The sequence below is a fragment of the Coloeus monedula genome, assembly GCF_965178545.1.
Source record: "Coloeus monedula genome assembly, chromosome: 23".
Taxonomy (NCBI): domain Eukaryota; kingdom Metazoa; phylum Chordata; class Aves; order Passeriformes; family Corvidae; genus Coloeus; species Coloeus monedula.
The window spans coordinates 4931234-5067709 of NC_138803.1; the positions used below are offsets into that span (position 1 = coordinate 4931234).

Below are 136476 nucleotides of genomic sequence, written 5' to 3' on the forward strand. Positions count from 1 at the left end.
ATGGGATCAGGTGCTGCCTTTCCAGCTGGGAATTGTCTGGGAGCACCCACGGAGGCCTTGGAGAGGGGAAGGGATGTTTGGACGCAGGGATTTTTTGGGAATGTTTGCTCTGCAGCACCTTTGGCTTGACCAGGGGCACCTCGAGGTGCTCGGGAGGGTGATCCCTGTGGGATTCCCGGCAGGGAAAAGCACAATCCTGGATCTCCAACGTGGATATCCCGGCTCAGCCGGAGCAGCGGGAACACAATTCCAGCCTCCTGGAGCCGCTCCCAGCGCTGCTCCATGGAAAGCTCCAGGGACAGCAGCGACAGCCTTAAAAGGGGTGACAGGAGCAGCAGCGCGGCCGGGATGTTCCAGAGGTGGCAATTCCCCAAGAATTCCCTCCTTTTGTCCATCTCATTCCCACCATCAGAGCCCAACATCCCCTGGGGGCATCTCCGGAGCGGGGGGGAGGGGGGGGATGGGGCTGCTCTGCCTCGGATGTCCCCAAATTCCGCAGGGACGTGTCCTGGCTGTGACATCAGCACCCAAAATCTCCGGCTGGCTTTCCCGGGAAGGCTGGATGAGGTTTGCAGGGATGAAGTGGGAATGCTGAGGGGTTCCCCATTCCTCTGGAAGTGATCCTCGCTCGGGACACGGAGATTCCCAGGAGCTGCCTCCAATCCCTTCAGGGAAGTGGCGCACGGAGCAAATGATTTATGAATTGTGTAACTCCTGAAACGGAGCCGTGACTTTGGAAAAACGGGGAAAAGAATAAGGGAAGAAAGAGGAATAAAAATAAGGAAAAAGAGAGAGAGGTGGGGAAATGAATGCAGAGAAAAATAAACATGCAGGCAGGATTGGCTGAGGGATGGGGATGCTGGGAAGGGTCTGGATTGGGAAGTCACTCCAAGGGGGCTTTTCCAAAGGTTCCCAGTGCCCCAGAGGGCTGAGGGCTGTGGGATGGGGCTGGCGGGATTTTCCTTGGCCATTCCCTGACCCAAATCCCGCTGATTTTTAAGCCCCACAGGCAGGGTGACATTCCTTGGAGCCCATTTCCCACCTGGATTTATGGCCTCAAACCCCTCCGACCTCAGGGGTCGCTTTGTCACCGCCACCCCGGGTGACACCGCCAGCTGCAGGGGACGGTCTGGATGCCACCGGCTGCTCCCACATCCCGTGATTTTCCTGCATCCACGCGGTTCCAGGGCTGATTCCACGCTGTGGGATGGTGAAACGTCCCTTCCCTCTCAACCCCCCTGGTTTATTTTAAGCCTTTTCCCAGCTCGTGCTGCCACGGGACTCTCCAGGAGCCCACGGTGTCCCCGCGTGTCCCTCGCCATTCCCTGCTCCAGCACCTCCAGCCCATTCCCAAACTTTCATCAGCTCCGGGAAGCAGCTCCATAAATCACCGGAGAGCCGGGAAATAAAAATCGTTACGGTGATGAATGGGGTTTATTTCTCTTTTAAAGAGCGGGATCATGGAAAAGAGCGGGAACAGAGCAGGGAAAAGGAGGAGCTGCCTTTTCCATTTGGGAAAAATTGTGGGATAAAGGTGATGGGATGAGAGCTGTTGGGAGAGGGAGGGGGAGAACCATGGGAATGCTGAGGATTCCTTGCGGGGAATATGGGAAGGTGGGAGGGTTTTCCATGCGGCTCGGCGTTTTTGGGGTGCTGTGCTGCACTGCTCGGGGTCGTGCTCACCCCACAGGGATTTTCCTGGCTGTGGAGTGGTCCAAATCCACAAGGAAATGTTATCCCTGCATCCAGGCAGGGGTGATTATCCACAGGACTCACCAGCGCCTGCAGCACCCAAATCCCACAGGATCCAAATCCTGCAGCGCCCAAATCCTGCAGCGCCCAAATCCTGCAGCACCCGAATCCTACAGAACCCAAATCCTGCAGGATTCAAATCCTGCAGCGCCCAAATCCTGCAGCACCCGAATCCTACAGAACCCAAATCCTGCAGGATTCAAATCCTGCAGCTCCCAAATCCTGCAGCGCCCGAATCCTACAGAACCCAAATCCTGCAGCACCCAAATCCCACAGGATCCAAATCCTACAGAACCCAAATCCTGCAGCACCCAAATCCCACAGGATTCAAATCCTGCAGCGCCCAAATCCTGCAGCACCCGAATCCTACAGAACCCAAATCCTGCAGGATTCAAATCCTGCAGCTCCCAAATCCTGCAGCACCCGAATCCCGCAGGATCCAAATCCCACAAGATCCAAATCCTGCGGCACCCAAATCCTACAGGATCCAAATCCTGCAGCACCCAAATCCCACAGGATCCAAATCCTGCAGAACCCAAATCATGCAGCACCCGAATCCTGCAGCACCCAAATCCCACAGGATCCAAATCCCACACAACCCAAATCCTGCAGCACCCAAATCCCACAGGATCCAAATCCTGCAGCACCCGAATCCTGCAGAACCCAAATCCCGCAGAACCCAAATCCCGCAGAACCCACACGTCACAGCACCCACATCCTCTTGCCTCCAAATCCTGCAGCACCCACATCCCACAGGACCCATCCTGTTGCATCCAGATCCTGCAGCACCCACATCCCTCAGCACTTGCATCCCAACACCTCCTGCATCCCAACCCTTCCTGTGTCCCTCAGCACCTGCATCCTGCAGCAACCCCATCCCACAGCACCCGCATCCCAACAATTCCCGAATCCCACAGCCCCAGCCTGGCTCCTGCTGGCCCTGTGGCCACCGCGGGCTCGGGCAGCAGCTCCCCCAGCCAAGGGCAGCTCTGCCTGGAATGACTTCAGGATTTGGCCCCAGGATGGTGGGGATGGGAGCCCGGATTAATTCATCATCGCTGACCCAGGTCACGGGGCATTTCCTGGGAATTAATGACCGGCTCAGGAAGGAGTTGGTGACTTGGGATGAGGCCAAAAATCCCATTTACCCCAACCGGTGCTGAGTCCCTGCCCACTCTTCATGCCAAGGTCAGCAGCCCCTTCTCCAGCCAATTTTTAAAATTATTATTAATAAGAATAATCGAGTGCTGGAAATGGATTCTCATTCCCACCGCGGCACTGCCGCCAGATTCCTGCGGAGAGAGGGGGGGATGGAGACCCCTCATGTTAAAAACAGCAATGGAAGGAGCATCCCTGTCCCTCAGGAGCCTTTTCCTGGCTCTCCCGGGGACAGGAAGGTGTTGGGGACATTCCTTGGCCTCTCCTGGAGTTCCCACCAGGATTTGACACCCGGGAATTGCAGGGAAAGGATGGGGCAGGGAAAACCCGAGCGGAGCGGGATGCGGGGCCCTGGGCAATTCTCCCCGAGGGATGTTTGCGGGTTGCCGTGGCAACGGGAGAGCCGCGATAATCCTTGGCTTTCGTCTCTTCAAAGGGAAGAAAGTTTCGTGCTCCTGACCGCGGGCGGGGGCAGCGCGGTGGGAATGCGGTGGGATCAGCGCCGTGGGATGCGGTGGGAATGCGGGAACAGCGCCGTGGGAATGCGGGAACAGCGCCATGGGATGCTCGGGCTCTGCTGCCGCCACTCCCACGTGTGTTCAGGGACACAAAAACACCCAAACACGCCAGGAAAAATCCAACTCAAACCCGTCCCGAGGAGAGGGAGAGCCCCTCGCTCCTGCTCCACATTCCCATGCGGTGCCGGGCGATCCAGCGTGGAATTCCAAGGCCTGTCTGCCCCTTTGGGATCGCTGGTTGGTTGTTTGCGGTCCCCATCGGTGTCCCTGACTCTCCCATCCCAGGGACAATCCCGGTGCAGCACCAGGAGGACGCCCTGGATGCTTCCTGGGATTCTGAGCTGACCACAGGGACGCAGCTTTGGGGTGGGAGAGGATCCCAGATACACCCGAGCATTCCAAGGTGGGATCCAAGCCCTGGGCAAATCCCGGCCCTGGCTTTCCCCCTTTCCCTGGCACAGCAGAAGGTTTTCCCGGGTGCCCTGGGGAGGAAATTCCAGCTGGGAAAACACTCCCAGCTCCCACACAAGGAGAAAAGCTAATCCCTCTCCCAATCCAAAAGGAAACCCAGCAACCAGGGACCATCCCTGCCCTCCCAAATCCTGCTGGAAGCCCAGCCCTGCTCCAGAGCCTCTCTCTGCTCCTCCTGCTCTCCCTCCTTTTGCTGGGAAGTTTTATGGCTGCTCTCTGTTTGTGATTAATCATTTGGGTTTAATTGCTGCTGGTCCAGCTCAGCTGGGATTTGATTCCTCTTGGCTGCTTCCCTCAGGATGGAGAAGCCCGGATTGGAGCAGCCCTGGGCAGGTTTGGGATGCTGATGGAGATGCCCCCAGACAGCCAGACTGGGGCTGGAAAATGGGACTTTGGTCTGAGTGCTCGGGGTTTGATTCCAGCTGGAGCTGCCGGGAACACGAGGGTGGCCCAGGGACATCCTGGTGGGTGACGCTGGGTGCCCACACGGGCGTCACACCAGGGCCTGTCCCAGAGGAGACAGCAGCGATGGCAGCAGGAGGTGTCGAAGGCCGTCCCACTTAGCAGGGTTCATGTAAGGAGGCAAATCCATGGCAGGATGGGAAAACAGACGGGAATGGGAACACAGACGGGAACGGGAACGGGAACACAGACGGGAATGGGACCACAGACGGGAACGGGAACGGGAACACAGACGGGAACGGGAACACAGACGGGAATGGGAATGGGAACACAGACGGGAATGGGAATGGGAACACAGACGGGAACGGGAACACAGACGGGAATGGGAATGGGAACACAGACGGGAACGGGAAGTGCTGCTCGGGGCGCAGGGGAATCCCTGCTGATGGCTGAGGTGGCACCCGGGACCCGCTGTGGCACCCGGGACCCGTTTTGTCCTCGCTGCGGCCCCGCCGCAGTGCCAGGGGGTGCCCGGGCAGCGCTGCCCTTCAGTGGGGGGCACAGCCCTGCTGCCCCCCCCTTATCGCCTTCTTATCGCTAATTAACACCCGTCCGTTAATCCACGGCCTCTACGCGTTCAGGGCTATCCCCAGCAGGTCCTTCCCACATTTGGGGTGGGGACCGGAGGTGCTGCGGGGTGGGAGTTTTGGGGGTCTCCCGCACATCCCAAAGCCCGGGATTTGGTGGGATCTGCGGGAGCCTTTCCCCGCCTGGCCCGCGGTGACCGCCGGGCTGGAAAGGAGCCGGGAGAGCGGCACCTCGGCCAGCAGGTTCGCTCCCCTTATGGAAAGGCATGTGGGATGTGTTTATTCCTGTCGGAGCCCTTGGCCCGTGGCGGGGAGCGGGATTAATCCGGGAGGAGCGGGCACCTGCTGCCAAGTTCCCCCGGGAGGCACAAGAGGCTGCGTTTGGGGGGCTCCGGGCCGCGGGGGAGAACCGGGGGGTCCCGTTTGGAGGAGGGGGGTGGTGGGTGGGTGCTCTGCACCCTTCCCCCTTCTCTCAGGGATCCCGGGAGGAGCGGCCACGGGGGGAAACTGAAGTGGAGGAAAGGGAAGAGAGATCCCCGCAATCACTTTGGGCTCTGGAGAGGGGTTTGGGACAGATTCTGTCGCAGCCTGGCTGCTCCTCGCTCAGGGCACCGTCACGGCCGAGCTCCGGAGCTCCAGTGAGGCAGGAATTGCGAGAGGATGTCCTTAAAGCCCCGTTACCAGAGGATCTCCTGGAGGGACACACGGGCGACACCCGAGCAGGGCACGGAGCGCCGCTGGAAGCCTGCCCCGGGTCCCTCGGCCGGGCTGCGGGAATGCTCGGAACGGCTCCGTCTCGTTCCGAGCCGGCTGACGCGGCCGCTGGTGGCTAAGCAGGTTCATGTCGCGGTGGCCCCGGGGCTGGCGGTGGCCCCGGGCCAGGGGAGGCAGCGGGAAGGGCTGGGCAGACCTTGTTCGCTGAGCCCCCAGGGCTCGTTAATTATCACAGTTCACGATTATCATCCATCGGGTGCCTCTTCGGGGACATTGGCACCTTCTGCCCGTCCCGCTGCCCTCCATCCGCAGCCCTGGCACCTTCCACATCCATCACCGCCCGCTCCTGCCTGTCCATGCCCAGCTGTGCCCGTGATCCATGGATTTCCTCGCGTTTATCCCATCTCACTCCCCCCCCATCCACCTGGCCGGGTGTTGCCTAAGGGATCTTTAGGGGATTGCTCCCTCTCCGAGTGCTCCAGGCTTATCCTCACCCTCCTCAGGCGGGCAGGAGCCATGGAAATCCCTCTTTGGGAGCTGCCCCGAGGATTCAGGGATGGTTGCAGAGCCCGCCTGCCCCAGGGAATTCTCTGAACCCCAGTCGGGCTGGAAAACCCGGGGAATATTGATGGGGAAAGGCAATTTTGTGAGGATAGCACAGAAAGCTGTCCCCTCCGCGAGCAGGGTCCTGTCACGGAGCCCATCCCCGGGGTCTGATCACGCAGCCTGGAGTGGCACCAGTCCCCGGGAGAGCTGGAACCAGTTGGCCGATCCCAGCGTGAGTCACCGCGGCCTCGCTGCCATCCAGCCATAAACATTCCGGCTCTGGAGCCGCGTCCCAGTTTCTCGTGCTGTTTACATTGATCTGCCTTCCAGGCTCTGCTCTGCTCCACTTTTTAATGTAATTTCACCACCATTAGCCCAGAACGCAGCTCTGCCCCTCCCTCACTTTGCAGAGTTTTTTTTTTCCTAACTTCTTTCCTGAATTTTTCCTATTCCCCCCCAAAAATCTCTGTTTTAGATCGCTTTGGTAGCAAAAACCTCACGGGGTTTTTTTTTTTGAGACCCCCACCACGACTTGGCAAAAGCGGAGGAAGCCCTGGGTTTGTGCTTCCCCAAAACAGTCCAATTATGGTCAAACTGCCACAAAACCAGCCCCGAGAGCCTCCTCGACCTCCTGGAAGCCTCGAGCTGCTGCTCCAAACCCCTGGGGATGACCCTGCGGCTTCACCCAGATGATTTCAGCAGTGATTTCCTGGGGGGTCGGGCTGTGTGGGTGGGTTATTTTTTTCCACGCCGAGGGAAAATGAAAATGCTGAGGCCCAGAGAGACTCTCACTTCCCTAAATCCTAATAATAGCACCCAGCGCCCCGAGCCCCTGCGGCCTGCGGAGGTGGGAAACTGAGGCACGGGAATGCTGGAAAGGATTTAAGGTGGTTTGAAGAAGGGTTGAGCTCCTCTTGAATCTGCGCTGAGGGTGGCTGCGGTGCCACAGGATGGGGGACATTCCCTGTCCTTCCCCCAGATGATTTCCCAGCTTTGCCGAGCACCCAGGGAGCAGGGGAAAAATCCTGGGGGTGGTGGGGGGGGAAAAATGAGGGAAACGGGATCCTGCTCCTCCAAAGTCTCGTGGAACATGGAGAGGAATCAGAGCCGCCAGTCCCGGCTCCCTCGGGGCTCGGCCGCGGTGACAAGGAGCGGGCAGGCGGGGACACGCGGCCGGGGCGAGCGGGGACACCGGCGCTGTGTCACGCCAAGCGACAGCCCCTGGGGCTGCCAGCGCCCGCGAGCAGCGGCTCCGCAGCACCGCCAGAGCCGGGAAAAAATGCCCAGATCCCGCTTGTCCCAGAGCCAGCTTTCCGCTGGAAGCCACCAGCTGTCCCCCGGCCGGGTACAGGGACTTTGCCACGGGTTTGGACGCTCCCCTCATTAGTTACAACCTGATTAATTACCCTGCTGCCTCCTCTCCCAAACAGATCTGGGTATCCAGGCGCTAATGAACAACTCCGGCAATTAATTGCAGGGGTGAGTCCACTCCTAATTAGGAACAAATTTAGGGAATGAGCGCAGGGAGAGCTCTTGTTGGCTGCCGGTGCCTCTGGTCGAGCCCGGGCTGCGAATCCCAACCTGTGGGGCTTCTAATGAATAATTTGAGGGTTGATTAAGCCCGAGCTCGTGCACTGAGGGCAGCAGAGCCGGAGATGCTGCCGTGTCAGGGAATCGGGCTGGATCCAGCCGGGATCCAGCCGGGATCCAGCCGGGATCCAGCCCTTCTGGGAGTGATTTTGCCACCAGGAAAGGAGGTGTGAAGCTGGCCGGGAGCTGCGGGGTGCCCAGCTCTGCTGGGGAGCTCCAGCAAGGCTCTCCATGGCTGGGAAGCTTTTTCCAGCTGCTTCCAGATTCCCAAAATACGCTTAAATATCTGGATTTTCCACTGTGTTATCAGAGTGGCGCCTGGGGGAGGGGGGACAGGGCTGTCCCTTCGGGGTGTTTGGGTGCTCCAGGCTGGGGTCTGCCTGTCCCCTTGGGCAGCAGCTTCACCTCTGCCGCTCCTGGCTCTCCCTAAGCAATGCCAAGGAAAGGCGGATGCTGCTCCTGGCTGTCCCGGACAAATCCCAAAGAAAATGGGATGCTGCATCCATGTCCCTCCTGCTCCCGGTCTCCTCCCTGTCCCCAGCAGAGCTGTCCCCGGCCAGGTTGGGCCCAGCCCCAGTGTCACGGTGGGCTCTGCTTGGGGCTGGACCCCCTTTGCTGGGGAGTTTGGAACTGGAATTTTCTGCTTTTCCCTATGGATCTCCCCTGCTCGGAGCAGAACCAGGTGAACCCCGCGCTGTGCCGGTGCCAGAGGTGCTGCTTTGTCCTCCACGGGTCAGTCAGGGCTGGGGGGCAGCTGGAAATTAAAAACAGCAACACCCAAACAAACACCGTGGAGAAGGAACGGCCGGAGAGCGGCCGAGTTTCCATCAGCGCTGGGTCACTGGAAAATCTGAGTGGGGAGAGAGGGAAGGAGTGAACTTCTGCTTCCTGAGAGCGGTTCCTGCGAGGGAGGGAGGGAGGGAGGGAGGGAGGGAGCTGCTCATCCCGGGCAAAGAGCGCTGTCCCAGGCTCCTTTTCCCTCTGAAAACACCGCTGGAACGACACTCCCGGCGCTGCGGGGCTGCTGCGGCTCGGCCGATAATGAAGGACAAAAAGCAGCTGATGTGTCCAGGCTGGACATTGATGTGTCCACAGGCTGGACATTGATGTGTCCACAGGCTGGACACTGCTGTGCCCACAGGCTGGACACTGATGTGCCCACAAGCTGGACATTGATGTCCCCACAGGCTGGACACTGCTGTGCCCACAGGCTGGACATTGATGTCCCCACAGGCCAGACGCTGATCTGTCCACAGGCCGGACGCTGATGTGTCCGCAGACCGGACACTGATCTGCCAGGCTGCAGCTGCTCGGTCTCCTGCAGGATTTGGGCTGGAGAGCCGCGTTCCCAATCCCTGCCCAGTGCAGGCTGGGGTTTCAGGGAAGCAGGAGCGCAGGGAGAACGCGAGGAAGGATGCTCGTCACAGGGGGACCGGGACAAAGGACACTGGAGGGGCGGTGAGCCGGGCAGGGCTGGAGGGTTCCATCCCTCCCAGTCCCACCTGGAGGGCGCACAGGGAATCTCTGCCTCCTCTCCCTGCTCCCTGCCTGGATCCCTCCCTGTCTGGCTTTGCTGGGCAGAGCTGAGCCCGCACCTGCAGCCGTGGTGCCCCAAGGGACCGCACGAAGCCTTCTCCTCCTCCTCCTCCTCCTCCTCTTCCTCCTCCTCCTGCTCCTGCTCCTCCTCCCCGTCTGCTCGCGGCGCTGCCCACAGCTCCTGCCTGAAAGGAGAGTCTGTTCCCAGCCGCGGTGCCCGGGAGTTGGGATCCGCAGCCAATTCCAGCTCGGCAGAGCAGAACGAGCTCCGTGGAGCTCGGGAATGAGCGCAGAGGCTGCGGCTGCCCGGGGGCACAGCCCATTGTGGGTCCTTCCCGGGAAATCGGGGGCTCCAGGGATCCCAGAGCTCACCTTGGGAATGCTGCACCGGGCATGGAATCCCGGAATGGGTTGGGTTGGAAGGCATCATAAGGGACACCTTCCCCGATCCCAGCCCCAAGCCCCATCCAACCTGGCCTTGGACACTTCCAGGGGTGGGGCAGCCACAGCTGCTCTGGGAAATCCATTCCAGGGCCTCCCCAGCCTCACAGGGAAGGATTTCTTCCCAATATGCCACCCATCCCTGCCCTCTGGCACTGGGAAGCCATTCCCCGTGTCCTGGCACTCCAGCCCTTGTCCCAAGTCCCTCTCCAGCTCTACTGGAGCCCCTTTAGGCCCTGGAAGAGGCTCCAAGCTCTCCCATCCAGAAACCTCCTGCAGATGCCCGATCAGCCCAGGTGCCCTTTGCCACCCCACTGAAACCCCCCTGCACAGCGGGGAGTGTGGGAGTCTCTTCATCATCAAATTTCCTTGTCTGGAATCAGCCAGTGGAGCACACCTGGACTCAGGTTTGGCTTTGGAACACACCTGGACAGGGGTTTGGATCTGGGGACACACCTGGACAGGGGTTTGGATCTGGGAACACTCCTGGACTCAGGATTGGATCCTGGAGCACACCTGGACTCAGGATTGCATCCCTGCTTCCAACACCTGCCCTGGGTCTTTGTCCCTTCAAACCCCAACCCGCAGCATCCCAATCCTGCAGAGATCCTTCATCCCTTATTCCCTGGGCTGCAGCTTCCCCTTCCCGGGCTTTGGGGAGGGATTTCTCCCTCCCCTCCTGCCCGCACACCCCGCTGGCCTCCCTTTCTCTGTTGGTTTTTTTTTTTCCGCGGGAGCTCTTCTCCAGCCTCATCCATCCCCATCCTTTATGGATGAGATGTGTCATTCCTGACCCGGGTTCACCGGGAGCTGCCAGGGACGCTGCCAGCCCAGCCCGTGGCCCTCGTTAGCTTAATTGCTCCTCTCGAGACCGGGATGTGCCAACCTCGGGGCCTCCCGGTGCTCCATCACCGCCTGTCACGTCCTAAATGGAGCAAAGTGGGGCTCGGCAGGGGAAAAAAAAAAAAAGGGAGAAAACAGATCGGTGCCACTGGAAATGAAGGGCAGATTCCCACGTCAGAGCCGGGAGCTGGGATCGGCTGTCTCAGCAGTCAGCGGGGACAGGAGCTGCTGGCGTCACCGCTGATGTGCGACACAGGCACAGGAGGGAGGGAGGGAGGGACATCCGTGCCAGAGCCGCAGCGCGGACCCTCCCGCCGCGGGGATCCGCGGATCCGAGGTGATTCCTGCAGCCCGACGTGTTCCCAGAACCCCGGAGTCATCGGGCTTGCAAAATCCCTCCAGGATCACCGAGTCCCGATCCCCACCTTGTCACCCAGAGGGCCACGTCCAGGCCTTGCTTGGACACCTCCAGGGATGGGGACTCCAAAGCTCCCTGGGCAGTTCCAATCCTGACCGCCCTTTCCATGGAAAAATTCCTCCCGGTGTCCAACCTGGCCCTCCCCGTGTGTCGGGGCAGTGCCGTGCCCGGCAGGCAGCTGCGATGCCCCTGTCACCTTCCCGAGCAAGGCAGGGATCTGCTTTTCCAAGCCTGGCATTCCCGGCTGCCAAAAGCTCGGTGCCCGCAGAGCTGCGGGGAAAATCGGCCTGGTGAGGGGGTGGTGGTGCGGGGGTGACAGTGGCTGTGCCCCAAATCTCCAGCTCTGCCGGGTGCCCCGTGCCGCGGCTGCGGGAATCCCCATCCCTTTTCCCGGCGTGTCCGAGCCCTGCTGCCGGCTCTCCTTCCCTCGGGAATGCGCGGCTGCCGTGAGCTCCCTCTCCCTCTCCTGACTCATTTCTCCCTCGCCAAGGCTCGGATTTTTAAAGAAGCCCTGGGAGGGTTTCATACCTGCAGAGGCTCCCAGCAGGTGCCACGGAGCTTTTCCAGGCTGGATACGGGCACGGGAGGAGGGATGGAGGGATGGGTAGGGCTGGAGAAGCCACGCTGGGGCTGCAGAAAGGGGTGATCTGTGACTTTGGGGTCACACAGGCATCCTGCACCCCAGAAATTCCCATCCCAGGATGGTGCGGCGGGAGAGGGGATCCTGGGAAGCAGGAAAATCCCCGATCCTGGCATTCCCAGAGCAAACCCCTCTCCTAATCGCAGATCCCACTGTGCAGAGGAGCCCAGCACCGGGCTGGCAGGTGGCCAAGGAGCACTCAGCACCCAGGACCAGGCAGGTGGAGACAGGTTTGGAGCTGGGAATGGGATCCCGCGCTGGTGCAGGGTTGTCCCAGCGGAATCAGCAAGGGTGGGATGTTCCAGCTGCTGCAAAGTCCCTGGGAAGCACAAGCCGAGAGCTGTGAAGGAAAAGGAAAACGTTCAAGCCTCAGGAGGATTCCCGCAGGCTCTGAGGAGCCCCAGCCTCCCCCTGGCTCCAGGGATGGAGCTGTTTGTGGAGGGGGGGAACGGCTCCAGCTCCACAAACCTGGAGCTGCCCCATCCCTGGAAGCATCCCAGGCCAGCTCGGATGGGGCTTGGAGCAACCTGGGATAGGGGAAGGTGTCCCTGCCCATGGGGATGAGCTTTAGGGTCCCTTCCCACCCAAACCACTCCAGGATCCCGTGAATCCTTGGCTTCCCTCTGCTCCAGTTCTCTGATGCTCTCCAGGGAAGGGGATGACGCTCCTCTCCCTGCCAGGGACACGGGGCTTTGCTGTCCCCATCCCGGGTGACATTTCCCAGAGCTCATTCCCTGCTCCCTTCCCAGCCGGAGCTGCCAGCCCGCTCCTGGGCTCCTCTGGCTACCGGGATCTGCTCTTTGGACAGCAACAGGAAAGGGGTTTGCTCTGGGAATGCCAGGATCCGGGATTATTTTGCTCCTCGGGATCCCCTCTCCTGCCCCATCACCCTGGGAGGGGAATTTCTGGGGTGCCTGAGTGACCCCAAAGTCACCGCTCACCCCCTCCCGCAGCCCCGGCGTGGCTTTTCCAGCCTTATCCACGAGCTTTTCCCGGTCAATATTTGTGCTCCGCGTTTCCCAAGGAATTCTTGGTGCCTCCTCCAGGCCCGGCACGCTGCCAGAGGCAGGGAGGGCATCGCCACCAGGTCACATCTGCACCTCCCAGAGCAAACTCCAAACTTTCCCTGGCATCCGGGGGCCCCTCGAGAGACGTGGGTGCGGCCACGTGCTCCTGGAGGAAAGTTTCTCCTCCGTTTTTGTGATTAATTCCTTCCTCCCACCACGGCCGCCCGCAATCCCAACTATATCCATGGCTCCCCACTCCTCCTCGGCTGTAAAATATTTATAAATCCCTACATTAGGGCCCATTTTTCATTTTTTTCCTGCCTTTTTTTCCCCCCCCCCCTCCCCCCCTGCCTTCCACCCGGGCTCCCCGGCTCTGCCGAGCTCCAGGAACCGCTTCATTTCCATAAATCTCGGGGAAAGCTGTGAGGAATAATTTCGGGTTTTTTTGCTCGGGGAATGCGATGCTTTTTTTAATTGCGCTCATCTGCAGCTCCTCAGAGATGCATTATTGATGGTTATTATTCCAATAAAGGAGCCGTTCCGGGTTTGTTTTCCCGCTTGGAAATGTGTCTGGTTTTCCCTTCTCCCTCTTTCTCCCTGTTTTGGGAAGAGGTCACCTTTGCATCCAAGATTTCCCCCTCCTCCCCATTTGCACCCCTCTTTTGGGTGCCGCCACCCATCGACACCACTGATGTCCCCTTATTGTCACCCAGCGTCCCCCAAGCACCTTAAGGTGGGGGTAGGGGGAAAATCCACCTTTTTGGGAGCAGGAATTGGGAGGATCCTGGAGGAGGGGAATGTTTGGAGGCTCCACGTGTGGCACAGGGACCTGGGGCTGCCCCCAGGGGTTTCACCGCCGGTTTGGCCTCCAAATTTTGGATGTTGGGAGTGTGTTGGGATCTGTTCCTCTGGGAAAGCTGCTCCTGACCCCACAACTTCGGGAAGGTGACAAAAGTGGCTCCGCTGGGCTCATCCCTGCCCTTGCTGTTCCATCCCGGGATTTCAGCCCCACACCCCGCAGCATCACCAGGGTCCAGGTGGGACCAAGGGCATCTCCAGCCCTTCCAGCACCTTTTCCCCGCATCCCCGGTGGGAAGAAAATCCCAAAGTAGGGCTCGGGAGCTCCCCCGCCTCCCCGGCTCGGGGCTGACAGCTCGGGAGTGACGGGCAGAGCGTTTTTCTCTGCCGCGCTGTCACTTCGCTCCCTCCCTTTCCGCACCGCCCACCGCGCTGTCACCGCCGGCAGCGGGGACTTTCCTCGGGCCCACGAAGGTCCCCGAGCTGTTACCGCGCTGCAAACACCGAGTACAAGGTTCCTCCTTGATGTGAGGAATGAAACGAGGTCGGAACTGGAGGGAAAAATGTTCATTTCGGGAGGGAGGGAGTCGAGGATCTCGGGGGTTTTCCCTGCAGTTGGTTTCCCCCTCGGGAGGGGATCCTGTGGATCTCCAGCGCTGCTGGCGAGGGGGGGGATCCATGGAAAAGCACGGATGCAGCATCCCGGAATTCTCCCTCACCCCGTGGATGCTCGGGAAGGAGCAGCCCAGAGGCTCCTCCTGAGCTGTCACAAATTTGGGGGGTTTAATAACGGGCCCCAAACAGATTTAGGGCCTGCCGTGCTTCCAACCGGGAATGTGCGGGGAAGGGAAAGGCTCCCAGACACTTGGGTGATGAATTCCGTAGGTGAGCAAACAATTTTGCCTCCTAATTACAGCCATAAATCCCTCCCAATTCCCAAATTCCTCCTCTGGCGTTTTCGCTTCTTCTGTCAAGCCCCTTTTCCCCGGTGAAGGAGCTGCTTAATTAGGAATTAACGGAGCTGCTGGAGTAATTGGGAGCAGGAATGGGCTAGGGGAGGTTCATTAGTGTGGCGATGGGTAATTAGGGGCTTTTGGTGGGAATTTTTGGGTGATCCAAAGGCCCTGAAGTGAGGGGAAAGCCCAGAGCAGGGCAGGGAATCGGTTTGGATTTGATGGGATCTTGATGCGATCGTGATGGGACCTTTTCCATCGGCATCCCGCAGATTCCAGGCAGGAATCCCAGCCTTGAACAGGCACCTCTGGGTGCTGCAGCTCGGGGATGAGCAGGGAGAGAGGGAAAAGTGGGGGGAAAAAAAGCAGGAAAAATCCCCCAAACCCCCTTTTCCCAGCAGGACACCCCCAGCAGCCCCCGGTATTCCCAACAAAGCCTCTCCAGGAGTTCTTTATCCCTGAGCACTGCAAGTCCCATCGCTGGCGCTCTCGCTGGCCATCCCTAAATTTAGCCCTTGAACGGGAGAGAGATTTTACAGACGCCTGACTCTGCCTTGTGCTCAAAAGTCACTCAGTGTTTCCATGAGAAACCCGGGGGCTCCAATCCGGAGCTCCGCTCGCCGGCACCGCGACAAAAAATCCTCCCCGCTGGATTTACCCCCTCCGGGGGATGAGATCAGGATCTGGCCCCGGGTTTTGATGGGTTTGTAACTTGGCTGATACAACTCGGCTGATTTAATTCATTTTTCGGGCTAAGAACTCCACCTACAAGTTCCCAGCCTGGGAGGCATTAAAGGCAAATTAATACAAATATTAGAGGCTGGGTTTAAAGGGAAATCATCGGGGAAGCCGGATTTCTTATTTTTTTTTTAGGGAAGAGCCTGCTGGAGTGACGTTTTCTATTTTGGGGTGATTTATTTGACATCTTGGTGCTGCTGGGTCTCCTCGCTCGAGGCCTGACGCTGGCTTCGCTTCCAGAGCAGCCAGAAAAGCGTCGGGAGAAGAAAAGAGGTGGCAAAAATCGGGATAACAGCGGAGATTCCCGTTGGGGTTTAGGTGCCGGATGGAGAGCTCGGGTGCTGCCGGTCACTAGGGGAGTTTGGCTGATTTTCCAGGGAATGGGAAGGGAGAAGCCTTTGGGATGTGGTGGGGATCCAGAGGAGCCGGCAAGGAACAAGGAGAATCCATCCAGGAATCCCTCCTGGGAATCCCTCCTGCATCCAGGAGAGAGCTCCTGGCTGGATCCCAGCTGGGAAAGGGGATTTGCTCCCTGCATCCATGGCCAGAGCTCGTTTGGGGTGAAAAAAAGGGAATAAATGACAATCCAGCCGGGATCCAAGGCGGATGAGGAGGCCAAAGGCACAGCAGGGGCTTCCTGGTGGGATCCAGAATTTCCCTCGGAGCTCTCCTGTGAGCTCCTGCCACCCCAAATCCAGCCTGTCCCCACTCTCACCCCAAATCCAGCCTGTCCCACTCTCACCCCAAATCCAGCCTGCCCTACTGCCACCCCAAATCCAGCCTGTCCCACTGCTACCCCAAATCCAGCCTGTCCCCTCTGCCACCCCAAATCCAGCCTGTCCTACTGCCACCCCAAATCCAGCCTGTCCCCTCTGCCACCCCAAATCCAGCCTGTCCCACTCTCACCCCAAATCCAGCCTGTCCCCTCTGCCACCCCAAATCCAGCCTGTCCCCTCTGCCACCCCAAATCCAGCCTGTCCCACTCTCACCCCAAATCCAGCCTGTCCCCTCTGCCACCCCAAATCCAGCCTGCCCTACTGCCACCCCAAATCCAGCCTGTCCCCACTCTCACCCCAAATCCATCCTGTCCCCTCTGCCACCCCAAATCCAGCCTGTCCCCACTGCGACCCCAAATCCAGCCTGTCCCACTGCCACCCCAAATCCAGCCTGTCCTACTGCCACCCCAAATCCAGCCTGTCCCCACTGCCACCCCAAATCCAGCCTGTCCCACTCTCACCCCAAATCCAGCCTGCCCTACTGCCACCCCAAATCCAGCCTGTCCCCTCTGCCACCCCAAATCCAGCCTGTCCCTTCTGCCACCCCAAATCCAGCCTGTCCCACTCTCACCCCAAATCCAGCCTGCCCTACTGCCACCTCAAATCCAGCCTGTCCTACTGCCACCCCAAATCCATCCTGTGGCTGAAGGGGAGTGGCAGCACGGCGGGCAGGATCCTGGGAAGCAGGGACACACACAGAGGGTCTTCAGAGTGTCCCAAAATACTCCCTGAAGGAATTTTCCCCGGTCCGCAGCGTGTGGGGACAGCTCGGGGCCGGTTTGGAGGGGATGCTCCCGCTCCTGCTGGGATTTTCCCTTTTCCTCCACGTGCTTCTCCTTAAACGTGGCCTGGAAGGGGCTCCGGGGCTGGTCATGGTTCTGTTCAGGAATCACCGCTTGTCACTGCACGGGAATCACATTTCCCACACGGATTTTGGCCGCTCCCTCCCTCAGCCACCGCCCCGGGTGGAAAACCTGCTTTTCCCACTTTCAACCCAAATCCAGGAGCCCGAGGAGGCTGCAAATTCCCGGCGTTGCCGAGCTGCCCTGCTCACACGGCTTCCCTGAGGCAGGAAGGCTGATTTCCTTCCAGGAGCCGGGATCCAGATGGTCAGAGATGCCTTCCAAGCTCCCAGAACCTGTTGGAAAAGGCTCTTACGTCTCAATAGCAGTTTTGCATCCCGGCCCGTTGGAAGCGGCGCCTGCCAGCTGCTCCAACACCTCTTTCCCAAGGTGTTCCAAGCTGGTCATGGAGAACCAGTCTGGTCAGGGCTGTCTGATTTTGGTGGAGGGATAAAATCCCTGTGTTTGTGTTGATTCCCGTTTTTTATGTCAGGCGAGCGTGGAGCCGTTCAAGGGAAGAGGCCTGAGTTTGGTTTTTGAGGCTCAACCTTTGGCCTTGTCATGAGAATCTCCAGGCCTAAAATGTTTTATTTTCAGAGGGAATAACCCCGTGAACTCCCCAGGAAGATGCTGAGGAGGAATTCCCAGCCCAGGGCGTTTTCCTCCCCTCAAAGCAAAGCTCAGGGCCAGGTTGTGCTCCAAAGGACGCGGAGAGGGAATTAAATCCACCTCAGGCAGCTCTGTTGTCACTCAGGTGACTTCAAACAACATTCCCTGCTCCAAAACAACCCCTGGATCAGCTCACCTGAGCGGGAAAGTCCATCCCGGTGAGCTGAGGGAGGGATTTTGCTGGAAAATGGAAAGGAGGAATTCCCAGGGCGAAGGGCTCCGTATCCAGGCCCGGCTCCGGGCCTGGGAGCGCCCAGGAATGTGGAATTGTGAAATTCTGGAGGTGCAGGCCCTCAAGGGGGGAAAAAATCCGTTCGGAGCGCTAATGAGGGGCTAATGAGGGGCTGTGCCCGTACGGGCGTTCCACTGGTTTAACTGGAACCGCTGCGAGCCCAAACTGGGCCCGCGGGGGGGGATTTAAGGTGCCCCCTCCCAGCCCTGCTGGGCCCTGCCCCGAGGCCACCGCTTTGGGAATGATGGCCACTGCTTTGGGAATGATGGCCACTGCTTTGCTTTCCCATCCGTGCTTTGGGAACGACGCCATGAGGGATTTTATCCCGGTTCCTTTAAAAAAAGGGCTGAGGGTGGGATCTGGAATGGTGGGGGGGGGTGGTCATGCTGGACCCTCGTGGATCTCAGGGTGCCAGCACCCCCCAAGTGTCCCATGAGGGGACAGCCACTCTCGGGGGGGTCAGACTGAACCCCAAAACCACTTGAACCCCACAAAGAACCCCAATTTTCCACAGGTCCCGGTGCTCCTTCTGCCTCCCCCCCATCCGGAGTGGGGAGGGGTTGGGGCACGAGGGTGCCCTCGCTTTTTTTGGGGTGCCCACACTGCTCTGGGGATGGGTCTGCACACTGCCCAGGGGTCCACACCCCACTCTGACCGTGGGGGTCCTCACATTGACCGGGGGGTGTCCCCACACTTTTTGGGGGTGCACACCCCACTCTGCCCATGGGGTGACCCCACATTGCTCAGGGGGGGTCTCCACACTGCTTGGGGGTGCATGGGGCTGCCCGTGGGGGTCCCCACATTGACCGGGGGTGTCCCCACACTTTTTGGGGCTGAACTCCCAATCTTTCGGGGGGGTCCCCACATTGTCCGGGGTGTCCCCACACTTTCTGGGCTGCACACCCCACTCTGCCCACAGAGGTCCCCGCATTGCCTCGGGGTGTATGGGGCTGCTCGAGGGGGTCCCCACCCTAACTGAGGGTCCCCACTTTGCCCGGGGGTGTCCTCACCCTTTTCAGGCGCGCACCCCCCACTCTGCCCGTGGGGTCCTGCCCCTGTTTTGGGGTTCTCCTCCCGCGCTGGGAGGTTCACCCCGTTCCTTTCGCCGTCCCCCTTAAGCAGCCGTCGGGGCGTGCAGCCACCTTAAGGGAGCCCCTCCCCCGGCGGGCTGGGACGAGCCCTCCCCCTCCTTGCCCGCCGTCCCCTCCCTCGCCGGCCCGGCCCCGCACGGCCCCGCACGGCACGGGGGGTTGCCATGACAAGCATTTTCTCCCGCTAGCTCCGGGACCGTTCCCCCTCCATCCCATGGCCAGTCGCGGGGGCTCCGCCGCCAGCCGGGCGCCGTGGGACCGGAGCCGGTGAGTGAGCGGGGGGACCCCGGCAGCGCCGCACACGGGGGTCCCGCGGGGGGTTGAGGTGCTGGGGGGGGGGGGACACACGGGAGTGGCGTGGGGCGGTCTCGGAGGGGGTTCTTTGTAGGGGCGGCGGGCGCGGGTGGGTGGGAGCATCGCTGCCACCGCTCTGCCGGGGCGGGTGGGGCGCTGGCAGCGGGGATTTCACCCGCCCCGCTCCGTCCCAGTGCAGCAGGTGGGATGGGGGAAGGGGGCTTGGCGTGGGTCCCTAGAGCATTGGGGGGGGGGGGGGCTCGGCGTGGGACCCCCCGATCTCAATCCCACGTGGGAGAGGGGTGGGGTGATGGGATGAGCGCGGTCCGGCCGCTCTGGGGTGTGGAGGGGGGGGGGGGGGGGGGCTGCGGGGCGTGCAGCCCCCAAACCATCTTGTGGGGGGTAACTCCGGCAGCCCCCCGGTATTTGGGGTGGGGGGAACGCTCCGGTCGGATCCTACAACTTGTTGCCTGCCCTTGAGGCGGGGGAGGGGGCGGGCGCGGGGTTCCCGCTCGCGCGTGTTGCTGGATTTTTGGGAGGCAGCGAGTTGTGGCATTGCGGGGAGGAGGAGGAGGAGGATGATGGAGGAAGGAAGAGGCGGGGGAAGGGGAGGGGGGCTTGCGGCAGCCCAAGGACAGAGCGGGGAAGGTGCTGCGTGGGTGGGTTTGGGGTGGTTTTTTCCCCACCCGTGGGGCAGCAGGGAGGGCTCTGCTCCCTGCCTGGAGTGGGGTGACTCGGGTGGGGTGGGTGGGATGCAGCGGGGAGGGTGGGATGCAGCGGGGAGGTGCGTGGGGGTTGCCCACGCCACGGCTGGGCACGTCCCCCTCCTGCCTGCACCAATCCAGCTGGGCAGAGCCACGGCAGAAAACAGGAGTGGGGAGGCGGAAAATAAATTAAAAAATAAATCAGGAAATCTATAGGAAAGCCGGCCAGGCTCCGGCCTCGTCCGCCTCCTCCTGCCTCTGCCCCCAGAGCTCTCCCTGCATCCCAGCCCCGGCTCTGGAGCCTCCCAGCATCCCTGGCCTGGCTCGGTGGGTCCGTGCCCCCCGTGGGCTGCCCGGCGGCGGGGGCGGGGGGGGCTGTGCGGAGCTGGGTGGTCCCTCCCTGCTTCGCCAGAGGCGAGTGGAGATGTTGGGAGGGGAGGAGGGACAATAGGTTATTGTGCTCTTATCTCTGGAGACCTGAGCTTGGGTGGGGGTTTGCATTGCGAAGCTCAAACCAGTGCAGCCAGTTTCTGCCCGTGGCCGTGGACGGGCAGCCCTGGACGTGGGTGGACGGGCAGGAGGCGAGGGCAGCGAGCTGGGGTGGAGGTGAGTGCTCGGAGCTCGCCACGGGGCACGCAGAGCCGTCCTGGGGCCGGAGGACCCCGAGCTGAGCCCCCCCAACCCAAACCCCCCTCGGGCTGCGTGGACAAGGCAGGGGCTGCACCGCTGCCTGCGCCCTGCCTGGCTCCAGACACTGCCCTCAATCTTTCGCTTCTCTGAGCACTGAAACGCACCTAAATTATTAAATCATGAGCGAGAGAGGCTGACGCCCCCGCGCTCCGCCAGCCCCACCCCGCCGCTCCCCGGGGATCCCTCCCCAGCCCCGGGCTTCCCTGCCCGGCTGCCCCCTCGGGTGACCCCCCCTCGGAATCCCACCCGTGGGCTGGCTGCTGGCTCAGGGGGGCTGCAGGTGCCCCTCGTATGTGGGGGTGGAGGACCCTCCTTCAATGGTAGGCGCTGGGTGGGCTTGGGGGCTTCCCAAATTCCACGCTGTGACTCCCTCCGGCCGGGCTGGATTGACTTGGATACGCGGATCGCCGTGGCACGGGGAAGGTGCCAGTGCCGGGATGGTGCAGGTGGAGCTGGGAAGTGCCCAGGGCGGGCAGGAGGCAGCGCTTCCCCGTTCCTCCCCTCGCACCGCGCATTCCCCGCGGGCTCCGGCCCCGTTCCACCCTGGCCGCCGGCGGGGCCGTGCCTGCCGCTCCCCGTGCGAGCTCCGGCTCCTTCCCTGCCTCCTTCCCGGCTGGAAAAGCGCTGGGAAGTGCTGGAGCGCTTGCAGGTAGAGAGGTTTGAGAGGGCGAATCTGTTGTTGGGTGTTGGTTTGGGTTTTTTTTTTTTTTTATCTTTCTTTTTTTTTTTTTTTTTGTTTTCTCTTGCGATGATGACGGAGGGAATTCCCTGCGCTGCCGGCTCGCCGCTCGCGTGCCGTGGGTCCGCATCTCTTCCCGGGGGATCTGTCGTTGTCACCCGAGCCTTGCAGCCTCCGGAGCCGGGAGCCGCCGAGCCTGAGCCCCCGGGCAGAGGCCGGGCAGGGCGGGGGCAGCCGAAGGATGGCACAGGTCCTTGGGCAGGATGAGTAAGAGCAGGGAGGGACGGCTGCTCCTCTTCACTATTGTTCAGCAGTCGAAAGAGCCGGGGTGGAGCTGAGCCTGGAGTTTCCCCTTGTCCCCAAGCCCTGGGAGACGGGGAGTCCTTCCCTGCCTGCCCCCTGCTCCTTCCCTGCCCTCCCTTCGCCGGGGCCGCGGATTCACCGCGCGTTCCCCGCTCCTCTCTCGGGTTGTGGTTTTGGTTGGCTTTTTTTTTTTTTTTTTTTTTTTTTTCCTTTTCCTGTTTTCTCCTCCCTGCTAGGCCACGAGCGGAGTTTTCCCGCAGTGGCCACACGCGCCCGTTCCAGCAGCGCGGGATGGAGCCTGCGGGGACTCGGGGACGCAAATCCCTGCGGTGCGGGGCACTTGCGGCCGCCGCCCGCTTGCTGCTGCTGCTGCTGCTGCTCCCTGCGCAGGGCCCGGGGAAGGGCTGGCAGCTCTGGCTTCCTCCTCGCCCACGGCTCCTCCCCGCCGGGCAGGGCTGCGCCGTGCTGGGAAAGGAGCCAGCGGAAAACCTGGGGTGAAAGCCCGGAGATCCCGCTGGGCTCCGGGAGCGGCTGGGGCAGGGATGTGGAGCCCAGGGAGGGATACTCGGTGTGGCCGTGGAAATGGGATGCAGGTCCTTTGGGAAGTGACCAGTGAGGAGAGTGCCCATGGCAGAGGGATGCAGGTCCTTTGGGAAGTGACCAGTGATGAGAGTGCCCCTGGCAATGGGATGCAGGTCCTTTGGGAAGTGACCGATGGTCAGTGTGACCATGGCCATGGGAAGTGACCAGTGCTCAGTGTGACCATGGCAAAGGGATGCAGGTCCTTTGGGAAGTGACCAGTGCTCGGTATGACCACAGCAATGGGATGCAGGCCCTTAGATGGAAAGTGGCCACTGCAGCACAAGCGGTGCCACTTCCCTGGTGGTCCCCACCTCCCCTGGCTTGCTGGGAACTCCAGGATCAGGGGATGCTGCTGGATGCCTGCAGCATTCCCGGTAAGGAATGGCTGTTCTGGCACACCCGTGGGGATCTGGTGTGCAGAGGAGGAGATAAATCAGTGGGGGCGAGCTGGGAATTTGAACCCATCCCTCTCCCCCTCGTGCTGTGCTGGGTGGGAACAGGGATCCAATGGGTGGTGCTGGTGCTGGAGATGCTCCTGGAGGAAGCAGCGTTGATGGCAGAGGGTGGCGGAGCTGTCCCCAGCCTCCCTCCTCTCCACTTTGGTGCAGGCAGAGGTGACCAGCGGGGGGACAGGGACAGGCAGGTGACAGGATCCTGCCCAGCCCAGAGCTCCCCACTGGTTTTCCCAGTGCCACTGGGACAGGGAATGTGTTTTGGGGTGCGGGGCCAGCCTTGGGGTCCCTGGGAGCAGTCGGGTGACAGGCACGTTCTCTGTCACCTCCTGCCAGCGCCAAGGCCGAGCTAATGAACCCTGTGACTTTGATGTTTTAATTAGTTGCTCTTGGCTTTAATGCACGGCGATTATAGAGTTTCCATGGACTTATAAACCCTGCCCCTCTGCTGGATCATTAGGAAAAGGGAAAAGAGACAGAAGGGAAGCCTGGATAAGGACAGGAGGGAAGCTTGAGCCCTGCAGAGCAAATGCCACCCGCTGGGGCGTCACCCACCCGGCTGGTGACTCCTTTAAACCGCTAATTAAGCACCTCAAATCCTGGGAGAGCTCTCTGTGAGTAACAGCTGAGCTCAGAGTCCTCCTGCGTTTGTGAGCTTCGGGGAGGGGTGTTGGATTTGAACGTGGGAAGCCGATGCACAGCCCTGGAATCAGGAGTTGGGGCTGTGGGATTTCCTTTTAGGCTGGCCCTGCTCTCTCCAGGGCAGCCAGGCCACTGCAGCCCAGGCCGGTGGTGAGGGACATGGGGATCCTGGTGGGATGCTGCGTGCTCCTGGGCAGCTTCCCTGGGATTTCTGAGCTTCTGGATCATGGCATCAAGTCCTAAATGGGGACCTAAACAGGGACCAGGAGGGTGCAGGCTGGGGAGGGGACACACAGCTGGGACACCAGCAGCCCTCTGCCCAAATCCCGCAGCTTCAGAGCGAGGGAAGGGACGTGGGAAGGATCATCCAGTGCCACAGGGAGAGCTCCTGGCCTCGGGAATCCCTTCCTTCCCTGCGGCACGAGGGGCTGTGGCAGCCCCTGGGGCCACACCAGCGCCCCACTGGAGAGCCCGGGCCTGTCCCCTGCCACCCCTGCCCACTGCGGCCACCCGGGGCCGGGCCCTGGCGTGTCCCCAGCGGGGGGAACTCCTGCCCAGGGCGGCGGCAGCAGCAGCCAAGGGGAAGCTTGGGCCAAGTGTCCGCGTTTTGTGCTGACGGGGAAACTTTTCCTTCGACGCTTCCACGGCCGGGATGAGTCGGCAGCTGGGGCTGAGCCGAGCGGGGTGCCGGGGGCGAGAACCAGCCGCGATTTTCCCATTCCTTGCCGGATCCCTGTGTTTTCCTGCCGCCGAGGCAGCCGTGGGCTGCGGGAAGAAGCAGCGAGCAGCGGCTGAGCCCGGGCAGAGCGCGTAGGAGTCCCCACCCGGAAGAGTTTGTCCGGCGGGGCCGGGCAGGGAGGAATCCGATCCCTCCTTTTCCCAGGCTGGGATCCCAGCGCGCTTGGCTTCTCCTCCGTGGCCTTGGCCGGCTCCCCGCTGCCGAACCCCCTCCAGCGTGGGTCTGGCCCCCCGCTCCTCCCGCCGGGCCGGGAAGGGTCCCGCAGCAGCGATTCCCGACATCTCCTCTTTGTCTGCGGCTCGCAAAGGTCAGCCCTGCCTCGCTCCGTTAAGGAGCTGTAAATAATCCCGCTGCTTGTGCCGCGGGGCCGGCTCCAGGGCTGAGCCCAGCATCCTCCTCCTCCTGCCCGGGCCCAGGAGCCGTGCCAGGGGAGGTGATGCCAGCCCCGGGGGGGACGCAGCGCTGCAGAGCCGGGGGCAGCGGGGTGCGGGGGGCCCGGGGCTCTCGCTGCCGGGGGGGAAAGCGGCGTGTCCCATGCCAAGGGCAAGAGTCGGGATGGCTGCTCCCGGCTCCTGCCTTCTCCAGGCTAAAAATAAGCCGCTGGCCCTCACCGTGCTGCCTCTGCTGGGTCTGGGGGGGCTGGCGGTGGGCAGGGGGTGAATGCAGGCGCCGGGGGGAGCACGGGGCAGCGCAGCCCCGCGGGGCGGTGGCAGGGCCTGTGTGGGGTTGGAAGTGACCTTTGCTCTTTGAGCATCGGGGTCGGTGATCAGATTTGCAGGTCCGGGCTCGGATTTCGGGCAGAAGGTGTCTGATTTTCGAAGATGCTAATTAAGGACCCTGCTGCGGCAGCTGGAGCTTTACTGTCCCTTCGCCACCCCGGGAGGTGCCCGTGGCCCCTGGAATGCCCTCAGCTTTTCGCTTCTCGCCTTTTGTTCCTGCCTGGGAATGCCGATGCCTCGCCTCTGCGGGGCTCCAGCCTTTCCAGAGGCTTGGTGGCGTGGCCCTCGTGGCATTCCAGCTCCTTGCCTCTCTTCCCACCTTCTCGCCAGCTTCTTAAAAATAACCCCGTGTTGCTGGAGCGCTGCTGGGGGCACATCCCGGGATCCAGTGGGAAAGCTGTTTTCCTGCTCCTGCCATCCCACAGGCAGCCCAGGGACACCGGGATGAGCGAGGAGATGGCTCCATCCTCCAGCGTTGTCCCCTCATCCTTGTTCTGTCAAAGCCCCCTGATTTTGGGATGAGCCGGGGGAAATGGGATGGCTCTGAGCGGGATCTGCCGGCTGTGGAATTCATGTGGCACCTGCACAGCTCAGCCCGGCTGCGTCCCAATCCCCGCCGTGACGGATCGCTGCAGCTGGCAGCCGGCAGCGCGTGGTGCCGAGAGCTTCCCGGAGCTTCCCGCTCCAGAGGGGCTTCCTGCCGGAGCCGGGCACGTGGCCGTGCCAGCAGCACGGATCCGGCACGGCCTCGGTGACGGGGACACGCCTGGGGGTGACCCGGGCTGGGAGGGAGCTCGTGCTCCGGCGTGAACCTGAGTTAAACATTATTCCTGCCTCTGGAGCAAGGGAGGGATTAGTGCAAGGATGGAGAGCTCAGTGCAAGGAAGGGGATTGCAGGGAAATGAGGGCAGGCTGGATTTGTGGCCGTGCCGGCAGCTGGGAATGCCAGGGTGGTGCTGGAGGAGCCCCGGGATGGTCGGAGCGAGGCTGGAATCGCGCCTGGCAAGCGTGGCAGTGCGGGTGGCAGCCTCTGGAGCAGCAGGAAAGCTGGAATGACAACCGGGATTTATCCCGATGGCACAGGCCTGGGTGCTGAATCAGCTGTGGGGAGCTGGGATCAGAAACTTGGCCAGGCTGGGAGAAGCTGGGAAGCGTGGCTGGGATCTTTCCTGGGTGTCCCGGTGCAGACGTGGCTCTGAGTCACCACATCCTGCCTGGGAAAGGTTTGGGTCCCCGCACTTCCATCGGAGCAGCCAGGCAGGGCTCTGGGATGGGCCCTTGGGAGGGTCCTGCTGGATTCCTTGTGGGAGCAAGGCCATGCTCATCCCTAGGAACAAATCTGTGGGGCTGGGGGCCGCAAAGCCCCGTGTCCAGGCTGGAGCTGGGAGAGGGTGAAGCTCCACATCCTGCATTTTCCAGTGTGACTGGTGCTGGCTATTTTTAGTTGTCCAAATTAAGCTCGCCTTAAATGCTGTCTTTTGAGGTTTCTCTGAGGGAGGAGGCCTGCAGTGGTGTTATTTCCCCAGTGACGGATTGCTCTCCAATCTGACCCCAGCTGGACTGGCCAAAAAAACGAAGGGAAGGAGCAAAGCTGTGGCTGGGAAGCGTCTCCTCCCCGCCCGAGGGTGTTTCCCGAGTCAGCAGGAGATTTCCCAGGGAAAGGGGGGGGGAAAGGAAGGAGAAAGCAAACAGCCGAGCCCTGCTCGCATCCCCATGGGGAAATCCAGCTGGAAAACCTCATCCCGCTACCTGCTCCAGCATCCCCGGGGTGTGCCGTGCCCCTGGGTGTTCCACAGGGTGTTAAATCCATGGATTTCTCATCCTAGCGGCGTTTTGGATTTACTGGAGTGTGCTGGGTGCTGGCTGGGGCTCCTGGAGGAGGTGGAAAAGGCTGGAGCCACGGGCAGGGTGCTGAGGTGTTGCTCCCTGTTTTGGGGGAAGCTCATCCAGAGGGGGCTGTCCTGGTATCCAGCGGATTCTCCAGGTGCAGCCGATCCCACGGGCCCGGCTCTGCTGAGCCCAAACCCATCCACGCCGTGCGCCAGCTCCGTATCCCCCGCTGGATTCTGCTGTGCCGGCTCCTGACCCGCTGCCTTCCATCCCTTCCCATTCCTCGCTTCCCTCCTTGGCATTGTTTTCCCACCTCTCCCCATCCTTGGATGCGCTCCGTGCCTGTCTCGCCTCACCGGGCACCCGCTGGAGCATCCCACGCCTGGAGCCGGCTGCAGGAATGGCCTTTCCTCCTCCTCTCTCCCGTCCCTGCCCGCAGCAGCCGGGTGTTTCCGTGCAGGTCAGCAGCCAGGGGATCCTCCGGCTCCTGCAGTCGGACGTGAAATGCATCGAATCCCGGGAAGATGCTGCAGATGGAATTTCTGCAGCGCCCGGAGGAGGGAGGGACGAGGGACGGGGCTGTGTGGCCCTGAGGGCAGGCACGACCCGGAGCGAGGAGCTGGAAGTGTTTCCTGGTGCTTCCACACACGGGACTGTCCCTTTTCCCTCTGGAAAGGACAATGAGGGAGCCTCCCTTCCTCCTGCCGCTCCCCCGGCCGCAGCTGCCTGTGCAGCCCGGCCGCGTTGTGTCCCAGTCCCCGGGACCTTGCTGGGATCTGTCCCCTCTCGGGATGATGCTTCAGGCACAGGATCGCTGGGAAGGGACCCAGGAAAAGCCAGCAGGGAGCAGAGGGATTTTCCCAAATCTCAGCATCCTCACCTGGGCCTGCCTCCCTTCGGGGGAGGCCGAGGTGGTGCTGGGGGACTCCAGACGGTGCTGGGGGACCGCAGTCCAAGCTGCCACCCTGCATTCCCGCTATCCTCGTTATTCCAGGAGCAAACTCACTGCCCAGCCCCTGCCTGGGCTCCGTGGAAGGTGCACAGGCTGATGGAGAGGGAGGGGAAGGCCCCTGATCCTGCAGGGAAAATGCAGGAGCCGAGATCTTGGGCGTGGGGGCGATTCCGGCGGGCAGAGCAATCCCGGTGGGACAGCTGGGCCGCAGGGGGAATCCTGCCCGTGCGAAGCCCTGGCATGGCGGGTGGGATCGGCATTTTTTCCAGCGGGGTGGGAAGCAGGAATCACCACCCCGAGGTGCGGCCTCGCTGGGCTGCGGTGTCCAAGGGGATCCCTTGCTGTATTCCTGGGATCCCTCCCTGCATTCCCACAGATCCCTCGCTGTATTCCTGGGATCCCTCGCTGCATTCCCACAGATCCCTCCCTGCATTCCCACAGATCCCTCCCTGCATTCCCACAGATCCCTCGCTGCATTCCCGCAGATCCCGGACTGTATTTATGGGATCCCACACTGTATTCCCGTGGATCCCGTGCTGTATTCCCACAGATCCCTCCCTGCATTCCCACAGATCCCACACTGCATTCCCATGGATCCCGTGCTGTATTCCCACAGATCCCTCCCTGCATTCCCACAGATCCCACACTGCATTCCCATGGATCCCGTGCTGTATTCCCACAGATCCCTCCCTGCATTCCCACAGATCCCACACTGCATTCCCATGGATCCCGTGCTGTATTCCCGCAGATCCCTCTCTCCGTCGGCCTCTGGCGCCGCTCCCTGCCAGCACAGCACCCCTAACACCCGGATTTTCCCGGTAATCTGGGCCCTATCGCTGCTAAAGCCGCAATTATCCCGGGATTAGCGCTGGTGCTTAGAGACCCACCTGGGTCCGTGCCGGCAGGGCAGGGCCGTGCCAGAGCTCCCACGGCTCCAGCTCCGGCCAGGACACAGTGGCCAGTGGCTGCTGTCACCTCGGGTGACCCCAGGGCTGCTTTGTCCCTCTCCTTTGGAGGCTGGGCAGAGGCTGCGGGGTTTTTGGGGGGTGTTGCTTGCGGGGTGAGCCCCCCCCCCGGCAGCGCCGTGTCCTTGTCCCCGCTGTGTCACGTCCTGGCTCTGGAACTCAACTTGAGCTTGGCATCCAAGGCCAGGTTGGATGGGGCTTGGAGCGCCCTGGGATAGGGGAAAGTGTCCCTTCCCACGGAATGGGATGAGCTTTAGGGTCTCTTCCATCCCGAACATTCTGGGATTCCATCTCGGTGTCATTGTAGGTGGGTTTTTTTTGTTTTTTAGGGATGGGGGATGACCTGGAGCACCCCGAGCTGGCATTTATGGCATAAAGGGCTCTGGCAAAGCCTGGCTCGGGGCTGGAAGGCCCCATCCCTCCTTGCAGAGATGTGGGAGGTGTGCTGGCACTGGAGGGAAGGGATATCCCAGTTTGCCGGGGTTACTGGTGCAGCTGGGAGGCTCTGGGGCCCCGGGAGGAGGGAACGTGTGGGGTTGGACGGGGCACAAACAGGATGGCAGCTCAGGACTGTGCCAGGAGCCCCGGGTTGTGGGGCAGGGGTGTGGTGGTGGGGCTGGGAATGACTGACAGGGCCAGGAATGATTGACAGGGCCAGGAATGACTGACAGGGCCGGGAATGACAGCCCAACGCTCTGTGGCTCCAGATGGGGGTGACTGCGCTGTGGCAGCAGGACAAAGCCCAGTTTTAGGGAGCAAAATCGCCCCATGCAGTTGGGAGCAATGCCCGTGATGAGGATGAGGATGATGGTGGTGCCTGTCCCCAACTCGGCGACTTTTCAATATTAATCAGCACTTAATTAAAGCACGCTAACGGTTTTTAATTGCCCTGAGCCCCGGGACAGGCCCCGGTAACCGGCAGTGTGGTGCCCGCTCTGGATTACGGCAGTGCCTGGCGCTGGTGGGAAGCCCAGCTCGAACAAAGCGCCTCTGAAAAGCACAATCCAGGGTTTTTCCAAGGGTTTTTTCCAACCCCCTGGACGCGGGAAGAGAGAGTTTCCCCAGAACACCGGTGGGATTCAGCTGGGAGAGGCAGGGCCGGGCTGCCAGCGTGGGGTGAGACCCTGTGGGTCACCCCTGCGTGGGTGGGTGCTCGGGATGGGTGCCCAGGATGGTGCCCCTTCCCTTCCAGCCTCTCCCACCCACCCTGGCATCCCTCGCCGTGCCTTCCTGGCGTTTCCCACCCCCCAGCCCCGCTCTCAGATTTGCTTTCGTGTTTCTTTTCCAAGCCGATTCCTGCTGTTTACTGAAATCCTCGCCTCTCCCGCCTCGGGGAGGGGGGTGGGGACAGGGGAGGAGGGCCCTGGGAGGCTCCCGGGGGGGTGAATGTGCCCTCTCCCACCTCATCCCGCCTTATCCCTCCCCGTGCTCTCCTGGCCCATCTGGCTCTTCCCTCCTATTTATTTTCCATATTTTCCACGCTCCCATTCGCCTCTCCCGCCTGGATTTTTCTTTTTCTTTTTTTTTTTTTTTTTTTTTTTTTTTTTTGGGAGGGGGGGGATCTCCACGCTGCCACCACGGGGCTTTTTTTTTTATTTTATTTGTTCATTTGTTTTGTCGTTTTTTTTTGTTGTTGCTGTTGATGCTTTTTTCCCGTGTTTTTCTCGGCGAGGGTCTGGATTTGGGGATGGGTTTGGTTGTTGGTTTTTTTTTTTTTTTCCCCCCTCCACCTCTGGGATAAAAATCGCCTTTCGCTGCACTCTCCCTCCTCGCCTGGCTCCCTTTAATTAGACTCCTTACTGCATGGAACAGTTCGCAGTTATATATGGAAAACAGCCCACACTTTCCCAGGAGCGGGGCATGTTGGGAAGGGAAACGGGAGCAGCCGGCGCGCTCTTCCCTGAGAGCCGCGTGTGTTTTTCCTATCGCTTTTCCCGACTTTATTTTTTAACCCTTTGCAGCAGCGAAAGGGGCTCGCAGCCTTTTTTTTTTTTTTTTTTTTTTGTTAAATTTTATTTCATTTTTTTTCTTCTCTTAACCCGCCCCATCCCTTGGTGCCGCCTCGCCGCTGTAGTTTGGAAAAATCCCCCGCTGGGCTCGTGCTTTTTGGATGAGAAAAGATGGATTTGCAGCCGGAGGAGCGTGGAGAGAGGGATCCGAGCTAGCTGGCATCGCTGGAGTTACCCGGTGCCCGTCAGGGATGTGATCCAGAGCGGGAATTCTCGGAGCAGGGACACCCATCCCGTCCCCCTCCCCGGCTCACGTGGTGGCGGTGGCAGGAGGGGCATCGCTGTCCCCGGCCCTTCCCCGAGTCCCCAGGGCTGCTGCCACCCTCGGCATCTCGCTGCCGGATCGCCCTTCCCGCTCTGGAATTGCTGCGATTCCCCCACAGCGCATCCCAGCTTCGGGGGATCCCCCGCTCTCCCAATTTCCCTGTGCTCTCCAACCGGCTCCGCCTCTCCTGCCTCAGTTTCCCCTCCCCCCGCTGTGATCCAGAGGGGGATTTTTGGGGAGGGATTCCACGGGATTCTTCACGGAATAGGGAAAAGGAAGCGGCTCCCGGCGGCGCTCCGGTGACAAGGTGAGCCACCAGGTGCTCCCCGCTGTCCCGGGGTGTCCCGGGCACCCCGAAACCCACGGGCTGCCCCTCTTCTCCTCCTGCCTTCCCCAAGCAGCCGATGCTTCTCCTGGCTGCTGCTGGAGGAAGTGACGGGACCTATTTTCAGCCCCCGGGGATCTTTGGGGTAGGAATCCCCTGTCCCTGTGTAATCCTGCTAAAAATACCGTGCCCGTGTCCGCGTGTCCTGCCTGGTGGCTCTCCCGTCCCCCAGGGTGTTGTTTTGCCTCTCAGACTCCCCTCTGCTCTGCGTCGGGCCTGGCCCGCTGGGTTGGACTTTATTTAAGCCCAGCTTAAAATTCCTGCGCTTTCTGAACGGGATGTGGGAAGGCGGGAGTGGGGATTGGTGGGGTGGGAGAGGGATGGGGCCGTGCTCAGATGAGCTGTGCTCATCCCAGTGCTCCTGAGCTGCCCCATCCCATGGGAGGGCTGGGAATGGCCGGAGCATCCCTGCCCTGGGCTGGCAGCAAGGGCTGGGCCGGGCTCTGCCCGAGCTCCGGCCAAAATCCCAGTGGATCCCGCTGGCCGTGCCCGGGAACAGCTCCGGGGCTCTGTGGGGCAGAGAGCGCCCGTCCCTCCCGGCAGAGCTCCGGGCTCTTCCCATCCTGCCCTTGGCCCCATCCTGGGCTTGGATCCCGGCCCCGTGGCCTCTCCTCCGGCCTGGCCAGCACGGACACTGCTCCCAGCTGTGCTCCGGGCTCTCCTGCTCCTCAGGGGCCTCCTGGTAGCGCATCCAAGAGCCGGGGGATGCAGCATCTCCCTGGGAATGGGACCCCCAGCTGCCCGTCCCGCCGGGATTCCTGGTGTCACCTCCCTCCTGTCCAGGTGTGCCGGGAGCTGGGAGGATCCAGGTTGCTCGGACAGGGCTGGGATGTGGCCACAGCTCCGTGTCCATCCTGGTGGTGCTGCCGGATCAGCCCCAGGGGCTGCTTTGCTGCCCTGTTTTTATCCTTCAGTCCCGCTCTGCAATTCCAAGCTGCCCAAATCCCAGAGCTCTGCTTTGGAGTCACCCGTGGCTGTAAATCAGCACTAAGCCAAGCCCAGGATGGGTCTGGAGGTGGGAGGAGAGGTTGTGGGGGGCAGCGGGGTGGGAGCTGCTGCCCTGGACACCTCCCTGCAGCAGATTTAACCAGAGGAAAGGGAAGAGAGGAGTAAAGGGTCACCCACTGTGTGCCAGCTGGTGCCAAATCACCCAGATTTGGGGTTGGTGGGTTCCTGCTGCTGCCAGGCTGGGAAGAACCCATTTCCTGGTTCTGAATGGGATGGAAAAGGAGTGGACAAAGCCTCGTGCCGGGATCCAGGACAACCATGCCAGCCTGGCAGCACCAAGGCTCGGCCACGTGTCACCTCAGCAGGGACAGGTGCCTGGCGGAGGGGACAGAGGGGGTGCCCAGGGGATGCTGTGTCCCTGCAGAGGGTGAGGCCTGCAGGTGTTTGGTGCTGCAGGAGAGACTGGGATTGCTCCCTGTCCTCCTGCATTCCTGCACCGGCCGTGCTACCTCGTAAAGCACAAAAGAATAATGAGAGGAGCTGCGCTGATTTAGTGCAGGCGCCGCCAGAGAAATACCAAGGCCTTAGATGGAAACATTCCCCCTGACAGCTCGCCTGGAGCTCCCTGCTTTTCCTTTGCTTCCACCCCCCTGAAATTCCTGGGCCGCTGCACCCTGAGGCGCGGGGAAGCCCCAGCTGGGGGCGAGGGCAGATTCCTGAGCCCCCCGGCACCGCGGCTCCGGCAGCTGCGCCGGTGGCTTTGGCACGTGGATGCGACGCTTTTGGAGGCCTGGGCAGCAGGAGCTGGGGCTGGCACAGCCCCTGGTGGCAGCAGGCTCGGGGCTGTGGGTTTAGGGGCTCAGGGATGCAGATTTTGGGGCTCAGGACTGCAGGATGTGGGGAGCCGCGTCCTGGAGCGCCGCATCCACGCGAAGGCCGTGCCCGGCGTTCCGCCTCCAGCCTCTTCCCTGCCCTTCGCAGGAGTTAATTGCTGCCTTGGGCACGCCAAAACCCAGCAGCTTTCCAACGTCAATTAGCAGGAGGCAAAACAGGAGCAAAATGGGAGCCAGGGCAGCTGGAACGAGCGGGGTGGTGGTGGCCGCGTGAGTGCCCCACGGAGTGGCCGGTGGCATTTGGGGGGAATGTCACCTCTTCCTGCTTTTTCCTTGTGCCTTCCCCGTGACCTTGGCCCTGCTGCCATCGCTCCTCTCGGTCCCACAGCCTGGCAGGAGGAAGGAGAGGAGGAGGAGGATGGTGTGACACAGCCAGGGGTGGGACAATGCTCTGGTGGCTTCCCCACCCGTGGTGTCACCTGCGTGGGGATGAGGGTCCGCGGCCAAGGGGGTGACAGCTGGTTTGGGGACAGGCCCCCAGCCTTGTGGCCTGCGCGTGGCTGGCACCGGGAATTGTGCGCCTGGCACGGCCGCGTGGGAGCGAATACTATGGGACTGTGCCACCCGTGGGCACCGCCGCGATTCCTGCGCCGCCAGGAGCGGGGTGCCGGTGACACCAGCGGCTCCCTGGTCACAGCGGGTGGCAGCCTGAGCTTGGGGATGCGGTGGCTCGTGGCGTGTCCCCTCCCTCGTCCCCAGCCCCGCGGTGTGGACGGGGAGGTGCGGAGGAGCCGGCCCCGCGTGGGAGTTGGGAATTGTCACTCGTGGGAGTTGGGAATTGTCACTCGTGGGAGTTGGGAATTGTCACTCGCCGGGACCCGCGGGGCTGCGGGACGAGGGGAGCCTGCCCTGCCCTGCCCTTCCCTGCCGTCCCTGCCCTGCCCTGCCCTGCCCTGCCCTGCCCTGTCCTGCCCTCCCTTCCCTGCCCTGCCCTGCCCTGCCCTGCCCTGCCGTGCCCGCGGTGCTGCTGCGGGGGCTGGCGAGGAGCAGCCCCGAGCGCCTGATCCCGATCCCAACAGCGAATTCCCGCTGGAGGTGCCATTCCTGGGCCGCAGCACCGGCCCCGCGCCCTGGGCTCAGCCCCTGCTCCGTGACTGGTTTGTCACTGGCTTTGTCACTCGGCTGGTGACTCGGTCGGTGACTCGGTTTCCCTGGCACAGCGCTGCTGCTGCCGCTCTCCGTGAGGCCCCAGCGCTTCCTGGGCGTTTTCCCGATCCTTTTCCAGCTGCGATGCCCGCGGGGGGGACGCGTTTATTCCCCCGACTCGTACAGGATTCAGGCTGGGAGCTCCTTCCCCCTCTGCGCCGCGAGGGAACGAGGGGGTCTGGCCGTCACTGGGGTCCCCCCCCCGTGCCGGGGTTTGGCTCTGGAGTGTCCCCAGGTGTGGCGGGGGTGGCACCGGGGCCGTTCGGCGCTGCCGGCTGCGGGGGGAGCCCCTCCGGGCAGGGAAATGTCGCTGTCCCCTCCCCTGGCGCGCTCGCCGGAGGAAGCGGATGCTGCGGTGGGAGGAGGCACCCGGAGTGCCGCGGGTGCCACAGGTGCCTGTCCCCGGGAGCCCCGGGCGGCCACCGCTTCTGCTTTCGCCACCCGGGGCAAGCAGCGGGGCGAGGGGACGCCAGCGTGACCGGGGGTGAAGGGGACAGATCCTGCTGAGCTGGACGGATGCTGGCGCAGGGTCCGTGAGTGGCCGGAGGGCTCTGTCCGGGCTGTCGCAGCCTGGCCTTGCCCCCTCTGCCTCTCCGTGGCACCGCGGGATGGAGGTTCTGGCACCGTGACCTTCGCTGCCCTTCCCACCTCCGCCACCCTGCCCCTCCTCCCTTGGTGGCTGCCGCGGGAGAAGCTCTTCATCCCCAGGGTGACAACCCTCGCCGGGATGTCCCCTGACCCTCAGAGCCAGCCCCGAGCATGAGGTTTGTCACCCTGAGCCACTGCCTTGTCTCCTGGCCGCCGCAGGAGGTGACACCCCCGCCGTGTCGCCTGCGGGTGGCCTCGCGGGGCGCCCGGCGCCGGAGGGGTTAAGCAGGGAAGGCTTCCCCTGGCAGGGGTGTTGCTGGGAACAGGCAGGAGCGGGAGCCATCTGCACATTGCGATTTGGTGAGTGTGCAGGGGAGGGGCCCCCGGCCGGGCCTCGGGGTGCTGGGGCCGCCCCGCTGCCCGCGGTGCGGGTTTGGGGGGGGAGGGGGGGTGTTGGGGACCCCATAAAATCCCCTATAAAAACCCTATAAAATCCCCCAAGAGCCGCTGTCAGCGCGGGCCGGGCGCCGCCTGCTCCACGTGGCCGGGTGTCCGTGTCCAGCGTGGGGCACGGACCCGGCTCAGCCCCGCTGGGGCCGGCGTGGGGGTCGCTGCCCTCCCTGTGCCCCCTCCCCCGTGGCTCTCCGTGCCCTGCCTGTCGCCAAGGCTGTCACCTGTTGGAATGGGGCACCAGAGTTGTGCCCAGCTCCCAGCACAGCAGCCCCCCTGGTCCCACGTTCCCCACTGGGAAGGTGTCTCCTCCCTCTCCGAGGGGTTCCAAGGGGGTCTCGTCCCCTCCCCGCACCCCTCCCCCGCTGGCGGCAGCACCCCATGTGTCTCTCCCGGTGATTTCCTCCCTGGATTCAGCCATTCCAGAGGATTTTCCTCTCCCTCTCCCCTCCCGGCACCGCTCCCACGTGGGCGCAGGCTCCCAGCAGCCCGGCGGGGTCCGTGGGGTGGGCAGGGAGAGCGCTGCGGCCTCTCCAGGGACAATTCCCAGCCGGCAGGGCAGGGAAAGGTGCCCCAGGCCCGTTTTTCCTGCTTTAATTGGCTACTTTGGCTCTTGGAGTCCGTGTGTCCATCTGGAGATCTGTCCCTGCAGCCTCCCTCATCCCACTGCAGACTCAGCTTCGGATTCCCAACGAGAAAAACCTCAAACCCGAGCCGAGGAAGGGTAATTTTGAGGGAGTTGGTTTGAATTTTATTGGTTTTTTTTTTTAATTGTTGGGGGTTTTTTTCCCCTCCCTCCCCACTTGGCAACGTAAACAGCAATCCTGAGAGCTTTACATTGAGTTTGCCATGGCAACCTCCAGCAGCCCAGCGTTCCCAACACCCCATTCCCAAGGTGGGAGAGGAGATGGACCCCGCTGGGCGCTGCTGAGGGGGGGCAGCGTGTGGGGCTGGGATCCAAGGGCTTGGGAGAGGCGATTCCACCTCGATCCAACCTGATCCAAGCTGGGATTTGTGGCCCTGGGCAGGGAATGTGGTGGCTGGTGATGCTTTTCCTCGGCACGGTGCTGTCTGCACTGGCTGGTGGGAGATGTCCCAGCTGGAGGAGCACGGATTTCAGCCTCCTTCATGGATCAGTGGGAAACATGGATTTCAGGATTTCATCCCCGAGCTTGGGCAGGGATTGCTCCATCTCTGATCATCCGTGGGAGGACGGAGCAGTGCTCCTGTCTGTCTGTCAGGATCTGATCCGATGTCCTGAGCCAGGACGATCTTTGTCCTTGCCCAGGGACTCAGCCACGGCTGCTGCCAGGCTCCGGGTGCCATCTGTGGTGCCACCAGCATGGCAGCAGGGCCACCTGTGGCGTGGCTGAAGGGGCCACTTGTGGCATCTCCAGCTGATTGTTTTCTCCTCGTCGCTTTTTGAGCGCGTTCCTGTCCCCGAGGTTAAATCCAGCAGGTCCTTTCCTTGTGCCTGGGGCTGGGGTGGGCACAGAGCACGCTCAGGTGGTGGCCTGGCTGTGGGCACTGTCCTTGCCAAGATGAAGGTGCCGGGTGGTGGCCTGGCTGTGGGCACTGTCCCTGCCAGGACAGAGGTGCCGGGTGGTGGCCTGGCCGTGGGCACTGTCCCTGCTAGGACAGAGGTGCCGGGTGGTGGCCTGGCCATGGGCACTGTCCCTGGCAGGACAGAGGATGCTCAGGTGGTGGCCTGGCTGTGGGCACTGTCCCTGGCAGGACAGAGGACCCTCAGGTGGTGGCCTGGCCGTGGGCACTGTCCCTGGCAGGACAGAGGACCCTCAGGTGGTGGCCTGGCCGTGGGCACTGTCCCTGGCAGGACAGAGGACCCTCAGGTGGTGGCCTGGCCGTGGGCACTGTCCCTGCTAGGACAGAGGTGCCGGGTGGTGGCCTGGCCATGGGCACTGTCCCTGGCAGGACAGAGGTGCCGGGTGGTGGCCTGGCCATGGGCACTGTCCCTGGCAGGACAGAGGACCCTCAGGTGGTGGCCTGGCCATGGGCACTGTCCCTGGCAGGACAGAGGATGCTCAGGTGGTGGCCTGGCTGTGGGCACTGTCCCTGGCAGGACGGAGGTGCCGTGCAGCCGTTTATTATTCCGGGCAGGTTCGGCTGCAGCACCGAGGCGGCTCCGCTGCTCCTCGCCAGCCGCTGCTCCTGCCTGGAGCCTGCACTGCTCCTTCCTCCCCTCACACCCCGGGAGGCTCCGGGGCCTCATCCCAAACTCCTTGTCCAGCTCGGGGGTGGCATTTGGGAGGTGACACAGCCGCTGTCACAGGGGAACTCGGGATCCCACTCCTCTCCCACCTGGGATGTTTTCTTCCTAAGGGGAGCACTTGTTCCTCTCCAGGGTCTGGGGGCTCTGGGAATGAATTCCTGGAGTGAATTCAGAACCTGCTGGAGTCACTGGAAGCTCCTTAGAGTGAGGCTCTGGTCCGGGTGGATCCTTCCCAGTTTGGCCAGGGAGCCCGTTCTGGGCTTGTGGGATGGGGCCGGGAAGGGCCGGGAATGGGGCTGTGATCCCAAAAGGGCTGGGGGAGGATGCTCAGAGCAGACAGGAGCCGTCCCACACCTCGGTGGCAGGTTGGGATCACACGGTGGGACACAGGGATGGTGCCGGTGCCGGGTCCCTCCTTTACCCCCGAGGGCAGAGCGAGTCCCAGGCTGGAATCCCGCGGTGGGACACAGGGATGGAGCTGATCGCTGCCCCCCTGAGCTCCATCAGGGGTAATTAAGGGCTAGGCCGTTCCAGTGTTAATTAACTGTCTCCCTCTTAACCTCTGAGCTCTCCTCAGACAGCGCCGGTTGCTATGAAAGAGGAGGAAATGAGCGTGGTGGGGTGGGGGAATTATCGCTTTTTCTCTTAATCAGCAGGAGCCTGCTTAATTGGGCCTGCCACCTCCTGCTTCCCGCTGCCGGGAGCTGCGTGCCTCGCAGGGATGGATGAGCTCAGCTCCACCAGGAGCCGTGGGATAACGGGGCTGGGAATGGGCAGGGATGCAGGAACTGGTGATCCCTGCTGGATGGGGCTCGGGTGTCCCGGGAGCTGCGGTGTCCCCATCCCTGTGCTCCCATCCCCATTTCCCCCATCCCTGTGTCCTCCATCCCTGTGCTCCCCATCCCTGTCCCCCTGCCCATCCCTGCAGCTGGGGGACAGGTCCCTCCCGAGCTGGGGACGTTCTGACAGCATCCCTGCTGTCCCTGAGGTTCTGTTGGTGCCTGTGGTGTCCTGATAATGCCAGGAGCTGCCCCAGGGGTGCTGCTGCCGGGATAAGGAGCTGCTCCCGAGGGCCAGGCAGGGAGGGGTTTGGTTTTTTGGGGTTGTGCTGCCTGAGAGATTGAAAAGTCCCTGTGGTTGGGGCTAGAATTGGGGTGGTTTGGGACAGCTCTGTGATGATTTGGTGCCTTTCTGTTGGAGTTTTGAGGGCTGATGTACCCCGTGAGCTCCTGGGATCAGTAGTGGGCATTCTCCCTCCTCCCTCCTGTCGTTCCTGTCCCTTCCCAGCTCGCTCTGCCACCGGAGTGGCCGTTCCCCTTTTTGTTCTTTATTTATTTTGCCCTAGGAAAGATTTTATTTTCTCTCCGTGAGAGCCTCCCCTCGCAGCCTTTTTGCCTCTGGAGTGCCGGGAGCTTCCCTGGAGCTTGGGAACAGAGCTAACCCTGGCTGACAAAAAGCCCTTTTTCCCTCTGGCCTGTGCTGTTCCCTCCATGTCCCTATTTGTCCCTAGAACCCGCCTCGAATGCCAGCAGGGAATCCCAGCCCCCAGATCCCTGAGGAATGGGGGAGCTGTGGGATGCTCCTGGTCCCTGCCTGGCTCGCTTGAAGCATTTTTGGGGCTCTCCTGTCCTCGCTGGGGGGTTGGGACCTGGGGGTGGCAGCACTGTGGGACACTGAGACGCGCGGCCGAGAGCCACTGGCTGCCCTCGAGGAGCCGCCTCGGAATGGAAAAACCTCGATTTCCGTGATTTTCCCAGGTTTTGGTGGCTTCTCTGCCACTTGCCTCTTTTCTTCAGTGGTTCCTGTGGCTGATGTAGAGCCCGCTGGGTGCTGCAGCCCCTTTCCCATGGATATCGGGATATTGGGATATTGGGATTGTTCCCTACCTGCCGGCAGCGCCGGGAGTGATGCTCCAGCCCCGGCGCCCTGCCTAGGGGAGGAAGCAGCTGTTTCCCACTGCTGAGGGGTATTTTTAACCCAAAATCAACGGGAGGGTTTTGTCTGGGCTCAAAGTGAAGAACCACCTGGGCTCCTTTCCTGCCCGGCCCCGGCCCTGCCGCTTTTCCCTGCTCCACACTCCCAGCTCCAGTTCTCACCCAGGATTTTTGCCCAAACCACGCTGACACCACGTTCTCCCTAAAAATCCCCCTCTTGGGGTAGCACCACTCCCCTTTCCCACCTCATGGGGCGCCTCCCTCATTCCCAAGCCTTCCTAACGGCGATATTTTTGTTTCCCATGGTTGTTTTCGCAGCTCCAGTTGCTGTGGTATCCAGGGAGCCTTTCTCCACCTCCTCCTCCTCCTCCTCCTCCTCCTCCTCCCGCTGCAGGAGCTGCACGCCGGGCGTTGCTAAGGTCGCCTCCGCGGTAACATGCACATCCTGTTTACACCTTCATCCCGACAACTTGGGCTCGGATAGAGCCACCCGTTCCCACCGGGAAGCCCCCAGGGAAGGGGCCGCATCCCCCACCCCGAGGCGCCGGAGCCGCCGGAGCCGCGAGCGAGGCCGCCGCAGGAGCGCCGCGCCGGTGGCACCGTCACCGTGACAAGATGACGAACAACGTGGCCGACCACCACCCCGGGAACTCGGTGGCCGAGGGCAACCATGAGGGGGACTTTGGGTGCTCCATGGTGGAGCTCAGGAACTTCATGGAGCTGAGGAGCGCCGAGGCCGTGGCCCGGCTCAACGACTCCTATGGCGGCGTCCAGAACGTCTGCAAGAGGTTGAAGACGTCACCGGTCGAAGGTGAGTGGCACTGCCACGGTCTGGGGTTGTCACCTCTGGGGTTGTCACCTCCGGGATGGAGCCACATGGAGGTGATGTCCAAGGGTGGTGGCTCCCGAGGTCTGGGGTTGTCACCTCTGGGATGGAGCCATGTGAAGGTGATGCCTGAGGGTGGTGGCTCCAGTGGCCATCCTGTGGTCGGGGATTGTCACTTTTGGGATGGAGCCACGCGAAGGTGACACTCAAGGGTGGTGGCTCCAGTGGCCGTTCCGTGGTTGGGGGATTGTCACTTTTGGGATGGAGCCACGCGAAGGTGACACTCAAGGGTGGTGGTTCCAGTGGCCATCCTGTGGTCAGGGATTGTCACCTTTGGGATGGAGCCACGCGAAGGTGACACTCAAGGGTGGTGGTTCCAGTGGTGGGGCTCGGTTGGTCCCATCACACCCCGTGTCCATCATGGAGTTGGCTCCCTGTGCATTATAAAACGGTCATTTAGGGTGGAAAAGGAGGAAAAAGGAAGAGAGGAGTCTTCCCAGGGCCTTCCCCATCTTCCCAGGGGGCTCCCTGAGGTGTAACCCGGATCCCTGGGAGGCTGGAGCGCAGGTGGGATGTGGGATGAGGGATGTGGGATGAAGGATGTGGGGTGTGGGATGGAGTGAGGAGCTCAGGGGTTGTAGGGGGGGTGTGAAGGGCTCACCCCACGGCCCAGCTGCCGCTCCAGCTGTTCCCTGTTTAATCATTTACGGAGCTATGGGGTGGGAAGGGCGGGTGTAAAGGTTGGAGGGCGCTGGGGACGTGCCCGGGTTGCCACCTGCAGCTGTTGGTGGCACTGTGGGCGAGGGATGAGGGCAGCAGGTCCCCAAAGGGGGTGGGGCATGCACCCAGGGATGGGGAGATGGACCCAGGTCCCTCCTGACCTGAGGATTCTCCAAGGAAAACCTGGGAAGAGCAGCGCAGAGTGGTGGCAGGGATGTCTGGGGTCACCTCTGGGAGGATCTCAGGATGTCACCTCCTCCCTCACGGGCTGAGCTGGCTTTTGGGGTCCCCTTATCAGCGAGGCTGGTGGCACTGGGGGCATGGAGCCTTCCCTGGCACTGAGGGGGTGCAGGGGGCAGAGACGCCTTGATTCCAGCTCCGAGGGTTTTCCCGGAGCTGTGGGATGGGGGACGTGGCTGTGCCTGGCCTGGGACAATCTGTGGGATATTTTTAGTGCTGCAAGGTGGGGATTTGCAGCTTTCCAGCTGCGAGTGGGACCGGGAAGGAGAGACAATATCGGGATGTCGTTAGAGAAGGGGGGAAATCCCAGTGGAAATGCAAAGCCCAGGTCACAAAACAATGTGCTCAGGTCTGCCAAAGCGGGACCATGCTCCTTTGGGGTGGGAGGAGAGGCGGGAGGAGAACCCAAAAGGCTCTTTCAGGGGAGGTGAAGGGTTCAGCCCCATCCCAATGGGATCTCATGCCCCTGGCACGTCCCTCCCATGGAGCTGAGCTGCCTGTCCCAAATCCCATCCCGGTGAGCCAAGAAAGGTTCTTTCCTCCAAGCTGGGATTTTTGGGAAGAGTGAAATCCCACGGCAGCCTGCGGCACCTCGGTCTGATCCCGCTGAGAGGGGGGTGCACATCCCAGCTCTGTGTCCCTGCTCCCGGATGTTTGCCCCGGCCCCGTTCTCGTTGTGCCTCTGCTGATCACCCCGCTGGGGTGGCACGGGGCCTCGTCCTCCCGCGTGTCACCCGGGGTGTCCTGCTGTAGGATCCATCCTGGAGTGGTTTGGTCCCACCTGGATCCGGGTGGCTCCTGACCCTTGGTGCCACTCTGTGATGTGGCACTGGCTGTCCCCTCTCCAGCCTGGCACTGTTCTTGTGGGCAAACACTGGCCACGGTCCCCAGAGTCTGCCTTGGGTGGCCCTTGGGGCTCCCAGCCACGAGTGGGGGATCCCCAGTACCAGTTTGGGGTCCGCTGGGACCGGCAGCTCCAGCTCTGCCCCAGGGGGTGCCAGCGGACCCAAAACCCCTCGGGACTGCTCCCAAAGTGGCTTTGGGGTGGCGTGGGGTGTCCCCCAGCACCTCCTTGGCCCTCGCCCGGAGCAGAGCGGGGCGGTGGCTCCGCTGAGTCACCGGTGTCCCCTGGGTGCCCTGACTCACCCGGGGCTGCCGCCTCCGTCCCAATCCGGGCTCGGGATCCTGCCGGGCATGGGGGGGAGCTCTTCGTGCCACCCCACAGCCGCTGTCCCCAGGCTGCTCGGGGACTGGTGACAGTTCCCTGCTGTCCCGTGTGGCCTCCACCCAAAAATTCTACCCCATCCTCCTCGCTAATCCTGACCCCCAGACCCTGCAGTGGCACCCATGAGTGGCACCTGCCCGGGGCTGCTGCTCTTTGTCACCCTCTAACCGGCCCCCCAGAGCCTGCAGTGGGGTTTGGGTGGCTCGTGCTCTTTGTCGCCCTCCCTGTGCCAGCACAGAGCCACTGAACCGCCCCCCAATTCCCCCGGGGAGGGTGGGGGCAGCCCTGGGATCGATCCCATGGGTGGGATGTGCTTTGGGATCCGTGCCTCCCGTGTCCTGTGGGATCATCCCGTGTCCTGTGGGACCGTCCCGTGTCCCCTCCCCGTGTGTGCCCACGTGTGTCCCGCGGCTCCGCCGACCCAGCCCGTGGCCGTGAGCCGCATTTTCCATCCGCTGGCTGGGAATCGAGGCCGGGACATCCCAGGATCCTGCTCAGCCTCCTCTCAGGGCTGGGTGGGGACAGCCCGGCTGCTCCGCCAGCTGCCAGCTGTCCCCTCCCTGCAGCTGGGGTGGAGTCACAGAGGGAGCGGGCTGGCAATGGGATCGATCCCGCTGCTTCCTCCTGCTCGGAGTGACACGGGGCTGGCACCGAGTTGTCCCCTGGAATGACACGGGGTGGGCACGGAGCTGTCCCCTCCCCTGGAATGACGCGGGGTGGGCAGGGAGGTGTCCCCGGGAGTGACACGGGGTGGGCACCGAGGTGTCCCCTCCCCTGGAATGACGCGGGGTGGGCACGGAGGTGTCCCTGGGAATGACACAGGGTGGGCACCGAGGTGTCCCCTGGAGTGACACGGAGCTGTCCCTGGGAATGACACGGGCTGGGCACCGAGGTGTCCCCTGGAGTGACACGGAGCTGTCCCCTGAGTGCCAGGCCCGGGTCCCCCATCGCTGCCAGGCTGCTCCAGGCACCACCGGGATGTGTCGAGGGCCATTCCCGGAGCATCCCGGCATCTGGCTGCGGCATTTTAAGGTGGAAAAGGATTGGGGGGGCTCCCTTAAGGCGGTGCTGGGCAGGGAGGGCTGCTCCCTCCGGGGACCCCCTCAGCATTTATGGCTTTAATGGGGTGGCCGTGTCACCTTGCCCCTGTCACCCAGGGGCTCAGGCTCCCTTTGATTCCCCGTTTTCTCCCATTTCCCCCCACGCCGTGTCCGGCTCCTTCCCCCCGTCTCCCACCCTTTCCTTGCAGCAGGACCAGCCCCAATCCTCCTCCATCTCCGGCAGGATCCACCTTGGATCCGGGGGCTCGCAGCTCTCCGGGGATGGCAGGGGACAGGGCTCAGGTGGCCGCAGGCACTGCTGCTGCCAGATTTGCCCAGATTTGCCCAGATTTGCCCAGATTTGCCCAGATTTACGGCTCTTTTGATGCAAACAAGGCCGGCGGTGCCAGCTGGCAGCAGCTGGCACTCGCCAGGCTGTAGCCTGGTGTCCCCTGGCCCGGGGCAGGGTTTCGGAGTTCTTTTAGCCTGGGATGCGCTGTAGGAATGATTTCGTTCCGTCGCACCCGCTTCTTTCCCAGGTTTTTCATGTATTTATCCATAAAAAATCAACCCCGGAGAGATTCTCGTTCCTTGGTTCTGAGTGATGCAGTTCCCGGTGTTCGATCTCCTATTGGTTATTGATCCTTTCCAGGCTGATCTGGTCCTCTGTGGTTTCTCTTATTGATCTTTTCGCACTCCGGGTGTCTCTGGTTACGCCGGGGGGGTGATATTTAGTTAAGTTCTGAATTTATAAATATTTCATTTCTGAATTTATAAATATTTATTTTTGTAACTTGATGTATGTTTATTTATAGTATGTATTGATATGAGCCTTATTTATTTATAATATTTATTTATATGATCCATATTTATTTATAATATGTATTTATATGATCCTTATTTATTTATAATATTTATTTATATGATCCATATTTATTTATAATATGTATTTATATGATCCTTATTTATTTATAATACGTATTGATATGATCCTTATTTATTTATAATATTTATTTATATGATCCCTATTTATTTATAATATTTATTGATATGATCCACATTTATTTATAATATTTATTGATATGATCCTTATTTATTTATAATACGTATTGATATGATCCTTATTTATTTATAATATTTATTTATATGATCCCTATTTATTTATAATATTTATTTATATGATCCATATTTATTTATAATATGTATTGATATGATACGTGTTTAATGTCTAAAGTGATAAATGTTTAATTTCTCAATTGAGACGTAATTGTAATATTTGTATGGTAAATATTTATTCATATGATACATATTTATTTATAATATTTATTTCTATGATACCTATTCATTTATAATAGTGATTTAATTAATATTTACCTGCTCTGTATCTTCTGGCTGGGGATGTTCAGCTTTTCAGGCCTCACCCGACCTTGGTGAACGGAGGCTTTTGAAGAGAAACTTCAATTCCCAAAGACAAAAAAACCCTTTAAAAAAGTTTTACAAAAAATTTATGTATTTATTAACTTTATTTAATTTATTTATTTTTATGTTTTAGTTATCTCTTTATATTTTACTGACTTATTTATTTTTCATTTATATTTTATTCATTTAAAAATTTATTTAAATTTTCTTTCTTTCTTTTTAGTTATTTTTATTTTATTTATTTATCTTTTATTTATGATTTATTTATTTGTTTCTATTTAATTTATTAGTATTTTATTTATTTTTCTCTATTTTATCTATTTATATTATATTTAGTTCTATTTATTAGTATTTAATTTATTTATTTGTATTTTATCTATTTATATTATATTTTATTATATTTCTTTGTATTTGATTTAGTTAGATTATATTTAGTTATATTTAGTTGTATTTTACTTATTTGTGTTTTATTTATTTATTTCTTTGTATTTTATTTATTTAGATTTTATTTAGTTATATTTACTTGTATTTTATTTCTTTGTATTTTATTTCTTTGTATTTTATTTATTTAGATTATATTTAGTTATATTTCTTTGTATTTTATTTCTTTGTATTTTATTTCTTTGTATTTTATTTCTTTAGATTATATTTAGTTACATTTACTTGTATTTTATTTCTTTATTTCTTTGTATTTTATTTATTTAGATTATATTTAGTTGTATTTCTTTGTATTTTATTTATTTATTTGTATCTTAGTTCTTTGTATTTTATTTCTTTGTATTTTATTTATTTCTTTCTTCGTATTTTACTGATCCCTATTTTATTCATTCACTTCTTTTGAACTGATTTCTATTTTATTTCATTACTCCGTTCGTTCTAATTAATTTTATTTATATTTTACCCATTAAGGCCTCAGCTCCCCACTGCCGGGGTGGGCAGGGAGCAGCCCCTACACAAATCCCATAGGGACAGCAATGGGATTTACCCTCATCCCTGTTTTCCCTACAAATCCCATAGGAACAACAATGGGATTTACCCTCATCCCTGTTTTCCCTACAAATCCCATAGGAACAACAATGGGATTTACCCTCATCCCTGTTTTCCCCACCCTCCCAGGCCTGTCCGGGAACCCCACAGACCTGGAGAAGCGGCGTCAGGTGTTCGGCCAGAACTTCATCCCCCCCAAAAAGGCCAAGACGTTCCTGCAGCTGGTGTGGGAGGCCCTGCAGGACGTGACCCTGATCATCCTGGAGATCGCAGCCATCATCTCCCTGGGGCTCTCCTTCTACCACCCCCCGGGAGGGGACAACGAGCGTGAGTGCCCCGGGCCCGGGGATGCCTGGGGGAGCAGGGATTTGGGATGGGAGTTCCTGGGATTGGCCCCGTTCCCTGTGGGAGCAGGGATTTGGGATGGGGATTCAGGGATCAGCCCCGTTCCCTGGGGGAGCAGGGATGGGGACTCCTGGGATCGGCCCCATTCCCTGTGGGAGCAGGGGTTTGGGATGGGGACTCCTGGGATTGGCCCCATTCCCTGTGGGAGCAGGGGTTTGGGATGGGGATTCAGGGATTGGCTCAGTTCCCTGGGGGAGCAGGGATTTGGGATGGGAGCTCCTGGGATCTCCTCTGTTCCCTGTGAGATTTGGGATGGGGACTCCTTTGATTGGCCCCGTTCCCTGTGGGAGCAGGGATTTGGCATGGGGATTCAGGGATTGGCCCTGTTCCTGTGGGAGCAGGGATTTGGGATGGGGACTCCTGGGATCTGCCCCACTCCCTTTGGGAGCAGGGATTTGGGATGGGTGCTTTCACCCCATTATCCAAAAGGGAATTCTCTCTCTGGGCAGTGTGTGGGGTTATCCCAGCGGGAATTCCCTCTCTGGGCAGTGTGTGGGGTTATCCAAAAGGGAATTCTCTCTCGGGGCAGTGTGTGGGGTTATCCCAGCGGGAATTCTCTCTCCAGGCAGTGTGTGGGGTTATCCAAAGGGGAATTCCCTCTCCAGGCAGTGTGTGGGGTTATCCCAGTGGGAATTCTCTCTCCGGGCACTGTGTGGGGTTATCCAAAGGGGAATTCTCTCTCTGGGCAGTGTGTGGGGTTATCCCAGTGGGAATTCCCTCTCCAGGCAGTGTGTGGGGTTATCCCAGCAGGAATTCTCTCTCGGGGCAGTGTGTGGGGTTATCCCAGTGGGAATTCCCTCTCCAGGCAGTGTGTGGGGTTATCCCAGCAGGAATTCCCTCTCCAGGCAGTGTGTGGGGTTATCCCAGCGGGAATTCCCTCTCTGAGCAGTGTGTGGGGTTATCCCAGCGGGAATTCTCTCTCCAGGCAGTGTGTGGGGTTATCCAAAGGGGAATTCCCTCTCCAGGCAGTGTGTGGGGTTATCCCAGTGGGAATTCTCTCTCCGGGCACTGTGTGGGGTTATCCAAAGGGGAATTCTCTCTCTGGGCAGTGTGTGGGGTTATCCCAGTGGGAATTCCCTCTCCAGGCAGTGTGTGGGGTTATCCCAGCAGGAATTCTCTCTCGGGGCAGTGTGTGGGGTTATCCCAGTGGGAATTCCCTCTCCAGGCAGTGTGTGGGGTTATCCCAGCAGGAATTCCCTCTCCAGGCAGTGTGTGGGGTTATCCCAGCGGGAATTCCCTCTCTGAGCAGTGTGTGGGGTTATCCCAGCGGGAATTCTCTCTCCAGGCAGTGTGTGGGGTTATCCAAAGGGGAATTCTCTCTCGGGGCAGTGTGTGGGGTTATCCCAGCGGGAATTCTCTCTCGGGGCAGTGTGTGGGGTTATCCAAAGGGGAATTCTCTCTCGGGGCAGTGTGTGGGGTTATCCAAAGGGGAATTCCCTCTCCAGGCAGTGTGTGGGGTTATCCCAGCGGGAATTCTCTCTCGGGGCAGTGTGTGGGGTTATCCCAGCGGGAATTCTCTCTCGGGGCAGTGTGTGGGGTTATCCCAGTGGGAATTCCCTCTCCAGGCAGTGTGTGGGGTTATCCCAGTGGGAATTCTCTCTCGGGGCAGTGTGTGGGGTTATCCAAAGGGGAATTCCCTCTCTGGGCAGTGTGTGGGGTTATCCCAGCGGGAATTCTCTCTCGGGGCAGTGTGTGGGGTTATCCAAAGGGGAATTCCCTCTCCAGGCAGTGTGTGGGGTTATCCCAGCGGGAATTCTCTCTCTGGGCAGTGTGTGGGGTTATCCCAGCGGGAATTCTCTCTCGGGGCAGTGTGTGGGGTTATCCAAAGGGGAATTCCCTCTCCAGGCAGTGTGTGGGGTTATCCCAGCGGGAATTCTCTCTCGGGGCAGTGTGTGGGGTTATCCCAGCGGGAATTCCCTCTCTGGGCAGTGTGTGGGGTTATCCCAGCGGGAATTCTCTCTCGGGGCAGTGTGTGGGGTTATCCCAGCGGGAATTCTCTCTCGGGGCAGTGTGTGGGGTTATCCAAAGGGGAATTCTCTCTCGGGGCAGTGTGTGGGGTTATCCCAGTGGGAATTCTCTCTCGGGGCAGTGTGTGGGGTTATCCCAGCGGGAATTCTCTCTCGGGGCAGTGTGTGGGGTTATCCAAAGGGGAATTCTCTCTCGGGGCAGTGTGTGGGGTTATCCAAAGGGGAATTCTCTCTCGGGGCAGTGTGTGGGGTTATCCAAAGGGGAATTCCCTCTCCAGGCAGTGTGTGGGGTTATCCCAGCGGGAATTCTCTCTCGGGGCAGTGTGTGGGGTTATCCCAGCGGGAATTCCCTCTCTGGGCAGTGTGTGGGGTTATCCCAGCGGGAATTCTCTCTCGGGGCAGTGTGCGGGCAGTCCTCGGGCGGCGTGGAGGACGAGGGCGAGTCGCAGGCGGGCTGGATCGAGGGCGCTGCCATCCTGTTCTCCGTCATCATCGTGGTGCTGGTGACGGCCTTCAACGACTGGAGCAAGGAGAAGCAGTTCCGGGGCCTCCAGAGCCGCATCGAGCAGGAGCAGAAGTTCACGGTGATCCGCAAGGGCCAGGTGATCCAGATCCCCGTGGCCGAGATCGTGGTGGGGGACATCGCCCAGATCAAGTACGGTGAGTGGGGTGGGGGTAGGGCTCTGTCCTTCCCCGTGGGATCCTCCTCCCTGCTTCTCCAGCCCTTTTTCCTCGAGGAGGAGCGTTCATTCCTCCGCTTTCTCCATGGAAATGCTCCCCCCCTGGAGTGACGGAGCTCCGCTCGCCTCCTTTTTTGTCCCTGGAGTTGGGCTGGCAGCTTTGAGGAGCTGCTGGATGGGAATTGGTTCGTTTTCCCAGCCTTGTGCCTGTTGAGGAATAGTTCCTTATGCAGGAGGTTTTGGGGAATATTTCCTCATCCAGGAGATATTGGTGGATATTTTGTTATCCAGGAGATTTTGGGGAATATTTCCTTATCCAGGACATGTTGGTGGCTATTTCCTCATCCAGGAGATATTGGTGGATATTTCCTTATCCAGGAGATTTTGGGGAATATTTCCTCATCCAGGAGGTTTTGGGGAATATTCCATTACCCAGGAGATGTTGGTGGCTGTTTCCTCATCCAGGAGATGCTGGGGAATATTTCCTTATCCAGGAGATATTGGTGGCTATTTCCTTGTCCAGGAGATTTTGGGGAACATTTCTTCATCCAGGAGGTTTTGGGGAATATTTCCTCATCCAGGAGATATTGGTGGATATTTTGTTATCCAGGAGATTTTGGGGAATATTTCCTTATCCAGGACATGTTGGTGGCTATTTCCTTATCCAGGAGATGCTGGTGGATATTTCCTTATCTGGGAGATGCTGGGGAATATTTCCTCATCCAGAAGATTTTGGGGAATATTTCCTCATCCAGGAGATTTTGGGGAATATTTCCTCATCCAGGAGGTTTTGGGGAATATTCCATTACCCAGGAGATGTTGGTGGCTGTTTCCTCATCCAGGAGATGCTGGGGAATATTTCCTTATCCAGGAGATATTGGTGGCTATTTCCTTATCCAGGAGATTTTGGGGAACATTTCCTCATCCAGGAGGTTTTGGGGAATATTTCCTCATCCAGGACATGTTGGTGGCTATTTCCTCATCCAGGAGATATTGGTGGATATTTACTTATCCAGGAGATTTTGGGGAATATTTCCTCATCCAGGAGGTTTTGGGGAATATTTCCTCATCCAGGAGATTTTGGGGAATATTTCCTTATCCAGGAGATATTGGTGGCTATTTCCTTATCCAGGAGATTTTGGGGAACATTTCCTCATCCAGGAGGTTTTGGGGAATATTTCCTCATCCAGGAGATATTGGTGGATATTTTGTTATCCAGGAGATTTTGGGGAATATTTCCTCATCCAGGACATGTTGGTGGCTATTTCCTTATCCAGGAGATGCTGGTGGATATTTCCTTATCTGGGAGATGCTGGGGAATATTTCCTCATCCAGAAGATTTTGGGGAATATTTCCTCATCCAGGAGATTTTGGGGAATATTCCATTATCCCAGAGATGTTGGTGGCTATTTCCTCATCCAGGAGGTGCTGGGGAATATTTCCTTATCCAGGAGATATTGGTGGATATTTCCTTATCCAGGAGATTTTGGGGAATATTTCCTCATCCAGGAGATGCCCTCGGGATACATCAGGCCCTGCTCCTTGTCTCCCAGGGGGAATATTCCTCCCATTCAGGAAGGAGATTGATCCACCACTGTGTTCCTTTTCCCAAGGGCCTCATTCCCTCCTTGGCCAGGTAAATGTGGTAGATTTGGGATGGATCAGGAGCTCTGGGAAGGATTCATTAAAACCAGATGGGGAAACACTGAGCAAAATCCTCCCCAGGACTCTTTCCATGCCCCAGAGAGGATTTGGGAGCTGTTGGATTTCATTTTATTGCACCTCCTACAAACCCCACCTGCAGCTTCTCCTCCTTCTAGAGCCGGTGTGAGACTGAGCTCTGGATCCTTTTGGAGCATTCCCATGGGATGGGGCAGGCAGGGATGAGCCCAGGCCGGGCTGATCCCTGGCTTTCCTCCTCTCCCAGGTGATCTCCTGCCAGCGGATGGGATCCTGATCCAGGGCAATGACCTGAAAATAGACGAGAGCTCGCTGACGGGGGAGTCAGACCACGTCAAGAAATCCATGGATAAAGACCCCATGCTGCTGTCAGGTGAGGGCTCTGGGATGGATGCGGGGCTGGGATGAGTTTGGGCTGGGCTGGGGGTCCTGGTCTCAGGGAGGTGTCCAAGGCCAGGCTGGATGGGGCGTGGAGCAGCCTGGGATAGGGGAAGGTGTCCCGTGGGGTGGGATGGGATGGGGTTTAAGGGATTCTGTGGGATCCGTGACATTCCTGCCGTGCCAGGTACCCACGTGATGGAGGGCTCGGGCAGGATGGTGGTGACTGCTGTGGGCATCAACTCCCAGACCGGGATCATCTTCACCCTCTTGGGAGCAGGAGAAGGAGATGAGGAGAAGAAAGTGAAGAAAGGTAAGGAAATGCCCTGATTCTGCCTTTTCCCTCCTTCCTCCCTTTCCTGGGAAGCATTCACAGGCTCCCCCCACACCGGGGTCAGCTCCCCTGGCCCAGGCAGGAGCAGGGAGGGGTTGGGGATCCCTCCCTGTCCCCTCCACTCGGTCCCACCGTGCTCCCAGACGTTTTTGGGACCTGGCTCCAGCTCCCTCTTCTCCATCCTGGAGCTGTAGGGTGGGGAGATCAAGGATCCCACAGGAAAAGGGGCCGGTGACGCTGCCCCCTTGGCACTCGTTGCCCACCCCGTGGTGGTGGGAAGGTGAGTCCTGGGTGCCCACAGGGGGTTTTTTAACCCATCCAAACCCCGGAGAACTTGGCTGAGGATCTCCTGAGCATTCCCTGAGCTCCCTGGGGGAACGGAGGGGATGGCAGGAGGCAGAGGAGGGGTGGGACAGCAGCCAGGCTGAGCTGTTCCCGTCGTGCTGGGACTGGAACGCTCTCGTGTCTCAGCTTTCACATCCTGCTGCTTCTTCCCAGCTCGGGAAGCTCCCCGTGTCCCTGCTCCCCTGCTCGGCAGGTTTGGCCTCACCGGGATCAGGCGCTGGCAGCAGCATCAGGCTGGCACCGCCCGCTGCTCCGGCATCCCCGCGCCAGGGAGCCCTTCCCGGGAGGCGATGCCAGGCGGGGAGAGGCTTCCCGGGCTGTGCTGGCTGCCAGCTCCGAGCTCTCTCTCTCTGTGTGTGTGTGTGTGTTTGTGTGGCTGTGCTGGCTCCTCCAGCGCCAGCAGTGCCGGGATTTGGGAGCTGAGGAGCTCCCGGGTTCGGCTGCCACCGTGGAGGCGGCAGGATGAGGTGTCCTGGGAGTGGCACTGGGAGTGGCACTGCTGTGGGAGCCACCCAGTGCTTGGAGCTTTCCCACGTTTCAAGCTCAGTGGATTTGGGAGCAGAGCAGGCCAGGGGGTGCCACCAGTTTGTCCCCATTGGGAGCTGTGGGGTGACACAAACCCCGTGTCACCTGAGGCTTGTGAGGTGCAGCAGCCCCGTGTGGCACCCTGGGCACCCCCATGTGCCACCTTGTCAGATTTTGGGTGGGGGAGGTCACACCTCCCTGCTCTGGGTCCGGTGCTGCCCATGGTGGGGGACAAGTCTGCGCTTCCCATACGGATCCGATGGGAGGGAGGGACCTGGAGCTGCAGGAGGTCCGGCTCTGCTCCGTGGTTTCTTCTCCTGAAAATCTGAGACACCTCCAGCACCCTCAAGGCGCTGCTGGGGTTGTGGGGGTTATTTTCAGTTTGGGAAAGTCGGAATCCTTGGGAATGTGGTGCCCGGGGCAGCCAGGGAGCTCCGGAGCCTGGAGCTGTGCGGACCAAGGCGCGGTGTCCAGAGGGTGACCGCGCACGGACGCCACCGGAGCGGCCCCTCGGAGCATCCCAGCATCCCGGCCGGGGAATGTGGCTCCGTGTGCTCAGCCCTCCACCCTTTCTCTCTTTGAACAGGTAAAAAAAGCGGAGCCCCCGAAAACCGCAACAAAGGTAACGCCAGCCTCTCATCCTTTGAACCAGCACCACACTAACTACCGAGCATTCCTCCTTCCTTCTTCCTTCTTCCTTCCTTCTCCTCATCAGTCTGTGCTCTTTGCTGCTCCGGCGGGACTCTCGCCTCGTTTTTCCGGGAAAGGGTGCAACGGTCCCGTGGCCGGTGGCCCTGGCACGGTATCGTGGTGTCCCCAGCACCCCAGCACGGGCTGTGCCTGCTGGGATGAACCTGCCCGTTGTCCCTGCGTGGGGAAAAGCCATTTTTCAGGGAGGACAGAGCTCTTCCAGCAGCCTGGACTTCTGGCAGGAGCATCCCTTTCTTGGGATAAACTGGGTGGGATTGGTGGCTTTAACGCTCTGGTGCCCATCCCACGCTGTCCCTGCGCAGGGTTGGTGTTTGGGGCAGAGCTGGCAGTGCCCTCCTGGCGTTCCTGGGATGAAATCTCCCCCAGGGCCTGGCCCACGGGACGCTTGCACCCTGTCCTGCCATGGCCTCGACTCCGTGAGCGTCTCCTCGCCAGTGTTCTCACACTGTTCTTTGCAGGCTGTGGAGGAAGCCCATTCCTGCACCTCTCTCTCCACCTCTCTCTCTCTCTCTCTCTTTCTCTCTCCTCTCAGCAGTTTGAGTTTCCCTCCGTGCCGTCAGACTGTGTCCGGGTGCTTGTTGTGTCCGTGTCGGGTCTGTTGTCACCGTGGAGGTTCCTCTGTGGAGCTGCTCCGGGGTGGCCTCGAGCAGCAGCAGCCAGGAGGGGACAGGTCCCGGGGTGGCCCTGGGGCCACCGCTGCTCCTCCAGCTCCAGCGGCTGAGGAGGAGCCTCTGGGGGTGCTTCCCATCCCTCTCCAAAGCTTCCATGCTTGGGTTTCCCCAGGGTGGACTTCCAGCTGGATTAGACCAATTTTAGGAACGGGAAGCCGGGCTGTCTCGGGTCCTAAAGCCGTGGTGGATGGCTCCAGGCTGGGATTCAAGGATTCCTGGCTCCCTGCTCTTCAATCTCCATCCGAATTTCTAACCCACCCCTCCATCTCACCGCCTCAGCCGCTTCCCTGGCGAGTGGTTCCTGCTGGGCTGCCCACAGGGTGGCACCGGGGGGAAATTGGGGATGCTCATCGAGGGATTGGGGGGCACTGGAGCATCTCTGGGGTCACCCCAAAGCGCTCCCAACTCGCTGCAGGGTTAGAGGCTGGAAGACACCCCAAAATCTGGCCTAGAGGGTTTCTTGCAGAGGTGTGACCGGTGCCAGTGGCACCTCTGAGGATCCCTTATCCGTGGGCAGGGGGTAGATGACAGAAAACCACCCCGTAGAGAGGTGGCAGGGCCCTGGGACACGGAGCTTCCATGTGCTCGGACGCGTGTGTGGTCGGGAGCGGTTCTTGTCCTGGGATTTCTCTCTCTCTCGCTCTCTCTCTCTCCCACCACCATCCTCCTCAGTGGTGTCCTCCAGGTTTTTCTGGGGTTCTCTCTCCTATTCACACGTGGTGTCTTGTTTTGCACCCCGGGCTGTAGCTAAAACTCAGGATGGTGTGGCCTTAGAGATCCAGCCCCTGAAGAGTCAGGAGGGGGTGGAGAATGAGGAGAAAGAGAAGAAAAAGGTCAAAGTGCCCAAGAAGGAGAAGTCGGTGCTGCAGGGGAAGCTCACGCGCCTGGCGGTGCAGATCGGGAAGGCAGGTGAGTGACAGTGACCCCAGAGCTGCTGGGGAAGGGCTGTCCCCGTCCCCATTGACCCCAGAGCTGCTGGGGAAGGGCTGTCCCTGTCCCCATTGACCCCAGAGCTGCTGGGGAAGGGCTGTCCCTGTCCCCATTGACCCCAGAGCTGCTGGGGAAGGGCTGTCCCCATCCCCATTGACCCCAGAGCTGCTGGAGAAGGGCTGTCCCTGTCCCCATTGACCCCAGAGCTGCTGGGGAAGGGCTGTCCCTGTCCCCATTGACCCCAGAGCTGCTGGGGAAGGGCTGTCCCCATCCCCTGTGTCCCCTCACCTCGTCCTTGTCACCAGGGCTGCTCATGTCGGCCATCACCGTCATCATCTTGGTGCTCTACTTCGTCATCGACACCTTCGGGGTGCAGAAGCGGCCCTGGCTGGCCGAGTGCACCCCCATCTACATCCAGTACTTCGTCAAGTTCTTCATCATCGGTGTCACCGTGCTGGTGGTGGCCGTGCCCGAGGGGCTCCCGCTGGCCGTCACCATCTCCCTGGCCTATTCCGTGAAGGTGAGGCCTGCACGCGGCGCGAGGGGGGTGAGGAGGGAATCCGAGCTGCCGGCCCTGACCTTCTGGGTGGTTGCAGAAAATGATGAAGGACAACAACCTCGTGAGGCACCTGGACGCCTGCGAGACCATGGGCAACGCCACGGCCATCTGCTCGGACAAGACGGGCACGCTGACCATGAACCGCATGACCGTGGTGCAGGCCTACGTGGGGGACACCCACTACCGCCAGATCCCTGACCCCGAGGCCATCCTGCCCAAAATCCTGGACCTCATCGTCCACGGCGTGGCCATCAACTCTGCCTACACCTCCAAAATCCTGGTGAGCTGCAGCACCGCGACCTCGTTGTTGTTGTTGTCGTTGTCGTCATTGTCATTGTCGTTGTTGTTGTAGTTGTTGTAGTTGTTGTCATTGTCGTCGTTGTCGTTGTTGTCGTTGTTGTTCTTGTCGTTGTCATTGTCGTTGTTGTTGTCGTTGTCGTTGTTCTCGTTGTTGTCGTTGTCGTTCTCGTTGTTGTTGTTGTTGTCATTGTTCTCGTTGTTCTCGTTCTCGTTGTTGTTCTCGTTGTTGTTGTCGTTGTTCTCGTTGTCGTTGTTGTCGTTGTTGTTGTCGTTGTTGTCGTTGTTGTTGTCGTTGTCGCTGTTCTCGTTGTTCTCGTTGTTGTTCTCGTTCTCATTGTTCTCATCGTCGTTGTTGTTGTTGTTATTCTCGTTGTTGTTCTCGTCGTTGTTCTCGTCGTTGCTCTTGTCGTTGTTCTCGTTGTTGTTCTCGTTGTTCTCATCGTTGTTCTCATCGTTATTCTCGTTGTTGTCGTTGTTCTCGTCGTTGTTCTCATCGTTGTTCTCGTCGTTCTCGTCGTTGTTCTCGTTGTTGTTCTCATCGTTGTTCTCGTTGTTCTCGTCGTTGTTCTCATCATTGTTCTCGTTGTTGTCGTTGTTCTCGTTGTTGTTCTCTTCGTTGTTCTCGTTCTCGTCGTTGTTCTCGTTGTTGTCATTGTTGTTCTTGTTGCTGCCCGTCCTGCTCCATGCCCAGTTTGGCATCTCTCTCCCATCCTTTTTCCAGCCGCCGGAGAAGGAAGGGGGGCTGCCCCGGCAGGTGGGCAACAAGACCGAGTGTGCCCTGCTGGGCTTCGTGCTGGACCTCAAGCAGGACTACCAAGCCGTGCGCAACGAGGTGCCCGAGGAGAAGCTCTACAAGGTCTACACCTTCAACTCCGTGCGCAAGTCCATGAGCACCGTGCTGAGGAGCAGCGGCGGCGGCTTCCGCATGTACAGCAAGGGAGCCTCCGAGATCATCCTCCGCAAGTAAATCCTGCTCCTGCTCCCCATCCCGCGGCATTGACGGGCTCCGGCTGCCCCACAGGGCAAGGGTGGATGTGGGGAGCTGCTGAGGGGTTTTTGGGTGGGTTTGGGGAAGCTGGAGGGGGCTCTGGAAGGGGGATGTCCAGGTGGAGTGACAGGAATGTGCTGGGTGTTTTTTTTGGGAAAGCTGGAAGGAACTGTGGAATGGGAATGCCGCCCTTTTTGGGGGTGGGGTGCCAGGAATGTGCTGAGCGTTTTTTGGGTGGGTTTGGTGAAGCTGGAGGGAGCTGTGGAAAAGGGATGTTCCCCTTTTTTGTAGAGGGGGTGCCAGGTATGTGCCATGGGTTTCTTTGGGTGGGTTTGGGAAGGTTGGAGGGAGCTGTGGAAGGGGGTGTTGTGTCCCTTTTGGAGATGGGCTGACAGGAATGTGCTGAATGGTTTTTGGGTGGTTTTGGGAAGGCTGGAGGGAGCTGTGGAACAGGGATATTCCCATTTTCTAGATGAGGTGCCAGGAATGTGCCATGGGTTTTTTTGGGTGGATTTGGGGAGGCTGGAGGGAGCTGTGGAAGAGGATGTGTCCGTTTTGGAGATGGGGTGCCAGGAATGTGCTGAGTGGTTTTTTGGGTGGATCTGGGAAATCTGGAGTGAGCCGTGAAAAAGGGGATACCCCCTTTTTGTCAGGGGACGCCAGGAATGTGCCAAGCGTATTTTGGGTGGATTTGGTGAAGCTGGAGGGAGCTGTGGAAAAGGGATATTCCCATTTTCTAGATGAGGTGCCAGGAATGTGCCAAGCATATTTTGGGTGGATTTGGGAAGGTTGGAGGGAGCTGTGGAAGGGGGTGTGTGTCCCTTTTGGAGGTGGGCTGACAGGAATGTGCCGAGTGTTTTTTGGGTGGATCTGGGAAATCTGGAGGGAGCCATGAAAAAGGGGATACCTCATTTTTGTAGAGGGGGTGCCAGGAACGTGCCGAGCGTATTTTGGGTGGATTTGGTGAAGCTGGAGGGAGCTGTGGAAAAGGGATGTTCCCATTTTCTAGATGAGGTGCCAGGAGTGTGCCACGGGGTTTTTTGGGTGGATTTGGGAAGGTTGGAGGGAGCTGTGGAAGGGGGTGTGTGTCCCTTTTGGAGGTGACCTGACAGGAATGTGCCGAGTGTTTTTTAGGTGGATTTGGGAAGGTTGGAGGGAGCTGTGGAAGGGGGTGTGTGTCCCTTTTGGAGGTGAGCTGACAGGAACGTGACCCTGCCTCACCCTCCCGGTCCCGCCTCAGGTGCACCAAGATCCTGGACAAGAACGGCGAGCCGCGGGTGTTCAAGGTGAAGGACAGGGACGAGATGGTGAAGAAGGTGATCGAGCCCATGGCCTGCCACGGGCTCAGGACCATCTGCCTGGCATTCCGGGATTTCCCTGCGGACGCAGAGCCAGACTGGGACAGCGAGAACGAGATCCTGTCCGACCTGACCTGCATCGCTGTGGTGGGGATCGAGGATCCCGTGCGGCCTGAGGTACCGAATCCCACCCTGTCCCACACCATTCCCGGCCCTTTTCCCGCTGCTCAGGGCCACGATCCCTGGAGGAATTCCAGCAGCTCCTCTGTGCCCATCCCTGAAGTGCCCCCAGCTCCCTGCTGCGGGTGTTTCTCTCCCATTCCTGGACAAAACACCCCCACGGCAGCGTATTCCCACCCAAAATTCCCAAGCCTGGAGGTCTGTGCTGCTCCAGGCTGCCCCAAAGGTGGATGGAGACAACCAGGAGCAATCCCTGCCCTCCTGGAGCTGGTTTTTCCCAGCTGTCTGCTGGGCTAATGCAATAATCCCCCCATTCCTGCCTCTGGATTCCGCTTCGGAGCTCGCCCCCCTGCTCTCCGTGGCCCTGATTCGATGTTCAGGGATCTGGCTCTGGGAATTGCATTACGGATCCCCCGCCTGCAGCGGCTCTGGAGGCTCCAGATTCGATTTGCTCATTCCTCACTCATATCCTCTCTTCCCCCACTGCTCCCTAATGGATAAACCCATTAGTGGGGTGGCAGGGGGGTGAAATTCCCGTTTTTATGGATGGCCTGGCCGCGCCTTGGCACCCAGGCAGGCAGCAGCGGGGTGGCAGCGGGGTGGCAGCGGGGTCCCTTCCCCTTGGGGTGACAGATGGAGGTTCCTCACCCTTCCAGAGCCCTTTCCAGATCCTTTTCGGGAGCTGCCTCCTCGCTCCCGGCGTTCCCAGTGCCAACCCCAGCGCCCTGTCCCCAGGTGCCCGACGCCATCCTGAAGTGCCAGCGCGCGGGGATCACCGTCCGGATGGTGACGGGGGACAACATCAACACTGCCCGTGCCATCGCCACCAAGTGTGGCATTCTGCTGCCCGGGGAGGACTTCCTGTGCCTGGAGGGCAAGGAATTCAACCGGCTCATCCGCAACGAGAAGGGAGAGGTGGGAGAGCCCTCCAGCAGCAAAAAGCGCCAGATCCTGCTGGGCTTCCCAAATCCTGCTGGGCTTCCCAAATCCTGCTGGGTTTTCCCCAATCCTGCTGGGCTTCCCAAATTCTGCTGGGTTTTCCCCAATCCTGCTGGGCTTTCCCAAATTCTGCTGGGTTTTCCCCAATCCTGCTGGGCTTCCCAAGTCCTGCTGGGTTTTCTTGAATCCTGCTGGGCTTCCCAAGTCCTGCTGGGCTTCCCTGAATCCTGCTGGGTTTTCCCAAATCCTGCTGGGCTTCCCAAATTCTGCTGGGTTTTCCCAAATCCTGCTGGGTTTTCCTGAATCCTGCTGGGCTTCCCTGAATCCTGCTGGGCTTCCCAAATCCTGCTGGGTTTTCCCGAATCCTGCTGGGTTTTCCCAAATCCTGCTGGGCTTCCCTGAATCCTGCTGGGCTTCCCTGAATCCTGCTGGGCTTCTGTCTTTTCCTTGGATGAACAGAGCTGCTGGGATGCTCAGCAGTGTTTAGGGGTGAAGCCGCTGTCCTGTCCCAGTTGGGGTTTGCTTGCCGGTGGGACAGAAGATTCCTGAGGGGAATCACTTCCCTTTTTCCCGGTCCTGCAGGTGGAACAGGAGCAGCTGGACAAGATCTGGCCCAAGCTGCGGGTGCTGGCGCGCTCCTCCCCCACGGACAAGCACACCCTGGTGAAAGGTGGGCACTGCCCTTCCCAAAGGGCTCATCCCGCTCTTCCCGCGGCCTTTTCCAGCCTCATCCATGCCGGGAGCCTTCCCTCGGGGTTGAATTTCTCAGGACTTGCTCGTTTCCATTGCAGGAATTATCGACAGCACCGTGGGTGACCAGAGGCAGGTGGTGGCCGTGACAGGGGACGGGACCAACGATGGCCCAGCCCTGAAGAAAGCGGACGTTGGGTTTGCCATGGTAGGGCCGGCCTGGGGGATTCTCCTTTGCTCCATGGGGTCAGAAACCCACGGCTCGCTGGGTTATCCCTCTGGAATGACTTCCAGACCCTTGAAACTCTTTTTACAAATCTATGGGATGGCCTAAAAACCCCCAAAGAATTTTCTTGGGATGCTGGATTTGGTTCTGAGCTGCATTAGGACCGTTAGCAAAGGATTGGGAATTCCTTGGAGCTCCCGGAGCGGGGAGCTGCCCTGTCCTGGTGTCTCTCCTGGATCCAGGAGAGCTGTGGGAGCCCCATGCCGTGGTTTTCCCTGCAGCTCTTCACCCCAATTCCAAGCTCGGTGCTGGCTCGGGCTTTGGGGATTTATTTATGGTGGGAAAACTCTGGTTTGATGCTTTTTTCCTTTTTTCTATCCAGTCTGCAAGGAGCAGGAGAACGAACGCTGTTGTTTTTAACAGATTCCCTGTGGATTGATTTTAGGGATGTGAGCAGCAGCTGGGTGGGGAGGCTGCACAGGGAGTTTTGAGGCGATGAGAGATTTTTGGGAAGCGTTTTTAGGAATGTTCGAAACATCCAAATGCAATTCCAGAGCCTTTGGGATGAGCAGGGAAGGCAGGGTCCCCTCAGCCTCCTGCCCTGCAACAGGCAGGGAGTTCCTGTTTGAGGCGGGATCCGGCCAATCCCAAGAGAATCCCGGGAAAACGCCAGGCTCGTTGTGGGCTCGGCTTGGAATTCCTGCTTGGAATTCCTGCAGGGCGAGCGCCTCGCTGTGCCGGCGCCGGGAAGCGCAGCCCAGCCCGGCACCCTGGAGCTGCTGCTGCGAGGGAATTTTGGGAATCTCCAGGGGCTGGGGCAGAAAGCCCCGCTGAGCTCTCCGTGCTCCCGCGGCGCTGCCCGGCCCAGGATGGAGCCGTTCCCTGGCGTCAGGAGGGAGTCAGGACGGAGCTGCTTTCCTGCTGTTTTCCAGCTGTTTTCCTGCTGCTTTCCCGGCTCTTCTCCCGTTGTATCCCGGCTGTTTTCCGGCTGCTTTTCCACTGCTTTCCCGGCTGTTTTCCCACTGTTTTCCGGCTGTTTCCCCGCTCTTTTCCCGCTTTTTTCCCCACTCTTTTCCTGCTGTTTTCCCACTGTTTTCCTGCTGTTTTCCGGCTGCTTTCCTGCTGTTTCCCAGCTCTTTTCCCACTCTTTTCCTGCTGTTTTCCCACTCTTTTCCGCTGTTTTCCCGCTGCTTTCCTGGCTGTTTTCTGACTGTTTTCCAACTGTTTTCCCACTGCTTTCCCGGCTGCTTTACTGCTGTTCTCCTGACTGTTTTCCTGACTGTTATCTGGCTGTTTTCCGTCTCCTTTTCCACTGCTTTCCCGCTGCTTTCCCGGCTGCTTTCCCGCTGCTTTCCCGGCTGCTTTCCCACTGTTTTCCTGGCTGTTTCCCCACTCTTTTCCCGCTTTTTTCCCCGCTTTTTTCCTGCTCTTTTCCCACTTTTTTCCCCGCTCTTTTCCCACTGCTTTCCCACTGTTTTCCTGCTCTTTTGCAGCTGCTTTCCTGCTGTTTCCCAGCTCTTTTCCCGCTCTTTTCCTGCTGTTTTCCCAGCTGTTTCCCAGCTGTTTTCATGGCCGTTTCCCATCTGCTTTCCCTGCTGCTTTCCCGCTCTTTTCCGGCCGTTTGCCCACTTTTCCAGCTGTTTTCCAGCTTTTCTGCACCGCGCCTCTGTCTGGGATGTGCCCAGGGAAAGCTGGGCTGACTCAGAGCCTGTCCTTGAAGGCTTCCGAGCTCTGCCCAGCACGGATCAGCACCGGCTCCGCGGGCTTTTCCTCCCGGGAACGTTCCTGGGAAGCGGCAGAGCCGGGCAGCCACCGTGGCTCACCCACGGCTTTGTCCCCAAAGGGCATCGCGGGCACGGACGTGGCCAAGGAGGCCTCGGACATCATCCTGACGGACGACAACTTCACCAGCATCGTCAAGGCCGTCATGTGGGGCCGCAACGTCTACGACAGCATCTCCAAGTTCCTGCAGTTCCAGCTCACCGTCAACGTGGTGGCCGTCATCGTGGCCTTCACCGGCGCCTGCATCACCCAGGTAGGGAGCAGGGGAAGGAATAAACCTGCTGGATTCAACAGGTTCCCTCTGGATTTTCAGTGGAGTAGGAGAATAAACCTGCTGGATTCAACAGGTTCCCTCTGGATTTTTAGTGGAGTAGGAGAATAAACCTGCTGGATTCAACAGGTTCCCTCTGGATTTTCAGTGGAGTAGGAGAATAAACCTGCTGGATTCAACAGGTTCCCTCTGGATTTTCAGTGGAGTAGGAGAATAAACCTGCTGGATTCAACAGGTTCCCTCTGGATTTTCAGTGGAGTAGGAGAATAAACCTGCTGGATTCAACAGGTTCCCTCTGGATTTTCAGTGGAGTAGGAGAATAAACCTGCTGGATTCAACAGGTTCCCTCTGGATTTTCAGTGGAGTAGGAGAATAAACCTACTGGATTCAACAGGTTCCCTCTGGATTTTCAGTGGAGCAGGGGAATAAACCTGCTGGATTCAACAGGTTCCCTCTGGATTTTCAGTGGGGCAGGGGAAGGAATAAACCTACTGGATTCAACAGGTTCCCTCTGGATTTTCAGTGGAGTAGGAGAATAAACCTGCTGGATTCAACAGGTTCCCTCTGGATTTTTAGTGGAGTAGGAGCATAAACCTGCTGGATTCAACAGGTTCCCTGTGGATTTTCGGTGGGGCAGCGGAAGGAATCTCTTGGTTTTTTACAGGTTTTCCACAGGAGCAGGAGAATGGATAAACTTGTTGGATTCAACAGGTTTCCTGTGGGGTGTTTTTCACTGGAGCAGGAAAAGAAATTTCTTGGTTTGAACAGGTTTTCAGTGGGGCAGGAGAAGAAATCTCTTGGTTTTTTACAGGTTTTTGGTGGATTGTTCTTTACTGGAGCAGGAGAAGAAACCTGTTGGATTTCAGAGGTTTTCAGTGGATTCTTTTCCAGTGGGGCAGGAGAATTAAACCTGCTGGATTCAACAGGTTCCCTCTGGATTTTCAGTGGAGCAGGGGAAGGAATCTCTTGGTTTTTTACAGGTTTTCAGTGGATTCTTTTCCACAGGAGCAGGAGAATGGATAAACTTGCTGGATTCAACAGGTTTCCTGTGGGGTGTTTTTCACTGGAGCAGGAAAAGAAATTTCTTGGTTTGAACAGGTTTTTAGTGGATTCTTTTCCAGTGGGGCAGGAGAATAAACCTGTTGGATTCAGCAGGTTTCCTGTGGATTTTCAGTGGAGCAGGAGAATAAACAAACCTGTTGGATTTCACAGGTTTCCAGGATTCTTTTCCAGTGGGGCAAGAGAAGAAATCTCTTGATTTTTTACAGGTTTTCAGTAGATTGTTCTTCACTGCAGCAGGAGAGGAAATTTCTTGGTTTGAACAGGTTTTCAGTGGGGCAGGAGAAGAAATCTCTTGGTTTTTTACAGGTTTTTGGTGGATTGTTCTTTACTGGAGCAGGAGAAGAAACCTGTTGGATTTCAGAGGTTTTCAGTGGATTCTTTTCCAGTGGAGCAGAACAAACCCGTTGGATTCAACAGATTTCCCGTGGATCGTTGACATTTAGGGACACAACCACGAGCTGGGTGAAGCCTCCTGAGGCCATGCAGAGGGAGCTTGAGACAAAGGCGAAATACTTTGGGGGTGTTTTAGGAAGGTGTTAAAAATCCCGGAGCGGTTCTGGAGAGGTTTCGAGGAGGAGAGCGAAACAAAGAGGTCGATTTTGGTGGCGTGATGTCTCCTCCCGCTCTTGCCCTGCAGGACTCTCCCCTGAAGGCCGTGCAGATGCTGTGGGTGAACCTGATCATGGACACCTTCGCCTCGCTGGCGCTGGCCACGGAGCCGCCGTCGGAGTCGCTGCTGCTGCGCAAGCCCTACGGCCGCAACAAGCCCCTCATCTCCCGCACCATGATGAAGAACATCCTGGGCCACGCCGTCTACCAGCTCACCATCATCTTCACCCTGCTCTTTGCCGGTGAGCCCGGAGCTCCAGGGGGTTCTGGGGGGGAAAGGAAAAGGGAAATTGTGGTGATGCGATACCTTTATTGTATTTTTATAGAAGTTTTCTGTACCCCGATGGGTCATCGCTACCTTCCCCACTCCTAGTCCCAGGTGGTTTGCGCCAGACCCAAGGCGCTCCCCCGGTGCTCCCACCATGGTTGTTCTCCTCCCCTTGTTCTAGCTCTTTTCCTATCAATCACCCAAACCCCTCCTGTTGTTCCCGAAGGTCCAGTGTCCATCATCTGAAACCTCCCAGTTTACCCTTATATGGTCCCCATCAATCCCCCGAGACCCTACCCCTCTAGATACCTCCCCCTTTGGAAATCCCCTAAACCTCGATGCCCCATTGGGGCAGGTGATCCCTTTCCCCTCCTCCCCTTGAGGCTATTGGCCCAAGGGAATGTCTATCCTCGTCCATATTCCTCCTTTAGAGATTTCTATTGGTCCCCAGTTAAGCCATCCCCATTGTAACACCTCCCTTTATAAGGGGTTCCCTGGAGCTGCTCCAGGCTTGTCCCCTGTGAGTTGCCTCCAATAACCTTGGATTATCCCGTGTGGCAAGCCTCCTTGCTGCTTTTTATCCTCTCCCTCGTCGGGACTGCTGACAGCCACCGTGCTTGGAGCTTCAGCTCCCCTGGGCAGAGCTGAACTCCTGAGGAGCAGCTTTAAAGCCAAGAGCCTCCAGCTGCTCCCCACTCCTGTCACACACCGCAGGAGCTGGCCCGGGCAGTGGTCAGTGGCGGTCATTGCGACAGGAAATGAAAAGGAAAAGGGAAGGGGCAGAGTCCCCACGCTGCTCACAAACCACCATGGGCAGCGTCGTTGTCGCTGTCACGGTGGCCTCGCATAGGACAGAGCTTTGTGAGGGGTGGGTGGGAAGCAGAGGGGTGATCCAGAGAGGAGTTTTCGCTCCTGGATGCGCAGTTGCAGCTTCCCAGCGTTTTTAAGGGCTGGCCCAGGGGTCTCCACATGGGTCAAGGTGAGGCCACCTCCCCCAGCGCCGAGCAGACGGAAGGAGCAGCAGCTCATCCTCTCCTCTCTTCCCTTCCCCAAATCCCCGTTCTCCCGCTCAGGGGAGAAGTTCTTCGACATCGACAGCGGCCGGAACGCGCCCCTGCACTCCCCCCCCACCGAGCACTACACCATCGTCTTCAACACCTTCGTGATGATGCAGCTCTTCAACGAGATCAACGCCCGCAAGATCCACGGCGAGAGGAACGTCTTCGAGGCCATCTACCGCAACCCCATCTTCTGCACCGTGGTGCTGGGCACCTTCGCCGCCCAGGTGATGCCACGGGGCTGGGAGGGGGCCCTGTCACAGGCAGGGTGTGTTCTGTCCCCTTGGTCTTCAGCAGCAGCTTCATGGTGGCACAAGAAGCACCCTGGAAGTGCCCAAGGGTGGGTTGGGTGGAGCTCAGAGCAGCGTGGGCTGGTGGAAGGTGTCCCTGCTCATGGATTGGGGTGGGCTTTAAACCCCTGCTAGCCCGAAACATCCTGGGATTCCGTGATTTGGGGTCTGGAGTGTGTTGGGAGGTGCCTTTGGTATTCCAGGAAGTTCCCTGCCTGGGTGTGAGATCCTTGCTCCTTTCTGGTGTTCCACAAAATTCCCAGTCTGGATGTGAGGTCCTTGCACCTCTCTGGTGTCCTGTAAAGTTCCCTGCCTGGATTTGAGGTGTCTGTTCCTCTTGTAATCCCAGGAAAGGGTGACAGGTGTGGCCCAAGGGGACCTTTCCGTGCCCCCAGAGCTGCCCAGGGTGTGACTGTTCTCTCCTGTGCCGCAGATCATCATTGTGGAGTTTGGTGGGAAGCCCTTCAGCTGCTCGGGGCTCACCCTGAGCCAGTGGTTCTGGTGTATTTTCATCGGAGTGGGAGAGCTCCTGTGGGGCCAGGTAAGGACCAATCCCAAAATCCTGCCCCGTCTTTCCCTCCCCACCCTTGCTGTCCCCAGTTTTTCTGGAAGGGGGTGATGCCCCACCCCACACCAGCAGCGAGGAGAGGAGGTCGCTCATCCCCTCTTCATTCCCCCCCTGCTGCACAGGGCCACCCCCAGCACGGACAGTGACATTCCCACTGGTGTCCCCGCCAGGTCCTGGCAGCTCCCCTGTGCTGGTGGCGCTGCCAGGACCTCGGGCTAAGTCGCTGCTGTGTCCCCGCTGTCCCCAGCTGATCTGCACCGTCCCAACGAGCCACCTGAAGTTCCTGAAGGAAGCCGGGCACGGCATCACCAAGGAGGAGATCCCCGAGGAGGAGCTGCCCGAGGACGTGGACGAGATCGACCACGCGGAGATGGAGCTGCGGCGGGGGCAGATCCTGTGGTTCCGGGGGCTCAACAGGATCCAGACCCAGGTACTGGGGGGCAGCAGGGCCGGGGGGGCTCTGCCTTCTCTGTCTCCTCCTCTCTCTCCCTCTCCAGGGGCTCTGTCTGCAGAGAGGTGACGCTGCTGCTCGGAGGATGCCATTGCCTCCCAGGCCAGGCTCCCACTGCCTGTGCCTTGTCCTGGGCAGGGAACCGGGATAAAACCTGGATTTTGGGACAGCTGAGGGCAGGGGGAAGCTGTTCTGCTGCAGACACGGTGTCCTGCTGGTCAGCAGGAGGCTCCACGTGTCACTGATGGTCACCTCGGCAGCATAGGAGGCTGTGAGGGGTCCACGGAGCCCCCCAGACTCTGCCGTGCTCTCGGTGGCTGTTGGGATGCTGTTCCCGGTGGGAATGTGCCCAGCAGGGATCTGCCAGCACGAGGCCCTCCCTGGTCTCGCTCCTTGTGCCACCCCTCTGTGCCAGCTCCCCGTGCCCCACGGCGCAGAAGGGGATGAGATTCTCTCTCTCAATCTTCTTTTTACATCAGTTGGTTTTTCCTGACCTTTTTTCCATGACTTTTTCCCTTGTTTCCCACCCTCAAAGGGTGAGGTTTTGCCCCAGACCACTGAGCAGACCCCTCACTTTCCCTCGAGGCCTGGGCAGAGCTGTCCCACGGAGGGAAGTCCTGGTGTCCCCCTGGCACACAGAGCTGCTGGCTCACCTTTGTTCCTCTTCCTTTCTGTCCCTGTGACAAACAAACAGCCTGGGGACAGGGGCTGGGGCAGAGTTAACTCTCCTCCTCCTCGATGGCTTCAAGGCGAAGCTCAGCCTCGATTCCCAGCTCGTCATGAGCACCGAGGGGCAGCCAGGCTTTTTGTGGGGGTAACCAGTGCTTCACTCACACGAAAAACGTGCTGGGAGCTTCCAGGACCTTCTGGAAGTGGTCCAGATGTGCTGGAAATCCGGAAGGTCCGAAGGGCTGCAGTGCCAGAGGTGTCCCTGGGGCCGAGCCTGGAGCTGCCCAGCTGTTTCCCTGTGGTGGAGCTGGGATGAGCTCTCGCCACGTGAGAAATGCTCCTGGGTGCTGGCACGTCCTGGAGCCTCTTTAGGGTCCAGCCTGAGCATCCAGGGGAGCTCCTGTCCCCGCTCGGGGTGTCTGAAGGGGGCACAGGGCTCTTCCCCCCGAGGCCACGGGAGAAGAGGGACATCAGAGTGTGGGGCAGGAGCGAAGCCGTGTGTGAAACACTCCCCAGCACGGGCCAGAGCTGGGGCTGGAGGAGGTGTCCAAAGGGTGCCACAGGGCTGGGAACGATCCACAAAGTGCCCAGGAAGCCACGGTGGCACCCGGATGCTGCTGCTGAGTTCCTCAAGCCTTGGGACACATCCACAGGGCAACCACGGCCCCACCACCAGGGTGCTGCATCCCTGCCCATCCCCACCAGCCCTGAGGCCTGGGAGAGGGGCTGGGCCATCCCCTGCTGCCACGGGAGCTGCAGGGAGCCCACGGTGTGTCCCCAGAGCGGCCCCACTGGGCTGAGGCACCGGGAGCCCTTTCCCAGCGCAGTTTCCCGGAGCTACCGGCTGCCCGCTCGCACCTCTGCCCACCCTCTGCCCTCTCTCTCTGCGTCTCTGTCTCTCTGCTCCTCCCGCAGATTTTCGGGATAACCCCAGGTGTTTCCTCTGCCACTGCCTCCCACCACAGCCTTTTTCCCGGTGGTGGGGGGTGCTCAACCCTGCTGCCCTCGCTCCCGTGGGAAGGGCAGAGCCGGACGCTCTCTCTGCTCCCATCCAACACCACCAGCAAAACCCCGCGTGGGTTTCGGGGAGCGTGGGGTGGGGGGGGCTCTCTCCTCCTTCCTCCTCCTCTTCCTCTTCTCTCCGTCCTCCTCCTTCCTTGCTGTCTGTGTGTCTGCCCGGCCTCCCTGCTCCCTGTCCCCATCCCTGTCCCCGTCCCCCTGGCCGGGCGTCGCTATCTCACTCTCTGGTTCTTTGCAGATGGACGTAGTTTACACATTCCAGACCGGCGCCTCCTCTTTGCAGGGAGCCCTCAGGAGACAGCCTTCCATCGTGAGCCAGCACCACGATGTAAAAAATGTTTCTAGCCCAACCCATGTAGCTCTTTCCTCCGTCAATTCCACTCCCACCACTTCTGCTGTTGCTGCTGCTGCTGCATCTCCTCCTGCGGGCAGTGAGTGATGGTCTATTACAATGCATGACTTCTAATAACCACAGAGAGCACCTGCACCCACCTAACCCCGCCTGCTCTCTCTCCCTCTCAGCCTTGACTCGCACACTCACTCCCAAACCTGAAGGATGGGGCGGGAAACCGTTAAAAACCCCCAAGTTTTTATGCTGCTAACAAAGTTACGAACCTTTCTGGTCCTTTTTCCCCCCCCATTCCTTGTTGCTTCCTCCAGTTTTACCTCTTCTCCTCCTTTGCAGGGCTGGTGTTTGAGTCCACCCTCCTGAGGCGGGGGTGGGGTGGGGCAAAAATTGGCAGTTCTTGCTCCCAAAACCCCGAGTTCACGAGCATTGCTGGGAGAAGGGCAAGGCTGAGCCCAAATCCTGCTGGTTCTTTCCACTGCCCAGCCCTGGGATACCCCAGGGATGGGCAGAGACGTTGCTTTGAGATCTCTTCTGGAGGCAGAGTGGCCGCTGGGACTGTCCCTAGGGCTGGCTGAGCCACGGGGAGGAGGGACAAGGACGATTTGCTCCTGCCCTGCCCCTGGTGGCTCAGCTGGTGACACCTCGGGGCTGCTGTCCCCCCTCTCTGTCCCCACCTGGGGACTTGCATGGCCTGGGGGCAGAGCTGAGCCATCCCTGTGCTGCCCCGGGGCTCTGTGGGGACATCCCTGGGGCTCTTTGGGGACATCCCCGGGGCTCTGCTGGTGCCCAGGGCAGCCAGAGGATCCTCAGTGCCCACCTCGCTCTGCACACGCCGGATCTCGGGGTGTGTGCAGACACTGCTCTGCATGGAAACAGGCATGGAAACCACATTCCTGCTGGATCCCAGTGGGAATGCTGGATCCTGGGTTTCCAGATCCCAAAAAAGCCCTCTCTGTGTTCATCACGGGCTGCTCTGCACACGCTGGATCCCAGGGCGTGCAGACACTGCTCTGCATGGAAATGGGCATGGAAAACAATTCCTGCTGGATATCAGTGGGAATGCTGGGTCCTGAATCCAGCACTGGGTTTCCAGACCCTAAAAAAGCCCCCTGGGGTGCAGAGCCCCTCTCTGTGTTCATCGTGGGCTGCTCTGCACACGCTGGATCCCAGGGCGTGCAGACACTGCTCTGCATGGAAATGGGCGTGGAAACCCCATTCCCACTGGATATCAACGGGAATGCTGGATGCTGGGTTTCCAGACCCCCCCAAAAAAAGGCTCTGTCTGGTGTAAAACCCCTGAGTGTGTTCGTTGTCAGGGCTCGTGAGCACGTGGATGCGGATTCTCTCTGCAGGCTGGGAGCAGGGGATGTGTCTCTGCTGGGTAATTGGCTTTTTTATTGCACAGTCACTTATCCCCGTTCTCCTCTGATTAGAGAAATACCCTCGGTGACTTTCTGGAGAGCTTTCAGGCTCCGCTGTTTATGCACTGTGGGGGAGGAGAGAGAATTTGGGATAATTTTGTTTTCTCTCTGTTTCGCTGACTCTGGGGCTGGGAGCTGATTGTGTTTAACCCCAGCGATGCTGGAGCAGTGCAGCTGCCTCCTGCTCCCATCTGGGCACCTCCAGGATTTTCTGATGGAATGCAATCTGCTTAGAGGGGCTCAGGGCAGAGGACTGGGGGGGGATGAGACCAAAATGCAGCTTCTTTGCAGTCTGTGGATCGATGTTTTCACCATTTTGCAGCGAGGGAATAGAAAACTTCACCAGGAGCTAAGCCAGGTCTCCAAATCTTCCTGCTGTTTTTTCTGCCTGGACTTTCCTTGTTTCCCTCTGCTGCTTCCCTCTCTCCCGAAGCTCCTCTTCCCTCCATGCAGATCCATGGTGTCCCTCTCCCGTGGAGGAGTTTTTCCAGGGCTGGACTTGCTGTGTCCCTCCTGGAATTGGTGCAGAGGTCTCAGGAATGACCTCCAGGAGATGTCTTTGCAGAGCCGAGCTGCTCCCACTGGGAATTCCACCCTGGATCGAGGGAGCTGGGCAGAGCCAGGGCCAGGGGATGTGATTCCCGTGGGGCTTGCCCAGCACGTGGAGGTGCTGCAGGCAGGGATGGTGTGAAACAGGAATGAATTCCAAGCCTGGAGGTTGCGTTCCGAAGGTTCCAGGTGGAGAGGAGGCGGCAGCCTGGCCGTGGGCGGGAGGGAGGGGCGGCTCCAGCCTGGAATTCAGCTTTGCTGGGGCTGCCTGGCTCATTGAGAACACATTTCCTCGCTGTTGCCTTCCTTTGACAAGGGAACAGCTGAATTCATCTCGCAGCAGTCGCTGCCGGGGATGGAGAAAGGAGGAAAATCGGAGGGAAGCTTCAGCAGGAGCTCCTTGTGGGAGCTGAGGGGGCTGAGAGGGGCTGGGCAGGAGACTGAGCACAACTGGAATTGCCACAGGGAGCCTTCCCTGCTGCTCCCAGCAATGCTGGACAAATCCCCAGTGCTCTGGAGGTGATTCCTTGGGAGGGGAGATCTCCTGGTCCCACACGAGCTCTGCTCCAAAGAGCCGAGGCTTCTGTGGAGTTGCTCCTAAATCTGAGCTTGGAGGTGCCACCACCTCGTGGCTCTGGCAGGCACTGGGCTCTCCTCAGCCACCACCTCGTGGCTCTGGCAGGCACTGGGCTCTCCTCAGCCACCACCTCGTGGCTCTGGCAGGCACTGGGCTGTCCTTGGCTTGGTTGGATTCGTTATCTTTGATTCAGTTGATCTTTAGGAGTCAGGACCTGCTGTTCTCAAGTCGTTGCTGATGTGACAGATGATCAGTGTGAGGTGGCCTCGGTGGTGTCCCTTGTCCTGTGCATTCACCTGAATTTAGCCAGGGTTGTTAGTGCACAAATCCAGCTCTGATTTGCTTCCCAGCTCCATCAAATCCCCATTTTTCCAGGCCAGTGGTGCTCCAGCACTGGGGGTACCCAGTCCAGGCTCATCCCCTCGGTGTCTGTGCCCCAGCTCAGGTGTGTGCCCTGCTCCCTGTGCAGGAGCTCCTGGGGCTGCTTCCAGCTGGGATGAGCCAGGAAATGCTTCCTGATCCTGAGCCAGGTGCAAAATGCGCTCAGAAGGGCATCCCTGGTGAGAGGGGGCAGGGAGAACTTCCAGGGTTCCAGGCACGAGGTGGCTCCTGGAGGAATTCCCTGCTCTGGTTTTGTGGGATCAGAGATCCTCAGGAGGATTTTGGCTGTGCTGGGCAGTGAATTCCCACCTGGATGGGTGCCACACCCAGGGACAGTTCCAGTAAAGGGACAGTGTAAATAAAGGGACAGTTTATCCCAGCCCATGTCACCAGGATTTGGGGTGAGGTCTCTGCTCCCCCACCACACCTGCGGCCCACAGAGGTGGCAGAACACACTCAGCTCCTCCGTTTCCCTCATCACCAAGGGGATTTCTGGATCATTCCTCCTCCAGCCTGGCTCTTTCCACTCCCTCAGCCAGGAGGATTCCCACAGGGATGCTGCTCCCTCCCCCCTTTTGTGGGATCTGTGGATCTCCTCCCTTTTGTGGCCCAGTTTCAGCCACAGGGACACCACGGGGGCAGGCAGGGGATGGTTCCTCGGGGCTGGGGAGCAGCAGAGGCAGCTGAGGAGGAGCAAAGCTCCTTCCACAGGGCAGGAGACCGAGCACAATGACTGGAATTGCCACAGGGAGCCTTCCCTGCTGCTCCCAGCAATGCTGGACAAATCCCCAGTGCTCTGGAGGTGATTCCTTGGGAGAGGAGATCTCCTGGTCCCACACGAGCTCTGCTCCACAGAGCTGAGGCTTCTGTTGCTTCCCTAAAACCCAGCAGAGCTGGGATGGGACACTTGTCACCCACCTGATCCAAAAATGGTCACTTGGCTGCATGGGAGAGCTGGAAGGGTTTGAGGCTGGAATTCCAGAGGATCTGGAGGGAGCAGGGAATCCACTGCCAGCCACCATCCAGCCAGGTTCCCACATCTCTCCCTTCCAGTGCCGTGCAGGGGCAGGGCCGTTCCCTGGTGCTCCAAAGCAGGCTCTGGATCTCCTGCTTGAGCCTGGCTTTTGTGGTGGAGCTGCTCCATGCGACTCCCAGGATTGTGTGTGGCTGGAATTCCTTTAGAATATCCAACAGCATCCCCACCTTTGGAAACCACTGGGTCTCCTCCAGGTGCAGGGAAGGATCCAGAGCTCCAGCACTGTGGGGAAACCCACACAGACCTGGACATTGACCCGGATCCCGTTTCTTCCTCACGGCACCCACCTGCAGCTCGTGCTTCCCGCGGGCTGGAAAAATCTGGAGACACCTTTGGGAATCCCCATTCCTTTCCAGAGGTGTAGGAACAACCCTGCCCCAACCCCACCCACGGCTCCCACGGTAGAGTTTGCCTGGAAGTGCCCCCGCTGTTTGCCTAACCCACCTCTTTTTGGAGCCGTAGTTGCCCCCACCTCGTTGTCCTCGTGTCCGTCCACCCCGAGGCGCGTGCGCACACGCACACAGATTTAACGACCGACTAATTAACGCATTTTGGCTTCCATCCATCCAGAGGGGTGATGTTGGGGTGGTGGTTTTGAGTCGTCCCGTGTCTTTTCTTGCAGCTTCGGAGGCCGCCCTGTAGCCGGTGGGCTCCCAGCACCCCCCGTAGTGCCTGACTCTGATCCCAGTCCACCGTAGATGTCTCATTTTTGACCGAGCTGTCTGTTCAGTGGTGATTTTGTTGCTGTGGTCGTGCTGTTTGGTTTTTTTGTTTTTTTTTTTGTCTTTGTTGTTCGATGGTTGTCTTCCATCATTTATTTTCACTTTCTCCCCCGAGCTCCACCCTCTGGCCACCCGACTGACCCCTGTTTTTTTTCCTCCCCCCCACTCGCCACGCCGCCCAGATCAAAGTGGTGAATGCGTTCCGTAGCTCCCTGTACGAAGGCCTCGAGAAACCCGAATCCAGAAGCTCCATCCATAACTTCATGACTCACCCGGAGTTCATCCTGGAGGAAGACGAGCCTCGGACACCATTCCTTGACGGCGCCGAAGACGACCCCGAGCCTGACGGACTCCAAAAGCGAGGTGGGGGCAGCCCGGCGGGGTCGACAGCGTTGAACAGAAACAACAACGCAGTGGACAGCGAGCTCAGCTTCCCAGAGCCTGGGAGCCCCTTCCACAGCCTGGAGACATCTGTTTGACCTTCGAACTTGGAATTCCCCCTCCTCCTCCTCATCCTCCTCCTCCTCATCCGCCTCGGCGCTGTGTGATCCCGGCACCAGTAACTGATCACAGCTGCGGTCACTCCGTGTCAAACTGCTCATGCCTGTTATCATCATTTGGGGTTGGTTTTATTTTTTGGGGGGGGGGGGAGGTGGGAAGGGGGTTTTATTTGATTTTTCTTTCATTTTTTTGGTTTCTGTTTTGTTCTTTTTTTTTTTTTTTACCGTTATTTAGCAGTGGGAACCAGAGTACCACCGCCACGCTGTGGGTGTTGGGAGAGAGGCTAAGCCAAAAAAAAAACCCCAACCAAACAATTGTGCATCTCCATCCCTGGTTTTCCGTGGTACTCGCCCAGGGGGAAGCAGCCAGGTTCTTTCCTCTCCAAGAGTTGGGCTCCAGGCACGGAGGGAGGTTTTCACTTTGGAAAAATGCATGTTCCGAGGAAATTCAAGTTGTTGTAGTCTTACACACCCTCAGCCCGAGGGCTGGGGGTGCACTTGTGACTTGATTTTAACTTTTTTTTTTTTTTGGTGGGTTTTTCTTCCACTTGTGGTTTTTAGGGGTTTTTTCTTCTAATGTTGGAGGTTTTGCTCTTTGCTTGTGGGATTTGTCCCCCCCCCCCCCCACCCAGGAACTTCTCAGTGGGGAGGGGCAGTCACCACTCCAGTGTGAAAATTAAGGAATAAACTAAAAAATCCCAGCCAGAGGAAGGTGTTTACTCCAAGGTTGAGAGATCCAGGGATGTCCACCAGTCTTCCACCTTTGAAAAATGGTACCTGGGCATTTTCCAGCTCCTCCTCTGTGTGTGCCCCACACGTTTTTCTCTCTCTGTTTCCAAACTGGTAGGTGAGAAATGAAGCTGGCTTAGTTCTAACCTTACTGGAGGGGAGAGATTCTGATTTTCCTGCCAAGGGGGAGGTGAAACTGCCAGGGAAAAGGTGGAGAGAAACCCCCCCAGTTGTGAGGGATGCAGCTTCTTCCTGGGGAATTTTAGGAGAGGCCTCGCTGCTGCTCTTGGTCAGGAGGGAAACTCTTGGTGAGAGGTTTTTTGCAGCTCTCACAGCTCCTGGCCCTCAGAGCAGAAGGAGTTTTGCCCTTTTTCTGTGCTATTGGGGTCAGTAACCCTCCAGCCTCGCCGTGCCGGCTCCAGGGAAGCGCTGAGGGATGCGGGAGGAGGCTCCAGCTGTGCCCACCAGCGCTCCAAAAGCTGTGGGAGGCTGAACGGAGAATCCTGAGAGCACAGTGGGTCCTCAGTGCTGGCAGGAATCAATCTGGTGATCTCACGATCCAGTGGAAGGGAGGGAAGCTCCATGGCCTACGGATGATCCTCGGTTTTCCTGGAGGCAGCAGGTTTGGCTCGGATGGCTGCAGGTCCTCCGGAGAAGGTGCTGCTGGAGGCTCGGCCTCACTTCGCTGCTTTTTTCTTTTTTTGGAGGTCATCTCTTCCCCTGGAGCCCTGCCTCACCTCCACCACTTGGAATAATTCAGTGAGAGTCCCTTTCCTTGCAGCTGGCTCTGGATTGTCCCTCTGGCGATCCCTGGAGCGGGAGGCAGGACGTGCCGGGCTTGGGCCAAGCCCCTTCCCTGCAAGCTCCTGCTGCTGCTCCCCTGCTCGTGACCCTTCCTCCTCTCCTCCAGCCCCTTTGGGAGCAGAGGGAATTGGCTGGAAGCCGCTCTCCGAGGTAATTCCCACCCCTGGGAGCGCAGAGGTTTGCCGGGAGAGGCCGGGGCTGGCTGGGTTCTCCCCCCTGTTCCCTTCAGGAACGCACAGAGGAATCTCCCGTGCCTTGTCCGAGCACTGCCTGCAGCACCTCCTGCCACGCCAGGGCCCAGATCTTTGCCGAGATTTAAGTGTTCCTTAAACCACACCACCACAAACCAAGTGTCTTTGGTTCGCCCCCGGCCCCGCCTCGTCCTTTCCGTGGGGTGGGAGGAGGAGGGAAGGTCTTGATCCCAAAAATCCCCGCTATCCGGAATGTTCCGAGTGTCCTACCCTGGTGCTGGCGAGCTGGGCTTTGTTCACTGCCAACAGCAAGAAGAAATTGCCACCACTGCCCACCCCCAGTGCAAATTCAGTGTCCACCCCATGCCCGGCTCCTTTTTTCCTCCCTCCCTCCCCCCAAAAAATAACCCAGGGGGGTGAGGGGGGTCTTGGGTTAAACACCAGGGAAGACCCAAACAAGGGGTGGTTGTGGGGTTTTGGTTCTGTGTTAAAGATGACATTGCTTAAAAAAACAACAAAAAAAAAATCACTTTTTCTATTTTAAATACTTGCAAAAAAACCAAAAAAAAAAAAGAAGAAGATATGGTGTTCTTACAAGCTTACATAAATATTTATTAAATACATTTTTTGGGGGGATGCACCAATTTTATTTTGGTTTTTTTTCCTTTTGATATTTTTTTAATACCTCAGACCTGTTGAAAAAAAAAAAGAAATAAAAAAAAAAGAAAAGAAAGACTCAAACCACCACCACCACCAACTTCAAGCCAATTTTGGGGGCTCTCAAAGTCACTCCCAGAAATCTGTGACTGGCAGGGTTTGCCACAAGGGTCTGGTTGTTCCTTTAGTTTGCTCTATTTTTGTCGTTCTAGTTGCCATATTAGGAGGGGGGGGATTGGGGAGGGAGAAATAAATGCTCTATAAATATTATGCAAAAAAAAAAAAAGGAAAAAAAAAAGAAAAAGAAAAAAAATCTAGTTTTCTTTAGCTCAGAAACAGATATTTTTACGTCAGCCATATGTATTTTGTTTAAAGAAAAAAAAAGAAAATAAAGAGATCTCGGGTCCCGTGGCTGCGTGAGGGCAGTTGCAAGGGACACTTTAATTAATTCCGTGGATTAATTAATTCAGCCATCGGATGCCAGTCAGCTTCCTTTTCTCTGAGCAGCCATCTTTCTACTAGACGTGAGTTGGATGACACAAATGGGGTTTTTTTTATATAAATATCTATAAATTATGTTGGTGTATGGCTGGTTGCTTCAAGTATAAATGTTTCTTGCGCAGATTTCCTGTAAAGTTATTTTGGGGTTTTTTTTTGGGGGGGGGGGTTAAATTTCAGTGATATCCTGGCAGCAGCTGACTTTTGGCTTAAGTTACTGAGGACATTACACACACACAAAAAAAGAGATTTGGGGGAGATCGGTGCTCCAAAAATCAAAAAAAAAGGCATGGTCAGCGGCACGGACTTTTGGGGACTCTCTGCAACATGCCTTGACTAGGGGGAGATATAAATATATATATAAATATATATTATTAATAATAATTCCTGGGGTTTTTCGCTTTGTTTGAACTGCCACGAGCGCGCACGGAGCAGGGGAGGGACAGCGCCAAGCAAAGTCACCCCCCCCCCCATCCTCCTCCTCGTTGTGATCCGTGTTCAACTTGCCTTGGAATGCTTTGTTATTAAAACACTCTGAACATCCTTCTGCATCCAGTTCTTGATGCCAGCAGGGCCCCTTGGTGGTGGATTTTCCGTGGATTTTCCGTGTTGGTACCAAAGACACCCCACCGTGGCCTGGGCGCCGTTTGCCGGCCGGGCAGCTCGAGGCGTTTTCGCTTCCTCCTGCTGAGGTTTTTATGATTTGCACACGCAGAGAGAGAGAGGGGCTTGGGGAGGGAGATTTAACTCGATTGGTTTGTTTTTTGCCAAAAGGTTTTCCGTGCAATAAGCTTCCGAGGGAGATTTTTCCAAACGATCTCAAGAAGGAAACAAACGAAGCCACGTTTTAGCATGGGCGCCCTTCGCGGGTTTTCCTCCCCCCGCCCCCATCTCTCAGCTCCTCTCTGAGGGTGACCTGAGGGGATGGCTGTTAAAAAAACCCCATCCCAAATCCAGCCAGGGCATCTCCGAGGTGTCCCTGTCACCCTCTGTGACCATAGGGACCCCCCCAAGTCCCTGGAGGGGACACCTGGGCCTGCATCGCTTCTGCTCCGTCCCCAGCGCCTCGTGGAGCTCAGAGCCCCCAAAACGCCCTCCTGCACCCCCAGCTTTCCCTTGGAGGCCCAGGGATGCGAGGGAATCTTTTTCCTGCTCCTTTTCCACCCAAATTGGGGGGTTTTGGCACCTCTTTCTCGCCAGCACCCCCCTCTCACCCTGACTCTGCTCTTCCCCGCTCCCCAAAAGCCCAATTTTCATCCAGCAAAGCCCATGGCTAAAACTGCCTTTAGTTTATTTCCTCCCCTTCAATAAATATATATATATATACAGTCTGAACTCAACATTTATGTGTGTGTATATATATTTATCCAACGCTCTCACAAAACAAAAAGAACTTTCTTTTGAAGAGGGCACGCAGAGCCGAGTTTTTCTTTTTTTTTTTTTTTTCCAGTAACTCAGTATAATAAGCACTGGTATTTTTGTATAAAAAATGGGAGAGAAAGCGGGAAAAAAAAAAACAACAAAAAACCAAAAAACCAAAATACAAAACAAAAGACTGAATATTATGTGGTATGCATGACATTAAAAAACAAAACAATGGTGGTTTCAAAGCAATATGTACCCTGGTGTGTTTGCCATATCCTAGAGTCCAGCTTCAAGTGCACCTGATCTGTATTGCATTTTGATATTAATCTCTATGTACCATGTTTTGCATGTAATTTATATGGATCTTGGGAGAAAAAAAAGAAAAAAGAATCTGAATGAATTGTCCGTTGGCTTCTTCCGAGAAAACAGGCTCCAAGCAGAGAGAATACTCCAAAGTGGAAGCAGCAGAGTGGTTGAGGGGTGGGAAGAGGGGGTGCAGCATAAAAACAAAAACGAAGAGGGAGAAGGGGAACGGTTTGGAATCAATAAAGCTTTGGCTGTCGAGCAGAACCAATGCGCGAGTGCATCCAGAGAATAAAATGTGCCCACGTGTAACTGTGCCGTCCTCCGTGTGTCCGGCAGCTCGGGGAATCTGGCCCAAATCCTCCCCGAGGAACTGGGTGGAAAGAGGGATGGGGATCCCAACCAACCCAAGCTCCCCTCGGCACGGGGTTTCTGTCACTCGGTCGCTTCTTCTTCCACCGCCAAGTCCCCAGATTGCTGCCAAATGCCACCAAAATGGTGCTGCTGGGCCGTGAGGAGCTGCCCTGGATCAGGGATCCTCCTTTTCCCATTCCCAGTGCCGTACGTGGAGCTTCTGAGGTGATTCTTGGTGGAGTTGGGATCTCCAGCTCCTTGGGATCGGCTTCGAGCCACGTCCTGCTTCAACACCTGAGAGTCTTTGGCCTCCAAAGAGGCGATTTGTCCAGAAAAGAAGGAAAATGGGAAATAAAAGCACCCAGCCCCTTAAATCCTCTCATTCCCACTTAAATCCTCTCATTCCCACTTAAATCCTCCCATTCCCAAGCATTGATTGCACCGGAGCTGTTTTTTACAGAGAAGCAGCGTCTTCTCTGTGTCTTTAACACCTCCAGGGCCACGATGAGAAAATCCCGCTGGGTTGAAGAGAATTCAATCCAAAACATCTCCAAGCTGATCCTTGGAGCTGATTCCAAGCTACAGGAATGGGGTGTAAAAGCTTTGCTGGGCAGCATCACCCTCTTCTCTTCCCTGCTTTCCCAGGGAGGCATCCGCAACCACAGCTCTTAAATAAACACAATAAACACAACAGCCACAATTCCTCTCTTTTTTTTTCTTTTTCTTTTTTTTTTTGTGAACATAATCCGGGCTGGATGCCAAAAAAAAAAAAAGCCAAAAAAACCGGGTTGAAAACTCAAAATATCTTCCAGTTGGGAATTCACATCCCCTCAGGAGCGTGAGGGAGGGGATGGCACCTCAGGGGCTGTGGGCAGGGGGGCTCTGGCACAGAGTGGGGACCATTCTTGGAACACCAGGGGGAATTTCCTCATGGAAAGGGTGGCCAGGCTTTGGAAGGAGCTGCCCGGGGAGGTTTGGAGTCCCCCCATCCCTGGAGGTGACAAGGAAGGACTGGACGCGGCACTCAGTGCTCTGGGCTGTGGGTGACACGGTGGGGATGGCGAACAGGCTGATGATCCTGCAGCGATCCTCCAACCGAAATTCTGTGGGCGCAGGGCAGGGTGGAAGGACACGATCCTGTTCGCTTCACGGGGAAATGCTTTTCCCGCTTTTTGAAGCTTTTTGAGGGTTTTTTTCCCAAGGGCGGGGAAGCAAAAAACACAGAAAAACCAGCCCGCCCGCACCACCCCCTCTCCGTTTCCGGGGCCCGCCCGCCTTCTCCCTTCCCATCGGGCGGAAGCCGCCGGCGGTGAAGCCACTTCCGGCCGCCATCTTGGCCGCGGGCCCGCTGAGGCTGCGCGCGCGCCGGGCGCCATCTTTGAGCGGGGCACCGGGGACACGGCGGCGGCGGCGGCGGCCCCGGCGGATCGCGGGGACAGCGCGGCGGCGACACGGCGGCCCCCGGGGGCTCGGTAAAACTCCCTGATCGACCGTAAATAGAGCGCTTCGGAGCCCCGCGGCGGTTGTTGGGAGATGAGGGTGGGGGGGCTCCTGGCTCGGCCCCGGCTCCCCCCGCAAGGGCCCGCAGGCCGCGCGTCCCCCGCCGCGCTCTCCCCACAGCGGGAGCGGGGCGGTGAGGGGACCCCCGGGGTGAGGTGGGAGGAGGTGGAATTAGGGGGATTAGGTGGGAATAAAGCCGGGGTGAGGTGGGTTTCCTGCCCGCGGGGCTTTGGGGAGGGGGGAGCTGCGTGCCCGGGGTAGGCCCGAGGCCTTTCCACGGGACTCGGCCGCCCCCTCAGATTTGCGATCCCAGCGCAGGTGCTTTATAAATCTCCTTGTTTTCAGGTAAAACCTCGTTCCTTCCTGTTGTAGCAACGCGTCTGAGGGGCATTTCTAATGTAGTCACCTAATTGCTCCTCATTCCCCAAAAGAACTTCATGAGCTGAGTAACTCTGGATGCACCGGGTCTGAATTCCTCCCGTAGGTTGTTAAAACAACGCAATTGGGTGACGTTGTTGCGGTTTTCTTGTTTTTTAAAGGTTGGAGCTGAGAGGTTTCTGCTTTCTGCCGTCGATTTTTGTTGTGGGAACGCCAAAAGGAGGTTTTTGTTGTTGTTGTTGTGGTGTGTGGGGCCTCCAGGTTATTCCCAGAATTGCACTCAGGGTCACACTTCCCAAATAAAACCCGGCTTTATTTGGCTGTAAAAAAAAATAAAAGGAGATCTCCTGGGGAGTAAAGGGGTTTGGGGTTGAGTTTGGGCACACCTGAAGCAGAGCAGGTGGGCTGGAGGTGTTGCTGGATGTGTCCAGGTGTTCCAGGAGTTCTCCAGGGAAAACTTCCTGGTGGTGTCACTTCCCGGCTCCAATGACACCTTTCCAAGGGGCTGCTTCCAAGGGAAATCGAGTCCCTTTGGGATTTAATAAAACATTCCAGTGAAAAGGAGGAATTATCCCAGGAAATCTCTGCCAGGCCCTGGGGTTGAGCTCAGAAATAGGGAAAAAAAATTGAGATTATTTTCTTCAATTATTCCTGTCTTATCCAGGAGTGGATGTAGCAGCTTCCTTTAGTTTGGGATTGATTCCTGAGGAGGAAAAGCTGGTGGACAGTGAAAAAATGGCTGGAAAGGGAGTTAAAATGTGTAATTCCTGGTGCTCTTCCTTCTTGATAAACGGGGGTGAATCATCAAATGTTGTTGTCAGGAATTAAAGGCACAAATGGAGCAGCAGGAAGAGGCTTTTCCAGGGGAATCAGGGGACTTTAAACCCGAGAATTCCCCGCAGGGAGGTTCAAGAAAGCTTCTCTCGGGTGTTTTTATGTATTTTCCCTTCAAAAATATAAAGTTGGTGTTGGTTTTTTGGCCTGGTTTTTCCTGACCCTCAGCTACTGCATTTTTTATTTATTTGACTTTATTTTTTTTTTTACAAAAAATTGGTTTGAAAATATTCTCCTACAAAATTTGAAATGTGTTCTGGACAAGAAAGGGTTTAAAATTCTCGTTAATTTTAATTAATTCGAGACCTGCTGGGTGCACCAGAGTTACTCATTTTTATTTGGATTTTCATTTTTTTTTTGATTGCCACCTTGACACCAGTTTAAAATGCAAGGGAAAAAGGAAAAAAAAAAAAAGGGTTTTAATGAACCTTTTTTATAATTAAATTACCTTGATGGAGTTTAGAACTCTGAGGGGTTTTCATTGGGAGGTTTTTTTGTGGGGTTTTTTGGTTGGGTTTTTTTTTCTGTTGTTGTTCTTTATTTTAAAGCTTTGCTTTATTCCCACTCTTTAAACAAGATTCAGAGTCTGAACAGGAATGTGGGAAAAATGTGGAAGGCAAAATGCTGATGTAGTTTATAAAGGAATTAAATCTGAAGGGATTTTCTTTCCCCCCAGGGTGGTGGATATAGGAATGTTGCATTTTAGGTGTGTCTGACTGCCTGAGGAAAGGAAATGCCACCTTCCAGACTGGGAATTCCTCCTGATTTGGGTTTGAATTCCTGCTCTCAGCCAGGAATGGCCCCTAATTCCCACGGATTTAAGTGTTGGCTTGAGCAAACTGAAGAATTCAGGCTTGAAATTTAATTTTAACTCCCGACAGCGTTGGGAAAACACCTGGAAAAACGTTGAACTTCCACAAGAAGGAGCTCCAGGAATTTTTAGGAGTAGATTGCCAGGAATCTCCATGACCCCAAGTCTGGTTTTGAAGGTCCAAAGTGAATTAACCCCGTGGAGATGGAAGAAGGGGAGGAAACCCTGCACTTAATTCCTGTTTTATTCCCTTGGTCAAGCAGTCAAAAAAACCCCACAACCCAATTACTAATACAAGAACCCAACTTTTCCTCTCTTTATTTTAGATTTGGGAAAATTCCCTGCCAAAAAAAAAAAAAAAATCCTGGGAAAATTCACTAGTGTTTGTGTGAGTAAAAGGTTCCAAGCATTTATTCTTAACCTGTAAAGAACAATTTCACTGAGTTTTGTCCCCCCCCTAAAGAGTCAGAAATCCTTTGCACAGAAATGTGAGAGGGGTAAATTTACTTTTATTTGGATTTTAGCTGGTCTGGTTGCAAGTGTGGAAAAGAAACCTAAAAATCTGATTTTTTTTTTTTTAAATAAGAATATCCAAAAGAAATGTGTGATTTCACATTCAAAAAATACCCAATAAACCCATTTTTTGGTGGCACCAAAAACCCAAGCAGCTGCTGAATCAGATCCAAACCATTGGATAAGGATGGATAAATGGATTAGGGAACAGCACACGATGCCAAAATTGTAAGATTTGATGGAAAACCAACAAAGTCCCAATCCAAATTCCCAATCCGTGCAGCCATACCGCTCCCAAAGCAACTCCCTGCTTTCCCAGAGCTTGCTGCATCCCTGAGCTGCTCCCTGCTTTTCCTTGGATGCACTTCCTGATGAGGGCAGAGCCGTTCCCAGGGGATGGATGGGTGTGGATGGATGTGTTTGTCCCTCGTGCTGTCCGTGTGTCCCCACATTGCCTCTCACAATCCATCACCTTGACCTCACCTCGTCCAAAATTACGGAAATAATCTCATTTTTCTGCCCAGTTTTCTCCCAAACGAGAGACTTTGCCTGCAGTTTGATGTGGGAAATGGGCTAAAATCGCTGATTTTTTGCTGGTTTTCTCCCTGACTTTGCTATCCCTCCCTCTTTTGGGGTGTGTATAAACACATTTGTGGGTTTATACACACGATTATTTGGGGGGGGGGGGGTTTGCTGTACAGGTCATAAAGACGGGGGAAGGTTTTTGTGTTTTCTTAATAGGTGAAGAAATCTTGGAAGACCCGAAATTGCAACTTACTGAATTAAATAATTAAAAAAAAATTTAAAAAAAAAAAAAAAAAAATTAGAAATTCCCCAGCTGTGGAAGATGGAGCCTCATTTTTGCAGCCACTTTGAATCCCGAGTTCATCTTTAAAAAAGGCGCTGGGGCTTTTTAAAAATTTTTTTTGTTGGTTCTTTTTTTATGGTTCTTTTTGGTTTTTATTTTTTTGTTTTTTTTTTGGAAGAGCTAAAATATCCCTGGCTGTCTCCAGTGTGACAGTATTCCAATGGACTTGATTCCTCCATTAGTTTGTCAGATTGTTTTAAGAGCACCTCAGAGTTTGGAATTGTGGAATTGTTGGCTGAGAGGTTCCCTTGGAATTGTGAGGAGGAAAATTCTGTCTGCCCCTTTGTTATTCATTCACGGACTCCTTCGGCCTACAGGAGAAGGGAACTGCATGGCTGGGAAGATCAAAGCCTGTGCTGAACGTGGCCAGGTGGGTGAGTCCCAAAAATCCTCTGGGATTGGGAAAAAATCCGGGATGCAGCACTTGGATTCCATGGAAATGATCAGTGAGCTGTTAAAATCAATTAATGGTGGTATTTCCAATTAATGTTGTTGAGATGTGAAGGCTCGGTGTTGAGCTGTGATGTTATGATGTGATTATTATTAATACCCAACGATTAAAGTTTCATTTCAGATGGGAAATCATCGATTATATTAATCATAGAACGTGGAATAATACATGATCATAATAAAATGTTGTCATGTCGTTGAGAACTCAGAATTACGACCAATTTTTTTTTTTTAAACTTGGGTCACACCCTAAAATTAAAGTTTAATTTCCAGCGGGAAAGAAGAAGTGATATTAATAATATAACGTGAAACAAGAGGTGAAAATAACACAATATTATGGTATTATTGATGGCTCAAAATTGCACCCAATTTTTGAAGAAATTGGGTCACACCCTAAAATTAAAGTTGAATTTCAAATGGGAAATAATAGGTGATAGTATAATATCATCATGTCATTGATAACTCAGAATGACACCCAATTTTTGAAGAAATTGGGTCACTTTTGGGTCACACCTTAAAATTAAAGTTGAATTTCAAATGGGAGATAATACATTAATAATATAGTAGGAAATAATATGTGATAATAATAGAATGTTACCATATTATTGAGAACTCCAAATTACACCCAATTTTTGAAGAAATTGGGTTGCTTTTGGGTCACACCCTAAAATTAAAGTTTCATTTCAAGTAGGAAATAATAGATGATATTAATAATGCAAAATAATAGATGATAATAATCAAATATTACTGTATCATTGGTAACTCAGAATGACACCCAATTTTTGAAGAAGTGGCTCTATTTTGGGTCACACCCTAAGTTTTTTCTGCCTCAAGACACACAACTGTTATTAAGGTCACGGCATCGAATTTGTGCAGACAAAATTCCTGCAGTTTTGGACAAATCTGACCAAAAATCTCTCTGCATTTCCCATTTTAAAAACAGAATTGCAGACAAATTCAGCTTCGTTTTTGTGCCCAGCTGATTTCCAGTCATTGCCTCCCTCCAAAGATGAATTTGTTAAATAGGAAACAACTCTAAAACCAATCATTTTTGTGCATGATCCCTTTCTTTAGGGTTACTTTTAAAAAGAAGCTTTCACTGCTAAACCAGGAGAAACCTTTGAGTACCAGGAAGCGAAGCCAATTCTTGCCCAGGCTGGAGGAAGACCCTGAGAGCAAAACCCTGAGCTTTTCCAAGGATTTCTGCAGCATGTCCAACCACGGAGACGACTGCTACTTCTTCTTCTATTCCACGTGCAACAAGGTGAGTCTGGATCGAATTCCCTTCTCAATTCTTTCATTCCCTCCTCCTTCTCAATCCAGGAGCGCCCAAAATGCGATGAAACAAATTCCTCTTAATTAATTAATTCATTAATTCATTCATTACTCCGCTCCCAACCCTTAAAAAGGGGGATTTTTTTTAAGCTGCTTGCTTTTCCCATCCCTGGTTTTGTTGCTGATTTCCTGTGGATTTCAGGGAGACAGCTGTGCCTTCCGCCACTGTGAAGCCGCCCTGGGAAGCGAGACCGTCTGCACCCTGTGGCAGGAGGGGCGTTGCTTCAGGAATGTCTGCAGGTTCAGGCACATGGAAATCGACGTGAGTGTTCCCTAAAAAATAACCTCTCCTCATCCCAAAACCTTGACAGCACTTCCCAGCGATTTTGGGAAGGGTGAGGAGGGCATAAATGTGCTTTTCCGTCAGAGATTTAGAGGGATTTAGGTTGCTAGGAGGGAGGTGGAGGAGGGGGAAAAAAAAAAAAAATCCATTTTTAAGGTGTTTCCCGGCAGGAAATGTTGGTGTGAAGTGCTGTTATTCCCAAAATTTTTGCCAGAGCGACCACGTGGATCCCATTGCTTAAATGGAGTGGGAAACAGGTTATTCCTGAGAGCTGGAAAATGGCCCTGTCAGGGCTCTTCTGCCTTGAATTTCTCCACAAAACTTTATCCTGACCTTTTGGAATTGTACAGAAAAAAAGATGGGAAGGAGCTAAAACTCTGAAAGATAAATTCAGGTTGATTTCACCAGCAGTTGAAATCTGAACATGGAAATATTTCCTGTGAATAATCCCATTCTTTTGGATTTTGCATTAATTTAATCCTGAATTTCTGTGTGACAGTCTCCTGTCTTCTCCACCTGAACAACAGCAAAGCAAATCCAGATAACACCCACTTTTTCCAGCCTAGAAAACCTCCTTTCTAAGCCCTAAAATACTTCCAGTGAGAAGCTGCCCTCTGCAATGACATTTCACCCCTTCCCTGTGGCCTGTTGGGAACCTGAGTCTGTTTGTAGATCCAAGGCAGAATTCCCTGAGCTTGGATTTGGGATTTTTCCCTCAGAAAAAGAGGAGTGAGATCGCTTGTTACTGGGAGAACCAGCCAGGAGGCTGCCAGAAGCACAACTGTGCTTTCCACCACACCAAGGGACGTTACGTGGACGGGCTCTTCCTACCCCCGAGCAAAAGTGAGTTTTTCACCTCTTTTCTCCTTGAAATATTCATGAATTAATGGTGGATATTCCTTAAAATGATGGGGAGGCTCAAGGAACTGGTGGCTTCTGGCTGAAGGAGAGGTTTGCAGTCACGGGAACGGAGTGAAATTCGGAGTTTGGAATTTTTATGCCGCTCTGTGCTTTGTGATTTTTGCTTTTTAAAGTTCCTTTCCTCCCCTCTCCTTTGATCCCTTTCTGGCTGGGGAATAAGGAACCGGATCTGGGCGTGTTTTCTTATCAAATCTGCAACGTTTGGGGTCAAAGTTTAGAGTTTCTGAGTCAGGTTTGATTTTGCTGTTCCAGCCACTCTTCCAAGTCCCCCCGAGGCTGCGGAGGACGAGGTGAAAATGGTGCAGATGCAGCAGAACAAACTCTCTGTGCAGTCCAACCCTTCCCCACAGCTCAGGGGGGTGATGAAAGTGGAAAACTCCGAGAATGTCCCGAGTCCCACCCATCCCCCAGTCGTCATCAACGCTGCAGATGATGATGAAGATGATGATGGTGAGAAATCTTGAATTATTTAGAATGTTCCTGCTTTAAATCAAAACAGAAATCGCAAAATGTGTGGATTTTGCAGTGGTTTAAGCCACAGAGAAGAGCTCCTGAATGTTTTTATGGATTGAAATATTGGGTGAACCATCTGAAAATGAAAAATCTTGGCTAAATCCCTGCTCCAGAAGTGAATTAATTTGGAGTTTCATTTTCCCTTCCAGACCAGCTTTCGGAAGAAGGAGAAGAAACCAAAACCCCAGTCCAGCCACCAACCACAGAAACCCACAATGGACTGAGGGTGATTTCCACCAGGAAATCCAATTCCAGTGCAAAGCAAGGTATTCCAAGAGCTGCAGGAGGAGGGATTGGGAGGAGAATTGGACAATGAAAAGCAAAATATTCCTAAAATACAACAGAACTCAGGGATGCTGAATGGAATCCGGGAGTTCATTCCCACCTGATCGTGTTCCCCAAGCAGGGAAAATCCTTCTGGCTTGGTTTTGTGGGACAAAATAGAGTTTAAGTGGAGTTTAAAGAGTTTAAGTGGAGTTTAAAGAGTTTAAGTGGAGTTTAGATGTCTGCAGATGTGCCTTCAAGCACTGTGGAAATCCATATCCAAGTGATAAAGGAATCTTTAATCCCTCTCCATGAATTAGTGCTTAAAAGTGTGGATTTTCCCCTGGAGGGTGAAAAAAAAGGAGTTTTCCAAAATCCCAACTGTTCTGGGGGTTTTTAATTGCTGAGGAGTGTTGACAGGGTTTATCCCAAATACTTTGGGAAGAATTGACCTCAAGTTCCTGAATTACTCTCTGCTTCCAGATGACAACTTAAATTTCGGGATAAAAACCCTGGAAGAGATCAAACTGAAGAAACTCAAGGAAAAAGCCAAAAAACAAGGTGGTGAGTTAATATCCTTAATATCCCTCCTTTCTTATCCGTCTGCCTTCTCTTCATCCTTGGCTTTAATCCTAATTTTCCTTGGATAATTTGCAAGAGAAAGAATTTTTTTGGCACTCTCGGGAGCTCCTGCAGGGACAGCCTTCCATGTTTTTTGAGGGGGGGGCTTACTCTGGCCTGTTTTCCCAGTCCTGCTTGGAATTCCAAGGGCAAATCAAGGGAAATTGCTAAATATCCTGATTTTTCCATGTTTTTCCATGCAGAAGGTCCTTCAGGAGTAGCTGTGGATCCCCTCCAAGCCCGGAGCATTCCCGTGCCGGAGAAGGAAAACGTCCGGACTGTGCTGAGAACTGTGACCCTCTCCTCAAAGGAAGGTAATCCCAAATCCCAAAATTCCCATTCCACGGCTCCTAACCCAAATTATTGATCATTAGGATAATTCACACATGTGGTGCTGCTTTTTCCTGATTTTAATTTCCAAGGCTGTGGTTGTGTTGGAAAAGTTTGGAATTTGTAGGTGCTGGATTTGTTTGGAATTAAAGCTCAGGAAGTTTTATCACCGAAACCATTTCTCCTCCCAGTCCTTCTTTCAATTCCTGTGGTTTGGCTGCCAGAAAATGTCATTTTTTGGGATAAGAGCTGGAATTGGGATGGTTTTCCTGATTTTCTGTGTACTGAAGAGATCCTTCTTTATTTTAGGGGAGGACCCTGTGATCCAGCTGAATCTTCCTGACAGACTGGGAAAAAGGAAAACCCTCATGGGTGAGAGCTTTTTGTGAAGTATTGACAGCAAAACCAGCAAATTCTCTTAGCAACCAAACACCACAAATATTTTAAAAATAAAATCGACCTGGGAGGATTCAGATTCCTGGGGGATTGTTCTTAAACCCTCCAGCAGAGGAATAATTCTGAAAGAATTTCTCATTTTGTGTCTTTCTGAAGCTGGGAAAACTTTCCTTCCCCTGAGGAGGAACGTTGCTGACAGGCTGGGGAGGAAGGCAGAGCTGCAGGGAAATGCTGACAAGGCCCCAAAGAGAGGCACAGGTACCAAACACTCCTGGATTTCCCGCCTGGAATTTCTCTCCAGGTTTTCTGTCGGGATTTTCTGTTCCTCCTTTCTCCTCACGGTTCTTTTTGCACCTTGGTTTGAGGGCTCATGGTCCCTCTGAATCCTGCTGAGGTTCTCTCCTGTCTTGTTTCCCACACAAAGTTGGGATTTCTGCCACTTTTTTAACTTTTCCTGGTTGTTTTTTTTTAGTTCAAGTCCTCAAGTCCCTGAAGGAGAGGCTGGGGCTGCCCTCTGAGCAGAGCAGCACAGAGACAGGTAAAAATTGGATTTGGAATATTCCTTCCCTTTTTTTTTTTCTCTTCCCAAGAACTCCTATGCAACCTTAAATTGTTAATTTTAAAGGATAACTGGCTCTGCTTTTCCAAATCCAAGTGGTTTAAAGGAGGGAGAGAACTTTATTGTTAAGGGAATTGGGATTGTTCATCCTGGAGAGGAGAAGTTTTGGGGTGATCTCACTGTGGCCTGAAGGGAGCCTGCAGGAAAGGTGGGGAGAGAATATTTCCAAGGCATGGAGTGCCAGGACAAGGGGAATGGCTTCACACTGATGGGGAATAGGTTTAGATGGGATATTGGGATGGAATTGTTCCCTGGGAGGGTGGGGAGGAGCTGGGATGGAATTCCCAGAGAAGCTGTGGCTGCCCCTGGATTCCTGGCAGTGTCCAAGGCCGGGTTGGAGCACCCTGGGATAGTGAAAGGTGTCCCTGGATGATCCTTAAGGTCCTTCCCACCCAAGGCTACACTGAGAGCCCTCAATCCCAAATTCCCTCAATGCTGGGAGAAATTTTGGAGACTTTTCCCAAAATCCTTGGACTCCCTTTAACTGCCGCTTCTCGCCGGCTTTGATTTTGCTGAATACAGACAAAGCTGCCAAACCCATCGAGGAGATCCGGGTGAAAACCCTGGAGGAAATCCGTCTGGAAAGAGCCAACCAGAGGCGAGGGGAACCCCCAGCCAAAATCCCAGGAGAAGGCAGGAAAACAGAAGATCCCAACCCCGGAGCCAGATCCTCCCCGGCCGTCCGCATCAAATCCCTGGCGGGAGCCCTGGCAGAGAAAAACCACAAGAGGCTGGGAGAAGAGAAGGAAAAACCCGAGGAATTCTCCAGCAAAGCCAAAGCTGAGGCTGATCCTGGGAAACAGAACATTCCTGCCCCAGCTGTGGTGGGAAGGGTGCAGCTGGCAGAGCCGGGAAGAGCCAAAGCGGCCGGAGAAGTGCGGATCAAAACCTTGGAGGAGATCAAGAGGGAGAAAGCCCTGAGGATGCAGCAGAGTGGGGAGAACGTTCCTGCTCCTCCTGCCCCGCCCGAGCCAGCCCTGAGGGGCAGGAAACTGCTCCGGGTCACCAAGGTCATAGGTGAGGAGGGAGCTGCTTCCCCTTGGCAGCAAATCCCCATTTACTCAGGAATCGCTTGGAGTTTTCCTTCCGCCGGCGCTTGAGGAGTTTCAGGCTCCAGAGTTGGAAGGATCATGAATTTTCCATGAATTTTCCATGAATTTCCGTGTGTTTCCCACTGGAAAACTCATTCCTTGAGGAGCTTTCAGGCTCCAGATTTAAAAGGATCACGGGATTCTCCATGAATTCCATGAATTTCTCTGTTTCCCACTGGAAAATTCATTCCTTGAGGAGCTTTCAGGCTCCAGATTTAAAAGGATCATGGGATTCTCCATGAATTCCATGAATTTCTCTGTTTCCCACTGGAAAATTCATTCCTTGAGGAGCTTTCAGGTTCCAGATTTAAAAGGATCACGGGATTCTCCATGAATTCCATGAATTTCTGTGTGTTTCCCACTGGAAAATTCACTCCTTGAGTTTTCAAGCTCCAGAGTTGGAAGGATCACGGGATTTTCCATGAATTCCATGAATTTCTGTGTTTTCCACTGGAAAATTCACTCCTTGAGGAGCTTTAAGGCTCCAGAATTGGAAGGATCACGGGATTTTCCATGAACTCCATGAATTTCCACTGGAAAATTCACTCCTTGAGGATCTTTCAGGCTCCAGAGTTAAAAGGATCATGGGATTCTCCATGAATTCCATGAATTTTGTGTGTTTCCCACTGGAAAATTGATTCCTGGAGGAGCTTTCAGGCTCCAGAGTTGGAAGGATCACGGGATTCTCCATGAATTTCCATGTGTTTTCCACTGGAAAATTCATTCCTTGAGGAGCTTTCAAGCTCCAGATTTAAAAGGATCACGGGATTCTCCATGAATTCCATGAATTTTGTGTGTTTCCCATTGGAAAATTGATTCCTTGAGGAGCTTTCAGGCTCCAGAATTGGAAGGATCATGAATTTTCCATGAATTTCCGTGTGTTTCCCACTGGAAAATTCATTGCATGAGTTTTCAAGCTCCAGAGTTAAAAGGATCACGGGATTCTCCATGAATTCCATGAATTTCTGTGTGTTTCCCACTGGAAAATTGATTCCTTGAGGAGCTTTCAGGCTCCAGATTTAAAAGGATCATGGGATTTTCCATGAATTCCATGAATTTCCGTGTGTTTTCCGCTGGAAAATTCACTCCTTGAGGAGCTTTCAGGCTCCAGAATTGGAAGGATCACGGGATTTTCCATGAATTCCATGAATTTCTGTGTTTTCCACTGGAAAATTCACTCCTTGAGGATCTTTCAGGCTCCAGAGTTAAAAGGATCATGGGATTCTCCATGAATTCCATGAATTTTGTGTGTTTCCCACTGGAAAATTGATTCCTGGAGGAGCTTTCAGGCTCCAGAGTTGGAAGGATCACGGGATTCTCCATAAATTCCATGAATTTCTCTGTTTCCCACTGGAAAACTCATTCCTTGAGGAGCTTTCAGGCTCCAGATTTAAAAGGATCATGGGATTTTCCATGAATTCCATGAATTTCCGTGTGTTTCCCACTGGAAAATTCACTCCTTGAGGAGCTTTCAGGCTCCAGAATTGGAAGGATCACGGGATTTTCCATGAATTCCATGAATTTCTGTGTTTTCCACTGGAAAATTCACTCCTTGAGGATCTTTCAGGCTCCAGAGTTAAAAGGATCATGGGATTCTCCATGAATTCCATGAATTTTGTGTGTTTCCCACTGGAAAATTGATTCCTGGAGGAGCTTTCAGGCTCCAGAGTTGGAAGGATCACGGGATTCTCCATGAATTTCCATGTGTTTTCCACTGGAAAATTCATTCCTTGAGGAGCTTTCAAGCTCCAGATTTAAAAGGATCACGGGATTCTCCATGAATTCCATGAATTTTGTGTGTTTCCCATTGGAAAATTGATTCCTTGAGGAGCTTTCAGGCTCCAGAATTGGAAGGATCATGAATTTTCCATGAATTTCCGTGTGTTTCCCACTGGAAAATTCATTGCATGAGTTTTCAAGCTCCAGAGTTAAAAGGATCACGGGATTCTCCATGAATTCCATGAATTTCTGTGTGTTTCCCACTGGAAAATTGATTCCTTGAGGAGCTTTCAGGCTCCAGATTTAAAAGGATCATGGGATTTTCCATGAATTCCATGAATTTCCGTGTGTTTTCCGCTGGAAAATTCACTCCTTGAGGAGCTTTCAGGCTCCAGAATTGGAAGGATCACGGGATTTTCCATGAATTCCATGAATTTCTGTGTTTTCCACTGGAAAATTCACTCCTTGAGGATCTTTCAGGCTCCAGAGTTAAAAGGATCATGGGATTCTCCATGAATTCCATGAATTTTGTGTGTTTCCCACTGGAAAATTGATTCCTGGAGGAGCTTTCAGGCTCCAGAGTTGGAAGGATCACGGGATTCTCCATAAATTCCATGAATTTCTCTGTTTCCCACTGGAAAACTCATTCCTTGAGGAGCTTTCAGGCTCCAGATTTAAAAGGATCATGGGATTTTCCATGAATTCCATGAATTTCCGTGTGTTTCCCACTGGAAAATTCACTCCTTGAGGAGCTTTCAGGCTCCAGAATTGGAAGGATCACGGGATTTTCCATGAATTCCATGAATTTCTGTGTTTTCCACTGGAAAATTCACTCCTTGAGGATCTTTCAGGCTCCAGAGTTAAAAGGATCATGGGATTCTCCATGAATTCCATGAATTTTGTGTGTTTCCCACTGGAAAATTGATTCCTGGAGGAGCTTTCAGGCTCCAGAGTTGGAAGGATCACGGGATTCTCCATGAATTTCCATGTGTTTTCCACTGGAAAATTCATTCCTTGAGGAGCTTTCAAGCTCCAGATTTAAAAGGATCACGGGATTCTCCATGAATTCCATGAATTTTGTGTGTTTCCCATTGGAAAATTGATTCCTTGAGGAGCTTTCAGGCTCCAGAATTGGAAGGATCATGAATTTTCCATGAATTTCCGTGTGTTTCCCACTGGAAAATTCATTGCATGAGTTTTCAAGCTCCAGAGTTAAAAGGATCACGGGATTCTCCATGAATTCCATGAATTTCTGTGTTTTCCACTGGAAAATTGATTCCTTGAGGAGCTTTCAGGCTCCAGAGTTAAAAGGATCACGGGATTCTCCATGAATTCCATGAATTTCTGTGTTTTCCACTGGAAAATTCACTCCTTGAGGAGCTTTCAGGCTCCAGAGTTAAAAGGATCACGGGATTTTCCATGAATTCCATGACTTTTTGTGTTTCCCACTGGAAAATTCACTCCTTAAGGAGTTTCATAGTCTCATTCCCACCTTGCTTTTTTCTGGCCTGGCTTTGTGGGGTCTTCCCTGTGCTGGAATCCATTCCATTCCTCTTTGGAATATTTTTTGGGAAGGGTTTCTCAACTCCTGACCACGAGGGCATTAAAAATCTCATTTTTAAGGTGCTTTAATCCATGGAAAAAGAGATGATGGCACTGAGGGAGAGAGAAAATCCTGCAGGAATTGCTTCCTGTTACTAAAAATAGGGAAATAAAACCCCCCCAAGGTGATTTATTTCTACTTTGGACCAATTTTTTTATGTTTTCCTTGGTTTAAAGCACCTGGAAGAGAAGAAAAAATGATCGTGGAGCTGAACAAACCTTCCCCCAAAGGAGTCTCTGCACCTGCTGAGGTGAGTCTGAACAGATTTAGAATGAAACCCTCAAATTCTGATCAATTTGGGCAGAAAATGACACATTTCCCAAATAATTTTGGCACGTTTTGTTTCCTATTCTTTACTTTTTCCCACTTTTCCTCATTTGGGAATTCATTAAATGCTGTCAGTTTGATCAGTAAAATTCCCAGAAAACACATCCCCCCCTTAGAATTAATTAAGTACTTAATTTGAACTCATTAATCTGATTATACCTGACAATGAATAAGACCCACAGGTGGGGAAAATATTTTTGTTTTCAGTGATTTTTCCCTGGCAAACTTTTAAAATCCCCAACTGAATATTTTAATCCCAAAAATTGGAATTTTAGAGGAAATCAGGCTCTGGGGGGGAGGAGGAGCTTGGATGGCTTTACCTTCCCTAAAATCCTTGGATAGGCTCCAGCCAGAGCCTCCTGCTCCATTAAAACTTGGGGGTTTTTTTGGGAATTGCAGTTTTAAAACTGCATTTTCATGGCAGGGATCTCATTTTATGCCAAAAAAATACTGGATTTCCACCGTGCCCCATGGAGCCATTCTGGAGGGATTGCCCCTCAAAATTCCTTAATGAATCCACAGATTTTTATCCCTAGATTTTTATCCTAATAACCCTCCTGGGATCTTTTTTTTCCCCCTCCTCAGAATGCAGGGAATTCTGGAGTTCAGGTGAAGAGCCTGGAGGAAATCATGTGGGAGAAGCGTCAGCTGAAGCAACGCCAGGAGGAGAAACTCCAGAAAGGAGCTGGGCCAATTCCAGCTGAAAAACCCGAAAAAAACAAGGAAAAAACTCCAGGATCAGGGAGCCCCGAATCTGCTGTGGGATCAGCTCATCAGCTGGGCAGGAGGAAAGTGGTGAAATTCCAGGAGGACGGGCTGGGAAACCCGGAGAAGGATCCTGCAGCATCTCCAGGGAAAAAGGGAGCTCAGGTGCTGGAGAGGAAAGCTAAAAGTAGGTGTTGGGTGTTCCCTTTGGGAATGTTCTGGGAAAAGGGCTTGGGGTTTTTGGTGAGAAAACTCAGGGTGAGGTCATTCCCAGCCTGGAATGCCAGGGAATGTGGGCAGCAGGGAGGGGAGGGGGAGATGTGGAATGCTGGAGCTCCTACCAGATAAGGAAGGTTGGGAATATCTGGAGCAAATCCAGAGAAGGGATTTGCTGAAGAGACTGGAGCTCATTCCCTGTGGAGACAGGGTGGGAATGTTGGGAATGTTCAGGCTGGGGAAGAGAAGAATCTGGGGAGACTTCCGAGCCTTTTCCAGGAGATAAACTCCAGGAGAGCTGGAGAGGGACTTGGGATGGAGGGACAGGACACAGGGAATGGCTTCCCACTGCCAGAGGGCAGGGCTGGGTGGGATATTGGGATGCAATTCCTCCCTGTGGTGCTGGGGAGGGAATGGGGTGGAATTCCCAGAGAATCCATGGCTGCCCCATCCCTGGGAGTGCCCAAGGCCAGGCTGGAGCAGCCTGGGATAGGGAAAAGCATCCCTGGAACACACAGGGTGACCCTGGATGATCCTTAAAGTCCCTCCCACCTCAACCCATCCTGGAATTCTGGGATTCTGAAGCAATCCTGATTTGTTTTTTCACCCCGAGCTGGATCATTCCTCTCTTCCCTTCATTGCAGCCAAATCCAAGGTGTGCCTGAAGCCTCTGGATGGCAAAGCCTCCCCCAAGCAGCCCCTGAAGAGGAAGGGTCCCGAGGGCCACCCCCCGGCCGTGGTGGCAGTGAAACCCCTCAGTGCCACCAGCGGGGACACCAAGGAGCCCTCAGCCAAGGTAAAGCCAAATTCCTGGGAAAAACCTGGAAAAAACCTGGAAAAAACCTGGAAAAAACCTGGAAAAAACCTGGAACCTCCCCAGCTCTCTGGTGCCTTTTAACCCCCCCCAGAAGTGTCAGGGGAGCAGCACATTCCTGCTTTGGAAGCATCTCCTTCATTATTCCCTGCTGGGATTTGTGAAGGGTTTCATCCCTTAAAAGGGAAAAAATTCCTTAAAAAAAAGGCAGAAAATTCCTCATTTCAGGAATACCCTGGGTTCACTATTTTGGTGAAGCAGCAAAGGAAGAATCTCCTAAAATATTGCATTTTTATATGGTGACTTTTTGGGGTTTATTTTCAGGGACTTTGGGGTTTCTTCTCAGTGACTTTTTTTCAGGGACTTTGAGGTTTCTTTTCAGGGATTTTTTTAGGATTTCTTCCCAGTGACTTTTTGAGGTTTGGGGACTTTTTGGGGGTTGTTTTCAGGGACTTTGGGATTTCTTTTCAGTGACTCTGAGGTTTCTTTTTGGTGCCTTTGGGGGTTTCTTTTTGGTACCTTTGGGGGTTTCTTTTTGGTACCTTTGGGGTTTCTTTTCAGTGACTTTGAGGTTTCTTTTCAGAGATTCTTTAGGATTTCTTCCCAGTGACTTTTTAGGGTTTGGTGACTTTTTGGGGGTTGTTTTCATTGCCTTTAGGGTTTCTTTTATATATTTATAAAAATTATCCTGCTTTTCTTTCTCCTCCTTTTCCTTCCCAGGCTGTGGTTCCAGCTCCTCCAGAGGACAACCCGGCCTCCATCCCTCGGAGAGAAAATTCCCAGAGCAGGTAACAGCAATCCCAGCTTGTCCTTGTCCTTCCTGATCCCTGGGATCGGATGTGGGGTCGTCCACGTGTGGAAAATCAGAATTTTAAGGAAATTGGTGCCAAAATCCAACAAAAACAACAACAAAAGAATTGTTGGAATGAATTCCTGGAGCAGCAGAACTTGTTAAGGGATTTTCTAAAAATGCTGTGCTTGGGTACAGCTTTTGAGTGGCTTTTTGGGATTTCTTTCCAGAGTCTTTTGGGTTTTTTTTTTTTTCAGGGACTTTGGGGTTTATTTTCAGAGATTTTTTTTTAGGATTTCTTCCCAGTGACTTTTTGGGGTTTGGTGACTTTTTGGGGGTTGTTTTCATTGACTTTGGGGTTTCTTTTCAATGACTCTGAGGTTTCTTTTCAATGACTTTGGGGTTTCTTTCCAGTGACTTTTTTGGGGTTTTTCTCAGTGATTTTTGGGGTTCTTTCCAGTGACTTTGCAGTTTCTTTTCAGTGACTTTTTGGAGGTTTTTTTCAGTGACTTTGGAATTTTTCTGGTGACTTTTTGGGGTTTATTTTCAGGGACTTTGGGGTTTCTTCTCAGTGGCTTTTTTTTGAGGACTTTGAGGTTTCTTTTCAGGGATTTTTTTAGGATTTCTTCCCAGTGACTTTTTGGGGTTTGGTGACTTTTTGGGGGTTGTTTTCAGGGACTTTGGGATTTCTTTTCAGTGACTCTGAGGTTTCTTTTTGGTGCCTTTGGGGTTTCTTTTTGGTGCCTTTGGGGTTTCTTTTTGGTGCCTTTGGGGTTTCTTTTTGGTACCTTTGGGGTTTCTTTTCAGTGACTTTTTTGGGGCTTTTTTCAGTGACTTTGAGGTTTCTTTTCAGAGATTTTTTTAGGATTTCTTCCCAGTGACTTTTTGGGGGTTGTTTTCAGTGCCTTTGGGGTTTCTTTTCAATGACTTTGGGGTTTCTTTCCAGTGACTTTTTTGGGGTTTTTCTCAGTGATTTTTGGGGTTCTTTCCAGTGACTTTGCAGTTTCTTTTCAGTGACTTTTTGGAGGTTTTTTTCAGTGACTTTGGAGTTTTTCTGGTGACTTTTTGGGGTGTTTTTCAGGGACTGGGGTTTATTTTCAGTGGCTTTTTGGGGTTTCTTTTCAGCACCTTTGGGGTTTCTTTTCAGCATCTTTGGGGTTTCTTTCCAGTGACTTTTCAGTGTTTTTTTCCAGTGATTTTGGGGTTTCTTTTCAGTACCTTTTTGGAGTTCCAGTGCCTTCTTTGAATCTCTTTTAAATGACTTCCTGGGATTTTTTTTTTCCCCAGTGACTTTTTGGGTTTTCTTCTCACCCCTTCTCCCCTCAACTTCCACCTCTTATTTCCTCATACCCAAACTCCCAACTGCTCCAGCTCATCCTAAACTTCCCAAACCCTAATCCCAACCTCCCAAATTCCCTCCATCACCACCCCCATGGGAACATTCACCTGGTAAACCCCACCTAAGGAACATCCCACGCTGATTTTCCCTTTTCCTTGTTTCTCCCAGCCCTGAGCTGCACGTGGGGAGCCAGGCAGATTCCCTGGCACAGTCAGAGGTGTCCGGCTCCTCCTCCTCCTCCTCCTCCTCCTCCCTGGAAGTTCCGGTGAAGCTGCGGCGCCTCAGCTCCACCAGCTCCTCCAAACCCTCCCTGTCCGTGGAGGACGACTTTGAGAAGCTCATCTGGGAGATCTCAGGAGGAAAACTGGAAGCAGAAATCGACTTGGATCCAGGGAAAGATGAGGATGATCTCCTGCTGGAACTCTCGGAGATGATTGACAGCTGAGATGGGCAGGGTTGGGTTGGTTTTTTTTTTTTTAAAAAAAAAAAAACCCAAAAAAAAGACACACCACCAAAAAAAAAAAAAAAAAAAAGGAAAATTCCTTCCCCCACATCCTGTAAATGTTGTTGGATCCGTGGAGGAGATGCTTTTCCTGGCTCGAAGCACAGTTGGATTGTTAGGAATAGGCAGAATGTGCACTCAGTTATCCCGAAATTCCGGGCCCAGCTGATCCCGAGGCTGTGCCGGCGGCTCCTCCCACACAGCAGAGGACAAAGCACTTGGAATTCTCTTGGGAGGACACAGATCCCATCTCCAGAGGCATCCCAGGATGGGATCAAAGCTCCCCCTCATCCCCCTGGCCAGTGAATCCCCAAAAAAGCCTGGAGTTACTATGTCAACTCTGGAATTGATGGATGGACGCTGCCTTTGGACTGGGAATCGAGGGCAATTCGGGAGAGGGAGCAGCTGAGCCAGGATTTTGGACCAAACACTGCCAGGGTGAGCCTGACTTGGAATTTCCAGGGGGAATTTTTCCTCGTGGCCACCGGGGATCCTGCGATGGGCAACCAAAATTCCTTTGGCTGCCTGCAGGAATTTGGGAAAGCCAGGATTGCTTCAAGTGCCTCTGGTTCTGAGGATCCCTCCCCTGCTGAAGGACTGCAATGAGCCTCCCCCATCCAGCTGGAATCATTTTGGGAGGGAGGAAAAGCACCTGGAAGGTTCTGCCCCCCCCCTCCCCAGCTGTTTCCCTCTTTTCCAACCCGCTGGAGCTGGGATTTGATGGAATCCCCGTGGGGTTTTTTTGTGTAAATATTTTATTCTTCCATTTTATATTTGTATGATTGTATTTAAGGGATTAAAGGTAGGCTGCTCACGCTCGTGTCTGTGCAGATCCCTCTGCTTTGCCGTGCTTTGTTTAAGGAATGGGGTTCAACAGAGTGTTAATTACCAATTAATGAGGCCCAGCAGGAGGGGTGCAGTCGTCCCTCTGTGGTGGACAAGAGCAAGAAAAAAAAAAGTACTAACACCCTAAAATAATAACAAAACCCCCCTAATAATAGCAAGAAAAAACCATACTAACACCCTAAAGTAATAACAGAAACCCCCTAATAAATAGCAAGAAAGAAACCATACTAACACCCTAAAATAATAACAAAACCCCCCTAATAATAGCAAGAAAAACCATACTAATACCCTAAAGTGATAACAGAAACCCCCTAATAAATAGCAAGAAAAAATGTACTAACAACCTAAAATAATAACAAAACAATAATAGCAAGAAAAAATGCACTAACAACCTAAAATAATAACAAAACCCCCCTAATAATAGCAAGAAAAAACCATACTAATACCCTAAAGTGATAACAGAAACCCCCTAATAAATAGCAAGAAAAAATGTACTAACAACCTAAAATAATAACAAAACAATAATAGCAAGAAAAAATGCACTAACAACCTAAAATAATAACAAAACCCCCCTAATAATAGCAAGAAAAAAAATGTACTAACAACCTAAAGTAATAACAAAAACCCCCTAATAATAGCAAGAAAAAAACCATACTAAAAACCAAAAAACTCCAGAAAATAACTATAAAAAACCTTATATAAAAAAACACCCTCCCGCTGCCCTCACACACACCGCCACTATCCCACAGTGCCCCGCGCGCTCCTCCAGCCCCTCGCACCGCCACTATCCCACAGTGCCCCGCGCGCTCCTCCAGCCCCTCGCACCGCCACTATCCCACAGTGCCCCGCGCGCTCCTCCAGCCCCTCGCACCGCCACTATCCCACAGTGCCCCGCGCGCTCCTCCAGCCCCTCGCACCGCCACTATCCCACAGTGCCCCGCGCGCTCCTCCAGCCCCTCGCACCGCCACTATCCCACAGTGCCCCGCGCGCTCCTCCAGCCCCTCGCACCGCCACTATCCCACAGTGCCCCGCGCGCCGCCGTCCCCTCACGCCGCCGCTCTCCCGGCGGGCCCCGAGCAGCCATGGCGTACCGCGGGCAGGGCCAGAAGGTGCAGAAGGTGATGGTGCAGCCCATCGTATCCTGCCTCGAGTCCCTCAGGGAGCCGGAGGAGCGCGGGGAGGCCGCGGGGAGCGCGGGGTTGGCGGGCGGGTTTCATCACCCGGGTAACGGCTCCACCCGCGGCCTTCGTTCCTGAGGGTCCCACCCCACGGGCAGTTCGCGTTTCAGCTCTCAGGAGCCGCGGTCTTCACCCCTGAGGATCGCGGGTTTCACTCGCCGGGGCTCGTGGGTTTCACCCTTCAGGGATGGGGGTTTCAGCTCCTGAGGGTCGCCGGTTTCACCCCGCGGGGGTCGCGGGTTCCCTGCCCGGGCTGTGCCCGAGGGCTCCTGGCTGTGCTGTGCCCTTAACGCTCGGCTCCAGAACCTGATCTTCCGCTACCTGCAGAACGTGAGTACCGGCAATGGGCGGCCCCGGGGCTTGGCCGCCGCGTCACGGGATGGTTTGGGTTGGAAGGGACCTGAAAAATCCCACCCAGGGACACCTCCCACCATCCCAGGCTGCTCCAGCCTGGCCTCGGGCACTTCCAGGGATGGGACATGCAACGGATTCTCTGGGAATTCCACCCCAGAGAGGAATTCCTTCCCAATCTCCACTTCAAATCCCCTTTCTTTGCCTTCCAAACCATTTAAACTGTGAGGGGAGTGCCTGCTGCTCCTTGATCCTACAAACCAGTGCGATAATCCCATGGAACCCCACAACGACTTGGGGTGGGGAGGGACCTTCAAACCCCCCAAAAGCCGAGAACAGAGCAGAGACCCCTCAGAGCTGCTGACCAAACCCCTTGGGGGGTTCCCATCCCTGATTTTCTCTCCCTCTCCGTGACCTGCAGAGATCCAGGATCCAGGTGTGGCTCTACGAGCAGGTGAACATGAGGATAGAAGGCTGCATCATTGTGAGTGCCACCATCCCCTTGTCCCCCCCGTCTTTTGAGGGGCTTCTCCCCCCCTCACGAACCCATTCCTTCCTTGTTTTCCATGGAAAATCCACCCTGGGGCTGGGAATGGTTCTGTTTCTCCCAGGAATTGCAGGGTTTGGGGGTCGTTGGTGGGTTTGAGGTCCCTGACTGAGCTCGGTGCTGCTTTGCCAGGGCTTTGATGAGTACATGAACCTGGTGCTGGATGATGCCGAGGAAATTCACTCCAAAACCAAATCCAGGAAGCAGCTGGGTAGGTCAAAGGGGGGTGGGGGGAGCCTGGAATTTGGGTGTGGGGCCGGGAATGTGGCTGTGGGAGCTCGGGAGCTGGGTGTGGGGCCTGGAACTGCAGGTGTTGGAGCCGAAAAAGTCAGGTGTGGAACCTGGAATGCAGCTGTGGGAGCCTGGGATGTGGATGTGGGAGGTGAAATGCAGGTTTGGGATCCGAAATCCAGGTGTTGGAGCCTAAAGATCCAGCTGTTGGATCTGAAAGGGAGGTGTGGGAGCCTGGAACCCACGTGTGGGACCTCAAATCCAGGTGTGGGACCTCAAATCCAGGTGTTGGGAGCCTGGAACCTGCACGTGGGACCTCAGATCCGGGTGTGGGATGTGAAATCCAGATGTGGGACCTGGGATCAAGATTTGGAACGTGAAATCCGGGTGTGGGAGCCAGGAACCTGGATGTGGGACCTCAAATCCAGGTGTTGGGAGCTGGAATCCAGCTGTGGGATCCCGGAATCCAGCTGTGGAAGCTGAAATCCAGGTCTAGGACCTGAAACCTGGGTGTGGCACCTCAATCCAGCTGTGGCACCTCAATCCAGCTGTGGGAGCCCCAATTCCCAATCCCAGGGTGGGCCGGGCTGTGCTCTGGGGCCCTTCCATCCCAAAGCATTCCCACATTCCCTGTTCCCGTTGGATTCCAGGTCGGATCATGCTGAAGGGGGACAACATCACCCTCCTGCAGAGCGTCTCCAGTTAGGATTTGGCTGTTGCCAGCTTGGAAAAGTGGGATTGGCATGGGCTGGGAGCTCTGGGAAAGCGGGATTGTGCCACAGGTGAAAATTCCCGCCTTCCCTTGGGAATTGTTTTTTGTAGTTCGAGGCTTTCTTTGGGAAATAAAACGTTTTTCACAAAACCTGGGAATGGGATTTCAGTCTCTGGGTTGGGGGAAAATGGGGGGGGGGGGAAACATTTTCCAGGGGGTTTTCCCTGTGGGATTGGATAATCCTGGGAGTCCTGGATCCTGGAGCTTCAGGTTTTCCCAAACCAACCCCTTTATCCCCGAACCAATCCTTTCTTCCCAAAAAGAACCTTTTTTCCCCAAACCAATCCCTTTTTCCCAAGGAAACGCTTCCCATTCGTCCCCCAAACCGCGGCTCTGCCTCACCCGGGGGCGGCTCCCGGGATTTTCCCCCTTCCATCCTTCCCAGCTGGGACTCCTTTCCCGAGCCACGGGCCGGGAGCAGGGAATTGTGCTGGAATTCTGCTGGAATTCTGCCCGGAGCATCCCAAATTCTTGCCGGAACGGGAAGAAGCTTCCAAAGGGCTCCGACAGAAGGGGGAGCTGCGGGCTCGGCTCTCCCCGATCCCGTTCCCAATCCCAGCAGGAATTCGCGGCTCCCGGACAAGCCGGGAGGAACCGAAATTCCCGGGATCCAGCGGCTTCCCGGGATGAGGAGGAGGAGGAGCAGGGCAGAGATTCCAGGGGGGCTCCGCTTTTCCCAACCCCCTTTCCTTGGATTTTCTGCCTCCTCAGAGCCTCCCGTGCTCTCGCTTTTCCAGAGGGTGGGAATTCCCTCCAGGGCAGGGCTCGGGGGAGGGGGTGGGGGTAGAGCGACCTTTGGAAGGAATTCCTGGAGGAAATTCCTGGAACACCCCAAAACGCGGGATCAGCTCACTGGGATGTGGGGTCCTGGCACAAATCCCACCTCGGGGCGATCCCACATCTCCAGGAATGGGAATTCCCATTTCCTGCCTCCTTTCCCAGCTCTCCCAAACCCCAAATCCAGCCGGGGCCACTTTTAGGTTTTCCCAGTGTCAGATTTATGGGAAAAGAGCTCCTTTTCCCTAAAAACGGAATGTTTCAGCCCCATTCCTGTCCAAGGGGATAAATCCAAGCTCTTGGGATCCCATCCTGGAATGCCAGGCAGGGAGAAACCCCCCCAGGCCCCGCTGGGGCTCTCAGGGTTCGATTTTTTTCCCATTTTTTTCCCTTTGGATAAATATTTGTCCCCTTTTCTCCGCTTGGCGTTGGAAATCTGGGAAAACGCAGCTTTTCCCTCCCTCTGGCACTCGGGAATTGCCCATCCCGGTCCTTTTGGGAGGTGGGAATCTCTGAGCTGGTGGAAGGAGGAAGAGGAGGCAGAGAGGTCCTGCTTTTCCAGGCCAGGAATATTTGGTGGGATTCGATGATTTATGGGATGATTTTATATCTTGGAACCCAAATCCCAGAATTCCTGCACCTCTCAGAGGTGTCATCCCATTCCCACTCGGGTTGTGTGGGATTCAGGATCCATCCCGGGGCAGGACATGGATCTGTGGTCAAACACCTTCCAAATCCTGGGAATTGCCTTCGGGAATTCCCATTTTCCAGGCCTGGAACCTCAACGAGCGCTCGGGGAGGGGGGAGCTGAGGCTGTGTGGGGTCAAGGAGGGCAAATCCCGCTGCAATCCCACAGAATTCCCTTCTCCCCGCACCGCGCTCCAGCCGGGAGCGGCATTCCCGGCGCTGCGATGTTTTAGGGATCGCGATCCTAAAAATAAAGGCGGCCAGGAGAAGGTCGGGAGCTCCAAACGCGGCACCGGCCAGGCTTGGAAAACGCGGCTGGAGAGGGGGGAGAGAGCTCGGGATCCCTTCCCGAATTCCCTGCTGCTCCCATTCCCGCCCCACGCGCGGGGCTGGCAATTCTTTGGGATTGGTTTTCCCGTTTGTTTGGGGTTTTTTCTCCTCCGTGGCCAACAAAGCCGCTCCTCTCTTTGGGGTCGGGGCCCGCCGCGAGCCGCCGCAGGGAATTTGTCCTTTTTTTCCCCCTAAAATCCTTGCGGAATTCCCAAAAATCCCGCTCTGCGCTGTCCCGGCAGCGGCCGCCTCAGGGTCGGGGCTTGGCAGCTCCTCCCAGCCGGACCCTCCAGGGGCACCGTTCCCATTGTTTGGGAAACCTTGGAAAAATCCACCCTCCCTGCCCCGGCAGCCGCGGCCCCTCCCGATCCAGCGGGATGGATCCTCTGGAATTCTCCTCCCTCTGCCCGTTCCGAACGGGACTGGTTTTACTGGGATTGCTCCACTTCCCGGTTTTTCCTTCCCGGTGGTTCCTGGGCTCTTGTGAGGAATTGGATGGGGTGAGGAGTTGGATGGGCTGAGAGATCTCAGTGCCTGAGGGGTTTTAGGGGCTGAGGGATCTTGCAGGGTGGCCCTTATAGGATCAGAAAGGAATCTTAGGGGATTTTACACACCGGGATGCTACAAAACGGGGGAATTCGGGAATTCAGCCAGGAGGGGACACCCAGCTCTCCCGGCCGTGGCTGGTGGCACCTTCAGAGCCTCTCCGTGTCCTTGTCACCCCACAGAGACCCCAAAGCCGCTCTGGGGGGCCCTGCAGGTGTTGGGGGCCCGGGAAGGAGGGGGAGCCCCGTTTTGGGGGGGAGTGAAGGCAGCACGGCCCCATATCCGCCCCCTGAGGGGTTTGGGGGCAGCTGGGGCCCGGCAGAGCCGCTGCTCACCCCGAAATTCAGTTTGGGGGCCCGGCAGAGCCTTTATCAGCCGGGAGCCTTTATCTGCAGAGCCGGTTCTGATAAGGAGGAAGTGAGATAAAGATCGGAGGCCGAGGGGGGCAGGGGGAAAGAGGTGGGAGCTCTGTGGGAGAGGAAATTGTTCGGGGGGAGTGGTGTGAGTGTGAGTGTGAGAGTGTGAGTGTGAGTGTGTGAGTGTGTGAGTGTGTGAGAGTGTGAGTGTGAGTGTGAGAGTGTGAGAGTGTGAGTGTGAGTGTGTGAGAGTGTGAGTGTGAGAGTGTGAGTGTGAGAGAGTGAGTGTGAGAGTGTGAGAGTGTGAGTGTGAGAGTGTGAGTGTGAGAGAGTGAGTGTGAGTGTGAGAGTGTGAGTGTGAGAGTGTGAGTGTGAGAGAGTGAGTGTGAGTGTGAGTGTGAGTGTGAGTGTGTGAGTGTGTGAGTGAGCGTGACCCCACAGGTGTGTGAGTCACATTTTGGGGGCGTTAAAGAACCCCCAGACAGGTTTGTGTCACCTCCCCTCGTGCCCGGCCACTGCCGCCTCCCCGGGCTGGCAGCTGGAGGAGATGGAGACCCAGGAATCCACCGGGATCCCCCCGGAATCCCCCCGGAATCCCGGCAGGAGCAGCCACAGCTGTTGGAATTCCAAGGGCGGTGCCCAGGGGTGGCACCTGAGTCCCCTGCAGGGCTCCGGGAATGGGGACACGGCCCCTGATCCCTATGGGATCCCTGGGAATGGGGACACTGCCCCTGCTCCTGTGGGATCCCCGGGAATGGGGACACTGCCCCTGCTCCTGTGGGATCCCCGGGAATGGGGACACGGCCCCTGATCCTGTGGGATCCCCGGGAATGGGGACACTGCCCCTGCTCCTGTGGGATCCCCGGGAATGGGGACACTGCCCCTGCTCCTGTGGGATCCCCGGGAATGGGGACACTGCCCCTGCTCCCTGTAGGATCCCTGGGAATGGGGACATGGCCCCTGATCCTGTGGGATCCCCGGGAGCACAGCGGGATCAGCTCGGAGGCAGCAGACCCCAGATCCATCCCTTATCCCACCCCAAACAGCTCCTATTGATCCCCACCTCCAAAAAAAGTCGTTTTCCCCACAAATTCATCTCGGAGGCGTTGGAGAGGCAGAGCCCGGCCTCGTCTCCCGGCTGGAAGCAGTGGGAATTCCCGGGATTATCCCATCCCCACCACCTCTATTGGCTGCAGTTTGAAAAAACCTAAACCCAGCTTTTTTTGCTTTTAAGCTGAGCTTGATCCGGGCCTCCCAAGGCTGGGCTTGTCCCCCTCCGACTGGGGACAAGCTGGGGGGGGCGGGTGGCACCCGGGGACCCCCCAAGGACACGTGGGGAGTGGGGAAAAATCTCTGGAGCAGCAGAGCCCGGAGCTTGGGCAGCCTCAGCTCGGGGGGGGCTTTTCCAGCTCTTTTTCCAAGGATTCATCCCGACGGTGGTCGCACCCCTGCGGAGGGGTCTGAGCAGGGATCGCTGCCCGGCTGATTTTCTGCGGGCGGAGCGTCTCCTTTTCCCCGGGCTGAGCTTCCCAGCGCCATCCCCGCTCATCATCCCCGGCTCCCGGCTGGAATTCCTGCCTTCCCCCGCTGGTGGGAGCAGCCTGGCGCTGGAAGGGTGGCACAGCGGATCCCTTTCCTGCTCCATCCATCCCCCGGCCCACCTCGGGCTCCAGAGGGGCTGGAATTCTGCTCCTTCCCTGCTCCTTCCCCTCCCCCAGCCTTTACTCGGCGCCTCAATTTAATTTTCCAGAGGGAGCAGCCACGGGAATCAATCCCGGGATGCCGCGCCAGGAGCGCTCCGTGTTGTCCCTTCCCGAGCGCTTTTCGTGGTGCCAGGGAGCTTCTCCTCGGCCGTGGAGGAGTCAAACCCCGCCGTGCCGGGTGGGATTTGGGGCTGGGGGATCTGCGGGATGGCAGGAGGCAGGAAAACATCGGGATTTTACCAGGTGGAGGCAGAAGGTGTCCCACCGAAACGGGATTTGTGCCCTCACCCTGGAATCTGCAGGGATGGAGGGATCAAGGGATGAACCCCGCTGCTCTCAGCCCATCCCTGCGGGATCTGGGCCGTTCCCTGGGTGCTCGCAGCCCCTCTGGCCGTGCCGTGCCCTGTGCCAGGCTGTGCCGTGCCACGCTGAGCCTTTTCCAGGAGGGGAACCGGGCAAAAAAAAAAAAAAATAAAAGAAGGGGGGTGGGGAAGGAAACATTCCTGCCTCGTTGTTGTCGAGCGTCCCACACACGGAGCCGGCCCTCGGGAAAGCTCCGTGCGCGGCCGGGATCTGCAGGGAAAGCAAACAATGGGATCCCCAGGGACAACAATGCCCCATTGTCCTTTGAAGCCCGAACAATGGGACAATGGCCCACAGGCTGCTCCCTTTATTCCCAGGCACGCCCCCCCCGCGGCCCCGGGACCGGCTGGGGCCGGGGGCTCCCGCTGGCCCCGAGGAGCCACCGCGGCCGCCGCTCGCTGTGCCCTCGTCCCGCTCCGTCCCTCACGCCCGGGGTGAGTCTCGGGGAGGGGGGGGATCCCCGCGGCCTCGCCGTGTGCGTGGGGTGTGCCCGGGAGAGAAGGAGGAAGAGGAGGAGGAGGAGGAGGAGGTTTCCCTTTGATCCTCGGGGTTTCGGCGGCGGGGAGGGGATGGAAAAGTCCCGTCGGGTCACGCGGGCCGTGGCCGGAGAACAGCGGGGCTTTGTTGTCTCCGGGGGTGGCCACTCATCAGCTCGCCCTGAAGGATTCCTGGGGAATCCGAATCCTCTTCGTGGCGCTGGGAACGAGCCCACCCTGGACCCTGCAGGGGATGGGGGGCAGGGGGTGCCCCCATCCCGCGGGACCTGGGGCACCCAAAAGCCTCGGAGCTGTTTCCCAGATGTCCCCAGGCCACCTCCAGCCACCCCCAAGGATCCAGCCGCTCTCCCGGTGGTCCCCACAAGCTGCTGGAGGAGCTGAATCCCACCCTGCTTTCCCAGCTGGGGGGCAGCGGGGGGATGGTGCCCACGCTGCCACCCCGAGGGTCCCTCTGGGAGGGCACAGCCGCAGGGGACAGGCCATGGGATGCTCTCCTTGTCCCCTCACCCGCTCCCAAAATCCAGGGATGGCAGAGATCCAGGGCTGTGTGAACGCAGGGCCGCCGATTCCAGGGTCGGGATCGCTCGGCCGGACTTGGATCCGCTCTGGGATCCCGGGGCTGGGATTCAGCCCAGGTGGCACCGGGCCCAGTCACCTTTGCGGTGCCACAGGGCCACCCCCGTGTCCCTGTCAGCATCCTCGTCCTCTCCTCTCCTCTGGGGCCACCTGGGGGTCCCATTTGTCCTTTTCCCGGTGCTTTTTTGGTCGCGGAGGGAGCGGGGAACGCAGCGCTGGGATGGGGGACACGGGGAGCTGCGTGTCCCCAAAGGCCACCACCAACCTCCAGCGCCCCGCGCGAGCTTCCAGCACCCCCCAACCCCACATCCCCCCCACCCAAATCCCTCTCCTGCCGGCACCTATGGGCAAACAAACGCACCTGAATAGGGAATGAATGGAGCGCGAAAAGAGCCCGGAGCACTTTGTGCCCGCAGCGAGCCGGGAACAATCGCTAAATACAAATCAGCGAGAGAAAAGGCAGAGAGAGAGAGAGACAAAAGCAAGAACGGCGGCACAAAGGAGAGGAATGAAATGGTAAAGTAAAGTCAAACAAAAAGGAGCCGGGCTGAGACAAAAGGAGGGAACAATATCCCCGAGGCAATAGGCTCCTGAACAATGGGGACAGTGACAGCGGCACAAAGACACTCTGTTTGCAAGTAGACGTTATCTCACACAGCCACTGGCAGGCCTGGCCCTGGCGCTTCTATTTTCAGGGATGCTTTTGTGCTGCGCTGAACAATATTCCTTGCATGGCTGCAGATACAGAGATGAGGGGGGTTTGGGGTTTTTTGGGTTTGGTTTTTTTTTTTTTTTTTTTAAGCCTTCACGGTGCCAGCTCTGCCATAAAAACAGGTTCGGCCCTTCGGAGAGCGGGCTGAGGGTGATTCGGTGCCAATGCCAGCGGAGGTGGTGGCATCAGCCGGTGCCAGCAGGCCGGGACACGGCGCAGCGGGACCCCCGGGGTTTTAGGATCGACAATCCAGGGTTTATCGGGCCCGAGTTTGCATTTGAACAGGCGCGCTCGGAGCCTGGCGGGCGGCACCGGGCAGACCTGCAGGATGGGTTTTGCCGGCTCCTTTTGTTTGGTTTTTAACCTCGGAAGGTTCTGGCCTGGGTTGGAGCCCTCGGGCGCGGCTGGCACCGCTCCCTGGCACCCCTCGGCCATGGAAAAGTCACCCGGCCCCGGGGACACGCGGCAGTGGCACAGTTTGGGGGGGTCAATCTGCGGGTGCCGCGCTGAGGGTGTCCCTGACTGATCCCTGGCAGCGCCGGGCTCAGGTTTTGGCACAGCTGGAGCCGCGGGAAGGGCGGGCGGGCAGCTCCAGTGTTTCCTTGTGGGATTGGGGCCAGCCGGAGTTATTTGGGGCTGCTCCGTGCCCTCCTTGCCTGTGCCCATTCCCTGGCATCGCTCACCCTTGGGATGAGCCGTGGCAAGAGGCCGCTGTCCCCTGGAGAGCTCTGGCTGTGCCTGCGCTGATTTGTGGCATCGTGGAGGTGTCATCCAGCTGCTTCCCAAAAAAACCTCCTCTGGAACCTTCCCAGCTGTCTCCCAGTGCCTGGCTCATCCCGGGAATGCCGTGGCTGCGTGGGGAGCCCCGGGTAACCCCCAGCACTTTTTGGGGTGTGTTAACATCACCCAGACACTTCCTGATCCACCCGGATCTCTCCTTTCGGGTGTCCCACAAATCAGCCGCGCCTTCCTGGAGCTCCCGGAATCCTCCTGCCCTTTTCCCCACTCACAAATCCACCCCCGCCTCCCACACCAGCCCCGCCAAAACCCCGAGGACGTCACCGAGTTACCGAAAATGAGTGGGGAGAGGAGAAATTGGGGTGCTGAGAAGCCGGAGCCGGGGCCGCCCCTATCGGGACCGATCTCCTGAGGCGCCCAGTTCGAGCAGCTGGGCTCAGCTCTGCCTCGAAACTGCGGCGCTCTCTGATATCGATCACCTTATCTGGGGGCACATCCTGTTGCTACGTTTGGCTGTTTCCTCCCCTCAACAGCTGGGGAGCAACGCCAGCTGCTCGGAACCTGTGGGACGGGTCGGCTTTTGGGTGGGGGGGGGGGCTTTGGGGAGCCGAAAAAGGATCCTGGGCTCGCTTTGGGGGTGATGTGACATCTCAGCGGCGGCACCCTCCCCGTGCCTGCCCGCTGCGAGCAGAGGTTGGGCACGGGAGCGGCGGGAGGGGGAGATTTGGGGCGCTGAAATCAAAGCGGCCGCGTTCGGAGGCGCTCTGAGGAGCGCGGCTCCCGAATGCCGGTATCTGATCTTGCGGCGGGGCTGGCGAACGTGCTGCGAGCTGATGCAAACCTCGGGGGCCGTTGTTCCCATTCAAGTCCTTGTCCCCTCCGTGGCACCGCCGGAGCAGCAGCCCCGTGGGGTTCCGTGTCCTGCTCGTCCGCCCAAATTCCCATCTCCAAAGGGCGCCTTGGCCCTGCTGGGCGATGCGAACAGGGAAACATCGCCGCCCCCAGGGGGCTTTAACCCTTTCCACCCTCCCCTGGCATCGGGTCTGCCCTTGAGCTGGCGCGCCCTGGGTTCTGCCATGCCGGGGAGTCCCCGAAGTGACATTCGGCACCCCTGAAGTGATGATTTTGGGGCTTTTTGGGGAGAAATGAGCCCACTCCTTGCTCCCAGCAGCCTTTTACCCCCATCACCCACCCCTGCGGGCTCGTGTTGTTTGCCTTCCCTGCCGGGAATTTCTCCCAGTTCTCCCCAAAATCCCAAACTCGGCTCTTGCCGCTGGAATTTTTGCGGAGTCGGGAGCTCTCGGCTGCAATTAGCTGGTGTTTAAACGCTCGCTAACCCTTAACACCCTAATGACAGCCGTAATGATGCTCCGCGCATCCCGCAGCTAAAGATTACACTCGCTAATTAATTAAGCCCCGACCCCCCCTCCCTCCCCGCTTCCCTCAGCAGCCGGGAGAAGAAATCGCTGAGAGTCTCTTAAGAAAGGACATAAAGGCAGGGAAACGCAGGCACCAAAACAAGACAAATGGGGATTTGGAGACAATCCGGGCCTCGTCCATGTGACCCGAGGAGTGGACGAGGCAGGAGAAAGGAGAAAAATGCCAAGAGCGGAGCGGCCGGGGAGGAAAAAAAAACAAACCCAAAAACCCCAAGGGCCAGCTTAAAAAAAAACCCAAACCACAAAAAACCCCCCAAAAACGGGGAAAGAAAGGCACCAAGATGAAGGGAGTGACAAAGCATCAAAGGGAAGAGAAACCAAAGGCGTCGGAACAAAGGACGAGCTGGAACAAAGCACCAAAGAGGGGGGGAACAAAAGCACTAAATAGAAAACAAAGGCGGGGGGACAAGAAAAGCCCCTCTGTGGGGCTGAGCTGCAGGGGCCCGGCCCGCTGGGCCGTGGGTGGCACCGGGTCCCCGCTGGAGCCGGGCTGGCAGAGGGTGACAGCCCCTGGGAGAGCCGCAGCGTCGCCTTTGAAGCCGCTCGGGCCCCGGAGGAGGTCGAGGCGCAGCTCGGCCCTCGCTGCCCTCCGGCCGCGGCCCCCCCGGGCCCGCTGTGTGGTCCGGCCGTCCCCTCTGTCCCTCCCGCTGTCCCTCTGTCCCTCCCCACGCGTCTCTCCAGCTCAGCATCACCCCCTGCCCCGGCTGCCGCCCCAGCCCCGCGGCGTGGGGATGGCTGGGACGCTCTGGGGACAGTGCCAGGCTGGCTGTGTCCCCCCTCCCCTTCGCCTCGGTGCCGCGTGTGTGGCTGGGCTGGTCCCTCGGGACGGGGGGGACAATCCAAACCGCCGGGATACAAAGCAGGTCGGGATTTGAGTCCCAGAGGTGCCGCTTTGCTCCTGCTCCCGCTGGGATCCGTGCTTGGAGCTGGATGTCCCCGTGGCAGGGGTGGCACTCGCGGTGTCACACGCGCTGCTGAGGGTGGGGGGACACGCGGTGGGGACCCCCAGGGTGGGCAGGGGTGGGGTGAGCCAGGAGTCCGGCTGGAAATGGGGTGCTGGAAGATGGAACTGGGGTCCTGGCAGCTGGAATTGGGGTCCTGGCAGCTGGAATTGGAGTCCTGGCAGCTGGCCAGTGCCACCATGCCAGCTGATGGCACTTAGGGGTGTGGGTGGCAGCGACCTCGTGGGCAGTGGCAGCGCCTTCCTCTGCATCATCCCCGGATTTTGAAGGGTGGGGCACGAGGCAGGATCACGGGAATGGCTGGAAGGACACGGGAATGGCTGCGGGACATGGGAATGGCTGGAAGGACACGGGAATGGCGGCAGGACACGGGAATGGCTGCAGGGACACGGGAATGGCGGCAGGGACACGGGAATGGCTGGAAGGACACGGGAATGGATGCAGGACACGGGAGTGGCTGCAGGACACGGGAATGGCTGCGGGACACGGGAATGGCTGCAGGACACGGGAATGGCTGCGGGACACGGGAATGGCTGCGGGACACGGGAATGGCTGCGGGACACGGGAATGGCTGCAGGACACGGGAATGGCTGCGGGACACGGGAATGGCTGGAAGGACACGGGAATGGCTGCGGGACACGGGAATGGCTGCGGGACACGGGAATGGCTGCGGGACACGGGAATGGCTGCAGGACACGGGAATGGATGCAGGAACACGGGAATGGATGCAGGAACACGGGAATTGGTGAGGAGCTCAGCCCGTGCCCATTCCCGAACAATGACTCCGCTTCCGTGCCGGAAGCGAGGCCGGGTTTGTCCTCCCGGCTTTGCCCCCTCCGGCCGGTTCCGAGGGGGCCAGGCCATTGTCTGAACCGTTCCATGACTCAATCCCTGGGATCCAGGGGACTCCAGCCAGCTCGAGGCCGGAGGCTCGGCTCCGGTGGCAGCGGCTCCGGGAGCTCCGGGCAGGGTGGGAGGTTTGGGAAAAGGAAGGCGAGCGCCGGCCGTGCCTTTCCCCTGCGTGCCCCCTGCTCCGGCAGCGCCCGGATCTCTGCCCCCTCCGGCTCTCCCGGCCCCTCCAGCCATTGTCCCGGCTTCCTGCTGCCGGGGGAAGAAGAAGGAAAGCTGGAATGAGGGATGGGAGGCCGGGAGCAAATCCTGGTGCCTCTCCCAGGTGCGGCCAGGTGGAAGCAGGAGCTGAGCTGGTCCCCTGTGACCCCGTCTGAAAGGACAGGGACGGCGGCTGTGCCACTGTCACCATCCTGGCACCTTGTGCCAGTGGTCCTGGGGATGCCCAGGAGGCCCTGGGGGTGTCCAGCCGATCCTGGGGATGCCCAGCAGGTCCTGAGGATGCCCAGGAGGTTCTGGAGATGCCCAGCGGGTCCTGAGGATGCCCAGCAGATCCTGGGGAGGCCCAGGAGGTCCTGGGGGTGTCCAGCAGATCCTTGAGGTGTCCAGTGGGTCCTGGGGATGTCCAGGAGGTCCTGGGAGCGTCCAGCAGGTCCTGGAGATGTCCCACAGATGCCCAGCAGATCCTGGGGATGCCCTGCACATTCCGGGAATGCCCTGGGGATGCTCCAGGGGTCCCGGGGATGCCTCGCAGTGACCCAGAGAGGAAGAGGAGCCGTGGCCGGAGCCGGTGCGGCCCAAAGGAGGACACGGAGAGGGGCAGCAGCGGGATGGGGGCAGGATCACGGCTGGTGACAGCTGGGGAGGGACAGCTGGGCCACCGGGCACGGCGGCCACGATGCGGGTGGCACTGGGGGGACCCGGCGGGGGCGGCCACCAGCCCCGGGGCCACTGGGGACTGCGAGGAAGGAAAGGAAAGTGAAAGTCCGCGGCGGCCGCTCCGGCCTGGCTGTTGCCATGGCGACCCCAACAAAGCTCCCGCTCCCTCTTTTTTGGGCTCCGTCGCTCCCGGCCCCTTTGTGATCTGTGTCCCTGCCCAGGCTGGGGACTGCGCCTCCCGTCCCCTCCCGCCCCGGGAGTGGCTTTGGGCACCTCGGGGGTGGCCACAGCCCCCCAAGGGGGGACGTGGAGGTGGCTCGGTCCCCCTTGAACAGGTCCCTGCTGCGGCCTCTTCTCACGGGTCAGGGGGGACACTCGGGGCTGGCGGCTTTGGGGACACTCGGGGCTGCCCGTGCAAGGGGTGGCACTGGGACAAGCTGTCCCCCCAGCTGGGGAGGGGGCTCAGAGGGGCAGGGGGGAGCTGCCCCCTGGCCTGCCCCGTCCTCTCCGCGCCTCGGTTTCTCCAGCTGGGCATGGGAATGTTTCACTGAGCCCCTTTAGGGTCTGGGGTCTGTGGGTGCCGCCCCCTCACCCTATTTCCTGTAACATCCTCGGGGTGAGGATGGGAAATAATCCCAGATCACCGCTCTGCTCCTTCCCGCAGGACGGGGTCAGGGAGAGGGGATGCTGTGGTGGGCTGGGAGTGGGGTGTGGGTGCTCGAACCCCTCCAGAAGCCCCAGATCAGCGCATGGGACGGGCAAACCCCAAATCCCGGCTGCTCCATCTCTTCTCTCCTGGGTGAAGACAACGCTTGGAGGAAAAAAAAAAAAAAAAAAAGAAAAAAAGAAATTCCCAGGGAAGAAAATCGCGGTGTGGGGGAGGAAAGAGCCCGGAGTCAATGGGAACTTTCCCGGCCGGTGAAACATAAACAGCCCGTCCATGTTGACACAACATTTTAAAGGTTTCAAGGCAGGAAAAAAAAAGGCTCCTTGTCAACACTGAGCTGCCTAAGGCACCCCCTCTCCCTCTCCAGCTGGGCTCCCGTGGAAGAGTTTTTATTCCCTCGGGAAGGTGGGTGATGGAATTCCCGGGAGCTGCTGGAGGGATGAGGATGTGGAGCGCTGGATTTGGGGCACGGGGGAGGTCCTGAGTGGCCCCCAAGGGCAGGAAAATCCTGTGGGTCCACCTGAGCTCCCCGTTTCCATCACAAAGTGTGAGTGGGAACGGTGTCCGTGTGTCCATCTGTCCAGCTGTGGAGGCTGCCCATTGTCCCCCTTGCTCCGTGCCAGCCTTGCCATGGGACACACAAAAAAAAAAGGGTTCAGCAGCACCTAATCCTTGAGTGGTTTAACATTTATAAAGCGATTCCGTGGGTTTCCCTAAAATTATGACGGTGATTTAATGATGGAACACATCCAACCCCCTCTGGGAGTCCCAACAGGCAGAGGCTGCACCTGGAGGAGCCTGGAGATGTTTTTGGGGTGTGTGTGGGGGGGTTGGGGTTGTAATCAGCAAAGTCCTTTGAAAATCCCAAACCTGAGAGTTTGGGAGCTCCCAGAGGCTCCAGGGGAGGTGCTGGTGCAGGTGAGCTCAGACAGCCCCACCTTCGAGGTGTTTGTAGGGCCGAGGGATGATTGATTTGGGGCATCAGGAAGTTTCCATGCTGGCCACAAGCCAAGCTGGCAACCGCTGGAGTGGGAAGAATTCCCGAAGTGCGGCCACAATGGGACCGTTCCACTCGGGCTGCGATTCACAATGGGGCCGCTCCAGCCGGGCTGGGATCCAGGGAAAGGCTGTGCCAGGGCTTAGGGGAGGATGGATCCCCCTTTGTTCCCCACCTGGCCTGCCCAGGTGAAATTTCCGGTTGTTTCCACTTTTGCCCTCCCAGGTATGACCAGGGAGGGTCGCACGGCCCCATCCGAGGGCTCTTTGCTCGAGGTTCCTCGGGAATTTCTGGGATGGTGGAGCAGGGAAAGGGGAGGTGGGGGATGAGCCAGCAGGGTGAAGGAGCAAAACTTGGGGTGTGGGAAGTTGGAAGCCGGATTTTGGGGTCTATCACGGGCGTGTTGTGATTTAGGGACCCTCCCCGGTAATGCGGGCTGGGCTGTCCCCAATCCAGGCACGGCTCCAGCTCCCAGCTGGGAGCGAGGAGGGTCCGGGGTGCGGGGAGATCTTAGGGGGTCTCACAAGACCCCTCCGAGTCGCGCCTCAGCCTTTGGGGGGTCTCGGCCTCTCTGCGGAGCTCCGAGGCAGAGCGTGGGAGCCGCCGGCGCTGTCACACGTGGGTCGCCCGCGGGCCAGGGGGTCTCGAGGGGAGGGGACGGGGCACAGGGGCCGCCCCGGAGCCGGTCGCTGGCTGGCTGGACCGGTGTCCCTCCTCCTCCTCCTCCCTCCTCCCTCCTTCCCTCCTCCTCCTTCTCCTCCTCCTCCTCCTCGCTCCCTCTCTCCGCCCGGCGCCGGGGCAGCTCCCACCGGAGGCGCTGGGGACATGGAGCGGACCTGAGGCGGGCGCGGCGGCGGCGGCGGAGCCCGCACCGGCACCGGCACCGGCGGCGGCACCGGCAGGACCGGCACCGGCACCGGCGACGGGACCGGGGCTCAGCGCAGCAGCGCAGCGGAGCCGTGAGTGCTGCCGGGGGGCGGCCGGGGGGCACCGACACAGCCCCGGGGTGCCGAGCACCCTGCGGGATCGGAGAACGTCCTCCGGGCCTGGCGAGCATCCTCGGGGCTCGGGGAACATCCTCGGGGGTCGCGGTCCCCGAGCCCGGCTGGGGGGACGGCCCGGGAGAAGCCCCCAGAGCCCCTTGGCTTGAACAGAAGGGAAAAGGGGCACAGGGTCCGGCCCCGCTCAGCCCCGGCGCCGCCGCAAAGTTCGGGGCTGCAAACTCCGCTCCGAGCCCCCCCCCCGCAGCCGCGGGGAGCCCGGCAGGAGAGGGGTTAATCCCGCCACCCCCATCCCACCGGCAGCCGCGGCTCCGGGGTGGGACCCGTCCCCCTGTCCCGGGCACGGATCGCGGTCCCCAGTGCGTGATTTGGGGACGGCGACAGCGGGGACAGGCGGGCAGCCCCCCCGGCGCGGTTTGGGGGTGTCCCCGCGGTGTGCAGGGACAGACGGACGCGCTGTGCTGGCACGGACAGGGCCGCGTGTGTCCTCGGGAGGGGGGTGGACATGGCTGTGCGGTGCTCGGGGCGGGTCGGGGTCCCTCTTGTCGCCACCTCCCGTCCCTTCCTCCATCCCGCATCCCCGTCCCTCGTCCCCGCCGCCCCACGGGACAAGCGCGGCTTTGGTGATTCCCACCCGCCCTTCCCCGCCTCGACGGGGGACAGGCGACACCTGGCCTGGGGACAGGATTGCTCCGGCCACCCCTGCAGGGCCGGGAAAGCTCGGCCGGTGCCACACGAGGGTGGTTGAGAGGCACGAACGCAGCGACGCTGTCGCGATAGCGCACGACCAGAGAGGGGGGTCCGGGAGCGGGGACAGCGCTGGTCTCTGTCGCTTTGCTGGGGCAAACCTTGTCACCGCCACCGCGACATTCCCGCAGCCTCCGGGCCGCGGGTGCCACTCGCCCGGGGTGGGTTGGGGGTCTCGGGGAAGACCCCACAGCGGACCCCCATCCACCCCCGGAATCAGGGATTGTCCAGCTGGGGCTGCGGGTGCAGATTTGGAGGAATTTTGGGGTTATTTTTTTCCACTCCTCAAGAGCTGGAAAACCTCAGCTCAGCGAGTTCAACCCGGCAAAGTTTAGCGGCGAAGAGAAGCGCAGGAGCTGCGTGGTCCTAAAGGAGACGTTTGGACGCGAAAACCGCAAATAAACAGAAATCTCTGCTGCTTTCCACCTCTGATTAATGATTTCCAGGGGCTTGGTGCCAGGGAGGAATGATGCCGCCCAGGGAAAATCGCAGTTTGAGCTTCGGTTACATCTCGGGGAGCACCTTGGGCTCGGAAAACACTTGACTCCCGCAGCAAAGCGGGAGTGATGGATTTTAGGAGTGAAAAAAGGACCATTAGCTCGGTTAATGTGATTTTCCCCGTAGCACAGAGCCGATAATGTCCCTCCCTCCTTCCCTCCGCTCTTGAGCCGATAACTCCTGTTTGTAATTCCTGCAATTTCCTCTCAGTTCAATTTAATTTGGTGCAGGATCCATTCCGGTGACACTGATACAGTATTTTTTTCTCTCTCTTTTCTCTCTTTTTTTCTCTCTTTTCTGTATTTTTTCTTCCTCTTTTCTCCCCCCTTTCCCCCTCTCTTTTCCCCCCCTGTTTCTCCCTCTTTCCCCCCTTCTTTTTTCTCTTTTTCCTCTTTTTCCTCTTTTTCCTCTTTTTTCTCTCTTTTTTCTTTTTTCTCTCTTTTCTCTCTTTTCTCTCTTTTCTCTCTTTCTCTCTTTTTTCTCTCTTTTTTCTCTTTTCTCTCTTTTTTCTCTTTTCTCTCTTTTTTCTCTTTTTCTCTTTTTTCCCTTTTCTCTTTTTTCTCTTTTTTCTCTTTTTTCTCTTTTTTCTCTTTTTTCTCTTTTTTCTCTTTTTTCTCTTTCTTTTCTCTTTTTTCCTCTCTTTTTTCCTCTTTTTTCCTCTTTTTTCCTCTCTTTTTTCCTCTCTTTTTTCCTCTTTTTTCCTCCTTTTTCCTCCTTTTTCCTCTCTTTTTCCTCTCCTTTCTCTCTCTCTTTTCTCTCTCTTTTCTCTCTCTTTTCTCCCTTTTCTCTCCCTCTTTTCTCTCTTTTTTTTCTCTTTTGTCTTTTTTCCCCCTCTTTCCCCCCCTCTTTTCCCCTCTTTTTCCCCTCTCTTTTTTTCTCTTTTCTTTTTCAAACCCACCGATTTTCGGAGGCTTTCATGCTGTTAAAAAATAGCAGCTGTCCTTTGACAGCCATGGGCAGCCTCGGGACACTTTTCCCCATCATTTCACCAACATCTCCCTCCTCTCTGATTTCTGTCCCACCCACGACACCAGAGCTGCCACCTCTCCCTTCCCAGCAGAGGAAAAGGAGCAGAAATCCCAATTTTTTTTGTTTAAAAATCCCCCTTTTTCCCTCTATCTTGGAGAAGCTGTTGCTTTTTTTTTACTTCCACCAAATCAAGGCACCCAAACCCCACCTCCCTCCTCCCCTCCCCAAAATCCTTCAGGCAGCAAAGTTTATCCCAGGGTGTGAGATGTCCCGAGGGGGAATATCTGGACTTTTTGTCTCCCTGCCGGAATGTCCATTATTCCAGAGGGGATCTGTGCCCTGGAATCCTGGGATGGGGGGAGATGGAGCAGCTCGTAAAGTTTTATGTGCTGGAGGGGCTTGAGTTTCATTTATGGGCTGTGGAGGGAGGGTTTGTGACCCCGGGAAGGGGGGATGGCAAAGCCGCTCTTCCAGTGGGATTATTTTTAATTTTGGGGTTTTCTGGAGTCCCTGGGAAGGGGGAAAGGTAAAGCTTCTCTTCCAGTGGGATTATTTTTAATTTTGGGGTTTTCTGGCATCCCTGGGAAGGGGGAAAGGTAAAGCTCCTCTTCCAGTGGGATTATTTTTAATTTTGGCATTTTCTGGGGTCCCCTGTGCTCAGCTGGGACCGGGATTTGAGCAGCCGTGGGGTGAAGGTGGCTCTGGGATGGCACAGGGGTGGTTTGAACTTGCCCAGGTGAGATTTTGGGGGTTCAAACCCCCCCAAAAAAGAGGTGAGGAGTCCATCCCTGCTGCTGCCGGGGTCAGCTGGGGCGGTATCCGGGGCAGAGCATCCCCGGGAGCTGGGACACTGCACTGGGAGATTCCTGGTGAGGACGTGGGGTGGGAGAGTGAATCCCTGTGGGATGCAGGGGGAGGGAATCCCTGGGATGCAGGTGGAGGGAATCTCTGGGAGGCAGGTGGAGGGAATCCCTGGGATGCAGGTGATGGGAATCTCTTGGATGCAGGTGGAGGGAATCTCTGGGATGCAGGTGGAGGGAATCTCTGGGATGCAGGTGATGGGAATCCCTGGGATGCAGGTGGAGGGAATCTCTTGGATGCAGGTGGAGGGAATCCCTGGGATGCAGGTGGAGGGAATCTCTGGGATGCAGGTGATGGGAATCTCTGGGATGCAGGTGGAGGGAATCCCTGGGATGCAGGTGGAGGGAATCCCTGGGATGCAGGTGGAGGGAATCTCTGGGATGTGCCCTGCTCTGGAAGCCGCTGCTGTCCCAGCCCCCCCTGTGCTCAGCTCCGGGATCCCAACTCATGACCAACAAACCCAAACAAACTTCCAGGGACGTTGGGGTGGCCACAGCTGCTGGTGTCGCTTTTGGGGGTCCCTCAGAGCAGATCCCGTGGGTTTGGGGGGTCAGGGACACCATCACCCCACAACCCGTGGCCTCTTTGGGTGCCCGGCTTTGTCCGGAGCCGCGTTCTGCTCGCTCCAGCTTTATCCCACTGCAAACATTCCCGGCTGCTCCGTGCCAGCCGGGCTTTGTGCCTGCACGTGGAATTGCAGAAATCCCCAAAAAAGGCTTCACTGTCCCAGGGAGCACCTTTAACACCCACCGGGGCCACGCTGGCAGCGCCACTCCTGCTTTCCCACCCCGCAACTTCCCGGCAGTGCCGGGGAAACACGCGCTGCTCGTTTTCCTTAAAAATTACGTTTTTTAGAGCAAAACAATCCCCTCCCGGGCAGGGCAGTCGCTACCTCGAGCCCGCGGTGCCGTGGAGGAGCAATCTGCCCTCTTTTGTTCTCTGCTCCGCCGAGGGAGCATCGCTGCGGGCCGAGGGCCGGGGGTGAGGGATTCCCACCGCACAGAATCCCGCCGTTGTTAAGGTTGGAAAAGACCTTTGGGATCCAGGGCCAGCACCCCGTTTTCCTTGGGAAAAGAGTGGGGGGTCCAAGCTGCTGCTTTTGGGGAGACTGAGAGCGGCTGTGGGGCTGTGGCAGCGGGGCTGGTGGGGGAGAGGGATTTGGGGGAGGGTTGGGGGGCTCAGGACTGATGGAGGGAGGAGTCTGGGGGGCTGAGGAGGAGCTGGGGGGGCTCAGGGCTGGTGGGGCGGGTGGGCTGAGGGTTGATGGGGGAGCTGGGGGTTCAGAGCTGAGGATGAAGGAGCTGAGGGGGCTCCGAGCTGATGGAGGGAGGAGTTTGGGGGGCTCAGGAGGAGCTGGAGGGGCTCAGGGCTGATGGAGGAATTTGGGGGGCTCAGGAGGAGCTGGGGGGGCTCAGGGCTGAGGCTGGAGGAGTCGGGGAGCTCGGAGCTGATGGAGGACCTGGGCTGGGGCTGATGAAGGAGCTGTGGGGGCTCAGGAGGAGCTGGGGGGGCTCAGGAGGAGCCGAGGAGATCCAGGCTGAGGATGAAGGAGCTGGCGGGGCTTGGGAGGAGCTGAGGGGGGCTTGGGAGGAGCTGAGGGGGGCTCAGGGCTGATGGAGGAGTTTGGGGAGCTCAGGAGGAGCTGGGGGTGCTCAGGAGGAGCCAGAGGGCTCTGGTCTGAGGCTGGATGAGCTGGGGAGCTCATCCAGGAGGAGCTGAGGAGATCGAGGATGAGGATGAATGAGCTGGGGGGGCTTGGGAAGAGCTGTGGGGGGCTCAGGAGGAGCTGTGGGGGCTCAGGAGGAGCTGAGGGAGTTCAGGAGGAGCTGAGCAGATCCAGGCTGAGGATGGAGGAGCTGGGGGGGCTCAGGAAGAGCTGTGGGGGTTCAGGAGGAGCTGTGGGGGGTTCAGGAGGAGCTGAGGGGGGCTCAGGAGGAGCTGAGGGGGGTTCAGGAGGAGCTGTGGGGGCTCAGGAGGAGCTGTGGGAGTTCAGGAGGAGCTGAGCAGATCCAGGCTGAGGATGGAAGAGCTGGGGGGGCTCAGGAAGAGCTGTGGGGGTTCAGGAGATGCTGAACGAGCTGTGGGGGTTCAGGAGGAGCTGAGGGGGGCTCAGGAGGAGCTGTGGGGGCTCAGGAGGAGCTGTGGGAGTTCAGGAGGAGCTGAGCAGATCCAGGCTGAGGATGGAAGAGCTGGGGGGGCTCAGGAAGAGCTGTGGGGGTTCAGGAGATGCTGAACGAGCTGTGGGGGCTCAGGAGGAGCTGGGGGGGGCTCAGAAGGAGCTGCGGGGGCTCAGGAGGAGCTGAGCAGATCCAGGCTGAGGCCGGAGGAGCCGGAGGGCTCGGGGCTGGCGGAGCAGCCGCGCTCTGCAGGAGGCAGAGCCCAGAACGCCGAGCAGTCCCGGGGCCGGGTGTTCCCGTGGCTGGGGGTCCCCTGCAGCATCGTGGCCACCCCCGACCAGCCAGGGCCGGGCTCTCCTGGGCTCTGCCGCTTTATTTTCCGCAGGATTTTATGGCGGTTTGGGTTTCGTCGCTCTGCGGGGAGGGAGCTCCGGGCCGCTGCGAAGTTTTGAGCGATGCATCACCAGATTCCCACCCCGCTTTAACCCAGTCGGGAACACGCAGAAGGGAAATAAATTAGCGCAGCTCCTGACAGTTCTGCTGGAAAATATCTCCGTGCTTTTACCCCATCCTGTGCCTGTCGGGGAGGCACTCCAGGGGTGGAATCCGGCCCGGCCATGCCCCGGGGGAGCTGCTGGGCGCTGCCCGTGCCCGGCTGGACAGCGCGGGGGTTCCCGCAGCACGGGCAATGATGGAAAGGCAGAATTTCAAATATTTCAGACCCATCTCTCCTGGTTTGGGTCCTTCGGCTGAAGGAACAGGAGCTTCCCCTCGGTGCAATCCTCACGGGAGGAGCTTTTCCCTTTAAAAATGATGGATTTGAGCTAAAAGCAGCAGCAGAAATGTTTGGGGTGAAGTCGGCAGGGCCCCCAGGCAGCAACTTTTGGAACATTTTTTGGCCTCTTGGAAGCCCTGCTGCCCTCCCTCCCTCCTTCCACCTGTCCAGCCCCACATGGCTGGAGCTGGAGCTGTTCCAACCCCCAAAAAGGGCTCGGCCACCCTCGTCCCCTTCGCCCCCAAACACCCCTTGCACCCCAAATGTCTCCGCAGCTGCTTTTAGCTCAAATCCATCATTTTTAAAGGGAAACCCCCCCGCTTTTTAAAGGGAAAAGCTGCTCCCGTGAGGATTGCACCGGGGGGGCAGCTCCTGTCCCTTCACCTAAAGAACCCAAATCGAGAGGTCTGCGTCTGAAATGTTTGAAATTCTGCCTTGAAATTCTGCAATGAATGCTCTGGTACCAGCCAGCACGTGGAATCGCAGAAATCCAAAAAAAAAACCCACTCAGGGCATGTGATGGTTACAAAAGATGCAGGCGGGCGGTGGCTGCAGCCTCCTGCCACCTTTTCCTTGTCCCTTATCAGAGAGGGACAAGATAAGAAGCCACCCGAGGACCCCCCCGAGAGCACCCAGGCAAAATCCGTTCTTGTTATTGTAATGCAGCTCGTGGCTGCTCATTGTTGGGTGGAAAGAGGAGAGGATATAAATTAAATATAGCCAGGGGAGCTGAAAGGCAGCGTTTGATCGGCTCTGCTGTGGGAAACGGGGTTAGCAGGAGCTGGGGAGGAGAAGTGGGAAGGGAGAAATTTGGGACTTGGAAGGGAGGAATTCAGAGTTTGTAAGGGAGAAATTTGGAGTATGGAAGGGAGGAATTCAGAGTTTGTAAGGGAGAAATTTGGAGTATGGAAGGGAGAAATTTGGAGTATGGAAGGGAGAAATTTGGAGTATGGAAGGGAGAAATTTGGAGTATGGAAGGGAGAAATTTGCAGTATGGAAGGGAGAAAGTCACAGTTTTGAAGGGAGAAATTCAGAGTTTGAAAGGGAGAAATTCACAGTTAGGAAGGGAGATATTCGGAGTTTGGAAGGGAGAAATTTGGAGTATAGAAGGGAGAAATTCAGAGTTTAGAAGGGAGGAATTCACCTTTTGGAAGGGAGAAATTTGGAGTTTAGAAGGGAGAAATTCACCTTTTGGAAGGGAGAAATTTGGAGTATGGAAGGGAGAAATTCACAGTTTGGAAAGGAGAAATTCAGAGTATAGAAGGGAGAAATTCACAGTTTAGAAGGGAGGAATTCACATTTTGGAAGGGAGAAATTTGGAGTATGGAAGGGAGAAATTCACCTTTTGGAAGGGAGAAATTCACAGTTTGGAAGGGAGAAATTCAGAGTTCAGAAGGGAGAAATTCAGAATCTGGAAGGGAGAATTTCGGGGTGACATTGCTGCCGTCCCAACCCTACCCCCCAAAACCTGAAAGCTTTCAGGGGTTGTGCAGCCCTGGGCTCTGCTCTGGTCGCTACAGAGCCCCCAATGCCTCCCACCCCTGCCACCCCCTCAGGGCGCTTTGTCCCCACCGTGCCCCTGCGGGGTGCAGGGAGGGGATGCTCAGGGTGGGCTCAGCTCTGCGGAGGGGCTGGGACGCGTCACCCGCGGTGTCCCCGCCGTGGGGACTGGGAGGCGTCCGCAGCAGCATTTGGGGACCACACAGGGACACGGAGGGGCCGTGGGAGCTGCAGCCTGGGCAGGACGGGCACTGTGCCCTCCAAGAGCCCCGCGGGGTCACCTGCTGGGAGGGAGCTGGCACGGGGAGGCTTTGGAATGGCAGAGCCAGGGAATGGCAGAGCCCGAGCGTTGGGGAATGCCAGAGCCCGGCCTTATCTTTTGTCTGGAACAATGGAGGGCTCGGCCCTATTGTTCTCCTCTCACGCCCAGCGGAAAGCGGGGTCCCCTGGGGCACGGGCTGGCTCAGGAGCGTGCCTGGATCCATGGGCAGGGATCCCTCGTGGGTGCTGCTGCAGCGAGTTCCCCGCAGGGAGCCCTTTCCCCGCTGGTTTTCCCGGTGGATTTTAGGAGCGGGGAAGGTCCCCTGCAGGGCCCGGCTGCGGGCAGGGCAGGGCAGAGCAGAATTTGTCGTTTTTAGAGGCTCTTTTAGGGATTTGGGTTCCCAGGTCTGTGGCTGCGTCCTTCCTGCTGCGTCTCCTCGAGTCCATCCTGGGAATTGGGCTGGGGAAAACACATTTTGCATGCGGGATTTGTGTGTTTCCCCCCCACCCCAAAAAAAAAGCCGGTTCTGGAGGCTGGGCAAAGCCAGCACAGCCCGGGGAACAGGCACAGGAGCCCAGGACTCCTCAGGCTGCAAGCAGAGCCCCAAAATCCACCCCCTAAATCCTTTGGTTTGCCCAGAGGGGATGAGCAGCACATCCCAGTTTTTTGGGACCAGGCTGGGCTGGGCACGTGGAGGCTGGAGCTGCCAATTCCCACTGCTCAGGGACTCCAGGGGAAATCGGGATAGAGCAGGGGGGTGACCCAGGTGCCACCAGGCACAACGAGCCCCTCGTGTGCTGCAGGAGCCCCAGCTGGACGCTCTGGAGGAGTTGGGACACCGTGTCCTAAAAGGGGAGGGACGGTGGCTTCTGGTCTGTGCTGGCTTTTGTTGTGCAACGAAAACCACCCCAAAAACCTTGGTCCCAAATCCCTCTGCTCCCTCAGAGGTCAGGAAGCCGTTTGGGAGCTGAATTTCCTGGGTTTTAATTCCTCCAAATCCAGCAGGGAGAGGAAGGGTGAGGCCCAAACCCATCCCCATGGGATGGGGGTGATTTGGAGGTCGCTGCTCCCGGATCCCTTTGGATCCTGCAGCGGGATGGGAGGTGGGGTGTCCCGCACCCCATAACCCAGGGGTGTCTCCCTGAGCTGAAAATAGTGGCCAAAAAATGACAAAAGAGGGCCAAAAATGGCTCCCAGGCCCTTGTGCAGTTTCTCGTCCACGTGAGGCCTGCGGAAGCGCCGCCACCGCCGGATGCTCCGCGTCAGCCACGGTGGGGGATGAGCTCAGGAACCAAAATCCGCACCCTAAACCCAGGCAAACATCACCAAAACAGAACCGAACATCGCCAAAACAACCATGGTTGAGGGGCCAAAAACGTTTTTCTCAGGGCGTTTCATCCATCCCTGATTCCCGTGAGCCGGAGCCCAACAGGAACGGAGTCAGGGCTGCTTTTGGTGAGGGATTTTGGGGCAGGAGAGGGTTTTGGGGCAGGAGATGATTTGGGGGCAGGTGAGGAGCAGCCAGTGGCACCCTCAGGCCGCCTCTTCCCTCAGAGTGAGGTTGGTGATGGCCCTGATGGCTCCTGGGGCAGCTCCCAAAACACCAGGAAGAAAATTCCATCGCTGGAATGTGCAGCGACCCCAACATCTGGAGCTCCCCGTGCCCCGAATTTGGGCAAATTTGGGAAGTTTCTCCACGTCCCTCCATGGGACATTTTGGAGGTGAGGACCTGTTTGTTGCAGCTCAGGGCACCGAGTGCAGGGACCCCAAAGGTTTCCGGGGCGCTGCTGGCTGCGGTTGTAGGGCGGAAACGTGGCCCCGTAAGAATTCAGGGTGCGATTCGGGGCTTGGGTGCCATGGGTGAGAGGTCCCAGGGCTGGCTCCAAGCACCCTTGGGTGCTCCTGGGTGTGCCCAGCAATCCTGGGAAACACGAGGTGGGATTGGCACCCGCAAATGGGAAAACTTGGAAAAACGAGGGAATTAGGGGAAGGTGGAAAATGCCATAAAAACTCAAGGATGGGGGGTTCTGGATGTGGGTGATGCCGTGGGATGAAACCCCCAAAGCCTGGAAAAAGAAGGAATTAGTGGGAGGTGTAAAATTCCATGGAAAACTCAAAGATGGGCGGTTATCGGCTGGGATGGAGACCTCCAAGACCTGGGAAAAAAAGGAGTTAGTGGAAGGTTTAAATCCCATTAAAGCCCAAGGACGGGGGGTTATGGATATGGGTTTTGGCATGGACACCCCAAACTCCTGGAAAAAGAAGGAATTCTTGGAAGGTGTAAAATTCCGTGAAAGATCAAGGATGGGGGTTATGGACTGGGATGGACCCGAAATAGCACCAGGTTCTTCACATCCCCAGCACCACCCACGGATTTCCCATGGAAAAAAGGGTTTGGGAAGCGCTTCCCTCCCACTGGCAGATGCGGGGCAGGGGGGTGAGCCCCGCTTTTGGGGTTTTTTTCCCCAATGGGACCAGAAAAAAGCTTGAATCAGGCGATCGAAAAGTCTCGTTTAATGTGTTGGTTTAAAGTCTGGTTTAAAATCTGGTTTAAAGTCTTGTTTACACTCAGCCTCAGCTCAGCCACCCCCCACCCCCCCAGCCCCGGCTGTGCCTGGAAACTCTGAGTGACAGAAATGACACAAAACCCCAGATCGGCCACCCCGATAAACCCCGAGGGCGCCTTGGGGCGAGGGCAGGGCAGCAGCTCCCGGGCTCGCCGTGCCAGGCTCGCCGTGCCAGGCTCCGGGTGAGTTGTCCCCATCCTCGTCCTGGATTTTTCTTGATTTCCCTGGGTTTCGTCACTTTTGAAATTGAATTCCCCTCATCCCCGCCTTGGGGTGGGTTGGGGAGTGAGGTGATGGCCCGGAGGGGATTTGGGAGCTGCTCCAGGGATTTCTGCTGGATCCCAAGGAGCTGGAGCTCCCATCACCCCTCTGTGGGTTATGGGGTTGATCTAACCCCGCTGGGTTTTGGGATAAAGGCTCAGCACACGGGGAGGTTTCTGCATCCGAAGCTTCTTTGAAAGTTTATTTCTGGTGAGGAAAAAAAAGGCTAAAATGGGTAAATCCCCATTTTTCAGAGCGCTGGGCTTCCCTCTATTAAAGAGGGAATATTTTGGGGTTTTCTTGGGTTTTAATGCTGGGGAGGTGGAAAGGGCTGAGGAAAAGGGGGAAAAAGAAAAGGGTTTTGCTGGAGGTTTAGACCTGGGATTTTCTGGGAAGGGGAATTTGTGCTTTCACACTTCTCGCCACCATCCCTGCCCCTGGTTTCCCTCTCCTGAGCATCCCCTTTTCCTAAAGATCCTATCAGCCCCATAAAATTCCCTGGATATAAACCCGGAGGTGCTTCAAGGAACCTTTTCCTTACGGATTTATCCCTTTGAGTGCAAGAACCAGCTCAGACCATCCCGGCAGGTCTGGAGGCCAGGAAACGGGAATGACCAGTGCCGGTCCCGTGGCTTGTCCTGGGATTGTTCCCATGCCTGGGACAGGGGGGGGAACTTTGCAGGGTTGGAAATAATTCCAGCGCCGCGGAGTTTCCTCCACTTCCCTGATGAGATCATTCCCCGGCTCATAAATCCCACGGCCAGGAAGTTCCACCTGAGGTTCAGGCGGATTTTTTTCCGCCCCCCTCCCTCCCATGTTTCAAACCCTCCCTACGGCAGAAGGAAAAACGTGTTTGGGTCGTGGCTGTGAAAAGGGTGGCCCTGGGCCAGGGGACGCCCAGGGAAGGATCCGGCTGCTTCCAGGGATTTGGGTTTATTTGGATAATTATGGACCTCCCGGCTGGGTTTTGTCACACAGGCTCGCGGGAGGCAGAATCCCTGGATTTGGGGTTGGGAAGGGAAATCTTGGCTGTTTTTAGGGCAGGGAGAAGTCAAGGGATCCTAAAGGATGAATCCCCTTGGAATACCGGGAAAGCAGAGGGAGCGGGAAGCTGGAAATTCTCCATCCGAAGGGACACTGGGATGTGTCCCAGAGCTCCGGGCTGAATCCAGTGAATGCCTGGGAATGCGTGGGACATGAATCCAACTGATCCCTGTGCCCACAGGGAACGTGTGGGGCTGGTTCATCCTTATCAGGCTTTGCTGGGAGGCTTTGTTTTCCCATTCCCACCCACCTGGAGCATCCCACTGGGATCCTGCCGGTGCCTTTGACCACAGGGAGGTCAAGGGGGTGAGTTGGATTTGGCCAGGAGAGAGGGATAATCCCATGGGAAAAGCAGGAGCGGAGCCGCTGAGGGCAGAGATGGATCTGCTGTAGTTTAGTCCTCGTCTCATTTCCTGGGACACCAGGGTCTCCTGGGATTTGTAGGGGATGGAAAACATCCCTGATGGAGAGCATGGAGCATCCCATGAAGTCTCCCAGATCCTCCTCTTCCCCTTGGCCCAACCTGGGAATTCCTCTTCTCCTCCCTGCCTTGCGTTTGAGAGAGTTTAGGGATGAATCCTTGTTATTTTCCCTCTCTCCTCAAGTTTTGGAGAGTGGGATTGATTGGATTCGCCCCCAAAACTCTGCTGGAATTCTTCAGGGAGAGACACATCTCATTAATAATCCTGCTTATGGCCTGGAGGCCTCTGGAAGAGGTAGGCTGGGTTTTTTGGGATAGAATCTGTAAAAATGGGTGTCATTTCACCAGGATTCAATCCTCCATGGGCGCTCTGGAGAGCTGGATTGCTCCTTTCCATCTTCAAAGATGGAAAATCGATGTTTTCCCCCCCCAAAAAAACCCCATAACGTGGCAGTGCTGAGACAATTCCCGGGGTGAGGAGGGGACATCCCCCCCACGGGGACACCAGGATGGGGGTCCCACACCCCTGGAGAAGGTCCCTGCTGGAAGTGGGGGTGGCACAAGCAGAGGGGTGACCCCGGCTCCTTCCTGTGCCGGCCATTCCCGGGAGTTTCCGTGATGCCGGTGCTGTCACCGGAGCGTCACCGCTGTGCCCTGACCCCATGGGGACGTTTCCGGATGTTTCCAGAGGCCGTTTGGCCTTCGGGGAAGGAGAAGTGGCCTGCAGGGAACTGAGGGTGGATGGAGGATGGACAAAGGCCCGGCTGGTTTGGGTGGGCAGTGGGAAATGCCAGTTCCTGCTCACCCCAAAGGTCTTGGCAGGATGGAAAGGGGCATTTGGGATCTGCGGGGTCTCTTTGGGATGCTGATTTTCCATTGGGTACCGCTGGGAAGGACACTCCAGGCAATTCCCATCCTGTCCCCTCGTGCTCCCGCTGCCCCTTGGAGCATCCCCCTCCCCAAACCCTCCGTGCCCACCACAGATCTCCCATCTCAGTGCGGATTTTGCAGCTTTTCCGGCGCCCCGAGCTCTCCGGGCAGGGCAGCTTTGGGTTTTTCCGCTGTCGAGCGCAGGTGAGGTGTCGAGAACGCGGGGGCGGCCGAGGATTGGGCAGAGCCCGAATTTGGAGCGTTTCCGCTGCCGCTTTGTGGGGCAGCGGGGTGGGCACAGAGCCCCGCAGGGCACACGTGCTGCGAGCGCTGACACGCGGAGCTGTGGCTCTGGTGTGGCAGCGGTGCCGTTTCTGGGGCTGAAAACGCTCATCCCCTTGCTTTTTGGGGTTAAAAGAGAGAATTTTTCCCAACCAGCAAACCCTGAGGTCTTGCATTTCCTCATCCATGCCTTTTCCCGCTCCCATGGATGGACGGCACATTCCACCTCCCCCACGGCCACCTGCCATTCCCAGGGAACGACCCCTCATCCTGGGATGCTCCGGATCCCCAGGGAAGGGACGGCAGCCCCATGAACTTCCCCCAGCCAGGGACATCGGCCACCCCTGGCTATCCCTGCCCTGGCACGGCGGAGCAAACATCCATTCTTTTCTCTTGGAAGACACCCGGGGCGGAAACGCTTGGAAGCGGCTCCGAAAGGACATTCCAAGTCTGGCAGGAAAGTGGCCCCACTCCTCTGGCAGGAGATGGGCTATTGTCTGTCCCGGTAGCCGGCCGGGATTCCTCAGGTTCTGCCTGGAAGAGGAAAATGTCCGTGTGTGTCTATTTTTTCCTCTGCCCTCTCCCGGGGGTGTCGGGGCCGCTGCTCGTGCCGGCGGTGGGGCCGTCGTTGCTCCTCTGGTGTTTCCTCTGTGGATTTTTCCCTGATTTCCCCAATTTCCTGGGCTGTGGTGGCAGGATGAGGCCGTGGGGGTTTTGGGATGATTGGGCAGCACGTTGGGCTCCTGAAGGGAAGAGCCATGGATGGAGAGATTTGGGAGGGAGGAGAGCAAAGCTCCCAAGAGCTGGGACAACCTGATGGGCAGGACAGGGGAGGGTCATCCCAAAAATCTGGGCAGCCCAGGTAACCCAGCAGCTGACCAAATGTCCCTTTGCTGTCCCTGGGGTGGGATTGTCCCCAAATCGAGGGGCAGGATCAGCCCTGGAGCAGGAGTGATGTGACACAGGGATCTCAGCACCTCCTGGAATCCCAGGCTCCTGTTCTGTTGGGATCTCATCTCTTGGATCCTCAAGATCCTGCAGTGCCGGGATCCTGGCATTTCTTGGATCCCCAAATTCCTGCTGTGCCAGGATCTTGGCATCTCTTGGATCCCCAAGCTCCTGCAGTTCTGCAATCTCGTTGCCTCTTGGATTCCCAAACTCCTGCAGTGCCAGGAGCTTTGTGGCTCTGGGATCCCAAATTCCTGCAGGGCTGGGATCTCAACATCTCTCAGATCCCAAGCTGCTGCAGTGCCGGGATTTTGGCATCTCTCAGATCCCAAGCTCCTGCAGTGCCAGGATTTTGGAATCTCTCGGATCCCCAAACCGGTGCCGGTGCCGGGCAGGGTGGGGGTTTTCTGGCACCTCATCCCCCTTTCCCGGTGCCTGGAGCCGTTCTGCTCCGCACAACCAGGGCCGATAGGATCAGGCCTGGCTGGCGGGCAGGAAGGGTGGCACGGCCACTGGGAGAATTGCAGGACGTGCTGTTCGTGGGTACAAACCAGGAAAAAAATTCTGTTGCCATCCCGAAAATCTTGGAATTGCTGGGCTGGGAATGGGAGGCAAGGTGAAATATGGGAATTTCGGGGCTTTGCTGCTTGTGGGATGAGCCCCCAAAACGCTGCGAGGGGAGGGAGCATCCCATGAGGATTCGGGATCTGTTTCCATCCTCGGGGCTGGCACTTCGCATCCCAACCTCATTCCCTCCCTTCCTCCCCACCCCGGGTTAAATGGGGAACATTAAAGGCCAAGAAGATCCCTTTCACTGCCGGTGCCAGGGCGATTGTTCCATGCCCATTGTGTGCCCCAGGCAGCCCCGGAGCCCCCACCTGAGACCCGCCTGGAACGGGATAACAGAGCGTTTTCCCCTTTTTTCCCTTTTTTTTCCCTGTTTGCTCGGCAGAGCGGATAATAAACCCTCAATGAGGCCTCGTTCAAACGCGGCCCCATTACAGGGCCGGGCCCGTTCGAAGAGGGAGCCTTCCAGCGGCACCGGGAGGTGAAGCGCGATGGGAACGGGACCCGCGGGAGGGGCGCGATGGGATTTTGTGCCCGTCTCAAACCGAAGGCAGCGCTCGGTGCTGCTGTTGTTGCCTTGGGCAGCACCCCCAACCCACCAAGCCTGGGATTTTTCCGTGGATTAACACAAAAAAAACTGGGAAAAGGGAGTTTCACCCACACCTGAGGGGCTGAGGTGGCGAAGCGCTGCCGTGCTGCGCCTTCCTGCCTCAGTTTCCCCACCTGTAGCACATCCCTGTGAGGCCAATCCTTGCTGGAGCTTCCAAGCGTGTCCGCTCCTTCCCGGCGATGGATTTTGGGGGCCGGGTGGCCCCGGTCAAGGTGAGCCGGGGCAGGAAGGGGCGCCGCAGGATGCGGCAGCCCCCGGGCGATGCGGGGCCGGGAGGAAACCCGGCGGGTTTGTTCGGCGGAGGGCGAGGGAACCGAGATTAAAAAAAGCCCCGCTAAGATCAGAAAGGCTGGCGAGCACAGTGCCCTATTGTGGAGCTGTCACACTTCCCTTTACTTTATTGCTTTTGTCCAACACCCCATTGTTCCACTTCCTTTTGTCCCCTATTCACAGCCCTGGCTTTTCATTACCCAGCCGGCCTTGTTGTTTTCATTTCTTTTGTTTGAAGTTCCTGAGAGGAAGGTTTTATTTTCAGCCGTTTGATTAATTCGCAGCTTGAGCCGGGCTTTGTTTGTTATGTAATTGCTGCCCCCCGAGCCGGGCGGCCCAGCTCAGCCCTCCCCACCCCGCTTTGCACCCCCAAACTGGGTTTAGGGGCTCCTGATTGGGGGTCTGGGAGGTGAGAGCGTGCTGGGTTTGGGGTGGCAGCCCCCAGGCAGGTGCTGTCCCCATTCCAGGGCAGTCCCACAACCCAGATCCCAATTCCTGGTGGCGTCCGGGGTAAATCCCTTCCCTAACAGCCTCCTTTTCCCGTTATTCCCACCTGAAAGGCGAGGACGATGCTTGTTCCCATTCTTGCAGTGTGCTGTGAGGGCTGGTGGCCCCGAGAAGGCAAATCTCCATGGGCACGGCCCTGTGGGCACCGCCGATCCTGGCGCTCGCTCTTGGATACGGCAGCGCCCGCCCTGGCACTGGGAGCCAGGAATGGGACAATGTTTTAGGGAGAGACCCCACGGAATGGAATCCCCTTGGGGTGTTACAGCCCGTCCCCTGTAAAACTCATCGTCATTTCTGCGGTGCCCGTCCGGCAGCGCCGGGAGAGGGGTTGGCACCCACAGAGGTTTTGGTGGCATCAGGGAGAGCCATTCCCGGTGCCAGCGCCTTGTCCTGGTGGGGGCCTGGCCGGTGCCGTGCCAGGGACTCCCAGAGGAGAAGTTCTGGTGCCATCCCAGCCCAGTGCCGTGCCAGGGACTCCCAGAGGAGCTGTTCTGGTGCCATCCCAGCCCTATGCCATGCCAGGGACTCCCGGAGGAGCCGTTCTGGTGGCCGATCCCAGTCCCAGGTCCCTCCCATGCCAGGGACTCCCAGTGGATCAGTTCTGGTGCCATCCCAGTCCCAGGTCCCTCCCATGCCAGGGACTCCCAGTGGATCAGTTCTGGTGCCATCCCAGTCCCAGGTCCCTCCCATGCCAGGGATTCCCGGTGGATCAGTTCTGGTGCCATCCCAGCTGTTGTTGGGCAGAACCAGGATTTCCACTTCCCATGGGAACGGGAATCCTGCTGCTGCTCCGATGGCTTTCTAAGCACAGCTCCTGGAGCGCTGAGGGGGCACCGGGGACCCCTGGGGTGCTGGCACAGGTCCCTGTCCCCCGGCTGTCACCACGAGCCTGAGCTTGCCTGGACACGGCACCTCATTGTCCCTCAATCCCAGTCTCTGGGCTGCCTTTAGGAATTCATTCCCCCATCCCAAGGGTTGGTTGCCCTGAGCACTGAGCCCCAAAAACCTGGAAAACCGGGAACCAGAGCTCAGCTTTGCCCATGGCAAAACCCACAGGTGCTGCCCTTGCACTGAGGGGCACCCAAGGATGGAGCCAGGCTGGGAGAGGGGCGCCCATGCCCGGGGGTGCCCCGTAGCCGTGGTGACCTCCCTGCTGTCCGCAGGATGTCCATGAGGAGCCCCGTGTCGCCGCCTCTGGAGCTGGATGGAGCGGGCACCATGGTGAACTGTGCCGTCAAGACGGAGGAGAAGAAGGAGGGCGGCCCCGAGACCCCCGCGGGGGCTGCCCCCAGCGCCGAGCCCCGGCCCCACGACCACCCCCCAGGGCCACCGCCCAGGGATGGCACCGACCCCCAGGCCCTGCCGCAGGTGGGTGTGACCAACGTGGCCCCACCCCTGCTCCAGACCCTCCCGTCCTGTGGAACAGAGTGTGGCTGCTCCCCCGGGTGGTTTTTCCTCATCCCAAGGATTTAAAATGGAAAACTGAGGTTTTTTGGCCGCTCTCGGGTCATCCCTGGGGTTTGAGGGCGTCACCTTTGGCGTGGAACTCCCCACCAGCCCCCTCCAGGTGTTCCCCATCCCTTCAGCCTCCATTTTCCATTGTCCTTGGGGTTTTCCCTCTCCCTGACCGCTCCCTGCTCTGGGGAAAGGAGCTCTGAGGAGCCAGGCAGGTTGGATAAACGGGAGAAAATTCCAGCCTTTCCGGCATGAAGAGCAGCGACATTCTCTAGATGGGCTTCAGGGAATGTGCCTGGCAGAGCGTGCTCCAGCCCCCAGCATCCCACCGGATCGGGATCTCCCATCCTGGGGGTGTCCCTGGCAGTGGCAGCAGTGCCCAGTGACATTCCATGTCCCGTAGGAATCCTGCTCTCCCTCTGGGGACGTTCCCGAGCCCCGGCGTTCTGCCTTGGAGCCGGCCAGCAGCGGCCAGGAGAAGCTGGACTTCAACAGGAACTTGAAGGAAGGTGGGAAATATTCCCAAGGGGCCTTTTGGGATCCCTTCAGGCCCCTCAGGATTTTCCCAGATTTGTGGGATGGGCCGAGCAGTGCTGCAGAGCTCTGGGATGAGCTCACCTGGTTGTCCTCTCCTCCCTGGCCTCCAGTGATGCCGACCATCGAGAAGCTGCTGTCCAGCGACTGGAAGGAGCGGCTGCTGGGCCGGAACACGGCTGAATCCAAGGAAGTGAAAGGTGGGATCCACCTCCAGCAACCTCCCTCCTGCATCCCAGCTGGAAATGCGGTGTTTCCCACCAAAGCAGGGGGGAGATGGTCGTGTTTCATAGGGATTTGTTCCTTTTTAAATTGATTTCTTCGGGCTGAGCATCTCTGGTGCCTCTGGCTGCACAGAGGGCAGTACAGCACGTAGGGATCTTTCCATCCTCCCAAATCTGACATTCCCTGGTCACCCAGATGCGGCACCGGTGGCTGTTGGACTTCTCTGCTTCACATTTTCCGTGCCCACCCCAAAGATTTCCCATCTCCCTCCCCAAAGGGAATGGGAATTGCACTCCTTAAATAAAACCACCTTGATCCCGCATCGTGCTGCTGACCCTCTCCTCCTCCCTGGCGCTCATGCAGGCGGCTTTTTCACCCCCAGGGACCCAGGAGAGCCTGGCAGAGAAGGAGCTGCAGCTGCTGGTGATGATCAACCAGCTGTCCACGCTGCGGGACCAGCTCCTGACGGCGCACTCGGAGCAGAAGAACATGGCCACGATGCTCTTCGAGAAGCAGCAGCAGCAGATGGAGCTGGCACGGCAGCAGCAGGAGCAGGTGGGGACCCCCCATCCCTCCAGGGATCCCTTTGGGGTCACAGGAGCAGGGGGGGACCCCCCATCCCTCCAGGGATCCCTTTGGGGTCACAGGATCAGGACAGGCGTCCCTTGGGAGTGGCAGGGAGGTGGCTTTGGGGTGCCGTTTTCCCATCCCAAAGCCTCCCTGCCTCACTCCCTTGGAGCTGGGAGGACCAAGGGTGGAAGGAGATGGGGGTTGAGCTCCTTAAGACGAACAAACTGCCCCAGCTCCTCCCTGAGCCCCAATTTTTCCTCTCCCAAGGGCAGGGGTGACACCGCTGTGACACCCCAGGGTGGGGGTGACAGGTCCCTGCCAGCCCTTGTGTCCCTCGAGGTGGCTCAGGGGCAGCTCAGTCCCTTCTCCTGCCCTTCCCACCACCCTGAGGACCCTCTGCAGACCCTTTTTTGTGGTTCTGGGTGGGTTCTGCCAGGCTGGAGGCCAGCCCAGCGCTGTCCTTGATGTCACCAGCCCTCTGTCCCCTCCCCAGATCGCCAAGCAGCAGCAGCAGCTCATCCAGCAGCAGCACAAGATCAACCTCCTACAGCAGCAGATCCAGGTAAAGGCGGGGGACACCTCCCCTGTCCCCTTCCCCGTGTCCCCCTCCCTGTGCTGGGTGACCGCAGCCTCCCCACGTCCTGCTGTCCCCTCCTGTGGGTGACAGCATTGATCCCGTGTCTCTCTGCCCTGTCCCTGTCCCCTCCAGCAGGTCAACATGCCCTACGTGATGATCCCCGCCTTCACCCCCAGCCACCAGCCCCTCCCGGTCACCCCCGAGTCCCAGCTGGCGCTGCCCATCCAGCCCATCCCCTGCAAACCAGGTCAGTCGGGCCCCCCTGGGGCTGTGCCAGCCCTGCAGGGTGGTCTTGTCCCCCAGCCGTGTCCCCGCTGGCCCCCAACCTCTGTCCCTCTGCTCCCGCAGTGGATTACCCGGTGCAGCTCCTGCACAGCCCCCCTCCTGCCACGCTGAAGAGACCCGCGGGCCCGGGCCACCTCCAGGTGCAGGTACAGCCCCAAAAACCCCGTCAACCCCTGCTACGGCCCCCCAAAAATCCCTCCATGCCCCGGCCTGGGGGGTTTGGGGACAGCTCTTCACCCCCTCGCCATCCCTCCCTCCTCCTCCTCCTCCTCAGGAGACCTCGCAGCCACTGAACCTGACGGCCAAACCCAAAGGTTCCGAGCTCCCCAGTGCCTCCAGTTCACCCAGTTTGAAGATGAGCAGCTGCCAGTCCCTCACGCCGAGCCATGGGGCCACCAGGGAGCTGCAGGCCAGCCCGTCCAACCTCCCTCTGGGTGGGTTCCCAAGTGCCCTTTGGATTTTCTGGGACAAGTGACATCCCTGCTCCTCCTGGGGGCGACCTGGGTGGGCACCCCGGGCCGTGCCACCCCTCGGGGTGCAGCTGTGATGCTCAGGGCGGGCTGGGTGCTGCAGGGGGTCGGCAGGGTGGCTGCTGGCACTGATGGATGCCCGTATCCTGCCAGGATTCCTGGGAGAGGGCGATGCCATCACCAAAGCCATCCATGATGCGCGGCAGCTGCTGCACGGCCACGGCGCGGCCATGGAGGGGCCACTGGGCAGCCCCTACCGCAAGGTGAGGGCCACTCTGGGTGGTCAGCGTCCCCTCTGCCACCCCAGTGTCACCAGCCACAGCTGTGCCCTGGCTGGGGGGGCCGGCTCCTGACCCCGCTGTCCCGCAGGAGCACGTGGGGATCGACTCGTCCCCGGTGAAGGAGAGGATGGAGGAGACCCCGGGCCACCGGCTGGACGAGGCTCTGCTGACCTGCGAGATGGACGGTGAGCACGGCCGGGAGCATCGTGGTGACCCCAGGTTTGCTCCGTCCTCCCTCTCCTGCCCTCATCCTGGGTGTCCCTCACAGGCTCCCGGCACTTCCCAGAGTCCAGGAACAACAACCACATCAAGCGGCCCATGAATGCCTTCATGGTGTGGGCCAAGGACGAGCGGAGGAAGATCCTGCAGGCATTCCCGGACATGCAC

General features: G+C 56.9%; 4 protein-coding genes across 11 annotated transcripts in view; all 4 read left to right on the top strand.

Annotated features, from left to right (window-relative positions):
- The first annotated feature begins 18849 nt into the window (after positions 1 to 18849).
- Positions 18850 to 75559, top strand: ATP2B4 (ATPase plasma membrane Ca2+ transporting 4). Of its 6 annotated transcripts, none has more exons than XM_082296171.1 (22): positions 18850 to 18989; positions 39440 to 39932; positions 45708 to 45905; positions 48353 to 48610; positions 50558 to 50683; positions 50876 to 51001; positions 52479 to 52514; positions 54022 to 54183; positions 54510 to 54724; positions 54801 to 55043; positions 55785 to 56026; positions 57292 to 57526; positions 58265 to 58444; positions 59051 to 59138; positions 59260 to 59366; positions 61228 to 61419; positions 63137 to 63350; positions 64450 to 64661; positions 65158 to 65265; positions 65540 to 65722; positions 67671 to 67760; positions 72650 to 75559. In XM_082296171.1, the coding sequence occupies exons 2-22, from the start codon at positions 39737 to 39739 to the stop codon at positions 72944 to 72946; spliced, it is 3708 nt and encodes a 1235-aa protein (XP_082152297.1). In that variant the 5' UTR covers positions 18850 to 18989; positions 39440 to 39736; the 3' UTR covers positions 72947 to 75559. The 6 variants fall into 6 exon arrangements, with proteins under 6 accessions (XP_082152297.1, XP_082152295.1, XP_082152292.1 ...); XM_082296169.1 differs by having other exon boundaries at positions 67671 to 67863; positions 72650 to 72824; XM_082296166.1 differs by lacking the exon at positions 67671 to 67760.
- Positions 75560 to 79215: 3656 nt separating this feature from the next.
- ZC3H11A (zinc finger CCCH-type containing 11A) lies at positions 79216 to 98424 on the top strand. Of its 3 annotated transcripts, none has more exons than XM_082296174.1 (18): positions 79216 to 79340; positions 83090 to 83142; positions 84297 to 84486; positions 84700 to 84819; positions 85560 to 85683; positions 86014 to 86211; positions 86424 to 86540; positions 87022 to 87102; positions 87363 to 87473; positions 87799 to 87861; positions 88042 to 88143; positions 88358 to 88423; positions 89027 to 89521; positions 93094 to 93167; positions 93830 to 94136; positions 94810 to 94961; positions 95700 to 95767; positions 97277 to 98424. In XM_082296174.1, exons 3-18 carry the CDS (start codon positions 84433 to 84435, stop codon positions 97551 to 97553), a joined length of 2409 nt encoding a protein of 802 aa, XP_082152300.1. In that variant the 5' UTR covers positions 79216 to 79340; positions 83090 to 83142; positions 84297 to 84432; the 3' UTR covers positions 97554 to 98424. The 3 variants fall into 3 exon arrangements, with proteins under 3 accessions (XP_082152300.1, XP_082152299.1, XP_082152301.1); XM_082296173.1 differs by having other exon boundaries at positions 79249 to 79340; positions 81257 to 83142; XM_082296175.1 differs by lacking the exon at positions 79216 to 79340 and having other exon boundaries at positions 79397 to 83142; positions 87022 to 87099.
- Positions 98425 to 99471: 1047 nt separating this feature from the next.
- On the top strand, positions 99472 to 101619 carry SNRPE (small nuclear ribonucleoprotein polypeptide E). Its single transcript, XM_082296182.1, has 5 exons — positions 99472 to 99593; positions 99939 to 99965; positions 100408 to 100470; positions 100666 to 100744; positions 101415 to 101619. The coding sequence occupies exons 1-5, from the start codon at positions 99540 to 99542 to the stop codon at positions 101468 to 101470; spliced, it is 279 nt and encodes a 92-aa protein (XP_082152308.1). The 5' UTR covers positions 99472 to 99539; the 3' UTR covers positions 101471 to 101619.
- Positions 101620 to 132856: 31237 nt separating this feature from the next.
- Positions 132857 to 136476, top strand: part of SOX13 (SRY-box transcription factor 13) — a gene marked incomplete at its 5' end in the record, with an annotated part of 5680 nt that continues 2060 nt past the window's right edge. Inside the window, 11 exons of the mRNA XM_082296318.1 lie at positions 132857 to 133060; positions 133551 to 133656; positions 133795 to 133881; positions 134289 to 134461; positions 134970 to 135038; positions 135186 to 135300; positions 135402 to 135484; positions 135613 to 135772; positions 135962 to 136071; positions 136178 to 136274; positions 136358 to 136476. The exon at positions 136358 to 136476 is cut by the window's right edge and continues 25 nt beyond it. Coding sequence (XP_082152444.1) covers positions 132857 to 133060; positions 133551 to 133656; positions 133795 to 133881; positions 134289 to 134461; positions 134970 to 135038; positions 135186 to 135300; positions 135402 to 135484; positions 135613 to 135772; positions 135962 to 136071; positions 136178 to 136274; positions 136358 to 136476 — 1323 coding nt within the window. The remainder of the gene's footprint in view (positions 133061 to 133550; positions 133657 to 133794; positions 133882 to 134288; positions 134462 to 134969; positions 135039 to 135185; positions 135301 to 135401; positions 135485 to 135612; positions 135773 to 135961; positions 136072 to 136177; positions 136275 to 136357) is intronic.

Bases quoted from the DNA above. Each gene is read 5' to 3' on its own strand.
- ATP2B4 (XM_082296171.1), top strand. From the start codon at position 39,737: ATGACGAACAACGTGGCCGACCACCACCCCGGGAACTCGGTGGCCGAG. The intron at 52,515-54,021 runs GTAACGCCAGCC...CCCGGGCTGTAG, and splicing joins CCCCGAAAACCGCAACAAAG to CTAAAACTCAGGATGGTGTG. The intron at 55,044-55,784 runs GTGAGCTGCAGC...TCCTTTTTCCAG, and splicing joins CCTACACCTCCAAAATCCTG to CCGCCGGAGAAGGAAGGGGG.
- ZC3H11A (XM_082296174.1), top strand. From the start codon at position 84,433: ATGTCCAACCACGGAGACGACTGCTACTTCTTCTTCTATTCCACGTGC. The intron at 93,168-93,829 runs GTGAGTCTGAAC...CCCCCTCCTCAG, and splicing joins GAGTCTCTGCACCTGCTGAG to AATGCAGGGAATTCTGGAGT. The intron at 94,137-94,809 runs GTAGGTGTTGGG...CCTTCATTGCAG, and splicing joins GCTGGAGAGGAAAGCTAAAA to CCAAATCCAAGGTGTGCCTG.
- SNRPE (XM_082296182.1), top strand. From the start codon at position 99,540: ATGGCGTACCGCGGGCAGGGCCAGAAGGTGCAGAAGGTGATGGTGCAG. The intron at 99,966-100,407 runs GTGAGTACCGGC...CGTGACCTGCAG, and splicing joins TCTTCCGCTACCTGCAGAAC to AGATCCAGGATCCAGGTGTG. The intron at 100,471-100,665 runs GTGAGTGCCACC...CTGCTTTGCCAG, and splicing joins GGATAGAAGGCTGCATCATT to GGCTTTGATGAGTACATGAA.